This window comes from Pteronotus mesoamericanus, unplaced genomic scaffold (genome assembly GCF_021234165.1).
Source record: "Pteronotus mesoamericanus isolate MK-2021 breed Mesoamerican mustached bat unplaced genomic scaffold, CSHL_Meso_final contig_66, whole genome shotgun sequence".
NCBI classification, from domain to species: Eukaryota; Metazoa; Chordata; class Mammalia; order Chiroptera; family Mormoopidae; genus Pteronotus; species Pteronotus mesoamericanus.
The window spans coordinates 80,467-188,091 of NW_026555230.1; the positions used below are offsets into that span (position 1 = coordinate 80,467).

Below are 107,625 nucleotides of genomic sequence, written 5' to 3' on the forward strand. Positions count from 1 at the left end.
TAGAAGTTTTGGTGTATACCCTGGAGACATAGCTAACCACTGACCCTAATCACAGCAGTCCTATTGACTGGCATCATCCAGCCACTCAACTCAGTTCCTTTACTTCAGTTCAAAGACATTGCTCCTTGACTGGTGACCACATTTGCAATTAGAGATCGAAACACACTCAATGCTGACTTGGAGTCCCAGGCTACTGCGGTCCTCTGCAACCCCGCTCTCAGCAGACCCTTCCCTCAATTGCCCACAGCGGAGGCAAGACTCAGCTGAAACATTCAGTGACACTTCTGGAAGAGAAACGTTTACTGAATCCATCAAAGAAAGGGAGTGACAACACAAAGAGGAGCTTCTAAGGGCCACTAGGGCCCGTAGGTCTCGACCCATCCCCTCGTGCGGTCCCCAATGACGTGCCTCCACTGCGCCCCGATGCCCGGCCCTCCCGCCCCAGTCCCCCTTCCTGAGGGCCCCACGATCGGCCGTTGCAGGGCTACGGACGCTGGCGATGTCCGCTCGCTGCAGGGGCCCCCTCCCACTAGCTGACGTGCTGGGTCCTGGCCCTGCCCTACGGCCTGCACAGGACAGTCGCAGGATGCTGGGACTGGGCACAGGGTCTCCAGGGTGGGAGTAGTGGTACAGGAACTGCTCAGAAAAGTGCACACAGATCTCCACGAGCACATGCAGTGCTTGACCTAAGTCTGCACGGAGCAAGCAGAGGTTGAGCTCACGACACTGGACGAGAGCAGGCGGAGCCGTGGCTGGCAGTGGAGCTCACAGCGGGTGCCGGGGCTGAGAGGCGGCTGCCCCGGGAGGCAGGCCAGGACACCCACCCAGGTTCACGCGCACCCGGCGGCTCTGCACAGGAACCAAGTCTAGTGTGTGTGGGGGGGGGGCGCGGGGAGCTGATTATGTGACACGTGGGTCACTATGGGGCCTACGGAGAAACGGGGTGGGGGCCTCCCAATACAGGGAGCAGCCTGCTCCGGAAGATGGGGAATGGGGGTCCCCACAACTGGCACCCCTGAGACGGCCCCTAACATCTGCCAGTTCCATGTGGGCGGCAGATGTCTTTAGGTGCCCTGCTCCTAGGCTGGGCGCTCCCAGGCCAGCTGCCCAAGTTGGCAGGGTTTGGGGCTGGGACCAGGCGCGGTGCCGCCGTGGAGGGGGCGCCTCTCCCCATCCCGTTTGGTGTAAATATGGACACCCTGGTGACTTGGAAGGGCTGGTGGTGGGGGTCAGGGCCCTTTGAGGGTGGTGGGAGGCTTGGGTGTTTGCTTGGGGCTGGGTGGGCCTTCCTCTGGGCCCTGCTCCCCGTGTGGGGTGAGGAGGCTGCCTGGCCTGGCCTCCCCCTGCCTCCTGGGCCGTCCTGCCCAAGAAGGGAGGGGAGGGGAGGAGAGAAGAGAAGAGAGGACGGCGCTCGGCCTTTCGAGCCTCTTTGCCCTGGGAGGATGTGGCGGGGCTCATCTCCCCAACCCCGTCCTCGTTTCGCAACTTGTCTGGGATGGGCTTGAGCCCCTCCTCGTGGGGCTCTTTGACCTCCTGGTCTCCTGCCTGGGCCTGGCTCTCTGGCTCCCCACCAGGACCTCCTGGTCCTGGCCTGGAAGCGCTGCCTACATAGGCAGGGGTGGGGCAACCATGGGCCTCTGTGAGTCTTTCCTGACCTAGGCCTGCAAGGGTGGGAAGATTTTCATCTTCCTGAGAGAAGAGGAGGCCTTGGTGGTCCTTTTACTGGATACACTCTTAGCATCATCTTTAATGGAGATCTCAGTGGGAACTTCTCTGGCTGGGTCGGCCTCAGCAAAATCTTCATCAGCTGGGGCAATATCCTCAATGGCTGGAGTGGTGTCAGCAACGTCTTCATGGGCTTTGATGGCCTTGGTACCATCTTTATGGCCTAGGGCAGCCTGGGAAGCCTAGGCAGCTCCTTCATGGGCTGGGGTGAGCTGGGCAGCATCCAGGTCTCCGGTGTACACACAGCCCCCTTCTTCCCCTTGGAACTGCTGGTTTATAGCCGGGGCGGCCTCCCATGCCTTCACCTCCTGAATGAGCCAAAGCATCCCCAGGAAGTCAGGCGTTCTCCTCTCTGGCCCCGTCCTCAGCATGTTCCAGAGCGTGTCCTTGGGACAGGCCCACATCCGCACCTGCCGGGCACGCACCTGGTCTGCCACGGAGGGTGGGATGGCCCCCTTCTCCATGGCCGCCTGCAGCAGGACTTCCAGGCGCATCACGTAGGCAAAGCGAGTCTCCTGGGGCTGCTGAGCACAAGTCATGAACTTTAGCCTCACAGTCATCTCAGTGTCCTTGTTCCCAAAAACGTGAACCAGTGGGCCCAGGCAGTCTGGCACTGGATTCACTTAGGGTGGCTGTGCACAAATCACTGAACATCTCTGTCCCTCATCTGTCAGTGAGTAATAACAGCACTCTTCTTCCAGGGTAGTCATGGAGCTTTACCTTCTACTGGACACACAATAAGCCTTCAATAATGGCCGCAATGATACAGGAGTAGAAAGATCTGGTGAGGCCATCTATACAGTGGGTACTGGAGGGAGTCATTGCAGCCAGAGCAGTGGTCCTAAGTTTGAGCCCTGAGGAAAAATGGGGCATAAAGTGTAACCGAAACTGTTTTCCTGAGGAGCAAAAGGACTGAGTGAGGTAACAGAGTATGACTCTATGCTTCTGTAGGTTTTAGTCAAGATAGGCCTCTGAGGAACTCAGCCAATCTCTGCCATATCTAAGACTGGCTGGCCACATGGCCAGCAGCTTTACAAGTTTCCCAAGAATGGATTCTTTGCACACCCTTGAGTACTACTGCACAGGCAGCATTGACACAGTCAGTGGCAAGAAGCTGCTCTGACTTAGTTTCCCTGGACACAAATATCAATAGGAGGGACAAAAGGAACAGAGAAAGAATACATCTGATGTTCCATGTGACATGTGGGTGAGGAGCCTGCTCTTGAACTCTTCTGGTAGATTGGTTTTTTAATGTCACAAATGCTCCATCACTCCCTGTACTATCACCCTTTGCAATACCTTCAGAACTCTTCTCATCACCAAGTACAGTTGATTTCCCAACCTCTGATATCTAGGCTGGTCTGGAAACTTGCTTTGGAAAACAGAATATGAGAGAAGTAAGTGATAGGGTGCAATTGCTGTTGATCATGGGTCACACTTCCCTGTTACTTCACATGTTTTTGGAATTGTTTCATTGTATGCCTGGCATTATGTTTAAAAGAGCCACAGGAAGTGAAGTAAATATTTCCTCCCAAAGAGAGGATAGCCTTTCCTCACTCAAATACTATAATTTTCCTTAGGTATATAACTTCAATCCAATTAGGATTTGAGTTGGATCATGGGTTGGAAGCAGCTTTAGTTAATACCAGTTTAGTTAGTATGTGGTTCCAAATGCCTCGTGTCCTATGTGTATTACAGGCTGCTCCCTCTAGTTGTTAGAGTCAAGCAGGACTCTGGTGTCTAAACACCAGAAAACTACAGTGTACTCATTTTCAGTCCCATTCTCTGCTCCCCCCACTCCCAGGTGAGGTCACAGCCAGAAGAGAGCCATTTGCAAATTAGGAAGAAAATCCTCACCAGAATCTGACCATGCTGGAACCCTGACCTTAGATTTCCAAACCTCCATAACTGTGAGAAATATCTGTTGTTTAAGCCACTGTCTATGGCGTTCTGTTATAGCAGCCTGGATGGACCAAGACAGCATCCCAGAGGTGTCTATGGCTCTGTTCCTTTTTCTTCATTTTTTTCTTTTTGTTCATCAAACTGGATAATCTCATTTGACCTGTCTTCATTTGCTGATTTTTCTTCTGCCTACTCAAATCTGTTTTTGAATCCCTCTAGTGAATTTTTTTTTCTTCAGTTTTTGTACTTTTCAACTCCAGAATTTTTACCTGGTTCTTTTTCATAAATTCTATGATTTATTATTTTCTCTATTTGATGAGGTATTGTCCTTTAGTTCTCTAGACATGTTTCTTTTAGCTCTCCCCTCACCAGGGTTTATCGTTGCTGCTGCTCATCATACTATTAGTTGTTTGTTTGTTTAGTGACTTTTCTGAATTAATTATGTGAAGTCTGTGTTCTTTGTCATATGTGCCACTGAACTATCTGTTTGGTTAACTTCATGGTTGGCTAATGATTGCACAGATATTTCCTTCAATGCCTGGAACCAGTAAATCTCCCAGTCTTTCATGAAGGGCTCTGTGTGCACGGTATTCAACACTCAGCCAGACAGTTAACAACACCAACTTAACATTCACTTCCTACTGTTCAGAGCCTTAAAATTAGGCAGAAGTGAGAGCTTAAGGCCCTCTAAGGTCTTTCTTGAGCGTGCATATAGCCCTGCAAATGCACGTGGTCTCCTAGATTCCCAAGAATATGTTAGAGCTTTCCACAGACCCTAGCAGGAAATCTGTGGTGTAATAAGAAATATATACTCAGTATTTGACCCCAGTTCCTAGCACAGCACTTCTAAAACACATGTAATTTCCTAAGTGATAGGAGTAATAGGAGCATGTTTTGTTTTAATATGTAGTCTTTGTTCCCGGTTAATGGCACAGAGTTCCTAAATCTCTTGTAATTTCCTGAGCGATAGGGGTGTGGGTGTTTTTTTGTTTGTTTGTTTTTTTGCTCTTGTTCTAATAAGGTGATTCTTGGTGGACTCCTAGATAGTTTCAGGAGGCGGCTGGTCTCCAGAGGGATCAAGTCTTGACTAGAAGCTTGGAATTTTCAGTCACCTTCCAACCTCCAGGTTCTGGGAGAAGGGCCGCATATTGAGTTAATAATTAGTCATGCTTATGTGATGAAACCTTAATTTTAAAAAAACCCCAAAATTATAGAGTTCAGAGATATTCTGGGTTGAAAAACACATCCATATCCTGGGCGGGAAGCACTCTATGAAACAGAGGCTCCTGCATGCAAGACCCCTCTGGAACTTGCCCTGTGTATCTGCTCATCTGGCTGTTCATTTATATTTTTCACGCTACACTGATCAATGTAAATTCACTGTTTCTCTGAGTTTTGTGAAGTATTCTAGCAAATTATTCAACCTGAAAGGGAGGTTTTGGGAACTCCCAACTTTTTAGTCAAGTGGGACAGAAATTTGGGTAACCCGAGGTCCCAATACTTGCTATTGCTGTCTGATATGCAGGCAATCTTGTGTGACTGAGCCCTTAAACTTGCAGAGTCTGCTGTTAGCTCCAGAGAGTTAGTGTCAGAATTGATTTGAATTCTTATTAGGACACTTATTTGCTGCCCAAATTGGTCTGTGTTCAGAGTGAGGGAGGGGGGACTACTTCACATTTCATTCCTCAGATTTTTCTTTTAGGCTTTTGAGTGGACCTACTGTTTGTCCTAGTTGTTATCCATTGCCTCAGCCAGCTACGTTAAAACTCTTGCAAGTAAATGTTTTCAACAGACACCCCGCCATCACAGACCAATAGTGGAAAGCACTGGTGACCTTTACATCAGGTCAGAAAAGAAAAACCTTTGAGTAGGGTCTTCCAGGAAACCACCAAACAGGTCAAATAATGATGGCTCCTTGTGACTGAGATTTTAAAGAGCTCTAACTCCAGTCTTTTCCCTCTGGTACCAGCATTGTAGGTTGTTATTTTTCAAGGCATCTGCTGAGGTAGACTGTGGAAGATGAAATTAAGGCTGTGGAGGATGAAATAAAACACGCAAAGCTCACTTTTGCTATTGAAATTCAACCATTTTTTAAAAAAATAAATGTAACCTGGGTTGATACAAGCAAACTTTGGTTAATTTCCAGAGTTCTGAAAAAGTTAATTCTGACTATTTTTGCCAGTTTTCTCATTGCTTTTACAGATGGGCAATTTTGTAGGTCCTTACTTCACCACTCTAGCTAAGATCTTCATGCCATTTTTCTCTTTCACTGACACTCAGGATCATGAAAACTGGATGCTTTCTTGCAGCAGCTTTCCAGAGTCCATTCTACAGCTCTCTGAATATGCTGTTCCTGGTTTGCAGCTAAGTTTCTCCATTTATGAGACTGGTACACAGTCAGGATCTCCAAAAAATTATTTTCTCTTATAGGAAGAAGTAAATAAGGCTGGAATGAACTGGGGGAGAGAGAAGTGGGATGAGATGGTAGCAGGATCAAATAGTAAATCAAAGAATGTTTTACCCTGAGGTCAGTCTATTTTTAAGGAAGGATTATATGTTAACTTGGCTGAGAGTGGACCAAAGTTCAGGAGCCTGGAGGAAGGAGAGGAGCTCAGCCAAAAGTTGTCTAACAAGCATTTTTGTTCCAATTGATCAGTAGGAACAAAACAGTTTAGCAAATAATTTATGAGGCAAAGAATGGGAATTTGGAGAGTATATTTATGGCCTTGTCGTAAACAAGAAAAGCAACTGAATCTTATCTGAGTCTTGTGGGAAAGGGAGGTTATTTGCAGTAAGTCCTTTTCCAGATCACAAAGCAGGGCCGGGGGAGGGATTTCTTAATCTTCATTGTGTTGCAGAATCACAAGACTCGGGTCATATTCAAAATTTTCAGTCCCCATATTTGTTCAAAATGAATGATACGAATCATCACTGAACAATTCAGATGACAATGGATGTCCTAAATAGGGAAAAGCAGAGTTTAAAAACTAGTGTCCTGACAACTTTTGATGTTGCTCTTGCAAAATCATTTGAACCATCTGCTGGAAGGTAGTGGTAAATGCCCGCAGTTTTAGGGTCCAATAGATTGGGCACCTTAAAAGAAGAATGCTTAAAATGGAAGAGAGAAATATTAATGTAAGTGTTTGTATTAAAATCTAAGACAAGAGTGGATGAAAATCTTTCAATTATGTACCACTGTTTATTGACTTTCGTTATGCTCTTTGTGACCTTGTCCACAGTCTTGGTTACCTGTCATGAAAAACATGAATGATCTGAGCATTTTGCCAGATTTCCCTAGTGACTCTGACAGTGGCTTGGCCAGAGAGAAATCCAGCCCATGGAGGTCCATTGTGATGAGAACTCCTTAGATTATATCAAGTCTTTAGATTTACCCTGCAATGCCTCAGATTCGGGGCATTTGGGGCGGGGGGGCATGAGGGGCAGCCTAGAGCCCAGATGAAGATCTGGGCAATCAGGTTTTAGGTCTCAGTGATGCCAGGTGAGAAAAAGGAGTGTAAAATTGGAAACATCATTTTGGAGGGTTGTAGCCAGATCTTGAAGGAAACTGGGAAAATTGAAAAATTGGTAAGAGTTGACACTTTGTGCAAGGTGACAGAATGCAGGCCAATTCACAGGAAAGTAAGGAAACCATTAGTTACTTACAGTTTACAAAGAGGTGCAAAATAGCTCGATGACAATGAACAGGAACAGAATCTGACAAAGTAAAACACCAAGCTATAGCTTTCTATCGAAATATTAAATTTCTCTGTATAGTCACCCTCTTTCAACCAAAGGTTCTTCTTTTTTTTTTTTTTTTAAGATTTTATTTATTCTTAGCAGGAGCAGAGAAAGACAGGGAGAGGAACATCAATGTGTGGTTGCCTCTTGCGTGGCCCTACTGGGACCTGGCCTGCGACCCAGGCATGTGCCCTGACTGGGAATTGAACTGGCAACCCTTTGGTTTGCAGGCTGGCACTCAGCCCACTGAGCCACACCAGCCAGGGCCAAAGGTTATTCTTGATCACAAAATAGTTCTGATCTCTTTATATTTGGCCTGAATATTTACATAGGTGCAGTAAGAATGGTAATTTACTTTTAAAAGAGAAATAGAGGCCTTTTAAAAAGTTTATTGAGATATATATTCACATGCCATATAAATGAACCCATTTAAGGTGGACAATTAAATGGGTTTTTGTATATTATACTATTAATTTTTAAAATTATGGTAAAATATATTTAACATAAAATTGGCCATTTTGACAATGGCATTTTGGCATTTTTAAGTGTATGATAGATACAGTGGCATTAATTACATTCACAATGTTGTGTCACATAGGTGTTTTAAAGTTTGCTTAGCTGGAATATTTTAAAAGGATTTTCAGATTGGACATCTAAAAACCTTTCAAGGTTAGGAAGCTAAGCCAAGAATCACCTCCAGATTTAACCTGTGATACCTATAGATTTGGGTGAACCCTCTCCTCTTGAGGTCCCCAAAATATCCTAAGGTTCCTGGGCCTGCCAAGAAGTGACATTTCTTATTCATTTGTAAGGCTGGGAACAGTATAAGTCAGTTATCAGTCTGGTTTTTTTCAAGAGGGCTTTGTAAGTAAGCATTGGCTTCATAAAGTTAACCTTAATTTCTTAGTAAAAGTATCTGTTCACATATGATTCTATGAATATCATTATCAAATATAAAATTCCAGTGAAAACCTTGGTTATGTCAAATAAAAACAAATCTGGACTTAGGCGTAGAATTTAATTTGAAAGACAGAATGTTCTGATCTCAGAAATCTACAAGTATCTCAAAATCAAACAGAAAAATGCTTTTCTCTGCTAAGGTAAGGAAGAGCAAGAAGAGATAAGCAGAATCTTTTAAGGAAAGATTCTGGAAAAGTAAGAAGAAATGAGCACTGGGGCCTGACAGGAAAAGTTTCCATCTATGGTCAGCTGATTCTCAAAATAAGCTGATGAGGCAGAAGTTCTACATCTTTGTGCTTGTTTAGGCTTGGGGACAAGCGGAGTTCAGGGCTTTGAAGGAAGGAGAGAAACTTTCCTTAAGTTTGGTCAAGACAAGGCAGAAAGTAAGACATGAGTAATTGTGAATACTTGGTCAGTCCCTCCTGTTACAACAAAGTGTATCCTTCAACAATATTAGGAATGGGATAAGAGTCACGATGAGGTTGAGGCTGGTCCAAATAGTTTTCAGGGGTGGACTGACCTTCATATTCTTGTTGGCTCTGAATGACTAGTTGTATTGTCAGTTGAGTGCTGTTAGAATGACCGCTGTTGGGGTTCTTTAGCATTTAATAAGATATACTTGAGAAAATCATTAAACATACTTATTAAAAGTTGAATAGGGAGTAAAATCAAGACTTGTATTCTATAAGGAGTCAGTCAAAATGATTCGTAGACATTGGACTTGAAGCACCTTGAGGGTAGAGTGAGGATAGCAGGGGCAATCTGATAAATTTCTCAGATTGTCTGAGTATTTTTGGTGACAACATGGACATCAGAGAGGTTTTGAGGAACAACTGTACAGCAGTCACTTGAGACTACTGCACAAGTGTCCCTTGAGAAATCAGAATCATGTCCAATGCCAGATAATTTTAGAGGACCACTCACCGGAGTTCCTGGAATCCTCTGGTTATGATGTTGGTGGTTTCAGTAAAGTTGTCAAGAGTCACAGTTATTTCCTGGAGCAGAGCCTATAAATTGGGGGAGTTCTGGCAAACCTCCTGAGCAGCCCACACGGAAACAGCTCCAGGCACAAAAGTTGCCCATATATTATTTACTGCAGCAGTCATGTCTTTTAGGTTTCCTCCCAATCACTTACCATTTTATTCTAAGGCTTATTGAGAATCTGGAGAGAAACAAAAGTCACAGCCCCCTTCCTTGCTGGGTTCTGGGTGTAGACTTATAGCTATAACACAATTTTGTAATTTTGGAATCATATGGTGCCTGGAAAGAGGTAATAGAGTGGTTAGGTGAGAAAAGAAGGCAACTTAGGGGCAAATAAGATTAGCTAGACAACAGATCCTAGTCCAAGGAATAGATGCTCTTGCCACCTATGGTACTAGGGTCCTTATTTGCATTGGTGGCAAGGCAGATATGATTGCAAATACTTAAGCCCATAAAAAGCCCTTGGTTATGCTACAGTGGAAGCATAGATTGCCATTTAAAAATATTTATATTAATACAAATCTCTTCTAAGAATGGCTAAGCATTTAAAAGTTTTTGACACTTCCATGTGATTTATAATATTAAATAAACCCAATTATTTTGGCACCTCTCTTTTTATTGAAAGAACAAATCCTTTTTAATTTTCCAGGGACAATCTGGGAGATCACCTGACTTTGAGATTAAGAATACATCAGTGATTTTTGGAAAGGAAGATGCCAAAAGTTGTCAGGAGATTTGAACACTTGGTTAAATAGGACCATGTGTCAGTGAGAAACTCTCCTTGGATACCTATTAAACTGAAGTGACAATAAAAGATTTGTAAAGTGAACATGAGATAACATGGTTGTAAAGAACCTGAGCTCTTTTAGAAGAAGACTTAATTCTCTTAAATAATTAAGAACATGATAAAATCAACATAAAGCACGGGAAATTATTCTGATAAAATACAGACTCTGTGTTTTTTAAGGCAGATTACTCAGAATGTAAGGAAAAAATATTTTAAAATCTACTATTAAGAGCAAACCAATAATCAAAGAAAATTTTGTCATTTTAACAGAGAGAAAACCAAAATTCTAGTTTTATATCTGTATATTTTATACAAAAGCTGTTTTTTTAAAGTCTCATTTAAAAAAAAAAAAAACCTCATTAACTTTTGGCCATGAGTAATAAAATTTCTTTTCTATGAATCTTCTATAACTTTCTGTGTCCATTCAGGTTTTGTTCTACATTTTCTTTATTTTCATTTTTGAACACGCAGTCACTTTACTTTAGGACAAAATCCCTCTTTTTCCTTAACAAAACATTTTGCATACCTTGCATACAAAGTTGTTTCACTTTGCCATTATTGTTGCTTATAGTTTCATTTACACATAACTATTATAATTTTTAACCACCGGTAACTTTCACTTTACAGAGAAAACTAGGTAGTAGATCATTGTGAACCACCTGTCATATGCCAGCATTTTGTGGCAGACTAGCAAAAAGTATGAATATACATTCAATAATATGTATAGTTACATATGTCCTTACAATTTCTCAGTGTGACAAAAAAGAGCGTGTTTATTAACAGATCCAAATATATTTAGCCTCTCTATACTGCATAAAAATAAGAAAAAGAAGTATATAAATTTAAATTTATGCTTAGTAATTAATGTTTCAACATTTTATCTTACTGATAAATAATCTAGACATTTAAAGAATATCTATTACTTGACTTAGTTTACCATAAGTCTAAAGTTGTAAGTTATCAAAAAAATTGGAAACTATTTTTAACCAAACATATTATAACACACAATTATTGTTGAAATAAAAGTTATCAGAACAAAAATAAATTCAGATTTATTTTTTGTAATCTAAAATATATATTAATATAATATTAATTTATTTGACTAGTAAACCTGTACAAGTTTGGGGAGAACATCCCAGGTAATATAAAAATGAATGCTTGTATATGCTTAATGCTGATAACTAAAAGACAAAGCTGGTTTTATTAAACCAATGACATTAAACTATTCTTTGCCAAAGCATTACCATAATTATGGAACTTGAATAATTAAAACATTTGAGTTTCTACATTCCTAGGAGTTTTAAGAATATTTAATTTATATAAGCATTTAATTATCTCTAAGTCATTTAAAATAAAGCTCCTTTAAGAGATTTTATAATTTGGTAATACCATCTGGGGATAGAAAACTATCACATACACATACATAAACACACAAACAGATGTAAATAGAGATCTGTGGCTTTAATTCTATAGTTTTTAGCCATGAGTCCGGTATAAACACAGAAATGCAAACCTCACTATTTCATATGTTAAAAAAAGTTGGCCCTTTGCCCTACCTTTACATTTTTACTAGAATTATGTCTATGGCAGATGGAACAAGTTGTGTTTAGTTGGTCAATAGGAGGGTTAAAACATGCCATCAACATTTGTAAAGGGTTTTTTTTTTCAGACTTTTTAATCCTGATGTGTAATCTTATGCAGTCTGTGGACTAAATTTTGGGTGAGAGACAGAAGAGACATCACACAGTCAAAGGGTTTCTCTAAAGCTATCTGAGTAAATAAAATATCCAGTGTTTGCAATTAGATTTTTCAGCCTCATGTGGTTGCTTTGGGGCTCCTGGGTCCCTGGAATGCATCCAAAAGGGGCAGGGGCCTAAAGGTCTAGTGGCTAGAGGCAACTGAGGGGCTGAAGTAGGAAGGGAAAGGTCTGGCAGGTGTGGATAGAAGGATGAGGGAAGTAGAGGTGTGGAAGGGGCACAGAGAAAAGGATTCAGAGGAGCTGAAGGAAAGGTCTAAGGTGGTAAAAAGGAGGAAGGAGGACCAGGGATGATGGGGAAGGGAAAAATCTTAGCTGAAACAATTTGGGGAGATCCGAAGTTCTCTAAAGAGGCTATTGAAGTTCTATATTGTCTTTGGTAAAATTTTGCCAACTTTGGAGATATTTAACTGAATGAGTTCCATAATACTGAAGCATGTAGTGAACAGAAAGGAGGAAGGGGGTGCCTGGTAGAATAAATTATCCGTGGTATTAACATATAGTTAAAGAGAAAAAATATTTTAAAGGACCAGGAGATACTCTTGCTTGTTTAAAAGTTCCAATGCTCTCTGGGTCTGAACGCCAAGGGAACACACCACTCAATCCCCAGGTTCAGAAGCCTAAGGACCTCCATCCTTGATCTCTGGGGTTAGAACGCCAAGGGAACCCCGCATGGGATCTCTGAATTAAAGGGCAGAGGAAGCTCCCCAACCCCAACTTTCATCCTGAGGGCAATTTCTGGGATAAATAATGAGGGGATTGCCTTCAATCACCAGGTTGGTAGGGCCAAAGAGCTCTCCTTGCAATTTCTGGGGTGAGAGAGCCAAGAGAACCCTCTCCAAATCTCCCAAATGGGAAAGCTAATGTAACCTCTTATGCAGTTGCTGAACTCAAGACACCTCCCCTCTCAAAAACCCCCTCACCAACTTCTGGGTTTAGAAAGCCAAGTAAAGTCCTCCTTAACCTCCTGGAAGGGAGCTCCAGGGAACCCTTCCTCCATCCATGCAATTCCTGGAGTCAGAGGTAAAACAAAAGAGACCTCACAGAAGAGTCAAAGAAAGTCTCTCTGCCAGAAGAATAAAAGTAACCCCTTACCACCATGTCACAAGGGACAACTATCTGGTCACTGGGTTAAATGAAGAGGTGTGACTAGCCACTGTGGATCCTGATTTCCCCAGCCAGGAAAGGACACAAAGGGTCTGAGAGGCCAACACAAACACCTGAGTGAAGACAGGGGTCCAGGAGCCAGTCGAATAAAAACAAATCCTGACTTGGTAAAGGAAGACAAAGGACTGCTGCAATAGGGCGAACACAGAGACCGTAAGATCTGCGAGCATCATAAGATTTAAGTGATGAAGGGTTTTCTTTTGAAGAAAGGAGTGAGGATGATGGAATAGGAGATCAGAGAAGGTTTTACCTGAGGCCAGCCTGTTCTTAGAATGGCTGTTCAAGTTGTCTGCCCAGGCTGAGGGTGGGCCAAAGTTCAGGGGTCTGCAGGAAGAAGAGCTAAACCAGAGTTTGGTTAACAAGCACCTTGTTCCTCTTGATTAATGGAAATGAGCATTTCAGCTAATCAGGAGACAAAGAAGGGAAATTTGGGTCTTTGTCTAGCATTGCCATGGGTAAACAAGAAGGGCATCCCTGAGTCATATGGGTAAGTACAGTGTATGAGTTGCACACTCTGCCATAACAAGATACCACAGACTAGGTGGCTCAAACACCAGAAAGGTATTGTTTCATAATTTGGGAGGCCAGAAATAGGAGATCAAGATATGGTTGCTTCCTTCTGAGGGCCGTAAGGGGAGGAGTTGTTTCACACCTCCCTCACTGGCTTCCAGATGGCTGTCTCTTCCTGTGTCTCTTCCCATCATCTTTCCTTTATGTGTGTCTGTCTTTGCAACCAAGTGTCTCCTTTCTATAAGGACACCATTGTATTGAATCAGGGCCCACTAATATCCTCACTGTACTTTAATTACCTCTGTAAAGACCGTTTCCAAATCAGTCACGTTCTGAGGCATGGGACTTAGGACTTCAATACACAAATTTTGGTAAGGATGCAATTCAGCCCATAACAGTGGTTCTTTGCAGTAAGTCATTTTTCAGGACACAAAAGGATAGATTTCTTAACCATCGCTTTTTTCCAGAATCACAGGATTCGAGGGAAGTTCAACATTGCCAGCAGGTAACTGGGGAAGGAGCAGGGCAACCAGGGGTGCTGGCTGACAAAGTGCTGAAGAAAAAGATTCCTGTGTGCAGGGACAGTGGCTCAGAAGACAGGCCCTGATCTGGGCTCCAGGAAGAAGGAGTGGGGTTTAGAGGGGAACTGTGGCCTTCAAAGGGGGTCCCCACATGACCAGGGCTTTGGGTAGGGAAAAGCTCATAGGGCAGAGGGGGCTCCCAGGTGCTGGCAAATCCTGGCTATGGAGGAATGTGCATAGCAGCAGGGAACCTGCCTCCAGGCCTGGGGAACTGGTGGGAAACCACCCAGGCTTCAAACCTTGCCCTTTTGGTTCTAGATGAAGGAGCCAGGGGCCTGGGGGTGGTGGCCTTGCTGAACAAAGGGAAAACGAGACAACGGGGAAAAATGTGCATACTCATCTCTTTCCAAATTCTCTTCCTATGGGGGAAAGGATAAAAGGCTGGGAAGGGTGGCCTCCAGGGGCTGGGTGGCAAGCCAGAGACCTCTTTTTTTCTGTGCCAGCCCTGAAGGAGGAAGGCTGATCTCCTGGGCCCAGGGAGGGTTGGGAAACTGATGACTCCACATAACCCTAGAAGGATTTAAAACTCACCAATTGCCCAGCACACACACGCTCACACAGGTTCTTTTCAGCCATCACACACCCCCAGGCCCACAAGCATCCCTCAGTGGCTACACCAAGGCTGGCCCCTTGTCGACGGGCAGGGGAAGGCTGATCAGGGATGGGTAGGCAGGCACCCCACCCCACCCCTAAGTCCTTCACTGAGCACCTGGCAGGGGCGTCTGACCACAAACCTAAGCCCTTCTATGGCCAGCTGGTCTCTGGGACTGCATATATCACCTGTCTGACCCATATGGGCATCCTGAGCCATTACACCGCTGCCAGGGATCCTGTGGCTTCTGGCCTACCTGCTATCCTTCCTCTTCCCTTCAAAGTCTAACACACTTATTCCTGGTGGATCCCAGAACTTCCTGGGGATCCAAACAGATGTCTGTGCCCACAAATTCCTGCCACCTATGCCATCCAGCCCAGAGGACTTCACAGCCATCATGGACCCTGTCCCCACCATACCCCAGTGCTGACTTAGAGTCCCAGGCCACTGTTGCCACCAACCCTGCCCCCAGCAAACCTTTCCCTTAATACCCATAGCAAAGGCTAAACTCAGCTGAAACATTCAACAAAATTTATTGAAGAGAAACATTTACTGAAACCATTGAAGAAAGGTAATAACAGACAGGAACTTTTAACACCCACTAGAACCCATAGGCCTCACACCCCCGCCTCCTGCTGGGGCCCCGGACAAGGTGCCTCAGCTGTCCCCCCACGCCACGGCCCTCCGCCCCAGTCCCCCTTCCTGAGGGCCCCGCGATCGGCCGTTGCAGGGCTACGGACGCTGGCGATGTCCGCTCGCTGCAGGGGCCCCCTCCCTCTGGCTGACGTGCTGGGTCCTGGCCCTGTCCTACGGCCTGCGCAGGACAGTCGCAGGATGCTGGGAAACACAGCAGGGGACACTGCACCAAGCCGAGGAAAACGCAGTCACAAGGAACAACAGGGTGGCACATCAAGACGCAGTCCCTGTGGGGCCCCCGGCAGCCGCTTTCTGTCCCTGGTCCAGTTCTTCCTTTCCAAGGTCGCTGGGTATCGCTTGCACCCTAATGCGTCATTCCCACCGTCTTCTGAAACTGGTCTTGGGGTCTCCAGGGTGGGAGGGATGGTACAGGAACTGCTCAGAGAAGCACACACACATCTCTACAAGAACAAGCAGCGGTTGACCTAAATCTGCACCGAGCAAGCAGAGGTTGAGCTCACGACAGTGGTGGAGAGCAGGTGGAGCTGTGGCTGACAGTGGAGCTCACAGCACGTGCCGGGGCTGAGAGGCGGCTGCCCCAGGAGGCAGGCCAGGACACCCACCCAGGTTCACACACATGTGGCGGCTCTGCACAAGAAACATATCTTGTGTGTTGTGGGGGAGGAAGTAGTTACTGGGCAAGTGGGTCACTATGGGGCCTACAGAGCAGTAGTGGGGATTTCCCAGTTCAGGGAGCAGCCTGCCCCAGGGCATGGAGAATGGGGGTCCCCTCTTGGGAGGGCCAGCTGGCTGGTATCCTCGAGGTGACCTCTAACATCTCCCAGTTCCATGCAGGTGGCAGATGTCTTCAGGTGCCCTTCATCTAGGCCAGGGAAGGCTGCTCAGGGATGCTCCCAGGATGGCTGCCAGTATTGGCAGGGTCTGGGGCTGGGGCTGGACTTGGCATTGGCAGTTGCTGAGTGGTCGTTCGCTGGTTCTCCCTTTTGCTCTCCCCAGATCTCCAGTGGCCCTACACAAACAAACAGAACAAAACACTGACCCCCCAAAACTCCCCCTCCTTCTCTCCTGCTCGCCTCCTCCTTGTTACCCTCCTCCTCTTCTCCTCCTCCTCCTCTTCTCTCCTACTCCTCCTAATTAACTCCCTCCACTTCCTCCTCCTTCTCTCCTCCTGCTCCTCCCCTTCTCCTCCTGCTTTAGAACAATTGTCCCTGCACACCCACTCCCACCAAAGCCAGCTGCCGGGTACTAGCCCAAGTACTCAGTGCCACCACCCCCACCGACAGTCTGAGCCGAGGCTCTCCTCTCATTCTTTGCTCTCCTTGCCCCCACAGCCCTTCTAGGCTGCACAGGAAACTAACCTGCAGGCTCGCGCTGGGCTCCTGGCCTCACTTGCGCAGGGGCTCAAGGGTGCTGCCTTCGTGGGGCTCCCCTAGAGCAGTGTAGATAATTCTGAAGATGGGCTGGACCCTGCGGCCTCCCTTCCAAGGAGACACCGCTTTTCTGCCGCAAAGCTCTTCCTGACTGGTGCTTGCTTCTTCTAGCAGGGCTGGCCCTGGAGAAGGCTCCTCCAGGCCACAGACAGCCTGGGGGCCTGTCTGCATTCTTGGCTCTGAGTCCATAGGGTGGACGTTTGGGGGTGGCTGGATGATGGGGCCAATGCCAGAGCCCCCAGCTGCAACTCCTTCAGCCTCTGCCATGGTGGGGTCTCTGTTCTTGGCTGGAGAACCCCCTGTGCTGGGTGTGGTAGGCCCCTGCTCGTGTCGCCAGTGCCTCTTCAGGGCCCACTGCTTGGCTCTCCCTGAGGTAAGTTTGGCTTGGTGGGTGGAATCTCTTTTAGGTGATGGAGGACAAGGGGGCTTGGCCTGGGCCGGACTGCCCTGCCCCTCTGCCCCACTTAAGTCCTCTATTTCTTTTGACTGCCCCTCCCCCTTGTTAAAATCTTTCTGCTGCCTGCTAGGGGAAAGGGTGCCTGGATCTCTTGAGCCTATGTTTCCTAGGGCTTGGGATGGCTCATGGCCCCAGCCCCTGCCTCGTTTCCCGACTCTTCTGCTGCAAGCTGAGGCATCTGCTTTGTTGGTGTTAGGTTTTCAACCTTAGGGCATATGTCCTGGCTGTGGCCTTCCTCTCCACTACAGTAGCAGGGCAGTTGCTTGCGCTTCAGTGATGGGGCAATTCCTTTCTGAATGGTCTGAGTGCTGCTCTCACAAGATGTACCTGCCTGCACGATGACCTGAGGCATGATAGGAATACTGGTTTCTTCTAATATCTGTCTGCTGGAGACCTTGCGGCCCCTCCCTGCAGGCCTTGGCTTCTGCTTCGTCACTGCCATGGTGGTCTCCCACTCTTCTTCATCTCGAATGAGCTTCATTAACTCCAGAAAAGTGGGAGGACATCCTCGCTGATCCAGGAGCTCGAGCTTGCCACGGAGGTTGTTGGTCACATTGGCCCGAGCTAGGACATGTTTCAGACGAATTGTATCTGTGTTTCGCACTGACAAGGGGCTGTGCTGCACGGCTTTCTGCAGCAGGGGCTCTAGCCGCACCAAAAACACGGAGATTTTCTCTCCAATCTTCTGACAGGTCTGAAGGAACTTAAACTGCGAGGTTCTATAGTCTTCTTTATTCCCAAAGATCTGCTTCAGAGCATCCAGGCACTGCTCCACGGTCATAGACTCATTGTTGGCCCGGAGCACCCGCATGATGGACAGGGCGGGGCCACGCAGGCTCTCCAGCAAACGCCTCCTCTTCTCTACCTCACACACTTGCCACATCTGCATCATCTCAGTGACATGCTCCAGCCAGACTTCAAACTGCTCTTCGCCTGGGCCTGGGAAGGCAGTTCCTGAAAACATTTTGAGTTTTCGGTACCACATGTTTTCTTTCACAGGCTGCAAAACTACCGGTTCAACTGGGGGAACACCCTCTGGCTCCTTGCCCTCAGCGGGAGGGCTATACCCCAGGGCTTTGGCCACATCTACCATCCTCCGGCCCTCATCCTTCAGGAAGAAGCTCAATCTATTGATAAATTCCTCATCTGGGTTTCGGGGTTTTACCACCACTTCCCAGGCACCTCCCTTTCCTGGTATCTGACTAGGCATTGTAGCATAATTGATGGTGTCACCCAATTCAATGAAGACTGCCTTAGCATTGTCTTCCCTTCTGAACATTCTTCCCAGTACCCTGTATGGGTACAAGGGCTGTAAGCCTGCCCTCACAGTCTCTTTAATTTCATCCTCAGTACACTCCACAGGGATCCCCACAATCAGCAGGGCCTTCATGGGGTCCAGGTCCATCCCCTTGCACCAGTCCTCCAACAGTGTCACGGCCATTGCTCCTACTTTTTATGCACTGATCTAATACTAGGAGCAGTAATCTGCTCAGAGTTTGACCAAAACGCAGTCAATTCTGAGCCAATGCCAAGTACAAAGGCAGAAGAGTCCCAGGTTTCCACAGCCTGTAATGCAAATGGGGTGAAAGCATCATTATTGTCCACCTCCCACCCTCACCAAATGACCCTCCTCTACCCCCACCTCTACTCACAGGGATTCACTTCCTGCCTCCCAGGGTTCCCCTAATCATTTGGTAGAGTATAGAGTGTAGAGAGGTGTCCCCAGTCCAAGCTCCCCTCACTCATCCCTTCTCTGCTGACCTCCTCCTGCTGTGGATTTCTCCTGGAAGTCCGAGGACTCTGCTGAGTGTGCTTCAGATGCCTGTGGTGAAAAGATCAGCGTCAGGAGGCAGGGCCTGATGCCTGGGGACACAGACAAAGCCCTCCAAGCAGGAGAGACCAGGAGAATATTCCGGTCCCCCACACAAGGCTGTGCAGGCCCAGGGCACCTGGCACCCTATTTGCCAGGGCAAAGGTGGGGGAGGGGGATGCAGAGTCCCCTTCTTTCTCAGAAAACGACTGACGGATGAGAAAGATAGCTGGAGTTTCATGCAATGCAATTAAACTGGTGGGTGTGGAGAGATTGTGGAGAGCTGCAGTGTTGTCATGGACACTAAAAACAGGGGGGACCATGGGTTTATATCACTGACAGGTGTCATGTGGTAAGGTTAAGGCCCCCAGGAGCAACAGGTAATGTCACTGGCCTCCGACCAATGAAGTGTCCTAGCAACAAAGGGGGTTGGAAGAAGTGAGATGGGGGCTGGGCAGCAACGACTGAGTGTTCAAAAATGAAGAGCTTGAGCTTATGACCAAGATGGAAGCATAGGCAGATATGCTTCACTTCCTCATACAACCAAAAGAAGAATAACAACCAATTTAAATACAAAAAAAACACCAGAACCACCAGAAAAACAAACTTTGTGGAAGTCCGACAACCAAGGAGTTAAAGAAGAAACAATTGTCTAGACTGGTAGGAGGGGCAGAGACAGGCAGCCAGGGCAGAGATGGGCAGCCAGGGCGGAGAGGATGCCTGGCAAGGTGGTGCCTGGTGGACTGGGTGGGCCAGGCAGCAGATGGACGACTGGGCAGTCCCACATTTACGTAGGGATAAACCAGGAGGAACACTGGGAAGTGAGACAGACCATGCAACCCAGGGCTCCAAAGCGGGAAAGAAAGCCTCAAAACCTCTGGCTATAGCTGCAGCAGTGTCAGAGGACCTAATAACTCCGCCCCCAGAAAGGACTCCACCCCACCTTGAGCAATCTAAGCCGGCCTGCTGAGTGCAGAGTGATTAGATTAACAGCTGAAGGAGACAGCCAGACAGTAAATTCCTGGAAGTCTCAAACAGGCTGCTTAAGGTCAGACAGGGACAACATCTGACATCATCAGAGGCAGATCCAGACAGTAAAAACAGCAGTCTCCTACCATAGAAGTTCACACCACAAAGTCAGGAAATCAAGACAGGTCGATTTAAGAAGGAGAAGCAACAAAGAAGAGTCTCACAAATAATGGGAAGACAAAGAAACATCCCCCAGTTGAAGGGAAAGGAGGACTCCCCAAAAAGAGAACTAAACGAAATAGAGGCAAGTAAACTATCAGATATTGACTTCAAAACAATGGTTCTAAGGAAGCTCAATGAGCTCAGTGAGCTCAGAGAGAATTACCAAAAACTATAGAGAAACTATGAGGAATTTACTGCAAACTATATCAGCATGAGAAAGGACATAGAAACTATCAATGAGAGACAAGAGGAAATGAAGAATACAATTTCTGAATTGAAGAACACAGTAAAAGGAATTGAAAGCAGGTTAAATGAGGCCGAGGACTGAAACTGCGAGATGGAGGACAAGGTGGAAAAAAGCTCCCAGAAAGAGGAAGAAAATGAAAAAAGACTGAAAAAGAATGAAGAGGCATTTAAGGAAATGCAGGACAACCTGAAACGTAATAATATCTGTCTAATAAGGATACCGGAAGGAAAAGAGGAGGAAAGGATAGAGAATTTGTTTGAAAAAGTAATGATGGAAAACGTCCCTAATTGGAGGACAGAAAAAGTCACACAAGTCCAGGAAGCACAGAGGGTCCCATTCAAAAGGAACCCAATGAGGCCCACTCCAAGACACATCATCATTAAAATGGGAAATATCAAAGACAAACAGAGAATCCTAAAGGAAGCAAGGGAGAAAGAGGTAGTAACATATAAGGGAGCCCCAAAACGGCTAGCAGCTGACTTCTCAACAGAAACACTACAAGGAAGAAGGGAATGGCAAGAAATATTCCAAGTCATGAAAAGCAAAGGCCTGCAACCAAGACTGCTCTACCCAGCAAGGCTCTCAATTAAAAAGGAAGGGGAAATAAGGAGTTTCCCTGACAAAAGAAGGCTAAAAGAATACACCTCCACCAAACCAGCACCGCAAAATATGCTAAAGGGACTACTTTAAGATGAAGAAAAAGTTTCTATGAATACCTAGTTCCTTTTACAGTCACCAATACTTGGTTCTACCAATATTTTTAATACTTATTCATTTGATTGTGACAATGATGTGTTATTTTAATTGTTCCTTTATTATTTGTTGAAACTAAGCCTGTTTTTGTATATTTATTGCCTATTTCTATTATTTTTAAAAAGCTTTAAATGACTGTTTTATATTCCTTATCCATTTATTGATTAAGGGTTTGTAGAATTCCCCCCCCCCCCAAAAAAAACAACTATTAACCCCTTTTTAGATGCATGGCAAATACTTTTTCATTCTATTACTTGTCCTTTAACTTTTTTATATGTATATTACTCTATAGTCTTAAATGTTTAATATGACTATATTGTCAATATTTTACTTTATAGCTTCTGGGTTTGAATATTTTACTTCAGGGTAAGAAAAATATAATTTTGTGTTTTCTCCTAAAACTCCTTAGATTCTACATATTGATTTTTAACTCACTTGAATATTTCTTGTATAATGTGTGAAATAGGGCTCTATATTTGTTTTATTTCAAGTAATAGTGATCCATGCACCTTATTTGTTGAATAAGCCTTATTTTACCCATTGATTTGAAATATCAATTTAATCATATATTACAATATTAGAGAGATATATACATTTGTTTCTAGAATGCTCATTATATTTCCTTGATCTACTTGATTATTTCTGTCATGTTGTTTTAATTGTTCATACTTTATAATGGTTTTAAATTTTTAAATATTTTATAATTGGCTTTGACATTTAAAAATATATAAAATCAATCTGCATTTAAGAAAGGAAAGAAAGAAAGAAAAGAAAAGAAAAGAAAAAAAGAAAGAGAACTCCTACCTTTTGCGACAACAGGGATGGAACTGGAGAATATTATGCTAAGGGAAATAAGCCAGCTGGTAAAAGACAAATACCATATGATCTCACCCATAAGTAGAATATATTCAACAAAATAAACCTATGGACAAAATAAACCACAGGCACGGAAACATGGAGCAGACAGAAAGTGACCAGAGGGGAAGGGGAAGGAGGACAATGGTGGAAAGAAGGGGAAGGGACTAGACAAAAAACATGTATGAATGACCCATGGACATGGACAACAGAGTGGAAATTGACTGTGGGAGAGGGGGGTGGAGGTGGGATGGGTGGAGGGGGGTAAAGGGGGAAAAATTGAGACAACTGTAATAGAATAAACATGATTTAAAAATTAAAAAACAAACAAAACACCTCTGGCTATAAAAATCTGTCAGGGTTGCAGCGGCAGGAGACACTGCCAGCCTCACAGGAGAGTCCATTGGGAGAGCCCATGGGGTCCTAGAACGTACATAAGCCCACAGACCTGGGAATCAGCACCAGGGAAGAACCCAGAAGGGCACAATTAGATTGTGGGTAGCAGGGGAAGTAAGCAAGTGGCATTGTTCCCTCTCTGACCCCCCTCCCCCACATACTGCGCCACAACACAGCAATGTGGGTTTCCCTACCCAGGCAAATACCTAAGGCTCCACGCCTTACAATGTAGGATGTGTGCAGAGACAATGAAATATGGTCCAAATGAAAGAACAGATCAAAACTAAAAAAAAAAAAAAAAGGACTAAGTGACAAGGAGAGAGTCAACCTTTCAGATGCAGAGTTCAAAACACTGGTAATCAGGAAGCTCGCAGAAATAACTGAGTATGGCCACAAAATAAAGGAAGAAGCTATGCAAAGTGAAATAAAGGAAAATATACAGGGAACCAACAGTGAAGGGAAGGAAACCAGGACTCATATCAATGATTTGGAACAGGAGGAAGAAATAACCATTCAACTGGAACAGAATGATGAAACAAGAATTCAAAAAAAAAAATGCAAAGAGGCTTAGAGCCTCTGAGACAACTTTAAACGTTCCAACATCTGAATCAGAAGAAGAGGAATAGTAAAAAATTGAAAACTTATTTGGAAAAAATAATGAAGGAAAACTTCCCCAATCTGGTAAAGGAACTAGACATGCAAGTCCAGGAAGCTCAGAGAGTCCCAAAGAAGTTGGACCCAAGGAGGAGCACACTAAGACATATCATAATTAAATTACCCAAGATTAAAAGGAGAAAATCTTAAAAACAGCAAGAGAAAAGGAGAGAGTTACCTACAAAGGAGTTCCCGTACGACTATCAGCTGATTTCTCAAAAGAAATCCTCCAGGCAAGAAGGGGCTGGAAAGAAGTATTGAAAGTGAGGAAGAGTCAGGACCTCCATCCAAGATGACTCTATCCAGCAAAGCAATCACTTAGAATGGAAGGGCAGATAAAGTGCGTCCCAGATAAGGTCAAGCTAAAGGAGTTCATCATCACCAAGCCCTTATTATGTGAAATGTTAAAGGGACTTATCTAAGAAAAAGAAGATCAAAACTATGAACAGTAAAACGACAATAAACTCTCAACTATCAATAGCTGAACCTAAAAAAAACCCCACAAAAACAAACTAAACAAACAATTAGAACAAGAACAGATTCACAGAAATGGAGATCACATGGAAGGTTATCAGCAGATAGGGGGACAGTGGAGAATAGGGGGAAAGGTACAGGGAGTAAGAAGCATAAATGGTAGGTACAAAATAGACAAATGGTAGGTAAAGAATAGTATAGGAAATGGACAAAATAGACAAAATGGAAGGTAAAGAATAGTGTAGGAAATGGAAAAGACAAAGGACTTTTATGTACGACCCATGGACATGAACTAAGGAGGGGGGATGCTGGAGGCGGCTGCAGGGCAGAGAGGTATAAAGGGGAGAAAAAAATGAGACAACTGTAATAGCATAATCAATAAAATATATTTTTTAAAAAATCAAGAGCTTATGATTTTAAATTGTATAGGACCTGGAATCAGGGGCAGAAAAGGGACCGAGAAAAGGTCTCCAGTGCCACACTGCACGAGACAGACAACTCTTCATCTAGTTGTTACCTTGCCCTGCAGTCTGCATACCTTGACAGGCAGCCCGTCCCTCTCCTGCTTTAAGCCAGGGTTACAAAGGCCCCCAGCAACATAGACCCACCTCGCAGCTGCTCACCAGGGCCCACTGGCAGTGCAGATACGGGGATTCCACCGGTACTCAACAGTCAGCTCCCTAGCTCTTTCCACAGTCGGGCAGTTCCTGGTCCCAGGGTAGGTGGTACTGCTCCACTGGACCTGTCCCCAGAAAAGGCAGAGGTATTTTGCTAGGGTTCTGACCCATGTGCCTCTGCTCAGGCTGTACCAATTCTGAGTCTGCGGAGCTGTGCAAAAGTACCATGGTGCGTTGCATGGATACAATAAACTGCTCCCTGGGGTACTCCCAGAGCAGAAGAAATGCTACTTTAAGATTACTGCTCCACCCTCAATTCCACACCCTCACCCCCGCCCGCATACCCACCCACTGCCATGCCCCGCGGCTTGGAAGCTGAACCTCTAACCCAAAGCCCATCCACCAAGCCCTGCCCCCACCAAACCCGAGCTCTGACACTAAGCTCTAGCCCCACAGACGCTCTAGCTCTGCCCCCACCACGGCTACTCACGGTCCACCCCTCCCAGACTCTGCTCCCACCAAGTCCCAGCCCACGCCAGCGCAAGCCCGACGCCAAGCTCCACCCCAACATAAATTCAATCCCTGCCCCCACCCACGTCCTATCCCTGCCACTCGTGTTCCACTCCTCCCAAACCCTGCCCCCACCTCAACCCCACCCCCCATCCAAGCCCAACTCTTAGCCCCCAAGCCTCCCATTCCCGTTACGCTAGGCTCCCTACCCTAGGACCCACACCCTAAGACTCACAGCCCTCACACACCCCCTACTTCAACACACCCCCCATTCTGGTCGGTGGATGTTGGCAGAGGAAGGGCCAAAGCCATCTTCCCTCCAGGGGAAGGCCCAGAGCCATTTGTTCTGGATGTACAGACTGTAACGGCTCTGGGCAGGGTTAGGTGTGGACTGGGGTCCTCTGCAGCTAGTCATTGTGTGTGGAAATGGCAGGGAGCGGGTGGGGTGCCAGGCCCGATCTAGTGGTATCCCACTTCAGGGGAAACTTATATAACGACTGGCCCTTGGGGTGACAGGGAACAAGGCAAGGGTAACGGAAGGGTGGGGGAGGGAAGTCCTGAGGTTTGGGTTGCTCTCTGTGCCCAGGACTCTACTCCATACCTGCTGGAGATCCCCTCAGGCCAGAGCGTTCGAGCACCACAGCCACCACACACCTGCCGCCGCCGCGGCCGAAGTGCAGACTGGGTAGGGAGCTGTTGGCGGGAAGAGGTTATTGGGTGCACTCCGCCCGCTGGCGGCTGCGCCCTTGCCGCATGGCACCCACCTCCCACCTCAGAAGCCGGACTCCTTGCCTCAGTCCCTCATGTGTGTGGATGGACAGACTATTCAAATCAAGCTGGGGTCAGTGTACGTTGCAGAGCTGGACTGTGTCCAGCCTGGGGTTAGCTACAAGGCCACCAGGACCACCGCGTGGCACGCCTGGCCTAACAGCCGTTTACGGCGCTTATTGCGCTCTTTCCCATTGGACGAGAGCTGAGGTATGACAATCTCCACTGGCTCCTCCTATTTGAATATTGCGAGGAGTTAGCACAGGGCCGGGTGCAAAAGTAAAGCCCCAGAGAGTACTTTCTAAAGAAAAGTCCTGCGCCGCTTATTTATTCTTGGGCTGTGTTCTACGGAAGCATGGCAAAGATACAGTTGCTCCCTGTATTTTACAAGGGCATGAATATTTTAAGAGACAGAAAACAATCAAGGATTCCATTCTCCCATTATCCTCTTGATTTCAGGAGAAAGTATCCCACCTAGCATCCAAACTGCTTCCCGCTTTTTGTCGGAAGGAGGTTTCTTTCACTGAGGGAAGACTGGAGTGTTTCCCTTGGGTCCTGCAGGACCGGAAAGCGCTATTCAGAAATGGGTGTGCCTGGGGTATAGGTATCACAGTGGAAGGTGTGCACAAATTTCCAGCAGATCTTGATAAAAATGCAAGTCCTAGTCAGGAGGATGGGGTGGAACTAAAAGCTTGCTGTTTCTCAAAAGCTGGGCAACTCCAATGCTGCAGACCTCTGACTAGGCTTTGAGTCCCAAGGCTCTGAAGCCTGTAATTACTTTTCAGGACCAGAAACTGTGGGCCTTTGGTGACAGAGTAGATTTCTTTTGCTTTATTGGGGATACAAAAGAACAGGCTTCTCTATAATGTTTTAATAAAAATATTTAAAACAAAAGTTTATTTTTAATTTTTATTTTTCAATTATGATTGACATTCAATATTATATTAGTTTATTAGTTTCAGGTGTACAGCGTAGTGATTAGACATTTATATAATTTACAAAACGACCCCCCATAAGTCTAGTACCTATCTGGCACCACACATGGTTATTAAAATATAATTGACTATATTCCCTATATTGTACTTTACATCCCCAGGACTATTTTGTAACCACCAATTTGTACCCAGAAAATATGCTAAGTGAAATAAGTCAGAAAGGGCAAGACAAATGCCATACAATTTCACTTACATGTGGAATCTAAAGAACAAAATAAATGAACAAAAAAAAACATTCACATACAGAGAACAAACTGATGGTTGCCAGATGAGGGGGGTTGGGGGGCTGGGTAAAAAAAGTGAAAGGATTAAAAAGTATAAAAGCAAACAAAATTTTAAATGGAAGGTTATTGAGCAAGATATTTGCAGGCATCACCTCATTTCTCTTTCACTGCAGGCGTTTGTTATGTCTGAGACAGGGAACACGGACCTCAGTAGGCCTTACTTAATAAAAATACACTATTAAGAGTCTGTTAATCTACTTCCCAAGAAAAGGCAGTTACCTGGTGCTGTCAGAGAGCTGAAGACCCCAGGTGGAACATTTTACCTGAGGGTCCTCACAACACCAGGTCATTTTGGCTCTGTGAAACCACCAAACACCTGGTATTACAGGTATTTTAGGTGTCACAAAGAGTAATGCCATGGGAATATTACAGGATCACAGCATCTGGCCCTGTGATCCTGGAGAACAGGAAAGGTTAAGAAGTACCCCTGAAAACATATAACATTATATTAGTTTCAGGCATAAAACATGATTCTGTATTTGTATATATTGCAAAATGATCACCATAGTAAGTCTGTAGCTAACATCCATCTCCAACCACAGTTAAAATTTTTGCTTTTGTGATGAGAAATTTTATACAGTATTGTTAACTACAGTCATCATGCTGTACATCACATCCCCAGGATTTATGTGTTCTTCTGTCCATGTAATATTTTTAAGTGAACTTATGTTGACAAAACTTTATTTCAACAATTGTGATTCGTATGTAATATCAGCTCTAAAGATTTCAAGATCTTTTGGTAACTTAAACCCATACACTTACACAAAATTAAGTATATTAAGGCACGCAGGACGTGTTTTTGTCAAGGAAAAAAATAGCAGTATCTTGTCCTAAAGTAAGGTAGTTGCTCCACAATGACAGAAATGAAAGTATAGAACTGTGGATGAAAAAATGGGGTTTTGTGGAAAGTAACCTCACTGGGTGATCTGACCATAAATTCTTAACTGTGCAGATCATGGTGGGTAGTCATGCCTGAGGCCTGTAATTTTTTTAAGCAAACCCTGTTCATTGTTCTTGTGCATCTAGGTTAACGCACCTTTGACATGCCAGAAGTAATGCCCTTCAAAGGCATAACCGTGCTTAAGAAAGCACATAATCTTTTTAACTCTCCTGTATTTCAATCTTGGCCTTGCTTTCCCCCATCCTCATGTAATCTTCCTGTGTTCCTGCCTTAATTTCAAATGCATAAAAGTCGCAAAACTGCTATTCTCAGGAGCATTTTAGAACTTGCTCTAAGACATCTGTGGTCAGTTTGGCGCAAATAAACTTATTAAAAATCTCTACTGGTTTGGGCATTTTTTTTTTACACCAACAGTACAAAACCTGAATGAGTATAGAAAGTTGTAGAAGCTTCGCAGAATAGAAACTTTATTTCTTGTGTTCAGAGCTGGCTAAAGGTCAATGGGTTTATGAATGAGATATTTAAAAATGAGCTGTAATATCAAATAGTACACTGATGCAAAACTAGAATTTGATTTTATCGTTAAAATGGAATTTTTTTCCTTAGACTATTGGTCTGCTCTTCATAAGAGGTTGAAAAAGGGTTTTCTTTGCTTTTAGAGTAATCTGCCTAGAAAGCAAAGGTTCAGCATCTTAAAATAATTTCCTTTGCTTTGACTTTTTCATGTCCTTAGTTGAGAACCAAGCCTTCTCACTTTTGAAAGAGTTAAGGCTCTTTACTACTGCATTACTTCCTATATTTACTTTTAAAATATTTTGTCACTTTAAATAGAAAGCCATGTAGTGTGTCTTATTAACACATGATCTTATTTAAGCAAGTGTTCAAACCTCCTGACAACTTCGATAGTTTACCTTCCTAAACCCAAATATATGCTTGATCCCAACCTTCTTTGAGGGACCCTGGAAAATCACAAAGGATCTTGTAAAAACAGAGGTTGTAGAAATAATTAGGTTTATTTGATATATCGAGTTGGGAGGCTTCGACAATCAGAAGAGATGTCTAATCTTCCCTAGGTAAAATTTGTGTGGGCAAAATGTTAGTAATATAAATATTTCAGAAATTGTATGAAGTTGCTTTTCTAGAGATTTTCCAATGCCTTCACTGTCTACAATATGATCTGGTTCTGCTTTGCCTGACATTAAACATTACAGAGATATCACTCATAATCTCATAATTTCAGTTTTTAAACTGTTGCATGCCAAAGAAACCACCAAATTTCTCTGCCAAGGCATGAGTTTTGTTAAGTCTTTTGTCATGCAGATAGTTTTTTATTTTACACTGAGTCTTCCCTGAAATCACTTGCGATCAGCTACAGGCTAGAATGCTTCATCTTCAAGAAAAAGGGACTGTCTCACATCCCCAAGTAAAGGACTATGACAGGTGCTCTGAGGGCACAAACTTCTGATGGCATTGGTTAAATAGCTTTGAGATCCTACCACTGGACTGAGTCAGAATTTCCAGGACGCTAATGAAGAAGCTGATGGATTCATGACACTGCTTACCCAAGACTGAGCAGAATAAGAATTACATAGGGCTGAATAATCTCACGGAGGATGATTAAAGGGTTTGTTGCAATGTTACTGAGGTTTAATGATGTATTTTCTGGATATAAGGAACTCCTTTCTCATTTCTCTTAAGCTATCCATAATTCATAACAATTTAGTAAACTATACTTTTATAAACAGAAATGAAACACATCTTTTTCTCCCTGCCCAATCCCTCCAGAATTTGTAATTTTGTTTTGAGCATTTTTATTTTCATGGCTATATAATTACTTGCCGAGGTTGAATAAGAGCCTGCCCTGCTACTTAACAGGTTGTACTTTGAAACCTTGGTTATATAACCAAGGCTCTGACTTTAATGTCATATTTGAGAAAGACGTTCACAGAATCAGATATGACCTGACAATTAAACTAATACTACCCTATTTTTTTAGATTTTAGGGTTTTTAGGTCACCACCAAGTCCTGAAAATATTTGGTTAGGAGCTACAGCTGTAGTCCTTGTATCTGGAAGTATAAAACCTCTTCTACCTTTCCCAGTTGTCCTCATGCAGCCTAGATGATGCCTGAGGTTGGGGTGAGAAAGTAGCTACAGGGACACTAAGTGTTCAGTAGCTGTTGTCCCAAGGTCTCTGCTCAGTAGTGGAGGAAATTCTCTGTCGTGTCTTCTAATCTTTGGACTGATTTCTTGATCCTTCTTTCCTTGTCTCTGGGCCGGATGGCAGGCAAATTGTACTTTCAGATATTAAACTCAGAAGCATGGATCACTTGATAGGCAGAACAATAATTCAACAGGACTCTTGGCAGCCTGGGGCACCAAGACGAAACTGTCTAGCCCATCGGTACATGTCTGGAGGAATGGGTTCAGATGTGTGTGGGAGGGCACCTCTGAGGAGGGTGTTTGAAAATGCATATTCGAATTACTGTCAAGTAAGAGCTGATGAGACCAGGGGTGTTTAAATGGGAGAAGAATTAACAAAGGGAGAACCTAATAAGCATCTTCTTCTGTTTTAGGACTTAGCACATGAGAGGGACTATAGACTACCAGTGAGTGATAAAGGGAAACAGAACTTAATTGAAGAATGTATTTTCTAAAAGTGGGCCTGTCCACAGACAGAATGGACTTAAAAGGGACTGTGCTCCTGGTCACTGTAAGTAAGTGTGCAATAAGGACTAGGTGGCCATTTGTCTGCAATGGTAATGAAGGGCTGGATGGATCCAAAAGAATAAAACATTTTTCATTAAAATCTGACAAGTTTAGAATTCCCACATTTTGTGCATGAATAGTTTCTAGATCTTGCTATTTTTTCTCTTTAGATTTGATACGTTTTAAAGTATTTTTACTTTAAAGTAGCTTTTGTAGAGAGAATGGCTTCAGGTAATAGGAGAAATCACACAACCAAATACACCAAGTTATTACCCTTAAAAAAGGAAACCTTAATATTGACAATGCAATATCTTAACATTTATTATAATTGTGTGCATTGATGTGGGCTAAGCAAGTATGATTAAAAACATTAGGCAATTAAAAAGAAGCAAAAGTGTAATGGGACCACCCTTTTTCCTTGAGTCTGCAGAATTCCTGCCTTTTTAGATTGAAAAAGGTTGTTTTGGATTGAAATCAATATTGATCTTGCAAACTTTCTGTCAATCTCTTGCATGTTGGTTCTAAAACTCCCTTAAAAGGCAGAGTGTACCTTGAAGCCAGCCTATCTTGGGTCTCTTTATTCTGCACTTCATCAGCTAGGCCTGTACCAAGACCCAGAGATGGCACCTCCCACCCAAAGGAGTGACCTTACTTTCCCTTTCATTCACTCAGCACCTGTGTGTCAGTGCCTACCATGTGCCAAGTCTCATGTTGCAGGCTACACTTTAGAAAGACCAGCTTATATTTAGCGTCAGTAATTGTACCACTTGTTTCCTCCAGAGCAAATCTGAAGCACATCTATGCAAATAAATGGAATGTTCCACTCTGATCATTTGGCAGATGTCCAATCAGCCAGTGTGCACAGGGCTCAGAAACTGAAGAGAGATGGAGAGACATTTTCTAATAAAATAAAGAGAACAGGCCCTCATTTTTCATTAGAAACTCTCAGGTTGTTCCTCCTCTCAATGAGCTCGCACAATGTGCTGGTCCCAAAGGCAGAGAAGCACAATTGACCCTGAGCAGAGCATCACTGATGGTATGGATGGGCCCGCATCTGTCCAGCCAGCCAACAGGTTTCTACTAGCTTGGGACAGAGTCTGGACTGGACAATAGGAGATCACTGAAGGCCCTGTGTTTAGAGTGGCTAGCCCACTGGAGCTTTCCCTGGGTTGACAAACTCCTCTTTGGGAAGGTCTCTGAGTGAAATCTCTTCCCATCTGAGAGCATCTTGGTTCAGAAGTGTTTTCATAGAAAGAGGAGGAGAGGGAAGCGGGGCAGCCTGGCCTTTGTGGTACTTCACAGGGTGACCCAGGATGCCCATAGGAGGAGTGTGATTTCACACCTTCCCCCCTCTGTTAAGAGTTTGTCAGGGGGCACCTGTGTTACCTGGTAAGGTTAGGTAACCTCTGCACAGTGCTTGGTATATACTCAGCACTAATTCAATGCTTGCTGTTATGGTTACTGTTACTAGAGAGAGACAGCAATGGTTCTGCATAATACGAAGACCACCTCTCCAAGCCTCAGTATCCTCATAGGTAAAACTGGGACAAGAATACCCTCTGCAAAGAATTAGAATGGGGATTAATGCCATCACTTTGTGATAATGTGTGGCATGTAGTAAGGCCTCAAGAAATGTTAGCTGCTTTTCTCCCTGCTTAATCCTGCTGGAGTGTATACATTCTATAACCTACTCTAGAAGATTTCTGTGTAAAGCCTAGGGATTGGGAATTGAGGGCAAAGGTATTAATCAGCTATTAAGATTCAGACACAGGTGTTCCTTTGGTCAGTAGCCTCCTAACAATCACATCCTATAGAATTTAAACCAACTTGTGTAAACTTTCTAATACATGCCCACATGCCTGCAGAAAAGATAACCTCAACTGTATAGTGAAAGGTGGGTAGAGGAGGTAATGAAAGCCTGCTATATAGCTCAATCAAAAGCAACTAACTACTTTTAAAAGTATATTAAAAGTTTAAAATGTATATATGGCAAATTGAAAAGCTAAACACTGGCCTATGCCAATCCCTAGCATTCAATGTCTGCAATTTACCCATCAGGGATCGTCAACAATCTTCATCCTGGTCCCTCAGAAGCTTCAGGGGTCTCCATGTATTCTAAAGTACCAAAGGTATACTCAGACTTGAAAGCCAAAATGTGATTTGCTCCCTGTCCCAAGTCAGTACACACTGAACGCAATGTTCCTGCCTATGCCTATCATACCAGGCCACCTAAACTCATCAGAGAGTCGACATGCCTTAGGGAAGCAAAGATGGAATTCTTGTTCAATCTTCTTTGCTGAGCCAGAAATAAGACCATGGATATGAAGCACTTTCTGAGCTATAAAAAGCTACACACGCAAGTAATATCATAGCATCATTAACATATGCTACTGGATGTAAGCAAGTTCAACTTGAGAAGGGCAAAGAATGAAGAAATCAAGTGATGAGGGAAGAGGAGCCAGCAACTTGGGACAACTGGGTACGGCTAAACTTGTCCAGCAGTCATCAGCTTCTTCTTAGCCTGGGGGGACTAAAAGAAAATAGAAGTAGCCATGAGGTTAGAATTACACATCCAGTCCAATGACCAGTCAGAGGCTCTTGGAGTGGGTGACAGCTCCAGGCATCAAGATTAACAGTGCAGGCGAGCATGCCTCCTGGAGAGAAGGCAAAATAGGCTTGTAGCTGGTGGAACACTTGGTTGCCACCCATTTCCATTGCCTTCAAGGAAGATATGCTGCTCTGTGCTTCCAGCTGAGGAGGTGCTAAAGAGGAGGGGCTCTCAGGATCTGAAAGGCAGTGTCCTATGGGCTCTGGGTCTCATGCAGCTCAGACACTGGGGTCAATTCTGCTGGTTTTTAGCATACAAGCCTGTCTCCAGGCAGTATTGACGATGTGGCCCAGAGGCTGCCCCAGAAGCCCCTTCTGGTTGGACCAGCCCCAGAATGGCACCATCCTCTCCCACATATGCCTGCTTACCCTGGCCTTTAGCTGCTGCTGTCTGCACCCCCCTGCTGCCGTATGTTCTTTTACTGAACACCTCGGCTGTCCAGTTCTTGTCTTATGCTATACAAGCAATGGTAAAGGTGGCATAAGGACCTATAGCAGAGAGCCCTCAAGCTGGATTTGAAGTCTGGGGCAGAGGTCCGGATTCTACCATCCACCAGCTAGGTGTTTCTCCAGGCTCTTTTCCTTTCTAGATCATTATTTCCTTGTCCCCCAGCAAGGGTGACAACACAGGCCTGGCTAGTTTCCCAGGGCAGCTAGGAGGCTCAACTGAGGTGCTGCATGGAAGGCACTTCTTGAGAGGAAGAGATTACAACCTCTGCAAATTGGAAGTGTCCCTGAGGAGGGTCTTTCCACCTAAGACTTCAAAGTATCATAGGGCATAGGGACAGAGGACTCAGGGCCCCTAAACATAATAAAGGCTAAGAGAGATATCAGTGTCCTAGGTTGAGACTCAGAGGGAGAGCAGGGCACATTTCTTCCGTCTAATAATCCTGGATGCTTGGCCTTTGGGGTGACAGCACCCACCTAGAAGAGCTTCTCATAGCATTTCCCACAGTGGATGGTGTCACTGTGAATGAAGATCTGATCCAGGAGCTCACCCATTGGTTTACTGCAAATCCCACACTGAAAGAGAAAGCAAGCTAGAGGTCAATACACAAGTGAAGTAAGGTAAATGAGTGGAATGGGGAGGGAGCACCTGACCGAGGAGGCAGGCAGAAACTGAGCAGAAGGCGCACTCTGGGCTTTGAAGTAGACAATTTCAAAATGGCAGAAAACAGATACCAACCCCAAACTAGAAATGAAACAAGAAAACAAAACCCTACAAAATCTAGCAGGCAGGGTGATCACATAGTGGTTAGGAGCCCAGGTTTCAGAATTGGACTTAGGTTTGTGCCCTGAATCCACTAAGCGGGTCCTCAAATCATGCCGTTATAAAGGTGATGAGATGCTGGAGAAACTTAACTTGTTTGTATCAATTAGCCAATGGTAAAATTGGTTTTGTTACACATTAAAATTGGTTTCAGCATATCAGATTATATGCTTAAAGTCACAGAACCTATCACTGACGTTATTATGCTTCTATATTATGCCTCTGTCATTTTAGCTACTGTGGACCGGGACTTGAACCTCAACTTAGCCAACTGATGGCGCTGATCATTTAGGGGGTCACCTCTAGGAACACAGAAAAACAAATCAATAATCTTGGCTTGCAGTGTGCTTCACACTGTGGATAACAGGGGCCCTAAAGAGTTGTTATAATGCTGTGGTGAGGGGTGTCCTCTCTTTTTTCCTAATAACACCAGCTGGTATTGTTTAAAATGTTATATCAACTTACAGTTAAGCATATCATCAGACTAGTTTATACAAATGAGCTTGAGCAATGGGGTGACCTTTCCTGGGAGGCAGCAGAGTGTAGGTGGGATAATGTGGACTCTGATATCAGAGCCAGGATTGCGACCCTTGGTTCTGAGCATGTCTGGAAACCTAGAAAAATAACTCCCTTTCTACAACTGTGCTCATGGTCTATAGGGCAGCTCTCGGGCAGCCAGCCTGCCTTCCAAGAATCTTCCAAGTATATCATGCCTCACTATTTTGGCACAAGTCCAACTCCCCCTGCTCCTATGTGAGCCCCACTCAGGCATGTTAAAATCCCTGTCCCTCCATGTCTCCTTCTCTACATCTCCTCCCCAGCCTGTGGACCTGCTTTTCTACTCCTGTTCTCTGTGCCATGGGCAAGGAGGCAGCTGCCTTTGCTCATGTTCAGCTACATGGAAAATCCCCCTGTGTGCCCCTTCAGGTCAGACTCCAGGCCCATCTCCCTTACAAAGCCCTTCATCAGAGCTTGCTCTGCTGTATGCTTGCAATGACCCCCTACAAAGCCAACCACACAAGACAGGCTTCCAGACTCACTTTCTCCATTTCTGTATGTCCTTTTCCCTTGTTAGCTCAGTCTAATCAGGCTTTGGTCCCCACCACTGCTTTACTCCCTTTGACTCAGAAGTTCATTCAGCTCCCAGTTCTGCAAAGCCTCTGAGATGGACCTCAGTCATACTGAGTTCAAGCCTTCTTCACACTCTCTGAACCCATAGGACTCCCTAACTCTAGACAATGCTCTCAGCAGCAGCAGCCTTCTTCCTTACCTTAAAGCAATAGTCATGGCAGCAGATGCCAAGATGTTCGAGGGTAATCTTTGGACAGTCTAGGATCTCTCTGTTGCAATAAGTACAGACTCCTCCAGTTGTTCTATGAGATGAAAAACAAGAAACTGATGGTCAGGCTGGCATATAGACTACTGATGTTACCCAGTCAGACCCTCTGATTTGACACAGCTAGGCCTAGGTTTGCTGCCAGTATTCCCAGCCTGCCATCTTTTTCTGTGGTGTGCAATTAGCTACATAGTCCTGGGCCAGACTGGGCCTCTGTAGATCCTCACATTATTTCGAGAAAGTGGTCACGTACCTTTACCTTACTCACTATTGTATGTGTAGATGCCCCAATGGGATTCTTATTCCAGGCAGCTTGCCTGTCCCTGCTCCCAGCCTAGCATATCTGCTCCCCTCTAGAACAGGAAGACCCATGTCTTCTCCTACAGGAGACATGTCCTTGTACGTCCTACCTGGACACCTGTCCTGCCAGCACTTCCGTTCATGCTTGGGACCACTGAGCCCTGCCTCTTGGACTGTACACTTTTGGACCCCTGTGACACTGGCAGTGTAACTGAGACCTCTCAGACATATGATTTATTCTTTCCAGACCTGTTTTCTTCACTATGACCTGAGTAAACTGCATGTCTAAGATTCCTTGCTCCCTTATTCCAAGAGTTGAAAAATGGGACTTCTTCATCACTAAGACCATCCTGTGAACTGCTGTCATCTAGTGACAGCTTTTGAAACTGCTCAATGAGGCACTCTCCGCACCTTCTTTCATCTCAAATGAATGGTTCTCTCTGGCTCTTTTCTGGCTTCTTGATGATAGCAACCTACTTTTCTTCATTTCTCACCCACTACTCTCTTCTGTAGTTTTTTTCTAGTCAGACTTGCAAGTTCATAAAGTGATCCAATAGGTTCTAATCCCAAGGGCTTCTCCTGCTTACATGAGCCCCCTAGGCTTTCAGACACCACTATCTCCTTTCTCAATAGCCCTTTGTGTTCACCCTCTGGCCTTAGCTGGATTCAAAGGCTTTAGTTGACACAAGTGTAACATCCCAATAAGGGATACACAGTGGTGTGACACATCTGAATGTGGATCAGAAGCAGCAGAACAGCAGACAAAAACAAGTGGACTTAGTGTGGAAATCTCCCTCAGCTGTTTCTCCTCTGTAGACCTGCAAGCTCCCTGGTAAGACAGCAGACTTACCTCTCGAAGTACGGTGTGCTGTCATATAGGGGTTTCTTCTCCATGCTGAAGGAGCCCTCAGAGCTGCCGATGCTGCAGGCAGTGTGATGGGGGAAGAGGAGGGCAGAAAATGAGAGCCAGATCCCTACCATAGTCATCAATGAGGATGCTTTTCTCATCAACACTGTGCCCACAAACTGAGACAGGACTCTGCATGGCCAGCCATCATCTGTTATGCTAAATGGCAGGGGAAGCTTTAAACTCGGTACCAAGGAGGCATAATTCTCTTGGAGAAGAGCCCCTGCATGGGGCACAAAGAGGATCTGCCACGGTGAAGCACGGCTAGGATTTTTAAGGCTGTGTATACCATGACGGCCCCCCATGTCACCGACCCATGGGAAAGGAACAGGGCTCTTTCGCCCCATATATGTGTCTGCACTGTAATGTGACAGTCACCAGGAGCCCACTCACAAAAGAAATCAGACACTAGAAATGGGAACAGAGAAAACATTCCAATGTAATACCTGCACTCGCATTACAGGGTGGGAATAGGAGTGAGAATTTTTCTTTTTCATCATCATTTTTCAATAATACGATTTTTTATAATACAAACTAATGGTTAAAAAAATAAAACTACTGCCAGGGAAACCTGACTAACTACGAGCCCTGGGGTATTCTTTAGTGAAGCTGCCATTCTCACAGGAAACATATGGTGATCCCCTGAGGTAGTCAGGAAAACTGACTGAGAGGTTAAGCAACATGCCCGAGGTCACACCCAAAGAAAGGGGTGAGCTAGAATTTCAGCCCAGCCTCTGATTTCTTCTCAGCATTAAGCTTACCTCTAAGCCTCTTGAGGCAAAAAGGAAAAATGCACTGGACTACACAATTCTCACTATCCAATAAAGAAAGTCTACTGGTTTGTCACCAGATGTTACAATTTGAATGAATGTTAAATTCAATTTTAAAATAAACTTACTTGTCAGAGTATAACAAATAAATTTAACAGAGTGGTGAGACTGGGAGAAGAACAACCAGAGGATGGACAAAGTTCAGTCAAATGACATTCATAGAGGCTTGACGGCAAGGGCAGCTGTGCTGAGGGTGCTGGAGGTTTTTTATACATCATTTCTAATCTCAAAACCTCTCTGAACAAAGCTATAGAGACAGAAAACAGATCAGGGGTTGAGGCTGGTGGTGTGGAGAGCTGCTAATGGATACAGGGTTTCCTAAAAGGCGATGAAAAGGTTCACAGGGAAGTGGACAGTGGTGATGGTTGCACAACATTGTGAATGTATTAAAAACTACTGGACTGTACATTTTTAAAGTGATTTTTATGATATGTAAATTACATCTCAATAAAGTCGGTGAGAAAAACCACCATAAGGAGTTACAGATGAAGAAACTGAGTCTCAGAAAAGTAAACTATCTTGTCCAAAATAATCCAGCCAGTGGGGGCCAAGGTGGGGCTTGAACACGGCCCCCAAGTTCATGCTCATCATTTCAAAGCACCAGTGAAAACTTGCCCAGAATCCCCAGAGGTCCAGTCCTGAAATAAGGCCATGGTGCTTCTCTATGTTACTAAAATCTTCACCCTAGCAGTGACATGATGTCTCCTAAAAAACATTCCCAGGGAGATGCTGCCTCAGTGTTGCGGTTTTTTTTTTTTTTTTGTTTTGTTTTCTGTTTTTTTTACGTTCACCCAAGCACACACCTATTGATTTTAGAGGGAGGGAAAGGGAGGGAGAGAGAGAGAGGGAGGGAAACATTGATGTGAGAGAGAAACATCGATTGGTTGCCTCTCGCATGTGCACGACTGGGACCGAACCTGCAACCCAGGCAGGTGCACTGATGGGGAATCGAAACTGTGACTCTGGTTTACGGGACGACAGCCCTGACCTACACTGGCCAGGGCTGTGTGGATTGTTTTTAATTGAAGTGGCATGGAGGAACCCTTCCATATGGCTTCAGAAAGCAAGCAGATGAAGAGATGATGAGCGAAAAGTTATATATCTATCCAGATCTGAAGTCAAATGTGTGTTCCATTGAGGCAACCTGACATGCTGGAAAGGGCACGGGAGCTGAAGAGAGGAGTCTCATATTCTGGAACAAGATGAAATTAACTATGTGGTCTCTAAGGGTCCCATCACTTCTGTAAACAGTGATGCCCTCAGTATTTCACAAAAGAAAGCTTGCAGTCTATTGAGAAACAAAGACCAGAAGAAAGGGATGGCACTGGAAGTGGGGTGTATAATGAACTAATGATAAAGGAGGAACACAAAAGCACCAAGTTAGGCAAAATAGCTGGAAATGCATAAATCAAGTCCATAGGTAATTACAGCATTCATCCATTCAACAAATGATTATAAAAAAGCTACTCTAGGCCAAGCCCTGGATGAGGTACTGGGGATGCAGGAGTAAGGACAACACAGTGCCCTGCAGGAGGCCACGACATGAACAACTCAGGGACTTGCTCTTACCTGCTGAAGTGTGAAGACACCAGCTTCCTGGAAGATACCTCACTAGCATTCATGTACTCCTTCATGAAGAGGATTCCTTTGCTGTAGAATGAGCACAGCAGAACAGAAAGAGGTATACTGAAAGATTCCAAGGGACTGGGCCTGTCCCAAAGGAGGGGTTCAGGGCTACGAGGATCCCCTAGCTGGTCTGACAGAAGCGAAGGAGCTAATGGGAAGGCCTGGGGGCAGAGGCGTTGATGTGCTCCAGCTGCTGCTGGGCAGGGACAGCAGCGAAGGGGAGCTGCTGGACTGCTGAGCCCATTGGGAACTCAGGATGAAATCAGAGCCCGTGGGTTCAGCTTGCTGTGTATGGATGTGCGAGCCCTATCTAGAAAGAGGGTCCCTGCCACCAGTGCTCATATGTTCTCCTCCTTCATGCAGATATCAACGTGACCAGAGGCTGACCTGTGCCACCAACTTCACTACAGTGGACTTTCCACCCCTCCTCTCTGTGTTTTCTTCTCCTTCTACTGGGACCAGGAGAGCCTCCAACTCTCAACCCTAGACTATTGGTCCTCTCCGCTCTGTGTGAATCTCCATCAGCAGTATAACCTCTCCCTTGTCATTCATGGAACTCCAGACGCCCAGAAGTCACCTCATCTTGGGCAGGCCCCTGGAAACTTTGGAACCAAAGAATGCTTCATGCTGGGCTGACCACATTCCTTATTTAGCCATTTCTCCGCCTGATGTCAGCAGAGGCACCTCTGACCCTCCCTCCACAAACCTCACTCAGCCTCCTTGCAATGGTTCTCTTCCTACACTCTAAGACAGTAGGTGAGGCCAGGAATGCAGGTGAGGGAGTAGGTGTGCGCCTCTCCTTACAATGGGTAACATGAGGGAGACAGGCATATGCTTGGGCCTCAGTGGGCTTTCTTTGGCCTTTCCAGGAATGTTCCACAAGGGTCATTACCAAGGTCCTCTGGATGTCAGAGCCCTAGGATGTACCACCTCAGCTTCTTATTGGGATAGGTGCTCAGGCTGTGCTCTGTGGCCCCTTAACCAAAGGACTGCTGGGAGTTGAGGAAGGCACTAAAGTTAATGTCAGGGAAGTGACATGGGCCAAAAGCCTAGTCCTTTAGCTCTATGGAGGAAACAGCCCAGAGAACATGTCCCAGGTTGTTCCTTCTTACCTGGCTGAGCTGGGGTCTATTTCACTAGAGGAGGCTGGGATGTAAACGTGAGACTGCTCAGTGGCAGCAGTGATTGTAACAGTGACCGTACAGCTTGAGTGGTTTCTCACCGTGAAGGAAGTAGAGGAAGGGGTGAGTGTGCCCATACTGAGAGGTGACATCCAACAGGGTCAAACAGGGTTTTTGAACCCTAATCCTCAGACTGCCATTCAAAGACTTTTCTTTTTTTTTAAATGCCAATGTTTTTGAAATAGCCCTCACAATTCCTGAGCTTTTGCTCTTTGAGACTCCTGAGGTTAATAGGTGGTACCACCCACTTTACAGATGAGAAAATCCAGACTAAGTGAGCCAGGTCACCCTGTGGGTCAGTGGCAAGACTCCAATCTTCCAGTATCCACCAGAGCTTCCCATTGCAGCCAAGAGCCTTGGCCCATGACTTATTTGGTCAGAGCATATCCATGGGGCTACTAGGGACTTGAAAGACACAGCCCAGCTCAACCCCTCACTGGATGGGACAGCCCCTTCCTAGGATCAGCTTCCCCTCCCCTAACCCTCCAGTGAACTCTTCGGAGAACACAAGGCTGAGGGAGAGAGGGACAAATGAATTTAAGCATCACCAAGGAAGAGAGTAGGATGCAGTTCATTCTGGAAAGCATCACTCATGAGCAGAGGCAAGAAACTGACAGGCATAATGGTTTTTATGAATCTCCATCTTTGAGTACAACATACAGCCCTTGGCCTGGCATCTGACCTCCTAGCCAGCTCACAAGGCCTTTCTGTGGCCAGGCCCGTACTTACTCTCACTTTGCCTGCTCCCAGGTCACCAGTCCCATACTAAAGCTGCTGCAGCTGCCCACTGCAATTCAGGGCATCCTCTTTGGCACTACCACTGCCACCCCTGCTCCGTTTCTGCCATCCATATCACGTCTTCCCACTGTCCAGGAGCCTGAGGCCAGCTCTTTGGGTGCACACTGCCCTGGGCTGATTTTAATTTCTCTACGACATGCTGCTGCTCACGTCATGCTCAGGATATGATCTGCCTCCACCTTGCCTAGGCTCTGGAGTATCATTCCCTTGACAGAGAATCTAGTACCCAAGACCTCAACTACTTTAAGAGTGTATGTATGTACGTATGTGGGGGGGGGGGAACAATCATGATCTAGCACCTGGTTGGCTCCCCAGCCTCATCTTCTTAAATGACGTCATGGGTACCTGAAGCTCTAACCATAATGAATGACCTCCCTTATACCTTTGCACGTAACACCACCTTCTCTTTCAGGAAGCCCTTCCAGGGTACCTGCCCTTTCATCCCAGGCCTCAAGGTTCCCGGTCACTCTGTGCATATTCTTATATCACTCTATGACACAGAAGTGCACCATGGAAAGTAGGGGAGGTGGACTGGCTGAGAGGGAAAGCCCCGCAGACAGGAATTTGCAAAGACAGATGGAGAATAAAATACAGAGCCAGAGAGTGAGAAGACCACTAACTATAAGAGGAAGGAAACAGCATCCTCTTCTGATTGAACAACAAACTGTCTGGCATCCTCTGATTCACACCCAGTACAACACTCAGGGGGACTGCAGAGCTGAGGGAGCAAGGTAAAAAATAATACCATGGGGATCCCTCCAGGACTCTAGTATGAGCAATGGGAAACCTCCAATGGCAGAGCTCCCTAACCCTCATCAGGTAATATCCCACTTCCTTCCTGTAGCCCCCTCCCCCTAGCCTACAAGGTCCAGCCCTGGCCCCGCTTCACCTCCTCACTTCACCTCCTGCTCTCCAACCACAGGGGCCTCCTTTCGGTCCCTGTTATAGACTCCCTCTCTTATTATGACCTCTGTACATGCTGTTTCCTCTACGCAGGTTTTGTCTTCCCAGGTTCTTTGCCAATGGCGCTTCCTTGTGGGTTAGGTCTCAAGTGAACTGTCCCTTTCTCGGCAGAAAAAGTTTCCACAGACCATCCAAGCTACAACATCCCTTACCCTGGCCTCTCCCCATCAGAGCCCTTAGTTTCTTTCTTTTCTGGCCTTATCACAAATAGAGAGGCAGCAGATACAGCACAGCAATTAGCAGTACAGGCTCTGGGCTCTGATTGTATGGATTCTAATCTGTTAGGCTACTGCCTGGTTGGATGAATGCAAGCTAACCTCCCTCTGCCTCAGTTTCTCATCTGTAGAACAGAGATAAGAGTACCTACCCATAGGATCGGTGTGAATTCAGTATGCATAAAGCATGGGAACAGTGCCTGTACATTCTCAGCACATGGAAAATACTAATAGGTATTACTGTGGGTTTTTTTTTTTTTTTTTGGTTATCACGTTTATTCATGGGTACACCATGTGCCCCTTCAGGGCAGGTGGGCAGGGCCCTGGCCATCTTGTTCAATATGTTTATGGCCACTGCCTACAACGGGCTCACATGAAGCTATTCCCAAACTTATGGGCACATTGGGAAAAGATCTCTGGGGAGCAAAGGGAGCACCTAAATGCTGCCATGCAAGGCCAAAGTGGTGGTGGCGGTAGTGGAAGATTTCATTGAACTTCCTTTATCTCTGGCAGGGAGTCCCATATACACTGGGGCATATCTCCCTCAGAGACCTTCTGTCTCCATGAACAGCTAAGGCACCCCATATCCTTCTCCAGAGCCAGGTATGCATGGTTCAAATAGCTGCCAGACAACATGGTTCTCTGTGCCAGATTTGGTCTATGGATTTGATGCTGCGACTCAAAACCAAAGCCCATGTAAACCTATCCCTCGGATGCTCATTGCTGGTCAGCTTCCCACTGGCTCCTAACCACTCACACCTGCAGAGGGTAACTGGCATGCTCAGTGTGTCAGGATTTGTTCTGGGTCATGAACCATGACAAAACCCTGGCTGTAGGAGCAGAAGCCCAGTACAGTATAGTATAGCACAAAGAGCACTTACCTGCCGGCCTGGCTCTCCAAATCCATGAGCTGCTGGGGTCTTGCGGGGCTGCTCCTCCCCTCTGGAGGGCTGAGGTCTTCGGAATGCTGGGCAAATGCAGCTGGGCCTCCCTGGCCACCTCGCAGGGCTGCAGGCTTCTCCTGCCAGTTGTCTCCCAGCTGGGCGACCACATTCTTCTCCTCCAAACCAGCCGAGGATCTGAGGAAGAACGAGCCCCCCTTATGGAGAGAGCATTGTGGGACTAGAGCCTGCGCGCCCACTGCCAGCTGATGTCACCTCCCATGGGCATAGCGGCTCCTCTCCTGGAGCGGGAGGGCAGAAAGGAGCGCAGCACGTCCTCCACATCGGGAAGCAGTCTGTTTCTCCCTCGGGAGGACCCCAGTACTGCTACTCCCTTCCCACCGACAAAGGTGGTGTCCCCAATAACATCTGATGAGCTCAGTGAAGTATTGAAAGACAAAAATCTACTCCTAGCTGGAAACAGTGGTACTCCTGTCCCTCTCCTCCCACTGTGATTCACCTTTCTCCAAGCCTTCCCCATCCCAGTCCGTCTTTCCTACCTAAAAAGTCCACAGCTGTATTTTCTTCCCGGGCTCGTGCTCTGGGTGGTGTATGCAGCCAGGGCCTGCAGGGTCCCCCCACCCCCAGCTCTCTGGGAAGGAGCTTCTACCCTAAGCTGCCCTGGCGGCTGGGTGGGGCGACAGAGATGGAATAGGACTGTCATGTAAGCTGTATTCTCAAAACTGATGGTGACCCCACAACTGGGGAGGGACATATAAACCAAAATGCTCCCAGGCACCTGGAGCCCATTTGTGATCCTCGTTCGCCATCTAGCGACCGGCGCGGGAAGAGTCGCAGATTAAGCCCTACCAGACTAGCTGGCCCAGGGCGGCCATTTTCTTCATTGACGGTTGCATTTCCCTGCGGGCACCGCGGTCCTAGCTCAGGGCTGCAAGAAATGGCGGCGCGCACAGGCGCACACACGCTGACCACCAGGCACTTAGGAGGCTGGCGCGTGCGCACGCAGCCACGCGGGTATCATGGCCCCTTTGTTTTCGCAGCTAGGACTTCCTTGTCTTTTTTATTGCGGTCACTATTTTCATCGGTCTTTTTTGCAGATGAAAAAGCTGGGGATCCCCTTGCACCTCATAAATGGCAGGATGGAACTTCAACCTCCTTCCTGTGGCTTAATCTGATTACATATCTACCTCTACATTTCCCATCTCTAAATCTTGGGATTAGAGTGGGCTGGAAACAAGAGCTAGAGCTCATCACTTAAACATCCTTTTTAAAGCAAACAAAAAGGTCTTTCTCAAGTTCAGCCGTGCTCCCTCCTGCAGAGCAGCTTCTCTTCCCCTCCAACCGCCAAACTTCTTGAAAGAGCTATTGGCACTCACTTCTTTATTCTCTTCTCCCTGTCAAACCAGCTGTGCTGAAGAACCTCCCTACCGCCATGTGTCTAGACCAGTATCATACCCTTTAGGCCCCTGCCCCCATTGGAGGCTCTTCAGGATTTCAGGTACCCCAAAATCAATCACCGGGGGCTGAAAAAACTAACTGGAAATGATTTGGATATTTTATCCAGGTAGATGAGCTTTCGAGACACCCCAACTGATGTTTGCTATCTCCTTGGTCCCTCACCCCAAATTTAGTCTACAGTTTCCTTAACGTTACATATCAGGGCCCCCCCAAAAAATTCTTAAAAGCCTCTTCCATAAATAGTGGTAGAAAGCTTTACCCTTAATATTGCACAGGTAACCTCAACTTGTCCCATGTGCCAGAAACATAATTCTGATAAAAATATAAAGCGAGGCAAAAACTAGAACCAACTCTTACTACTCTTATTAAAACCAGTGCATTTTGTGTTTCTGTATTTATACCTGACTCATGGCTGTAAATTTAGAATTAATGCCATAAAATCTCTCTTTCTTTCTGTGCGTTTATGTTTATTTGTATGTTATATATATGTAGTATTTTCTTGACTCTGGATAGTATTACCAAATTAACAACAAAATACCTTATGGTTTATTCCAATTGACTTAAAGAGAAATAGCACTTATATAAGTTGAATATACCTAAAACTCTCATAAATTAAACAATTTCTAATACCTGAATGTATAAAATAAAGTATTCTTATAAAAACTAGCCCAAATATTTTTAAAAATTCAAGCACAAAGAATTTAAGTAAATCTTTGCCAGACTAGTTAATTTTTTAAAAAACAGCTATGTGTCATGAGTTATAAACATTACAGTTAACAAAAGCATATATTTTTATTCTACTTGGGCATACTCTTTTAAAACATAAAACAGGTTTACTGGTCAAATAAGCTAGTATTACATCTACTAGATGTTTAAGATTATAAAAATATGAATTTGCTTTTAACTAAACAGAGTCATTTTTCTGAAAACTTTATTTCAACAGTAATTCTGTTTTATAATACATCAGCTTTAAAACAGTTTCCAAGATCTTCTGGGTAACTTAAAACCTCAGACTTATGCCCTGCCTGGTGTGGCTCAGTGGGTTGGGTATCGTCCTACAAAGCAAAAGCCTGCTGGTTCAATTCCCAGTCAGGACACATGCCTGGGTTGTGGGCCAGGTCCCCAGTTGAGGATGTGCGAGAGACAACCAATCAATGTATCTCTCGCACATCAGTGTTTCCCTCCCTCTTTTTCTCTCTCCCTTCCCCTCTCTCTAAAAATAAATTTTAAAAAATCTTTTTAAAAACCCTTACACTTATGCTACATTAAATTCATTAATGGCTACTCATTAAATACCTAGATCATTTTTAAGTAAGATAAAATACTGAAACATCAGTTACTAAGCCTAATTTTAAATTTACATACATTTTGCTTATTTTATGTAGCACAGAGAGGTTGTATTTGGATCTGTTAATAAATGGGTTCATTTGTCTACACTGAAAAAAATACCATAAGAGGTATATAAGTTTTTATGGGATATATATTCATAAATGTTACTAGCCTACCAAATGCTGTATATGACAGACAGTTCAAAAGGATCTACCTCCTAGTTTTCTCTGTGAAATAGAAGTTACTAATAGTTAAAAATTATAATTGATATTTATAAATGTGACTGCTAACAGTAATAATGGCAAAGGGGAACAACTTTGAATGCAAGATACGCAAATATGTTTATGCTAACGGAAAAGAATAGTTTTGTCCTAAATTAAAATAACTAGTGGTTCCAATAAATATAAGACAAAATGTAAATGGATATTTTTCAAATTATAAAAGGCTCACAGAAAAGAAATTTTAATTGGCATGGTCAAAATTGACTAAAATTTAATGAGACTGTAAGATTTTCACAAAAGAGCTCTAGTATCAAATCTTATACTGATGCATAACTAAAACCTGGCTTTTCTTTGTTAAAATAACAAAACTTCCTTGGATCAATGGTCTGCTCTTAATAAAAGTTTATAAATGAGTTTATAAATGACTTTATTTCCTTCTGCGTAATCTGTGTAAAAGGCAAACTTTTTGTCTTACCAAATATATGTCCTATCCTTTATGTTGACTTAATCATGTCTTCAGTTATTTTTAAAAGGGTTTGTAACTTTAAAGGAGCTAAGAATCTTTACAGTCACATCACCTCCTATGCTTACTTTAAAATTTTTGTCACTTTGATTCAACAGATAATCAAGTATTATCACTATCCCATAATCTTATTTAATGATATGTCCAAACCTCCTGATAACATACATTTCGCATTCCATAAACCAAATGTGGGCTCTCTTTTACACCTAAAACTGACAGTGGGATTTCCCAAAGGACTGAAAGGATTTGTTTGTTCTTTCACCTTGTAACAAGATAGGTGCTAAAAATAATTAGGTTTGTTTAATATTGTATAAATTGCATGGAAAGCATTATGCAATCCCCCCCCAATAATTAATGTCTTTACTAAATTAAATTTTAGTAGGTAAAATTTTAATTATATAAATATTTCAGAAATTATATAAAATTCTTAGAGATTTGTCACTGCCCTCACTGCCCATGATATGCTTTCATTTCTCAGAGTCCTGGTGCTGCCTTGCCTGATATTAGACAACAGCAGCACAGTGTTATTAGCCATAATTTCAACTATTTTTAAATGTTAACTTAGTTGCAATTTTACTTTTTAACATGAAATCCAGTGTATTCTAAGGTAGTGTTTTGCGATTGGAAGTTCACATTGCTTACCTGTGGAATTTTGTTAATATACAAATGTTTAGGACCTTTTCTTCATTGGAAACTTGATTTAATTCTGTTCCTAAATCTTATGTTTTTAAATATGTTTTGATTACCATATGTATGTCTGGTCTCTCACCAGTTTGAGGCTTTTCCTTTTAAAAGGGCCATTGCCACTGATGTTGCTAAACTTTTTTTTTTTTTTTTTTTTAGAACAAATATCCCCACATGGGAAATTCTGGCTCTTTCAAGTGACTGAGAAATTCCTTTCACCAGGTAAGTAATCCAAGAAATCCAACAAATTTTTTGCTCTGTCCCCCCAGATTACATGGTCCTTATCATCCTCAGTCATCTGAAAAGATAGAGCTAATGGACTATAAAAATGAAAGTTTGCTAAACTGATGGAAAAACTCAATCTTCCACGGCCAAAGATTTTACCCTTAGACCTGACTGCCCTCTGAATCTCTCCAGCTGGGTCACACCAACTGTTCCCATATGAAATATTAACTGACCAACCCATGAGAATCCCCTATTCTGTCTGGTCTCTTCAAGATTTTGACCTGGTCGATTCAGACATTGTAAAATTCTGACAAGGGTTTTTCCTATCCTCCATTCATGCCCCCTCACAATTCTGCTGTTACAGTTGCCTACAGCCCTGCAGTTCTTATTCTGCCTCCCTCTGTGCTCCCTGGAATTCCAGGCTAGTCAAGCCTCTTCCACTAAGAGGGTGTACCTATCGGCTTTCCTCTTGGTGTATGCCCAGACTGGGGCTGAGGGGCTGCTTGATCCCCTGGCCCAGACTCCAAATGCCACTGTTAATAATGAACCCACTCTATTGAAATGCCATGCTGTTACTAGACCTAAAGACTGGAAACAGAACCTGCTGAGTCAGGAAAGAGGACTTGTCCACAGTTACACTCCAGCATGTTCCAGGACTTGGGCTACTAGGAGGAAGATAGGAAGGGCACTTGAACAGTGTTGCTGTCCGCCTCAGAAACACAGTGTAGTGTGCCAGGGTGGCCTAGGCAGATCATCCTCTTGGAAGCCACAGCCTTGATTCAGGTGTCCTTGTCTGCGAACCTGTTTAGGTATGCTGCCTTGGCTAGGTATCTCCATGTACTGGACAGTTCCTCAGCTGGCTCCAGGCAATGCAGTGGCAGCCTGGACATCCTTTGCCCAACACCCAGGCCAGAAGGGGTCACATACTCCATCCATCCACTCAAGCCAGGAATGTGGCTTTCTGACATGACACTTACCTGTACCTCACTGCTTCCCCAAGTCTTACTAGTCACCAACTTCTGGGTCCACTATACTTATTCAACAGTTCTCTCTGTCTCTGTCTCCATGGTTACCAGGTGTCCCATCATTTCTTCCCTAGAGAACTGGAACCATTTCCTAGCTCTTTTTCCTGCCTCCACCCTGCCCAGATCCAGTTCATTCTTCTGACTGTCACCAGAGATAACCCAAGCACAAGTCTGACCATATCATTCCCCTGCTTAAAACTTTTCTGGCTCTGTAGGTGGAAATATAAAATGGTGCAGCTGCTGTAGAAAACACGATGCTGGCTCCTCCAAAAATATAAACATATAATTACCATATGATCCAGCAATTCCACTTCTTGGTACATACCCAAAAGAATTCAAAGTAGGATCCTAAAGAGATATTTGCATATCCATGTTTAGTGCAATATTATTAACAATAGTCAAAAGTTGAAAGCAACCAAAGTGTCCACTGACAGATGAATGGATAAACAATATGCTGAATGTCCATATTCTGGAATATTATTCAGCCTTACAAATGAAGGAAATTCTGACACAAGCTACAACGGGATAGAACCTTGAAGACACTATGAAAAATGAAAGATACCAGTCACAAAAGGACAAGTACTGTATTAACCCACTTACATGAGGTCTGTAGAATAGTTAAATTCAAAATAGGGTGGTAGATACCAGGAGCTGGGGGGAGGGTATGGGGAGTTAGTGTTTAATGGGGACATAGTTTCACTTTTGCAAGATGGAAAGAGTTTTGGAGATGGATGGTGGCGATGGTTGTACAAAAATATGAATGTGCTTAATACCACTGAACTGTACACTGAAAAGTAGTTATAGTAATTTTTATCTTACGAATATTTCACAACTTAAAAAGACATCTTACTGGCTCCTTTTTGTCCTTGGGAGAAAGTCTAAGTCCTTATTATGGCATAAGGATATGACCTTGACCATCACTTTGTGATCATGTGGTTTTTGTCATTTATTAGATTGATATGCTGTGTTGGTATCCCTGAGACCACCCCCAGGGTCAGTAATTCTCCTGGAGGACTCCAAGACTCAGCATGGAGCTGTCCTCATGACTAAGATTTATTACCACAGAAAGATAACAAACAAAATCAGCAAAATGAAAATCCAGTGTTTTTAGTCACAGCCCAAGGGTTTCACTGGGGGCTGGTCACACAGGCACTTTTTGCTTGACACTAACCCAAATTCCCAGGTCCCAGAAGGCAATCAGAGTTTCAGTATAAAGCACATTGTTTATATAAGCAACCTATGCCACCAGCCTTATCTCTTATCATTTAGGGAAAGGTTCATATCTGTGTAAAGAACTGTCTACCTTTTAAAGTTCCCAGAGGCCAAGGGCCCGCCTTGCAAACAGGCCTTTCTAAGGAGAGCAGTCTCAAGCTTTCTAGGTTAACTCTTGTCTGCACGCCATCCTCCTAACATCAACGCCTCCACTGCTTTCTCATCATAAATTGCAGCCATTTGAAACCACAGGGTACATCCCAAATACGTTGCACTGCTACCTATCTTCCCTGTAGCATTGGAGAGTCTTCTTACTCCTGGATCCCTCCTTCACCTCCATGCAAACTTTTTCAAGAGGAACAGCTACTGTCACCTCTGTGAAGCCTTCCCTGATGCTGTGAGGCTAGGCAAGTCACATGTTCCTTCTCGTATACTGCCATAGTACCTCATCCATACCCACAGGTCAGCACTTAGCACTCTCAAGGGCTGTGAACTCCTTGAGGTCAGGGGCCAAATCTTATTTGTCTGTATCCCCAGTATAGTATATAGCTTGACAGCAGCTAATATAGTCACTAAGTAAAATATGGTTTAATTATGGAATGTGTGGTTCATTAATTCACAGAAGAAATCAAGTTGCTCACATTACTCTGCTCATTCCTTTCCCTGCCTTCTGACCTATGTCTGCACTCAGCCTTCCCTGTCTCAGAGACATAGCTCTCTCCTTCTTGCTCAAGGCTCTGGAACAACCCCCGCCCCAGCCCTCACCTTGACCTCAATGACCCTTCACCTTAAAGTGTGCTCACTTTCTCTTTAAACAGCAAACTCATCTTACCTGGCAGGTATTTCCTCCCCTGGATACATAAGCACACACCGTACGAGGCCCTCTGCTTTATCTTGTAGCTGTTCACCTGCTCACTCCTCCCACATCCATCACTTCATGGCCAGCATTTTAGAAAGACTTGTGTACCTCTGTCAACTGTACCTCCTCACTGACCACTCCCTCCTCAATCCACCACAATCCATCCACAGCCTTTCTGCTCTCTCAACATGCTGCCCTCAAGTCAGCCATAAATTCTATGTTGCCAAATCTGATGGACCTATCTCAAGGTCCACAGCACACAGGAAAGTTAGCTTAGCCTGGCTTGGTTTTCACGAGTGTATTCTTTTGAGTTTCTTCCATTTATCCAAAATTTTCTCTCTCAATACCTTTCCTCAGGTCCTCTTTTTCTAGAAGACCCTTCAGTATTATCTTCCAGAATTCTGACCCATCTGCCTTTGTTTCTCTCTTATTTTTTACCTTTATTCTTTTTATATGTTTGGTGGGAATTTTAGAAAGCCAATAATTATCACCCCCCCCCCTATTTTTTCTTTTTTGAGACAAAAGAAGAGAAGAAAGTGTATATAAATGTTAGCTGGTGAAGCAAATGGCTTTACATGCTAAGCCAGAAAGGAAGACTGTTCTTGCATTTCTGAACCACAGGGACTCAATCATCCAGCCAAGGGCTTGGCAAGATGACTGGCCCCAGATGCTTGTGGGGAGAAGCAGAGAATTCAGGGGGAACCTTCTGGGCTGCAGATCTATCTGATGGCTATGTGCTTTCAAAGACAGGGAGACCTAGGGTCCAAGCATTCCCCAACTTGGCAACCAAATAAGCCATTCCCAAGAGAAGAGGAGGAAGGCAGATCAGGAGAATAAACAAAAGACCTGGGAAACAGTATTCTCCCCCCTTCCAGTCAACCTCATTGTCCAGACCCGTTTACCCAATAGCCTATTAAACATCATTGTCTGGAGTCCCTACAGACAGTTCACATTCAGCATAGCCCAAGTGACCCTATCATATCTCTGCACAGCACATCCACAAACTGCTTGTAGGCCCTCAGCTAGTTCCTGTTACAGTTTGGAGCCCACATCAACCACCAAGTTGCCAAACCCTGAAATTTCAGGAGCAGCCTTGGCTTGCATTTTCCCTCACTTTTACCCTTAATAGAAGAACAACAACAAAAAAATGTGGCCTCATTGCTTCTCTCTGGGATGAGCAGAAGGTTCCTTAGTGGTGTCTTGACTCACGTAGCTGTCTACCTGCTGGCCTGATCCTACACATGGCAGTTGGAAGGAATCTTCCTACAAACCGTCTGGTCATCTTGCTCTCCTGAAAGGTGTCAGTGGCCCCTGGGGCGTCAAAAGGTGGGTCACACTCCTTAACCTGGGGCCAAGGATGGGCAAAGGAATCAAGGATGAGTTGGATATTCTTATTTAAGAAAACCTTTTACCTAACAGGAGAGACTGGCCCTAAAAATAGACTCCTATCTAACTAACTATGGAATGTCTGCAGTATCAGGACTCCAGTACCGTGAGGATGGATGAACATTTGTATTTTATACATGCAATAGAAGCCATAAGTACCATTTCCTGTTCCCTGGAGTAAAAGAGCCTTGGTTCTCCCTTTCTCGTATTTCTGTCATGTATGAGAAACCATTTGCTTGGATCTGTGGAAATGGTAAGTGCTTTCAATTGCTCTCTCTGAAATCTCCAAGCAAGACAAGCTTGCTGTGTCTTGGCAGTCCGTCAACATGTTTGTAAGCTGTACAAGGCAAGAGATGTACAGGCCAGCATTTCAGATGCTGTCAGGAGAGCCTTGATTTGAACACTTCAACTCATACCACATGGTCCCCTCTGGTCACAGTTACACTTGTGCACACAGACACACACCAACACATTGCCAGTCACAATCCCACTTCCACCCTCAATGGCACTGTCACCCTGTCAAATGCCTGCTTACTCATGCTCTCCTTTTCTCACTCCAACCTTCTTCCTCGCTGCTTCACCCTGCTGCTTTCTCTCACTTCTTGTCCCCGTCAACACACAAATAGCCTTCAGCCTACCTGGGGGACCCCCAACCTGAAGTGCATGTATACTCTGGGAGACCTCCTTTCTGCTCTACACTTCAGGAATTAGCCTGGGCTTCTTATCTCCAGGGACAGAAACCTGCTACCACAACAAGCCTCATCCCAGCTCCTTATACCACAGGAAGCCCCTTGATATTGCCCTGTGCCCAGGGAATGACCATTCTAACCCCACACTGGGCGACACGCTGAGCACCCAGGGGTGTGATATGCCAGGCACTAGCCTAAATGTGGGCCCCAGTGGGTCATGGACCCTGAGAAAGTTCCAGCTTGGGAAGGTGGGAGCCCAGCACTGAGAGCACTTACCTGCCGGCCTGGCTCTCCAAATCCATGAGCTGCTGGGGTCTTGCGGGGCTGCTCCTCCCCTCTGGAGGGCTGAGGTCTTCGGAATGCTGGGCAAATGCAGCTGGGCCTCCCTGGCCACCTCGCAGGGCTGCAGGCTTCTCCTGCCAGTTGTCTCCCAGCTGGGCGACCACATTCTTCTCCTCCAAACCAGCCGAGGATCTGAGGAAGAACGAGCCCCCTTATGGAGAGAGCATTGTGGGACTAGAGCCTGCGCGCCCACTGCCAGCTGATGTCACCTCCCATGGGCATAGCGGCTCCTCTCCTGGAGCGGGAGGGCAGAAAGGAGCGCAGCACGTCCTCCACATCGGGAAGCAGTCTGCTTCTCCCTCGGGAGGACCCCAGTACTGCTACTCCCTTCCCACCGACAAAGGCCATCCCCAAATGTACTAGGTGAAGCCTGAGTCTTATGCTTTTGCCACCCCATGAATTCAGCAGGGAGGGAGTGGCTTCCTAGCCATCCCAGGCATCAAGCTCTTCGGAAGGTCTTCCTTCTTCCCTGGTCTCATATCACACCAACATTTGTACACTCCTCCCATCACGATCCTTTTCCTAAGGTGCTTCCAAGGGCTTTGTTCTCTCTGCTGGTCCCTCCTCCAGAACCTCTATCCTATGTGATGCTGCTGCCGCCTGGTAGCCTCACACACTAAAAATGTCATATGCCCACTAGGCCAGAGGGAAAGACTAAGCCAGGTTATTGACAGCATAAGCCAAGCATTCTATAAAATGAAAACCGAGTTAACCTTCACCTTGATTCTGGCTCATCCTGAACTCAAACCTCCCAAAATTAGCAACCTGCCTTCAATTGGCAGTGGGGCTACCCAGGCACAAGACCACACCACCGGCTACCTCCAGCCCTGGGACTCTTGATTTATGCAAGTTAATCCTAGAGTAGGAAGATTGCCTGCCTTCAGGCTGGAATAACAGGGAAGCAATGACCATACTTTTTGAAGAGTATGCCATGAAAGCAACATGACTCTTCAGCCTCAGGTGGAGGGAACCAAAATACCCCAGCAAGTAGAAGCCAAACACCATTTCCAGCTACACCTGGCAGATCTGCAGGCAAGTGAGTACTGTGCCCTGCTGTGCTGCTTTTACTGACAGTCTGCTGCAGCCCAGACAGATACCAAAAATGCTCTGCATAGATAATGCAAGTCTTTTAGCAGCAGGATATCCTGACACACCACCTTCAGCTCTGCCTGTGACATACATGCTTGAGCCAAAGATAAACCTGGAAGGCCTAAAGACTTTGCTTAATGGGAACCCTGAACTAGCTTTTCTGTGGACTTAATCAGAGTCCTGTTGTATCCCATGTCCTCTATAGAGTTATAGTAATAGAGGTTGTCCTCACCAAATTTGTGAATAAAGCCAAAATGTCTTCAAAGACCAATTTGGGAGTCTACTGCAACACAGGGACAAGTGTGAATAAGGCTCCCTCACCCTCGGCGTACAATTATAGGAGGTATAACCCATGTGATGCATAAAAAGGAAATCTTAGCAAAATGTCACAGGAAGTCTTGCTGAGCAATGTAACAGCCTTGAGGCCTTCCAGGCCCGTAATGCATTATCTGGAAGTCAAGCATTTAGAGATAGGCAAGGTAACACTTTTGGCTGTCACTATATCAAAGATCTAATAGCCCAGTACAACTTCTGCCAATTCTCAACACAATCACAATCACTGCATGGTAAAGAACACCACCTTCCACTCTTGTATTACCTCCAACAGACTCCTCTACTGATTGACAACAGTAGTCTTCAGTGAATAAATTTGCTTAAACTTCACCTGTTCTTCATGCAGAAAGAACATAAGCCTGAAATGCCCAGATTGCAACAAAACAAAGAGGAAAATAGTTTATGTGTTAGATGTAAAGCCTAATAATAAAAAGTTTAGTGGGGAGAACATGAGCTACTCTCTTATTAAGTGAAATCAATAAAGCTGGTGAAGGGGAGCAGAGGCCAGCTTCCTGAGTGTCCTTGAGTAGCTATGGTGGAAGGAGGCATTCCTTTCGGGCTGCTTCTTTAGTTCTAAGTTTTCATAAACTTTGTGCCACGAAATGCTTTACACATACAAATCCATTAACCTATCAGCAACCCTGTGTGATACGAACTATTATTACGTCTATTCTGCAGGTGAGGAAATTGAAGCACACAGTTGATGAGTAAGATACGTAAGGTCACAGAGCAACTAAGTCACAGAACTTAAATTTAATATCAAGCACTGGCGTCCAGGCTCTTAATTACTCTACCATATCACCTCTTTCTGTACGTATGATGAAGCAAGATCAAGTTAGGGCAGAATTCCTCAAGTTTGGGACAGTTACATTGCCCTACAGGATCTCCCCGCCCACCCCCAGCTCTTGGGAACTAAGCTCCTCCCCACCGAGCCCCAGAACGCAGAGCAGGTAGGTCCGCCCTGGGGTCCCTCGTGAGTGGATGGTCCAGCTGCCCTCCCTACGTGTCACAGGCCCTGCCCCCGCACAGCTCTGAGGACCAGGGTCCAGGGAAGACTGACTCCAGGGCACCCTGCCAAGGAGGATCGGGGCCACGGGAGCGCATTTCGGCTGCTTGCGGGTACTCAACTCTCTTCTCCTCTTCCGCCTCCGCTTGAACTGCGGCGGTAGAAGGAGCTTCAACTCCATGGAGAGTGGGACACCGCGTTCACCCGGCCTACGGGGGAAGGGCAGCGGGAGTCCAAGTGGCCCGGCCCATCTGTGATCCTCGCGCGCCATCTATCGGCCAGCGCGGGCACGGACGCCAGAGAAGCGCGAGAAACCTATTTTCTGGGTGGGCAGCCATTTCGCTTTGTGGAGAGTCACATTTCCCGACAGGCACTGCGACCAGAGCTTGCGGCTGCAGGGAAATGGCGGCGCGCGCGCGCGCGCGCGCACGCACGCACACACGGCGCAGGCGCTCAAGACTCGCACGCGCAGGCGCACGCGGAAAGGTTTCCATGCTTGGGCGCAGGCGCACGCACGCACGAGCGCAAGGCACGCGCGCGCAGGCGCACGCGGAAAGGTTTCCATGCTTGGACGCAGACGCTCGCACGTAGGCGGGGCGCAGGCACGCAGGCCAGGCGCAAGAGCACGCACGCACGCAGGTCGGGCGCGGGCGCACGCACGCACCCGGGCGAAGGCCGAACGCGGGACAGGCGCGCGCAGGCGCACACAGGGTCCCTTGCCCCACAAGGTGCAAACGCGCGCAGGCGCGCATCCTGTCTCGCTGCCCAGACCCGTGAAAGACTCATAGGTTTTCTTTGCGTCCACCCTTTTTTCTTCTCAGCCTAGAATCTCCTGGCTTTCCATAGAGGTCGTGAAAGCTCTTGAACAGGGCTTGTCAACTTCGTCTCTGTTGACATTTTGTACTGGATACTGTGCATTATAGGACTTTGGGCACCATCCCTGGTTTCCACCAACTAGTTTTCAAGAAGCACCTTCTTTCCAGCTGTGAGAATCACTAGTGTCTCCAGACATTGCCAAATGACCCCTAGACGGTGGGGAGGTTCAGAACCAGTTCCCTACAACAATAGTTCTTAACCTAGACTGGACATAAGAAGAAACCGGGAGCTTTTAAAAAAGACATTGATGGCGGAGTCCCACCCCAGAGCAACTAAATCCAATTTCTGCGTAGAGCTCGGGAAGTTTTTTTTTTTTTTTAATGTTTAAAAACACTTCCCGAGTGATTCTCAAGTGCAGCCAGACTTGTAAAACACTGTTCAAGAAAGCAGGTAGGTCCTCCCTGGGGTCCCTTGTGAGTGTATGCTCCAGTTGTCCTCCCTACGTGTCACAGGCCCTGCCCCCGCACAGCTCTGAAAACCAGGGTCCAGGGACGACTGATTCCAGGGCACCCTGCCAAGGAGGATCGGGGCCACGGGAGCCCTTTTTGGCTGCTTGTTTTGCAAACTTTTACGTATCAGAGGAAAGTGTAGTTTCCAGCCTGGTCACATGTAAAGAAGTAACTGCAGTGTGGTGTGAAAATGCAAAAATGCACTCACCTTTTAAACATCTAACTTAGACCATGTTCCTCTTCATCTTAAACTTGAAATAAGATCCAACCTTTTTTTTCATGGCTTACCAAGGCTTTGCTCCATCTATGGTCCCCCCTTACTGGCAAGGCTCCAGCCACTATATGCTTTGGAACATGCTGAGCAGGTTCCCACTGCAGGGGTTTTAGGTTTGCAGTTCCCTCTATGCAGCTTTTTTCTCCTTGCTCTTTCTAGAGTTCCTTCTCCTTAGAGGAGCTCACTTTGAGTCACCTCCCTCTCTCTACCCATCTAAGCAGTAGCCCTGCTCACTGCCATCATTCTATCTCAGCACGCTGGCTGTTTCTTTCAGAGCACTGTTCTTCCCAGGAGGCACAGAGACTTGGGTTCCAAATCTTTGATCTTCATTCTAATTAGGTGCAAATCCTACAGGACTCTGGGGAGGGCTGTATGAGTGAGAGATTGCGAGTAGAGGGCAGGGTACAAAGCATGTGCCCCAAAGCTAAGTAACTGTTGTGATCTTTAACAAAGTTCCTGTTCCACCATACCCCCACAAGGACCTTCAGTGCCAGTCACACTCAGCTACATGCAATGCCCAGAAAACACCAGGTTTATTGGAGCCCTTTGTAAATACTGTTCCCTTTGCTTGGAGGACTCCTATTCACCTTTCAAGATTCAGTTCAAAAGCCACCTTCCCCACGAAGCCACTATGCCTGCGCCCCTTCGCCTGCTGCAGCATGATATGTTGCTCCTGTCTGGGCCAGGCTTTGCTCCCCATCAGCCATGTCTGATTTGTCTGTGTGCTTCAGCCTCCAGCACAGGGCATTTGCTGTCTGAGTGGTTGCTGACTGATGGTGGAAGACTTCCTGGCTAAAGGCAACATGATGTAGTGGAAGGCTCCATAGACCCAGAGGCAGAGACCACAGGGTTTCAGCTGTGGCTTTCAGCTAGAGCACAAGGCCTCGCCATGTGCACTGTGCATTGGGCCAGCTCATAGGCCTCGCTGGCCTTCACTTTCCAGCCAAAGGTAAACCTGAGTTGCCTGTCTCCACCACAGAAGCTCAGCACTGTTGGCTAATGTCTTACCCCTTCAAGTTTGCCTCCATGTTCTCCAGGTCTGCTGGGCTATCGCTCTTTATGTCAGCTGGTACAGCAGAGGCCAAAGTGGCAACACAGCTGAGGGAGGAAGCACACAGAACCACTGAGGCCTCAGATCAAAGGAGACTAGGGGCCCAGGCCTTCCCCTTCCCAGCTGTCTTCTCACATGAAAGGGTGCCTATATCTTTCAGTAAATGCTGACCTCTGTCTTGCCATTAGTGTGGCACAGACACTACTGTGAGTGGTAAAATCTTATGAGCCCTGGCTGTAGCCTTAGCACCTGAGTTCAAGGCAAAGTATTGCCTGACCAGCATGAGGGTCCCCAAGAACGTCTCCTGATTTTAGATTTCAGTGTCCTTGCCCAACCAACACCTCTTGGGAGTCCAGAAAGACCTTCCCTTACTAAATGCTCAACATGCCCACAGCAAAATGACTGCTCTCACTGGTGGATTGGTAGATGAAATAAGGCAGAAGCCTGCAGCCTCAGAATGCACAACCTCTTCCCATTGTACCTTTGTGCCCCTGGAGCCATGTGCCCTCCCCAACTGCCTCTGTGTGCTCCCTGGGATTCCTCCCCCTCGACTCCTGCTTGCTGGGCCAGGCTGCAGTCCCCACGGGAGAGGTTCACTGAGACCGCTTAGCAGGGTCTCTTCCCAACTTCTGCCTCCTGATGTCCCCCTTCTGCCACCTCAACTTGGGTCCCTGTGGGTAGGTGCTGGGCTGTCTGGGTCCCCTTACTTATCATTTGTCCTCCCTCCCCTACTGCCCCTAGTGTGTGTGTTGAGCTGCAGGTCAGGGCCCGTCCCAACCTTCCCTCTCCTGTGGTGATCACCTGATAGGAAAGTGGCAGGACCCTGAGAAGTGTGAGGGGTGTTCTGGGGCACTGGAGCTGAGGCTGAAACCTGAAGGCTGTCTGTGCCTGGCAGTGGGAATGATCACCAGATAGTCGCCCCACCCTTACCTGGTGGCCGCTGATCCAGGTTTACGAGGGTGAAAGTTGGCACCGAGCACATCCTCATCATCCAGGAGAGGGGTGAAGCCAGCAGCTGAGCACACCCTGTGGAAGGAGGCCAAGCTCAGTCTGGTTTCAGGACTTTGAGTCTGTATGTCTACTCCTTCTTGAGAGGGTGGCTTCTGATCCTGACAGATGATGGGAACTGAGGAGCTGCTCACTGGATGCTCAGGGCACAATAGTCATGTCTCACAGCTACCTGATACTGGGGCAGTGTTGCCTAGTGGTTAAGTCCACTCTCCCTGGAGGCACATTGCCTGGATTCAAATCACAGCTTTACTACCTCACAACTGTGTCACTTTGGACTCACCACCTGACTTCTTTGGGCCTCAGTTTTATCTTCAGTGAAATGGGGATGATAATTGTATCTGCCTCATAAGTTTTCTGAGAATAGTGAGTTGACAGATGCCAACTACTTAGAATAAGGCCTGGGCCCTAGCATGTGCTGAAGTGTTCCTGTTATTAATGCTGAGCCCTGTGACCATTTACTGTACATATGTATCCATAAACTTGGTACACATTGAGTAGGTGCTCTGCTCCCTGGCCTTCCCAGGGCTAGGCCACATTCTCCACCTTTCAGTCAGACTGACCCTCATAGCACGCCAAGCAGTCACAGCTGACAGGACATCTTATTACCTGTGCAATGCAAGCCTGCACCCTTCATTTACATAGCACACTCACTAAAACTTTCTTGTGTTTGTTCCTAAACCTATTCACACCAATTGTACCTGCAACCAAATAAAACCTTTTAAAAAATCATAGAAACCTAGAAAGTTCTTCAGCTTGTTTTGCAAGTTAATTTGAGGTTTGGCTTCATTTTAAAGAAACTGAAAGCAGCAAGCAAAAACTTCATTTTGGGAGGGTATGTAAGCAAGAAGGATGACCTGGATGAATATTCAAAAATGAAGCAGCCAAGAACCAGACCCAATCACATTGGACCAGGGGTCTTCCATGACGGCCACCAGCCAATTGAGTCAATCTGGACAACTTGCTGGCCAGCACACAGTGATGCAGGCTGCAGGTGTTGGCTCTTGCACAGTCCTCCCCACAAGTGACAGCTCAAAAAACTGAGGCCCTGGCCCAGTGGCCTTTCCTGGCACCTACTGAGGCACAGTGGTCAGAGGATGGGGCCTGTTGTCCCCTTTCCATGTTGGCTTGGGTTTCTGGATTTGAAAGTCAGGATCCCGGGTTGAAACATCAGCTGCAAACTAGTCAAGTTAGTGAGGGCAGGCAGACCCCAGTGGGCTTGGGGATGCAGGACCAGCTGGGAGGGCCAGTGGGGAAAGTAGTCAGCAGGGGCCCCTCCTTGGAATGTCTTCCACAGCCTGACTGCCCTAGGGCAGAGTGCTGGCGGGCAGTGTGCGATCAGGCTCTCTGCAGGCATTGACATTCTTCTCTGGCCATCTCTTCTGAACATAAGGGTTCTAGCACAGCTCAAAGCTGAACTATCTGTGCCAACATCTACATACCTAATCTTTGTCACGAGGATGACTCATGCTTCGTTTGGAGCCACTTAGGGACAGGTGGGACCTTGTTACTTTCTGAACCTCCTGAGTAAGTGGCCCCTGACTCTACCCAGGTCCAAGAACTTAGATCCCAGCTTGTCTCCTAGCTGAGAGCCCATGCTGGTCTCCTAGCTTGTCTTACTGGGGCCACTGTTTTTTCTCTCACCAAAGCTCAGTGCAGACCTTGCCAGGGAAGAGGGTGGGGTGGGAAAAGCAGGCTTTGGGGCTTTTGGAAGGGAAGGGAGAAAGCAGCTTCCAGCTTGTTCTCAGAGCTCAGCCAAGAAGCAAGAAGGCACCAATTCATCCACCATTTGGTCATTCATTTGTTAGTTTGTCCCTTCACTCATTCTATCTACCCAGTGCCTGTCTAGGGCTGGACCTCCAGTTGCAAGTGGACCCTTTTGCCTGTCTGGAGGAGTTTGAGAGCCAGTGGCAGAGGGGAGGAGGACGAGTAAGATTCAAGCATAGGTAATTCCAGAAGTGGTAAACCTAGGGACAAAGGATGTGGTGGGGGCTGAAGTGCTAGAGATGGGAGATGGAATATGGAAATGACCAGTGCTCTGCCCCCAGCAGCCCAAGCAATTTTAGCTGCTTGACCTTGGCCTGTCACCAGGGACATGAGAGAATCAACAACTTGGTTCTGCTTCCCCTGGGCAGCTCACCCTCCTCTCCCAGAGCTGATGTCTGTTCCAGCCAAGCTTTCAGGTAGGGAGCTCATGGCTCTGGATCCCATGTTGCCATCCCTTGATTGTGCACTTGACCTGCTGTGGAAAGAGAGGCATTTGCTGACTCTGATTGGGTTTTGATTTAATCCAACTCAGATGCCCTGAGAGTGAGTCTCAAGGACCACAAACCTGAATCCTGGGCTGTTACCCTATACCGCTCCAACGGGAACCAAGGCAATATCAGCAAGTATTTCCGCTTTTCTTCCAAACCTCTAGGTCTGGGAGCAGGAGTGGAACCAAGAAACAGAGCAAGGTGGCAACTCAGGAGGAGGGTGGCACAATGAAGGTGGGCAATGGCCAACACAACATGGCACAGGCATTTGGGGCCACTAATAATTAAACCATAGATCCCAGGGCAGAGACAAATCTCCCCCACCCATCCTGGACCTCTCTTCCCTCATTCCCATGGCTGAATCCCAGCTAGAATGTGGGATTCCACACTAGAAGATGGTGGGCTCCTGTCCACTACTGGCTACCAGCTTCCTTCCTGTGGAAATGCCCAGCTTTCAGCCACTGATCACTTTATACAGGCTCCCCCGGTCAGTGGGATGGTTGTAGGATGGCTGGGCACAACCATCCCCTCTGGACTCATCATTCCTCACCATGCCTCTACCTCCCATCCTTGGCGCCCTCCCCACCATGTCTCCCTTTGTCCATAGGTCATCCTTGAAGTCTCTGTTAGATGCTCTGCTGGGGCCCATGCATCCTTTGGTCACTGACTTTCCCATATTGATACCTTGGCAGCCTTGCTTGCCCTGGCCATCAGCAGGGCTGCTTTCAATGAAGAGAAAGCACAGTGAGGTTGGGCCAAGGGCTGGAGTGGGGGTGGCCTGGCCTGGAGGTTCATCTCCCTCTGCAACTAGTTCCCTAAGGGACCTTGGCAAGGGCCTGCCCCTCTCTAGGCCTCATGTATTCCTTCATTCATTCTTCTAACAGATAATTCACTGAGAACAGTGAGTAGAACAGTCTTGATCCCAATTCCACCCATAGACCTTGGACTGGGAGCCACGTGGGCTCTATGTCTCTCCACTGAGTTACCTTTCAGAGTCTGGACTGGGGCCCTTAAAGGCCTCCTCACCAGCCAAGTCTCTCTTAGGCTCGCTGGGGCTGTGGGCTTCTTTGTCTTTGGAGTCCAGGGGAGGTCTACAGAGGAAAGAAACATAAATTAACAAAGCAGCAGCCAACCACACTCAGGTGGAGGCAGTTACCGCATCACCAAATGTCAGCTATCTCCAAGGAGCTTAAAACCTCATATTTCAGGACTGACCAATTCTCAAATCTCATTACTAATAACTACTGTTGATTGAGGGCCAGACCATGACTCTGCATACATTAACTCTCCATATCAACCCAAAGACAGGGGCATTGTTACTATCCATGTCTACTTGCCAGATGGGCAAAATGAGGCACAGAGAGCCTGAGCGACTAATACCAAGTTCCACAGATAACAAAGGGGGAGAGCCAGGAATTGAACCCTGGCAGTCTGACTTCAGAGTTCTGAACTATAATCTTCTGCGGTGTAAGCCTGATCTTAACCTCCTGTTCTCTGAGGTTATCAGGGAGCCTCATGGTGTCAAACCCAACAGAGACACTTATATTATTATTGCCATTCAGAACCACTGACCCAGTGGAACATCATCACCTTCTCTCCCCCAACCATCCATCGTGGTTCTGTGACATCACACTCTACCTCCTTTGCCACACCTTCTCAGTCTCCTTTGCCTTTTTCTCTTCAGCCCCTTAAACTGTGGTGTTCCCAGTGTTCATCTCCACCTGCATGCTTTGTCACCTTGGCTGCCTGCTTGGTTCCCATGAAATCAGCTGCCCCCCTCTGCTTGTTTCCACCTCTCCTTCATGTTCCTGACCCATACCCTTGCTGTCTGCCAGACTGACCTTCTGGCAGCTAATGCTAAACCGTGCCAGACCTGACTACTGCCCCCAGCTGCCCTAAGGGGGGATGACCAAGCATCTGCTTCCTCCATACTGCGGTCTATGCCCAGCTTGCTGGCCCCTGTCTCCTTGATTACCTTGACATCGTACCCCATGTGAACATCAACATTAAGCCCCATTATTTCAGCTCTCAATTGTCTGCATATAACATAGAAACATCTTGAGCCCTGACTTCTCTCCCACAGCTCAGTCACAAACCCTCGAATTACTCCTAGTAATATGCATTTGGATGCCTACAAATAGTCACACCATATGTTCACGCAAAAAACAACAACAAACAAACAAACAAACAAAACCTAAGTATTTCCCCTGGCTGGTGTGGTTTAGTGGATTGAGTGCTGGCCTGTGAACTGGGGGTTTGCTGGTTTGATTCCCGGCCAGGGCACATGCCTGGGTTGCAGGCCACGGCCCCGGTAGGGGGCACTCGAGAGACAACCACACATTGATGTTTCTCTCCCTCTCTTTCTCCCTCCCTTCCCTTCTCCAAAAATAAATAAATAAAATCTAAAAAAAATAGTAAGTATTTGTATCATGCCTCCCCTTGGTTCCCACTAGTATAGTGAGTTATGAAGCAAAAAGTGCAGGGTAGGAGCCAGGCAGTCTGGGTGGAAGTCTTGGATATGCCTGCTCTTGGCCTTGTGACCCGTCAGGGTCTGTTTCCCCATCTGTAAAATGGACATAGTGCATAGTGACTGCACCTACTTGGGACAGGACAGGGCTTGGAGAATTCTAGCTTTCCTTCTTTCTAACTTGATTCTTTTGTTAGAAAGTGGGAGAAGGGTGCTCCAGGAGCTCTCAATGGGCTGTTGTAGCTTGGCCACTCCCAGACCAAGCGTCAGAGGCCTTATGGTTTCCTCAGAGGCAGCCTGGCTTCCTCCTGTATTTCTGGGGGTCACTTTGCCCATTTCCCAGAGACTGGTCACCTTAGGAAAACCAATGAAGTAGCTTCCATTGTTGCCTTGTTAAAGACATTGTCACACCGGATGATTCTCTATCATTCCAGTAGCAAACACTCTTGCACTCCTGTTTTGGGCCACGCTCTGTGCTGGGGCCTAAAGGGAATGAAGCCTCTGCCCTCCAGGCACTCAGGGGTATTGGGGCAAACTGATCCATGAGAGGACAACTGTGTAGAAGATTCTCTGGTGGAGGTATGAAGACAGCATTATGAGAGCTCAGTGGGGGAAGCTCTTCACAGATACTTACCGTAGAAAGAAACGCAGGGAGGGAGGTGCCCCAGAAGAGAGACATCTGTAAGGGGACTTAAAATTTCAGAGAGAAAAGCGCATCCCAGGCAGAGCCTACAGCCTGCACAGAGGAATAGTGCTGGGGGACACATGGAGGCCTGGAAGACTGGAGTGGAGGGCCCAGGGAGAGAGGGTATATGAGGGAAGCCAGGGAAGAGACTGAGGGGAAGGGGCCAGTGAGGTAGCAAATTCAGGCTACAGAATCTAAATGGGGACCTCCGTTGTAGGGTTTTCCTCAGTGGGCTGGCATGACTATTTCTGCCTTTTAGAAATGTTACCCAGGTAGAGATGTGAAGGAGGTTCTGGAGATAGGGCCCTAAAAGATGGTTGCAGACAGCTGGGTGAGTGATGGTTGAGGCCTGGGCCCAGGAGAGGGCAGTAGGGAAAAGAATGTCTCTAAAATAGAAGGGACAGGACTCAGTGCCTGACTGGGACAGGGCTGTAGAGAGGGAGGAGCCAAGGAGGAGAGGAAAGGGACCTAGAGATCCATCAGGACTCGTCTCGGATGTAACTTCCTCCCAGGAGCCTTCCCTAACTGCCCCCATCCCCACGCTGGTGACAGGCCCCTGCTCTAAGATCCCAGTGTCTCAGAGATTATCTTGGGAATACACTCTGACCTCTCTCCCCAGACTCTAGGCTTCATATAGCAGAGTCCCAATCTGGTGCATCACAGCTGCTTCCCAGCCCCTGGCATCGGGGTCAGATGTTCCGCAGGGGCTCAGTGAAGGCTAGATGGGTGAATAGCTAAGTGGGCAGGAGAGAGAGTGCTACAGAGAAGCAGGCCTGCCCCTCTAGGGAGAAGTGGCCCCTCCCTGCTCAGATCTCCTCTTGCTCAGCTCCCAACCCCCCAAATTCTGCCTGCCTGTTACCTGGCCATCTGCCTACTCCCCTGGGACAGGGGCTGGGTCTGCTGTGCTCCCTGCTGGTTGTGGCATCCCTCACCCTCCGCAGCACCAGGCATGGTGGCATCATGTGCTCTCAAGGCTGACCCAGTGACCACACCCCAGCCCTGTGGCTGCCCGCACACAGGCAGGGCCACTGGTCCAGTGATGTCATGGGGCTTCGCAGAGCCCCTGTCCCCACCCAGCACAGCTGGCCAGTCCTGTCCTCAGGGCTCGGCAGGGCTGAGCCACCACAGCTGGCTTGTATCTGCATCTGCCTCCCCACCAGGCAGACAGTCAGCAGCTCTAGCCAGGAGGTCTCCTGGATCTCTGCTGGGTCTCCAGAGTAGAGTCTGGACTTCCACAAGTGCTTGCTCTGCAAGAGTTGCAGAGTGAAAGAATGATATGGGGGCAGAGAACCTAGGTTGACCATGCTTCCAACAACCAGACCCAAGTCCTCATCATTTGCCTGCTGAACCCACCCCTACAATGGTGTGGAAGGAGCCCAGACAGCAGCAGGGCCTTGGTACCTCATTCCTTCCACGTTTGGGGCCATGAGGCGGAGTCCCGCCCTAGGCGTCATGATCTGCAGGTGGACAATCTCCTTACCTCTTGCACTGTAGCCAAAGGAAAGAGCCAGAGAGTTGCTGGTAAGAAAGGTCTATCCATCTGTTCTGGGCATCCAAGGGAGTACTCCCTCAGGAACCTCCTGGCTAGTGCAGTGGGACACCCAGACCTATTGCTTTCTTTTCCCTTCTTGTCTCCTCTTTCACCTTGAACCTTCTTGGTGCTGCAGTGGAGCTTGAACCACTGATCTCCAGGCTCCAGAGGAAGGGGGGAGTGAAGGACCCCTTCCTCAGTCTCCCACCCTCAATCCCAGCCCCCTTCAGGCACAGAGAGGGGACCTCTGGGTGAAAATGGAAGCACCCAGCCCCAACATCCTGTTAGTAGCTTGCAGTCATTAACTCTGCTTATGGCTCTACTGGAGTGCCCAAAGTAGCTATTTGTGAGGCCAGTGGGAATTCTGAGTTGATTGGCTAATTCAGGCTGATGATGAATAAGATGCCTAGGGAACCTACAAACCAAATTTTAAGTGAGAGCCAGTGGGAGAGGGAAGGCAGGGGCTGAGGAATGAAAGGAAGTGACCAGGCCCTGTGAGCCCACAGAGAATCAGATATTCTCAGTGCTCAGTGGGCCCTTTTAAGGGTTCTGGTGTCCAGAGCCTGGTCTGTGGTTGACAGCACACATTCCTTCAAGTCCAATGTATTTTTTTGGGGGGGGCCCATTGCAGGGCCTGACACCCAACCGACTTGGGTCATGGTGATGGCCAGGGATGGAGAGAACCTAGAGCTCCCTGGCTTTGATGGGTGTACCCTTCACCCCAAACCACACCTCTTCAGGTCCACAGAGAGCCTAAGCCATCCTTTAAGACCCAGTCCAGGTTACATTACAGCCAATCACTCCTTCCTTTGGTTGCCCCTGAGCTCCGGGCTGGATGCTGGGGTACAAATGGGGTAAGCCTTGGCCCTGCCCTGTTGAAGCCCCCAATGCAGACAGAGGGAGATGGGGAAGGGGCGGTGGAGGCTGGCAAGTATCTTAAATGCCAAAAACAGATATGGTGTAGCAAAGGGAAGCCACAGGATGAGCTTAAAGTGTGGGCCAAGGGGCTTGATATGATCAGAGTAGCATTTTAGAAAGGCCACTCTAGGGTCCCCAGGAGGAGGAGGGATTGGAGGAACCAAGGTGAAGGCAAGGAGGTGGGTGAGCCTGGTTGTTGACCCTAGCGCTTGACTCCAACTTAGACTGGAAGCCCATGGAAGGCCATATCAGTGGGTTGTTCATCTCTGTCCCTCCTGGGCACACTGGAGATGACCAGAATGAAACATCAGGGCAGCCAGGGACAGGGCCTCTCCCCACTTGAAAGCCAGGAGGGGGCCCAGTCCACAAAGGCAGCTCTAATGTCTGCCTATCTCCTCCCATGACAATGATGATAATAGCATAAAGCCCCTGGCTACTGGCCCTACTCTGCCTCATCTAAATAAAGCACATGGTGCCAGAGAGCAGGAACATGCTCCAGTTGGGGATGTCACAGGCAAGTAAAAAAATACTTTCTCACTCGTGTTTCTTGTTATGTCAGAGAGGAAACAGGAACAAAGTGCTGTTGCCTCAGCTTGCCCAAGCTGGCCATCTCTCCCTCAACACCTTCCTTCTCCTTCGTCATCCCCCTAAACAATTGCTTCTTAAAGACCCAGGTCAAACAGGAGCTCTTCCAGAGGGGCTGTTATGAGTTGCATTGTGTCCCTCCCAAAAGATACGTTTAAGTCCTAACCCTTGGTATCTGTGAATGTGACCTGATTTGGAAACAGGGCAATTGCAGATGTAATTAGTTAAGATAAGGTCATGTTGGAGTATGGTGGGTCCTAACCTAATATGACTGGTGTTCTTATAAAAAGGAAACATTTAAATACAGGAACCCAGAGGAAAGACAGCCATGTGAAGGCAGAGGCAGACACTGGCGTGATGCATCTGCATGCTAGGAAGCACCAAGGATTGCTGGCAATAGCTGAAGCTAAGAGAAAATTTTAGAAACATGCTCCCTCAGGCCTAATACAGGCCTGCCCGCACCTTGTATTAGGACTTCTGGCTCCCAGAACCGTGAGGATAAATCTCTGTTGTTCAATCCACTCAGTCTCTGACACCTTGTCATGGCTACCCCAGCAAGTTCACAATAAAGCTTTCCAGCCTCTCTTCCCCAGAAGACTCCCCAAAAGCCCCACCTCCCCAGACCCTCAACCACAGATGGCTCTAGTCCAGTCTGAAGTTTTCAGTTAGGCTAAGAGCTGCTAAAAACCAGGAACGCTCATCCAGTGCAGCCCCAGCTGCCCGTAGGAACATGACTGACAGTGGCCTGCGCCAAAGAGTTTGCAATTCATCCAGCTAAAACAGGAAGAGAAGCAGGGGAGGGAGAAGGGAGTACAGGTTTCTCCAGCTCTGCGAAAGAGCATTCCTATGAAACCTTTCATAAGCTGAAATGGCATAAAGGGAAGAAGCAATGAGCTGAATGCTATTTTCGGTTTTTCCCTTTTTTCACAAAAGCAAAACTCCTCTTTGGATTTCTTTCGGTTAGTGAAAACAGATACTAACGTAGGTCTCTCAGCTCCTTTTACAAGCGAAGTGGCAGAAGGTGGACTTCCGATACCTCTACCTCCTTCTCCAGAACCCACAGACATATTTTCCTCAGAGGCCAGCAGGTGGCGATATTGGCGTCTACCATCATTTGAAGAGCCCCGCAAATTAGCAAGCCTCTAGTGGGGACCACCTGACAATATCAGCCCCCAGGCAGTACACAAAAGACTTCGTAAGCATTATCCTATTTACTATTTGGGACAGCCTCAGGCGGTAGTGATCACTGTTCCCTATTTTACACATAAAGAAATGGAGGCACAAAAAGGTAAAATGACTTTCTCAAGGTCACACAATCAGTAAGGGGCAATGTCAGGATTTTGCCTTTTGCTGGAATCCTGGAATCTGTGCTCTTATTCACTGCTTCCTAGCTACTCTACGAGGCAGCCTGCTGGGGCGCCGACTGTAGGCCCTGCCCTGGTTCGATGAGGCAGAGTGCTGAGGAAGCTTGATCAGTGCAGTGACGGGGCCGCAGTCAGGCCAGGGAACCCTTGTGGGGGTCAGTCTCTCTGGGAGAGGGTATCCAAATGAGCTCAGTACAAAAGGTGGGCAGGAGTTATCCCACAGCAAGAGAAGAAAAACTAGATTAACCCAAGAAACCAGGCCTGCGGTGTATGGAGGGAGGGTTCCTTACACATGTGAGCAGTGTGTGGGGGGTGATGGTCGACACAAGTAGAGTGGATGTGGACACTGGAGTTGAGGGGCTTGGGGACACCCAGGCAGGTCTGGGACCTAGAGCAAGACTGGAGTTCCAGTGAAAGGAAAGGGATCTCTGGAGAGCCCTGAGGACATAGCCTGTGCATGTCATCGTGTGGTAATTCCTGTCCCAAACTTTCAGCCCTCCTCGAAGTCCATAAAGGGTTTGGCACCTAAGAAAGGGGCACGCCTCCTGGTTGTCCTGCTGCATGAGATGAGGAGCTGACCTTCAGGCTTGAGCCAAGGGGGACAGAATAGGGGGCAGGCTCGTGGAGGGGGCGCCTCAGCAGGGCCATGCCTGGGGACAAGGCTGTGATATTCTTTTGTTCCACTCTGCCATAAACCAGCTCCTTCTGAGATGCTACAAGGCCCAGGGTTTGGCTGAGTCACTGCTCTCCACGGGGCTGGAATGCTTCAAGGCCATAGTCAGGCCTAGCCTTCTCAGATAGCCAGACAGACAGGAGCAGAGCATGGGGAACTGATGATGGCTGTGTGGCCTAGTGCAAGGCCTGGTTTGGTCCAGTCAGAGAGGAAGGCTGCTCAGGACTGGCCAGCAGATCACCTGGAAGCTATCCAGTGGGCTCTAGATATTTCATGATTGCAGAATCTCAAAGAAGCAACACTCTGAGGAGTATCATGTCTGCCTTACTAGCCATCCTTCTGGAAGGAGGCTGTCTCATTGTGAGATACCTCTGGTGCCTGGAACATTCCATAATCTGGTTCTAATTCTTTCTCCTGGGGCTTTACAGGCAAGTTTTATCTGACATCCAGCCTCCAGAAGTGGGAGACAATACATTTCTGTTGTTTGAGCCACCAGCTGAGGTACTTTGTTATGGGAGCCCCAGCAGACCGAGAAAACTATCTTGCTAGGACAGCCAGGTAATGGGCATTAAACATCCAAAGGATTTTTGTGGACTAAATGTCAAAATGCCTCTCAAATCTATAAATAGTACAACTTAATCCTCCTCCTATATTCTGTTTTAAAAAGCACATGAAACTATTTATTGCTTTTAAAAAGAAGAGAAATAAAGAAAAATCAGAGGTGTGCACTGCTTTTGGCTGAATTGTTCCCCTCCAAAATTTGTATGTTGAAGTCCTAACTCCCAGGACCTCAGAATGTGCCTGTATTTGGAGATAGGATCTTTAACAGTGATTAAGGTACTATAAGGTCATTGAGGTGGGCTCTAATCCAATCTGACCAGTGTCCGTATAAAAGGAAGAGGTCAGGAAACAGACATGCCCAGAAGGATGACGATGTGAGGACACAGTGAGAAGGCGGGCATCTACAAGTCAAGGAGAGAGGCCTCAGAAGAAGCCAACCCTGTCAACATCTGGATTTCAGACTTTCAGCTTCCAGAACTTAGAAACAATACATTTCAGTTGCTTGATTCACCCAGTTTGTGGGACTTTGATACAGCAGCTCTAGTAAACTAAGACAGCCCCCATAAACTATCAGTCATCAAGTCCCATCAATGCTACTTTGTGGAGAGTTCTCAAATATTTCCACTGTTCAAAAGTTCTTATGGACAAAAGTTCAGACAAACAGGGAGGATCAAAAGAGGGACTGAGCCTCCTCCCCTCTCCTCCCAGCCCCAGCCCAGCAGTCTTGCTGCTCCCTCTGGGCAGAGGTCTGCAGCCTGGCTCTCCACCAGCAGCACTGTGGTGGGTGGTCTGTCTTTCTCCTGGCACAGAGGAGGTGACCTTGAAGACTGTGGGCGCATACAAATGGTTGCAGGGCTTGAATTGGGGGAGGGGAGCGGACTTGCAGTGGCATTATGAGAGCTAGAACAGTCCTTCGAGTCCCCAAAAGTGACCTGTAGGGATAGGTGCTCTGCCTATCTGGCCTTGGGGTCTTCCAAAGGTACCACAAAGGCACAGCTTTTGGCAGATCTGGATTGGGGCAAAGCTCCCAATCCAGGTAGGTGCTTTAAACAGCAGTGACAATAGGGTGCTTGGGCTCTCAACAGGATTCAGCACAAAATACAAGAAGGTGTTGATTGCTCTTCGTCCGCAGACAAAAGAGCACCAGTATCTACTTGGACACTCAGGGTTCAGAAATCAGAGCAAATCAGGACCCTGCCTGGAGAGCGATCACCAATGCCTGGTCACCCCATTGCCGGACCCTCCCATCTGACCAGCTCACAGGCCAGAGCCAGCTCACAGCATGCACCTGAGCTCCAGGCTCCCAGCAGGACTCGGCAGACTTGGTACGCGCTCAATCCAAATTGCAAGGGACGCTTTTCCTCGGCCTCCATCCGAACTGGCAAAAGAGGCATCTGCGAGTGGTGCTGGGGACTGCAGAGGCTCCTTCCCCAGCAGGCGTGGGAGGACAGGGTTGGCAGGTTGAACTTAGCCAACTTTTAGGAGAGCCACGAACAAACCTGAGAATGGCAGGTCTGGCGCCCTGGCAGTGGACCCACCATAACTCTGTGACATAGATAACCACTACCCAGACAGGAGTTCAGTGCTCTCTTCCTGGAGGCCAGGCTGTTTTGCTCCTTTCAGCCCTAGGACATCTAGCCAGATAGGCCCTCACTGATTTTCGTGGCCCATCCTGTCACCGGGCACATGAAGACACTGACTTTGAGGCTCTGCAAGGAGGTGACCTGGCAGAGATTCCACAGTGACTGAGTGGCAAGCAGGCCTGGTAGCCACCACCCCAGACAGAAATGAGTGATTGATTACCTGCTGGAGCTGGGAGGGGATCTTGCCAGAGCAGATGGGTCCTGACTCTTCTCAGAAGGCCCGTCCTCATCCACCACCTCCACCCTTTGGGCAAGAAGAGAGACAGTTGGACCATATACTCAGCTGTCCCTGGAGGGCATACATTCTTTCAGTGGAGTCTATGGCCATAAGGTGGCCTAGGCTGGGGGCTCAGCAACTCCACTTTGGGATAAGGACAGCATACTGTGTTGAATAGTGTCTCCCCAAAATGCATGTCTGCTTGGACCCTGTGAATGTGACCTTATTTGGAAATAGGGTTTTTGCAGATGTAATCAGTTAAGGTGACTCCATGCTGGATTAGGGTGGGCCCTAAATCCAATGATTTGTGTACTTATTAGAAGAGGGAAATTTGCACACAGACACTCAAAGTCATGTGTAGATGGAGGCAGAGACTGGAGTGATGCATCTACAAGCCAAGGATAGCTAAGTGTTGCCTGTAGCCTCCAGAAGGGAGGAAAGAGGTGTGGGACAGTCTCTCCCTCAGAGCCTCAGATGGAATCAACCCTGCCAACACATTGACCTTGAACTTCTAGTCTCCGGAACTGGGAGATAATACATTTCTGGTGTTTATGCCACGCAGTTTATGGTACTTTGTTACAGCAGTCCTGGGAAACTAATACAGCCACGAAGAGTAAACGGCTTTCTGTCACTTCCTTCGTGCTGCCACCACCCTCTGCTGGGTGTATTCCAGTCAGCCTTTCTGGTCTTCCAACACAGCAAGTTGTTCCCACCTCTGGGCCTTTGCACCAGCTGGGCTCTCTACCTAGAACACTTGGCATGCTGGCTTCTCCTTGTTTTTTAGTCCTCAGTTCATTTAGTTCAGGCTTTTCCTGACTAACCAATGGAATATCCCTAAAATTCAAGTTTCTGGAAGTTTCCTACTGGTCTTCCATACATATTTTACTCTCTCAGAAGATGTCCTTTTACTTAATGGTGATAACCTCACTCAGCTGGAGTGTCCTGATGTCCTGATCATTCCTTGTTAAACCCTCTTCACCATTTAGAGCCTATGTCCAATGTCATGGTCACTTCCAAAGGCCTGGCCAACTAGACAGGGGCTCCCAATGACAGGCCTCTGGACCCCATCCCAGTGATCACTCCTGTGAAGGCATTGTTTAGCCGATCCCTGGTAGGATGGGAGGTAGGGCAAGGGAACAAGTCTTATGTACTCCCACAACTACTTATGCTTCAAAACCGCAGAGGCCCTTGGAAATAACTATGGCTCTCTCTTGGGTCAGGGGCCCAGCCTTGTTGGCTACTGGCAAATGGGAGCAGCCAGCCACAAGCTGTGTTCTCTCAGCCAGGCTCCTGCCTACATAGAACTGGATGTTGTGGCATATATATGTGCCACCATAGCCACCCTGGTGTTCGCCTAGCCTCCGGACAAAAGCCACCAGCCCCTTACAACTACCTCTGATCAGGGACAGTGGCCCGACCCCATTCCATGACCCTCTCCCCAGTGCCCACACTAAACGATTGCCAGAAGGAGGCCTTCTCCATGGCCAGTGACAGGTTTCTAAGGCTTCCCTTGCTGACACTTACCTCTTTGCAATGAATGGGGCCTGCATCTCCTGGGCAGGGCTGCTGGAAAGGAGGTAGAAAGACAATGTGTTGGGTAGAATCCATGCAGTAGACAGGTGACATCGTGATCACTCTGCGCCAGGGGGTCCTGGACCTCTCTCCCATTCCTAGCACCTTGCCTGTCCTAATGGCAGCCACCAGGTGCCTCAGTTTTCCAGAAAGTGCATCTGACAATCTCAGCAGGTCCAGCCAAGAGGGCCCACTCACCCTACCCTTCACCAGGCACAGGAATACTGGAGCCCTGAAAGGACAGGAAGTGTTCTAGAGCAAGGAGCCGGCTGGTGGCTGAGCTGTGTCTCTTGCTGTGCAACTCACCCGGTGCTCTTCTTGGCTGCTGACAGGACATAGGAGCGCTCCCGGGCAGCTGTCTTCCTTACCACACTGCTAGCAGCTTCTGACCTGTGGTGGCGAGGGGACATCTGATAGATGGGTACTCAGGATAGCTCAGGCCACCACAGCAATGCAAGGGGGCAGAGCCAGCTTTGCACCTGCTCTGAGGACCATTCAAAGGAAAGTAGAGGCCAAGGGAAGGGCATTCCTTGTTTAGTGAGCAATGAATGCTGCCAATCCATGTTGGCTCACTCCTTATACCCAGGATGGCAGGTGCTAGTATCACCCATGGATGAGGAAACTGAGGTATGAGTAGCTGTAGTGCCTTGCCCAATATCACACATTTAGCTGGTAGAAGAATGAGCAGTCGATGCCAGGTGGCCTTCTAGGCCTGGGGACCCCTTCCACTGAGGACTCTGCCCTTAGGATTGCCTGGCTGCCAGGCCCTCAGCAGGGGGCTTTGCTGTATTTCCTGAGCCACAGAGGGGCAGGCAGACACTGGGATTGGGGAAGGGGGTGGCAGGTTGAGCCCGGGAAGCTCTGTTTCCTTGGGTTCTAGCTGCTGCCCAAGCACCCAGCCTCAGTTTGCAGTGGGAAACATTGAAACTTCTGTAGCCTGGCCCTGTCCCCTAGACATTCAGGCCCTACCCTGACTCTGCACACATAACACACCACAGAGGGCTCTTGTGAGGGGTGCCTGTGCTACCTATTTTGGTCCAATTTGCTCAGGACTCTTTCTGACAAAGTTATATAAAGCTCTAAAGCACATCCCTTCCCTCCCTCTGTCCACAGATGAGGCTTTCCTTTGACCCTTGTTACATAGGTTCTGCCTCATAGAACGTTCATAAAAGGGTCCCCTGAGCCGGCCCAGCTACATGGGTGGTTTTGGGACTCAGGGGATCACGCCTGTTGCTAGCAGACATTCCTCCAGCCCACAGGCCAGCAATGATGTCCTAAATGTTGCGTTATGTCATCACCCTAACTGGCACAATTCATATTTTACCAGTCTGTGCAGACTTGGGCCCCAGCCCTGCCCATGGGATGCCTGGTGGGTACTGTTACCTCCGTTTCTGCTCATCAGAAGAGAAGGGCACATCCTCTTCTTCAGCAGCCCCTGAGGCTGAGCTGCGCCTGATGTTGTAAGGTGCCCTGAGGGATGGGGAGTGGGAGGGGTTGAGAATGTTGGTAGTTATGGCTCTTCATCTCCCGACCTCCATCCCTGCTCCCTGTCATAGGTTGCCACTCTGAGAAGCTTGCCTTCCTGACTTCCAACAGTACAAACATATGTTAACAACACTGCCTCTGGGCTTTTGCTCATGCCATTTCCTTCTCCTTGAGAGCCAGCCCTCCCATCTTGCCCTGATCCAACCCTAACTGTCCTCTAAGACCCAGTTCAAGCCTTACCCCTTCTCCAGAAAGACATCCTAGCCATTCCATGTCATTGGACAATGGTGACAATGAATGAACAATATGAAGACATGGGGCCCCTGAGAACCATGTGCACAACCTACAACTCTGTCCAGAGTTCCCCTCCCTGGGAACACAGGAAGGGGCCTTTGGCACAGGCCATGAGGAGAACTCCAGAGAGAACTCCAAAGATTTATATCCAAGAAGCAGCTCAGATTTAGGCACAAAATGCCCATAACTAATAGACTGTCATGGCCAGCCGCATGCTTAGGATCATCAGGCCCTAGCCTGACCCAGCCCAGCCCATGCTGAAAGCCAAGCCCAGAGGGCTACAGAGGTATGCTCAGGAAACAGTCAGCCAGAAGAAGCCCCAGGACCATGACCCATGACCCTTTCTCTAGATCCACTGGCCCCTTCTACAAACATCCTACAGATCCTGTTTTGCCTCAGATCAGAAGTTCAGTGTTCATGGACATCCAACTTTATGGGGCTTGTCATCCTCTGGTGGGTTCTTGGTCACTGTATGAACTCACAGGGATGTCAGACCAACAGGACTAGCACTCCTGGACTGTGCTCAGAGGCAAGCATCCTGCTGCCTTCAGAGAGCCAGGGTTAGGGTTCATCTCTTGGAATAAGGAACTGAGCTGGGTCTGCGATGGCATACTCACAGCTTCTTGTAGTCCTCAGTGGTCATCTTGTACCCAGAGGAGGAGGGGCGGAGAGGCCCGGCAGGAGCTGCTCTCACCACATTGGCAGCGCTAGATAGGAAAGGAGTTTTCACATGTCCACCCGCAGGCCCTCTCTTGCCTCCAGATTTACCCACACAATCCAGAAAGCACATGGTAGGTGGATGAGAGAATGCCGGTGGCCTTTCTTCTCTGTTCTCAGCCCTGCCAGATACCCAGAACATCTGTAGCACCCTGAGCGGGCCAGCCCTCCTGCCAAGGGCAGACCCAGCCCCCTTGACCCTGCCTTTCCGATGGAGTCCGGGTTCAGCCTGACATCAAGGTACTTTGACAATATGCCACCTGTGCCTGCTAGGAAGGTGGCTTAAAGCACACAACTCACTGCAGTCAATCAGCAAGTCCAGGTTCCCTGCAAGTCAGGACTGGCTCAAGGGCAAGGTTACCAGTAGTAGTAAGAGACCAGAGGGCCTAAACTGGGCCATGCTCCGACCTGGGGACTTCTAGTCCCTGTGGTGCAGCTGCCTCCCCCAGCAACCCATCTCCTCTGGTTGCCCATGTATTGCTCTCCAGGGGTCCTACCATACACAGGAACAAAGATGCCCCCCACCACCCCCTCAGGGACAGGCAGAGTACTCTCTCTGCCATGAGGCCCTCACAACTCCCCACTGGCTGGCTGGCCAGAGCCCCATGGACACACCTTTTTGTAGCTCCGTTGGCCTTAGGAAAGTGCTTCTGGGGCTGGGACGAGCTGTCTATGGGCCTGGTGAACACTCCCCTAAAAGAGAGTCCAGAAGAAGGAGCCCATTAGGCTCCCAGGGAGAAGCCGGGGGGCAGTGCTGGTGGGTGCGGGGAGGCAGGCAGGGTCCTGCCATCACCTACCGGATGATATAGCCAGTGGAAGCCCTTGTGCTCGTAGGCCTGCTGAGGAAAAAGAAGGCATGAAGTGAATTGAGGCCTTGCTGGAGGGCCCTGCTTTCTCCTGTCCCCAATGACAGCAAAGCGGCATGGCTGGTGGGTGTCCCAGTGCAGTCAGAACAAGAGGAGCAGGAGTGGCCAGGAGCTTCCCAAGAGAGCCAGCCACCCTGTGCTCATAACCTGGTTCCTACTCTGCTCTGACCATCTCTCTCATGTTCCCCTGGAAAAGTACCGATGGCTGATTGTTCCGGGCCCAGCCCAGCCATGGCCCTGGCTCATAGCAGGTGCCTATAAAAGTGTGGTCTCTAGCTAGGCATATGCTCCAAATTCTGGCTTCTCCCTGGCTTGCCAGGTCCCAGCTCACCCCTGAGCAAGAGCTCCTCTAGGATTGCTGACAGCTCTGCCACCCTCTGTTTTCAAAGCTGACCCAGCTCAGGTTCCCTGGACAGAGACCTGGGGCTGAGAACATGGCAGGCAAAGTCACTGCTCCTGACCTATTCCCCACCCACACCCACAGCCTTTTCCAGGAAGATTCATGAGAGCCGAGGGGGCAGAGTCCAGGCATGAGCCAGCCAAGGCCAGCTGATCCTCCTTTCCACCTCCTCTTGCGCTTCCACTCCTCCAGTCACTGGGACACCCACATCACAAGTATTTATGGAAGTTTGGAACCTGAGAGCATGGCCATGGCTTAGTCAGTGGCTGGAAAGCATTAGGCTCCATGTGCTGGGCACTTCCTGCTTGGGAGCAACCAAGGGGGCTCAGAGGACTTGGGGCGTAAGGTAGAAGTGGGAGCCAAGGGCTGACAGTGTGAGCAGCCAGGGCCGAGGTGTAGCAGATAAGGACTCTGTCCAGAAACAGAGAAGCCTGGGGCTGGAGCACCAGGGTGGGTCTAAGGGGACCTCATGCAAGCAGGCAGGAAGGGCAGCACAGAGCCCCAGTGTTCTCCATCTCGACAGACCCTGTACTTAACTGGGGACAGCCTCCTGGAGATGACCAAGTTCCAGAAACACTTGGGGTAGGATCCAAGGAAGGTCACTTGCACCCCTTCTAGCCACAATGAGCATTTTTAAAATCCTTACCCGAGGACATTTTTTTCATTGCTTTCAGAGACAAAGGAAGGGAGAGAAACATCGATGCGAGAGAGAAACATCGATCGGTAGCCTCCCGTATGCACCCTGACTGGGGACCAACCTCTCAATCTAGGTGCGTGCCCTGGCCAGGAATGGAACTGGCAACCTTTTGGTTATGGGACAATGCTCTAACCAACTAAGCTACAGTGGCCAGGGTGGCACAATGAGCATTTTTGGGTGAAATGCCTGTGTGCTGGGGAGGTTAGGCCATGGTCCCTGGCTGGCCCTGGAACCCCGTGGGAAAGAATGAGAGTCAAAGTTTATGTAGACTTTTGGGTACCCCTGCTCTGGGTCCTGAGTCACAGGACATGCCTTCCAACGTACCCACATACCAAAGCCCAAGGTGGGAATTGCGCACCCCCGAGTAAACAAGCCCACCCACCCCCATGAGTAAACTATCTTTGAACTATCCTCAGGTCCTTGCCAAGCTCACCAATCGCCATTCTTTCGTACGTTCATCTCTCTACTTGGGTTGTACCCATGGTCCCTGCTAGGATGTCAGTTTCCTGAGTAGAGGGCTGTCTCCTTTGTGTTCAGTACAAGACATGGCAGGTGCTAACTCATTGAGGGATGATGGACAAGGCCATAGTTACCAAAGGTAGCCTCTAGGGCTAGTAGTGAATTTGGACCCTGTCCTCCTGGCTGCTGCCACTACCATCTGAGAAAGGCTGTGGCAATGTAACTCTCTGCTATATGCCAGCTGTCCAGAGCAAGGATCAAGCCTGAATTTTTGGGTCCCCCACCCCTTACTTCTCAGGAGAAGTTCCTGCAGATCTGGGCAGTTGTTCCCACACTTCAGAGCCTCCCTGGACACCTCTTTGCAAAAGTCCTTGTAATAGAGAGAGGACTATTTCCTTGGCCAGCTGGCAACAAATATCACCCTGAATCTGGGAGACAGTTGTTGCACACATGTGAGTCTTCCCTGGAATGCCAATTAAATTACCAGGTGTACTCAGCAATCAGGACTGCCTACAGAGGGAGTCATGTGTGACTCTAAAAGCACCTCACAGACATTGCCTTACTACCTGAAGGGGATTCTTAATGACAATTTTGATCACAGTTGACAGGTGGAACCATAGAGGCCCAGGAGGGGAGGAAGCTGTCCCAAAGGCCACACAGAAAACCAGGACAATGGACACAGTGACTCTGCTTTCCTTTTTCCCAAGAGGGAGGAGAGCAGAAAAGCCCATCTTTCTTGTGGATTTGATATGACTTGTTGCAGACCCTGCTGTCCCTTCTTAGCTTCAGCTCCATCCCTGTCACTTGAGGGAAGACACCAGCCACCTGGGTACCAGCTCTTACCTGGGCTTCGGCACCTCTCCAGCTGATGAAAAGGACGTGGCACGACTCCGACCAGAGGGCAGCTCTCTGGAGAAAGAGGGGTCCTAAAATAGTGGCTCCCAGGCCCCCTGCCACCAGCCCCCATGGGACCTCTGTCCTAGAGGCAGCTGAGGAAGGTGCAGTACATGCGCTCCAGGAACTTGGCCCACTATTCCCATCTCACCTTCTTCTCAGGATTGTCTCCATATTCCACAAGCACTCATACACGTGTACCTTGGCATCCAGGGCTTTCCTGCCCTGTAACTTTGGTTAAGTCTTGCCCTCAGCTGGATTGCTTTCCCCTGCTCCAACCTCCCCAGCTGGCCAGTGGCCACATTGCCTAGCTGAGCTCTGAATGGTGGAAGCTCCTCAGCATCTCCAGGCTTGGATGAGACTCCAGGATCACAACCCCAGCCCCACCCTGTTGCTGCTCGCCCTCTGAGCCTCCTGGACTTACAGGGTGTGGCCCTCTGACTCATCCTGCTTGGTGATCCAGCTCTTGTCACCCTTCAGAGTGGTTCGCACCTTCATCTGCTTGAGTACATTACTGCGCTCCTCTTCGCCAGCTGTGAGAGGCTTCCCTGGCAGGGGCAAGGCCACATAGCTTCAGAAGGGGAGGCCAGCCCCAGGACCCTGGGCTTCCTTTCTAGCCCTCCCAATATGCCCCTCTCACTCTGCTGCCCAGGCAGCACTCAAGGGCCTGGCAGGCCCAGCCTGGAAAAAGGCAGCTACATAATGAGCCCGCGACTGGGACAAGAGGGAGCCTGGGCCTCACCTTTGGTGCTGCTTCCAAGAGCTGAGATGCTCATGGTGTCTGCTCTGCAAGTCACTTCTCAGTTGATTCGACAGGGCTCCTGGGCCAAAGGCAAGCATATGGCTGTCATTTCATGCATTTATAATGTCCTTTAGGCATTGGGAAGCAAGAGCTGGTAGAGTCTTGGATGGCAGCTAGAGGCCAGAGAGTGAGCACTTACTGGATCTGTCACCACCAGGTGGCACGCCCACATGTGCAGAGTTACTCACCTGAGAAACAAAGCATAGGTTGCCAGAGGCTGGCTGTTTGAGAGATGGCTGATGAGGGAATACCACAAGCCATCCGAGAGAGCTCTGATGGCCAGAATCCACACCCCATCAAGAGTGGGGGAAAGAGTGGCAGAGAGGGAACCTTCATAGCACCACGCAGATAGCAGCTCCCTGGGGGCCAGCACAAGTGGACTCAGAAAGAGGGACTGGAGGAAGGGCTGGGGCTGGGGGCAACAGCCGTTTTCAAGTTGGACCATCTCTCTCAGTACTTGCCTGACAGACCTTGGCTGATTCACTAACCTCTCAGGGCTGCCTCAGTGTTCCTATCTGTAAAATGGGAGTTTAAAAAGTCTATCCTTCATGACTGCTTTGGGGGCAGAATGCACCAATGTCTTGAAAGTGCCTGGCACCAGCTGGCACGGGAAAGATCGCAAGGCAGTTGAGCAGGAGCAGTAACTCTCAACCTGTCCTCACCGGGAGAGGACACTGCAGGTAGTCCTCAACCAGTACAAGCATGACCTGGGGATATGAAGCCCTATACGGTTCAGAACTTGGCTCCATCTCCAGTGAGGAAAGCCAGGGGCCCCACCACCAACTCCTAGTGACCCTTAGGGACCAGGCAAGGGGGGTGATCTGGTAAGGGCTTGCTGCTGTGTCTGGGAAGCCAGGGATGTCCTATGCTCTGTTTTCTCTTCCTCTCTCTCTGTCTTCTAGACCTGCTCTCCCTCCTTGCCTTCCCTCTGTCCTTCAGCCATGTGTTGTCCTCCTGTGGCCAGTGAGGAGTGGGTTATGGTGGCCTCTGAGACCTTCACAGCACCATGAAGCTTATTTGCCTCAGGAGGGCCTGGGGTGAGGAACCCAGTTCTCCAGGCTGGGACTGGCCCAGTGCAGCAGGGACATGGAAGGCCCACATCCTAGGTCTAGTCACAGCCCTGACCTCCCATGGCCAGCCTCTTGGGCCTCAAGAGAAGAGCTGGAGGCTCAGGCAAGTGGGCACAATGAGAAGCAGGGGCCTGGCTCTGCCATCGCAGTCCTGAGGCAGAGCAGCCTTCCTCTTAGGGATCTGCCACCCTCTGGACCCCTCCACGGCCAGGCCTAAGCAGCTAGGCCCTTCTGCCAGCTGGCAAGGCCTGGACATGTTTCTGTGGAGGTCAGGGGCACACTGAAATGGGCAGGGCAGGGGGCCAAGAGCAAACCAAATTTGCCATGTCAGCAAGAGCTGGCATTCCCATAAACGGCACCAAATGAGCAGCCCAGGAGGCCTGAGCATGCTGTGTGCCAAGAATAGCACCTCATCATCATGAAGGGCACCCTGCGTGCCCAGCCCCTGAACCAAGGAGGCCAGGTCGGAGATCTACTGAGCACAGCACATTCCACAGGTGATTCTCACAGGCCTAACTGTCCCATCCCAGCAACCCATGAAGTGATCCTACTGGGCGGGGCACACACAGAATCGCCTCCTGAGATTTTGGCCCCTTGGTCTCCTGGTGCTGCTGTCTGACTATGAGACCTTGGGCAAGTCCCTCACCTCCTCTGGGCCTCAGCTCAGGAATTCCTACTACTCAGTCTTTGCATTTCTTCAGGAACACATTAGTCTCATCTTGACTAAATCCTGTGGGCCATGTTGCCTAGAAGTTTTCTACCTAATCAGAACCAAATAAAACGCTGCCAAAATCCAGAGGGACTCATGCATATGTAGAATAATAGAGGCAAGGGGCCACTGGGGACTCCTGGGCCAAAGGGCAGAGACATGTGCAAGAGCCCACAGTGAGGGAGGACAGAGCTGAGGTGGTGCCCACACTGCCTTAGGCCCTGTTTTTACAGCTAAGACCCCAGCCAGAAAACTCAGGCAAAGACTAGAGCCAATGATTCATCTCAGAAGTCAAATGTCTTTTTTTAATGGCACAATCTCTCTGAAAGAGTCAAACAGTAGAGCCCTTCCACGGGACTTGAAGAGGAAGGCAGCTCTTTGGTCAAGGGCCTTTTAAAGTGATGAGTGCCAGCCAGATGGACACATGAACTTTGAATTTAGGTCCCTGCTGGAGATCTGGCTTCTCCCTCCACTTCACTACCCCCTCTTATCCCCATCTCCCACCTCGCTTTAGCCCTGGTCCAGGCAAGTCGCTTCTGACCTCCTCCCTAGTCCACGTGGTTTTATCTGTGCCTCCTTTTGGGAGCACTCATTGGCCCCTAATCTCACTTGGCCTGGCTTCTCCCTCAACTTCTGCGGGCTTTCCACTGTCTAAGGCTGGGGGCAAACTTTCCAGTCCAGTCCCCTAATCCAGCCACTTTTATCTCCACCCTGCACCCCAATGTTGACACTGCTCCAAACAGACCGTGTGACTTGGCATCTCTAGAAGGTGGCCCTCCAGCTCCCTCTTGCCCTGCCTGCCCTTTTTCCTAGGCGCTTTGTTCCTAACGGCCCCTCCCTTCCTCTGACCCTAGTGCCTTTGTACTGTGGGCCCAAGTGCCCCCAGATAGGACCTACCCCCCTCCACCAGTCTCAGTGAGGACAAAGTCTTACACCCCTCACACCCCCAGTACATAGCCTGCACTGACGATTCCTGCTGCTGACCTGGAGGCTGGCAGGGGCCATGCTTCTGAATTACAAAACATCACTATGCTTTCTTGGACCCGGGTCTTCACTCAGGCCCACCATCCCCTTCCCCCTCAGAAAGCGAGGCAGAGTGGCCATCCAATTAAGCGGCAGTCAGGAAAATCCTCACTGTAGACAGGAGCAGTTTTGAAGAATGGGGGGTTGACCACTCAGAAAGATGTTTCCTGGGCAGCTATCATGCACTGTTGCTGGGCAGGTCAACAGAACTGTCTTTTTGGAGGACAAATCTCTGTATGTTTTGAAAGCCTTAGAAAGAGCAAGCCTGTTGCTTCAGCAGTTTTCCTCACAGCCATATCTCCTAAAGAAACAATTGCATAAGTGTACCAAGTATACAAGAGTGGCACTATCCCTGTGTTAAGTGTGATGGTGAAAATGTGGCAATAATCTAAAAATCCCCAACAGTCATGTTTAAACATATAATGATCCATCATTCAAGCACATCCTATGCAGCCATTACAAATGATATTGATATGTATGCTATTTAACAAGCCTTCATGTTATGGGAAGGAGCTTTGAAAATGAAATGTGTAGGATGGTGCCATTACATTTACACAAAAATGCACATTAAAGACACACCTGAAACGATATATACCAAAATATTTTGCTCTGCTGTATTTCCAATTTTTCTATTATGAATGTGTATTGTCTATGTGATAAAGACTAAAGAAACAGTGGTTTAAGCAAATGAAATGGGAGCTGAGGCTGGTTGGATAGCTAAGGATGGGTCTCAAAAGCTGCTAAAAGGATGGGATGTGAGCAGAATGTACAGATGGAGCAGTCCTGGAAATTCTCTCCCTCTGGTGGACATCCTAGGGCACAAGGGGATGACGCCTTAGACCTCTAGGAGTCCACTGTGCCTTGCCAATCCTTGCCTTGGGCACATAGGGCTTCCTTCTGGAGACTCCATCCTCTTTGCCCGCAAGCTCGGGGTGGGGGAGAGAGAAGGTGGTATATTTAGGGTCTGACCTCAGTCTGGTCTTAGTCTCAAGGTCACAGCAGCAGCTGCTCCAGCAGCACAATGCAGACGCACCCCAGGGAGCAGGAGGCCAGCTTCCCTCACAAAGGCAAGGGACACAGTAGGACAGAAGGTATGCACTTTGCAGGTGCTGAAGACAACTCCCCATCCGCAGGCCTCTTCCCTCCCACCGCCCCCACACCCAGGCTATCTAGCACTGTTCCCAGGGAGAAGGAGACTGTGGGGGAGGGGGGTGCTCTGAGCCTGGATGTTGGCAGTGGTGGTGCAAGAAGACCCGAGTTCCAGGATGAGGGCCTCGGCCCTTCCTTTCCATGGGGCCCCAGGACGTGGGTCAGGAGCATGCTAACAAGGCAGGCACCCAGTCCAGAGATCAGGATGTGCAGGCCCAGCAGCAGGTCAGCAACCAGCAGGCTGTAAGTGTACTGTCATCCCTGCTTCACCATGAGCAAAGGAGCCCAGAGAGGTTGGGCAGCTGGCCCCAGGCCACATTTCCAACACGTCTAGAGGGTGGAGGGTGCAGCCAGGATCTGAGCCGCAGCCACGCAGTAGCCCTGCTGGCACTATGCTCCATGGCTTGGAGTGCTCCTTGGAGCAAAGTGCCAGGGTGCAGGTGGCCCAGGCACACCCCCACTGGCACCTGTACACTTCCTACAAAGTCAGGCACTTGGCCTCAGCAGCTGACTTGCACCAGCTGGAAGGAAAGGACACTTGGACTCAGGCCAGCCATACACACAGTGTCTATTTGGCCACTCAGCCTAGTCCAGCCACTACCGATTCCACCCACCAGACTCAAGAATCCCCTCCGAGGAGGGCAGCCCACACCCCATGTGGGCTCTCCTTCCCCGCTGCACTTGAGATGCAAGATGCTGACCAAGTTCAAGAAGACACAGAAGAGATAAGCTGCTCTGACTGGGGCCCCTGCACCTCCCCACTCACCCCACAGAGAAGGTGGAGAGGAAAGCGAGATGGACCGGGATCGCTGGATTGTTACATCCCCAGCTGCCTTTGAAGGGAGAACAGGAGACCTGCTGCCTTCCTCGGTTTCCAGTCTTACTCTTCCCCTGACCCCAAGAACCCTGCCATGCATAAGGGCCACCTGACCTTAGAGCAAAGACATCTCTGCTCCTCGTCTCTAAGGGACCTCACATGGTATGATGCTGTCCCACTCTCTAAGCCTCTGCTTTATCATCTGTAAAGTGGTGTTGAACACTCAGCTTATGGACCTGCTGTCTAGGTTTCCTGCTGGCAATGTGCTCCCAAGCCAGAGCATGTGCCACTTTCTAGAATTTGGATGTCTTCATGCTGGTGGGTGTCCTCATCTCTCAAATGGCCTGTGTGAGCACATTTCTGGTCAAGATGGCCTCTCTGTTTGCCCTGTTTCTGCCTTGATAGGGAGAAGTCTTCTGGTTCCTGAGAAATTGCCATATTGCCCTGCTTAGGAGCCTGGCCTGGGATACCGAAGGGATGGGTGGCTTATCTGCCACCTTCCACCCCAGCTGTCCCTCACAACATACTTTTGGAACCTGACTAGATGTAGCCCCACTAGGCAGTACCCCTTTCCGTGCCAACACCGAGCAAAACTTAAACTGAGACTACACCAGCCTGTCCCAGGCAGGCTAGGCCAACTCAGAAACCAGGTGGGTGCCCCCAGCCCACTCTCCTGTCCCTTTACCTATTCTTTATCCCTCTTTCATTGGCCTCATTAGCCTGCAGATGTCTCTTGAGGCAGGCAAGGGGAGATGGAGACAGGTCGGTCCTGATGCAGATGACCTCAGAATGCCAATAAGCATGCTCCCAGTGCACCTTCCTCTTTGCTGAACAGCCTCTCAAGGCTGCCCAGCAACCTCCCTGGAAAGGGTTCTCTGGCCCTTATTGGACAGAGAGAAGCAAGGGACCAATGAGGGGGAGCAAGGAGCCACAGCAAGCTTCGCGTAGTGAGTGAGTTGGAGTTGATGCAGCAGCTGACGCTGGCAGATTAGTACGAGGCTGGGAGCAGGGGAGACAGGAGAGGGGGGAGTTGCAGGCAGTGATTCAAATGCTTGGCTGATGCGTGAGGAGACAAAGATGGAGAGAGAAGCAGCAGGAGGAGGGGGCAGCCCGCAGCCCACAAGGATGTGCTCTGAAGGACTAATATGGAGAAAATTTTCTAGAATAGTCACCCTGCTTGACTCCCCAAGTTGTGCACACCTCCTTTTCCAAGCAGGCTTCTGTGTCTTTGCCCTTGGCAAATGATTTTGGGCTTCAGCCCAGGAGGCATTTCCCAGAGAAGCCTTCAAGTTCCACAGCACCCTGGCTCAGGGACCCAGCCCGGTCCCATTCTTGATCACACTACACTAAAAATGTCTGCATTTCTCACTACCTGGAAGGAAAAGGGATCCACAGGAGACAAGGGTGGTGTAGAGGTACAGAGCCCACCTTGGACAGAGACTGTAGCAGCGATGGGCATAGGTGTGGGTGTGGAAGGCTATTGACCTGGTGACTTTCTCTGGCCTCTGAGTGTCACCCCATCCTGGGGCCCTCACGCCAGCCTGCCCCAGGATTGAAAGATATTCTCTGCTTCCCATGCACATCTGGGAAGGGCTGGCTTCTTCCAGACAACTGGATGCACACCAGGGAAGGGGCAAGGCAGCTGCGCCTGCCAATACAGGTGGTTTAACTCACACCAAATCCAAGACCCCGGGCCTAGGATCTTGGTGGCAAGAGTTTGTGGGAAAGGAGGCAGCAGGCTAAGTGACTGCCCTTCTTTCGTCCTGAGTGGCAGGGGAATAGGGAGGTGTTGTATGACAGGCAGGGACCCCCTAGTTAAACTGGGAGGGAAAAGGAACAAAACTCCTTTAGTCTTGCTTCCTAGGAGCATGGAACGTTCTTGCACACAAATGAGCCACAGCCAGAGGGCATGGATGTTGGGGCTTGTCTGAATGTGTGTGTGCTGGGTACTGGCCACTGTGAGTGAGCATGAGTGCACATACTCTGGGCAGAAGAGCAAGGAGCAGGGCTTCCCCAGAGGGGAGTTGCGACATTCTGCACCCAGGGGGCTGAGAGGAAACCTGACTACATTTCCCCATGTGTACTGGCCTTCTGAGGGTCCCCATTCTTGACTGGCAGGGATCCAGGGGTTGACACAATTCTGTCTCTTGGAACCAGAGCCTGCTGCTCAGCTCTGGGTGGATCCCTTAGGTATGGGTGGAATCAGCATGAGGAAGCAGTGGGATAGAGTAAGAGTATACAGCTCAGAGCATAGCCCATGCAGCCAAGCCCCGTGACCAAATACAAATGTGGCAAGTGATGTCTGTATGACACCATCAAGGCCTTGGGCCCTCCAGTGCAGGGGCCAGTTGCTAAACTAACCTCAGGCCACATTTTAGCGAAGCTCTATCTGTGAGCACTTTCAAAGGGCTCTGGGACAGGGAGTTCTCACAGAGGCAGAACCCCAGAATATGGCCTCCTGTGTCACTTCAGCAGAAACCTAAGTGCTCCCATCTGGATCATGAGAGGAGAAGTGAAGTGATGAAAAGTCCCTTGTCTCCCAGCAACTTGGCCCTAAGAAGAGTGCACCAGCTAGTTCTGATCCTTCAGTTGGTCACTACCAGTGTCTCAGAGTAGACAGGTGGCCTGGTAGAAGGAGATGCCTTTCTCCCATGGGGCCTTGTCTCCCCACCATTGGATGAGGGTGTCAAGGACTAAATCATGGAAAAACAAAGCCCGCAAGGGGGACTGCAGCTATCACACCTGTCCCCTCTGGCCCTCCTATGAGAGCCCGAGTTAGTCTCTACAACCCTGAGGCTCCAGGCTGCCAGAGCCACTCTCTGAGGCTGTGCTCCTCCTCACCTGTGTGACAACCTGACTTGCTGGGACCTGCCCTGCTGATGGGGGATTCTAGGCACGGGGGAGGCTCCTGCCCATTTGCACCAGAAATGTTCCCTTTGGACAAAGAGCCCCCGCTGGCCCCAGCATTGGGGAAAGGACTCAAAAGAAAACTCCTCTTGCCTTAGAGCCACCTTCCAGAATAGACACCCAGGTAATCTTTAGGTAGGTTTCAAGCAAAAGCCTTTATCTTCAAAGTGTGTGAATGCTTGTGAGAGGCCCATCTCAAGCTCTTTCATGGAAATGAGCTGTTCCAGGATTGGGCTGGTCTGTGTTCCCAAGGGAAAGGTGAGACCGAGGTAGTCAAAGCCCACCTGCTGGAGAGTCCCCCGTCATCATTCCCAGGGGTGGTGGGTGTCTTCTCTCAGACTGTCCTTTCTTAGAGAGCTTCCTTCTGCAGCCGACCTGGCAGTCCCCATGCATGAAGAGGGCAGCAGTAACAGAAGTTGAGAAGGCGGTGAGGACAGCGCTTGTTCAGAAGGCCTCAAAGACAAGCTAGCTGCCCACCAACTGTCATTGCATAGGAGGGGCACACTGGTGCCATCAGAGACATGGAGGACTTGATCAAGGCCACAAAGCTACACATTCGTACTGTCTCCTCCAACTCAGGTGCAAAGGAAAGAGCACTAGACAAGGAGTCTAAGTCCTGGTTCTGTCAGAACAAGTCACTGGAAATGTCATTTATCCTCTCCGGCTGAAGATGAAGCCCTTTTCTCAAAGTGCTCTCTGACCCCTGTACATGGTCATGGGGGAAAGGTGAGGGCTTCAGTGCAGCCCTGCTGCTCACATCCCTGTGTTCACCAGGGATGCAGGATGACACTCAGTGCTGTTTTCCAGAGACTCCATCCCTGTCCTGTCCTCCCTTCGGAACATCCCCTGGAGGTCAAAGGCTTGGCATTGTAGGGAGAGCCCAGGCTGAGGGGAGGGGTCCCCAAGAAGGCTGCAGCAGGAATTGCAAGGATGAGCTGGTATGCACACCACAGGCCAGGCTGAGAAAGGCCTGAACTCAAAGATGAAAGGTGCTGAGGCCTAAGGAAAGACATGGTATGGGGTGTGAGGGGGCTGGGGATGCTACAAGTCAGGGAACACGACTTCCACCCCCTACTCAGGTGCCCTCATCCAGTCCTTTCTCAAGACACATACTTGGCAAACTGTTTCAGTTTGGACCCAGGTAGACCTAAGCCAGCACTCAGGCAGCTGACCTGATTCCCCAGGCCAACAGGGTTGGAATGATCGGATGTCCCATTTTATGAAGGTCTTCTGAAAGAGGGTATCCCAAATCCTGCTCTCAGCAGCTGGCAAGAGAGGACAGTCAGTGGCAGGTTGCTTTCCTGCAAGAGGGGTGGTGCAGGCATTTCTGTTGTTACTCCAGGGGTTCCTGGGACCCAGAGGGCCTCGGCAGCAGTCTGGTGGAAGGGGCCCTTCAGAGGCCTGCCAGAGCGATGACTGAGAAGCTGGGTCTCCAAGACCCAGCGGTCTGTTGCTCAGCACATGGCTCCCAGGGGCCAGGGTGAGTGGCTGAGCAGAGAACCTTGACCTGCCCCTGATGCTCCAGTCCCAGGGGTCCTGCCTGGAGGCCAACCAAAAGGGCAGCAGGAAGGAGGTGCACCACATGGAAAAAAGAGCTGGAAGAGACTTGGGTTGCAGAGGGGAAAATGTAATATGGAAAAAAACACATGGGGGGGAGTATTTGTAAATGTGCTTTACAGGTAAATGACTTCTGCATGAAAGTCTGGAATTCTACCTTCCCCCATCCCACCTCCAGTACCCCAGAATCTAGACTTCTCGGCGTCAGCCCTGGAGGGGCCCTCAGAGGCCGATGTCTGAAGTACATTACCTCCCCACCAAGGCGGTGGGGAGCTTGAACCCAAAGGGGCAAAGGGAGCCATGGCCACTGGGCCACTGTCACTCTCGAGGGTCTGGGATTCCTCCTGGCTCTCCTGTGCCCATTTTCTGGCTCTCGGCAGGTGGAATACAAGTGACTACTTGGGATGACTGGACTACTTCAGAGGTGGTATGGCCTCAAGGGCCAGTGAGGGCTTCCGGGCACAGCTCTCTGAGATGTCTCTGTGGAAGCCCAGGGTTGGGCAGGGCCAACATGCTGGACACAGCCAGACACAGGAGCCCTCACTCCAAAAAGAATCCCTACATGAGCTATTCTCATTGTTCCCATCTTCTGCTGTACCAGGAGATGGGGCCCTGAGGTACCCTGGGAGGCCTCCTGTGGGGCCTGGGCTGGCTCTGCTCCCTTACCCCAACACCCCAGTTGTCTCTGCAGCCTGGGAACCAAGGTGGCTTTAAGCCCATCCCAGTGGGATGGAGATGCTATCCCCATCTGCACACAGACAGCCAAGGGGGTTGAGAGGGACTCAAGGATCATGGAGCCCACCCTTACCCCAACCCCCTCTCCCCCTCCAGGTATATCCCTGTACCCTCACTCCTACCACCCATTCAGCCTTTGCCAGAGCAAGCCCAGTGACAGGAAAATCCTCCCACATTTGCCCCTGGCCACCATTGGCCAAAGCTAATTCCTTTTGTGCTAGTTACAGGTGATTGCAAGTGAGGCTCTATAAGAAAACCAGTGCGCAGCCTCCTCTCACCACCCACAACATCTCCCACCACAGCTGACCTTGGGCAGGCCTCCTCCTACTCCTGGCAGCTTTCCCCCACCCTGTTCCCTCCCGGTCCCCTCCTTTCTCACCTTCCTGTCCACCCTAGGCCCAGAGTCCCCTGAGTTCCACTCTTAGCTCTTATCACTATCCCCATTTTTTGGATAAGACTATGGAGACCCAGGGAGGAGAAAGCATTTGCCCAATACCACATTTTCATTATTCAGCAAGCATTTATGGAAAGTTGACGCCAGGCTGGTTGCTACTCAGAGAGACAGACAGCTTAGAGAAGCCTTGCGAGGGTACTGCCAGAGAGCTGAATTTCCGAAGGAGGTTTGCCCTGGGCTTGGGTGTTCCTGAAAGAATGAAAGAATAAGTAGGAGCCTGCTGAGCAGAAATGGTGAAGCAAGTCCTAGTTTTTGATTTTCAGATTTTTTGTTTTTGCTTTCAGTTCAAACCTGGTACTGCCTGATACGAATATTTTCACCAGGGATACTCATTCTTGTGATTAGAATCCTTGAACCTCGTTCCATAGCTGACCTAGTCCTCAGAAAATGGCGTTCTGAGCCAACAATCACAGGTACCAGACTGAGGGGGTTGGACAAGTGCCTGAGGTGTGCCCACAGATGGGGCCAATGCCAGGGACCACCTTCAACAACCGGCAGCAGTGTGGGGACTGCCCCCCACCGGCCCCAGGGGCCAGTTCTCCTCTTCTACTCAGGTTGTGGCCACAGAGCTCCACAGCCACCTCAGTGGCCACCACCAGCAACTCCAGTTCTCCACTCCTTCTCGAAACGGGAAGTGAGCACACGCCCCACGGGAAAAACATAGACAGTGTTTCTGAAAGTGGTCTCTGGGTCCTTCTCGGACATGTGCTTAAGCTGCAGATTCCTGGTTCCCCACATTAGAATGTGAGAATGACACCTATAGGGCCTCTTGTCTTTTCATTTTCCAGTCCTTTCTCCACCTAGGCCTGCCCCTTCCACTTCCCTATCCCTGCTCTTCTCAGTTCTTTCTCTTCCCTGTAGCCCAGTGCCCAACACAGGCAAGGGATCAGAAAACACTCACCAAATACATATGTATGTATCTGTGAGATATGATAACCTGGTTCCACTCTTCATGCTCAAATGAGTGTTGACTGAGTTCCTCTTTGTGTTGCAGTTTCCCTTTGGAAAAATGAACTGACAAAAGTCCTGCTCACCTCTTAACCCTAGTGGAAGGTTACTGTCACACAAGTGTCTCCCTATCAACTTTCCCCTCCTGAAGAAAACCACCAGAAATATTAACAGTGGGCAACCCAGATAAGGTTTCAAGGGACTTCTTTGTATCATTCTTACAACTTTTCTGTGAATTTTAGATTAATCCAAGATAAAAAGTTACAGTAACATTTTTAAAAGAAAGCAAATCAGATTTTAATAGGCATCCAGAAATGACCTAAGAGTTAAGTTTTCTGTGGCAAATCGTTTAAGTGTAAGTTTGATACCATATGCATCACCAGCAGAGTAGCAGTGATTTTTAAACAACTGTTTGTCTTCAAGTGGGGAGCCTACATATCTTCCAACCTGGCCCCAACCTCACCCCTGGCCATCATGGGCCCTGGAGGAAGACACTGTTGTTCTGGCTCAACCGACATTCCTGACAGAGCGCTGCCTCTGAGCCAGGTGCCAGCTGCTTGCCGCTATGTAGCAGATCTTCCTGGCTTCAACCTCCCCTCTGTAGAGGTGACAAAACCCAGGCCTCCAAAAGCTGTGTGACATGCTCACGTTTACAGAAGTAGATGGTGGCTGAGCTGGGGTTTGAACTCAGCCTGACCTCCCAGCTGTTCTCTTACCCCTAAGCTGTAAAGGCACCTCCCTGCCCCACCATTCCCTTCCCCGCTGTACTTCATGAGTTCTCTGCTAGCTCTCCGACCCTCGGAAGCAATGATGCCAACCTCTCTTGAGCATCACTCTCAAGTGCATGGGCCCCCTGGCTGTGTTGCCCTTTTCTTGGCATTAGCCAGCCAGCTCTCTGCGGGCACAGAGGAAATGAATGAAGAGTCCCCGATGGATGCCAACTCTAAGAACCCAAAGGCCAGGTGCACCACGTGCGCTGCAGCTCTCCTCTTCCTGCGCCATGGTCCTGTCCCATGCCATGAGGGCCTGACAGTGGGCGCAGCCTCAGGGCTCAGTAAGCAGAAAGCAAGCTGGTATTACACATAAGCTGGCACCCAATAGGCAATAGCTTGAAGCAAGATCCAGACCAAAGAGATAAGTCAGTCACAGAGGTTGAGTAGGGAAGAGAGAAGGAGGCCTTTCAGCTTATAGAGTGTATTGAGGCAGATTGGGGACCTTTCTTGGCATGCGACTGAGGAAAGTTCAGGGACCGGGTGACAATGCTTAGGGTGGCCAGGTTCTGGGCCCGCTGCTGATGTCCCGGATTCTCTGCCCTGCCAGATCTCAGGAGGCCACAGGGACACTAGGCAGAAATACAAGAAGCACAGGGCAGGCTAAAGGAGGCTGAGGTGAAGTGACGGCTGCCCCTGGGGTCGCTGCCCTTCGGTGGGAGGCCTTGCTTGGAGTCTGGACTCAAGTTGAGAAGGAACTGAGGTGCACAATTTTGATGCAGGTGGCAGCTCCATTCCGAGTGGCATCTCTGCTCTCCAACTGTACTGTCACTCCCTGGGCAGGTCTGCATACAGGTTCTTTCCAGATTCTCACTGCTCAGATCTGGGTGGAACATATAGGAGCTTAGAAAGAACTGATTTGGGTGTTTCGGGCACAAGGTCAGACTCAAGCAGTCCCGAAGGATGTGAAGGCCTTGACCTTGTAGCTGCTGAGCTCCTCCTCCTGCTTCCAAGCCCTCCTCTTCTAGGAAGCCTTCCTTGATCCCCACAGCCAGAACTGCTCCCTTACTCCAGGCACCCGGAGCCCCTTGTACTTATGCCACTCAGAGCCACAGCATACAATGTGGTCATTGGCCACCTCTGTCGCTGACTTGTGACTGGCCAGAGGGTTCAAATTAACAAATGTGGAGCACGTGCTGGATGTCTTCCATCAGTTCTCTACAGCCGAGTATGGAACCCCCAGCCAGTCCAGGGCTTCTGAAGGCCAAGCCAGGAAGGCACAAGGGCTGGGGCTGGAAATTGATGGAAGGAGGGGGTAGGGCAGATGATGCCTCGCCCATCTTGGGGTGGCCCATAGGTGATGAGGCAAAGAGCACAAGCACCAAGGCCAGCTGGCAAGTGGCATCTATGTCCTGGCCACTTGCTCCTAAGTGGCAAGCAGGGCCTCTGAGCTGTCTCTGATTTTTCAGATGAAGCAGTGAAGGCCCTGGGAAGGTAGGACCACACCCTCCTCCCAGCCTTCCTTCACACCTTTATGTGAGCTGGTGAGGAGGGAGTGGGAAACCAGAGACCCACCTCACTGTCCAGGCCTGTCAACCCATGGGGCCCTGCTCCCTGTCCCCAGCCAGGTACCAAAATCAGAAATCTGAAGGTCCATGAAACCAAGGAAAGACTGGGTCTGGCTGCCAGAGACTTCAACCACTGCTGGGTATGAGAGGCTCTCTCCTAGGGTTCACAGATTGTTGTCCTGAGACTCAGCTGCACAGCCTTCCACGATGCCAAGGTTAAGTGCAAAAATGGCTGAGTGAGAACACAATTCCTACCACACTTTGGATGTTGCAAAACCCAGGCCTCATCTGGGCCCCCAGCAGCCCTGGGTGGCAGGTGACCTGGCGAGCTACCTCCTTGGACTGATGGAGCTGCCCAGATGACCCCAGCTTGGAAGTAGCAGGGAGGATGCACAGAGGGAGAAGCTGAGCTTTCAGTCTCCTTTTGAGGTGAGGTATCACTCTGTCTTTCCAAAGAGGACAGACTCTTGGCTCCCCCTGCCCCCATCAAAACAATCCAGCCACAGAGTCCGCTGGCTGCAGATCCCATCGATAACACCCAGTGACACTTGATTCGGCGCCTTCTGTCTGAGCAGTTACCTTCCCCGTGGCCCTCCAGGAGACTGCCTGATGCCCAGCACACGCTCCTCACAAGTAGCCTGTGAGCCCCCTACTATGAGTCTCAGTTTTCTCATCTCTAAAATAGACACAGGGTGAACCAGCTGATCTCAGATTCCCTAATTCTTAGGCCTACAATAAACTCTCAGATATATCGTGGACCCAGGCCATGTACTAGCAGTCAAACCCTCTCCTACAGAAAAAGCGAGGACAGAGGAACCAGGCCAGTCTTCTTTGCCTGTCAGTCTCTTTGCTCACAATGAAAAACAGAAAACCAGGTGCACTGCCTCCCCAGCAAAATCTCAGAAGGTATGCGGGAGCGGGTGAAGATTATGGATGGGGAAAGTGAGGCCTGGAGTTGTCCCTGTCACCGGCCGGTGTCCCCTGCCGCCTCTCTGCCGGCCGCGCCGACGGCGACTCGACAGCCCTACCTGGCACAGGTGCCCGGCTCGCGTGGCGGGCGGAGGGTCGAGCGGAGGCGGAGCTCGGGCTCCCTCGGCCGGGCCGGGCCAGGCGGCAGGCGCGGGGCGCGGGGCGCGGGGCGCGGGGCGCTGGGCGCGGCGGGCAACTTGCAGGACGACGAGGAGGCGCGGACTGGGCTCCGCCCGCAGGAGAACAAACAGGTTTTCTCCGGCGCCCGGAGCCTCGCCCCTCGCCCCTCCCCTAGGCCAGCCCCTTTCCTCTGCCCTCTCCTGGGGTAGGTAGATGGGCCTGGCACATTCCGCACATTCTCCCGCCAGTGTCCTGGCCCGCCCGCCCCTTCCCGGCACCGCCCTGCGGGGCTGCTGGAGAAATCAGGGCCCGGGCTCCCCGCACCGAGTCCGGAGCGAGCTCCAAAAGGCTCTGCCACGGTGGAAAACTTCCAGGCAAATTCCTCCAGGCTCGCGGCCCCAGGCTGGGAGGCGTCCGCCACGTGAAGTGCCCCGGCTGCCTGGTTGCACCCCTGCCCGCTCCCTAAGCGATCTGGCCCCTGCTTGAGGCCAATGACTTCCACAGATGCTGCGGGTTAATTCTACCGAGAACTACTGTTCCTAGATCCATTTTACAGATGGAGATCCCAGACAGGGGCGGGGAGAGGGGCGCGGGGTGGGGGGTGGGGGGTTGCTGGCGGCTGAGATCATGCAGGAAGTCCCAGAGGCTGGGAAGAAGAAAGTGAGGCCGCACCGGGGAAGTTCTCATCCTAGAAGGCCATCCTCAGTGGATTTGGGGTTCTCAAGGCATAGCAGCAGCAGCAAGCACCCTGTCAGCAAGCAGGACCACTTCACGGGCTGGGCAGGGAGACACATCCAAACACCAAGGGCTAGTGCAGTTTGATCAGTGTCATCCATTTGTGCTTTTTGAGCATGTGTGTCATTCAGTCAGGTTTAATGAGTGCTAGGATGGCTGGCACATCAAAAGCAGCTCCTAACCCTACCTCTGTGTGTGTTGGGGGCAGAGGGCCTGGGAAGCCTCCCAAGCAAGGGATAGTTAAGGCAGTCTAAAAGACAGCAGAGTTGGTCAGAGTTGCCCTATCAGAATGACAGGATCAAAAGGATGGACTAACAGGTTCTCCCTCATTCAGCCCTGCCAAGTCTATGTCCCAAATGGCCCTCTAATCCATCCATTTTTCTCCACCCCACTGCTACCACCCTTGTTGGTCTCCCTGCCGTTGGTGTTGCCTTCCTTCTTATGTAGTCTTTACACAGAAGTCTCCTTAATCGTTACACGTTGCTCCCTGATTGCAGCTCTTTGATGACTTCCCATTGCTCCCAGGATAAAAGCCAAACTCTTTAAGAGGCCCAAGGATTCTGCCTTACTGAGCTCTCTGTAGGTCCAGCCACTCTCCTCTTGAATTCACTACACTCTGGCCACGCTTGCCTCCTTCTGCCTTTGGACTGCATCAGAAGTCCTGTCTCCTTGGGACATTTGCTTCTGGCACTGACACTCCCTAGAATGTCCTTTGTCCCATTGTCTAACTATTGAACTTGGTCATTCTTCAAAACTTCCCTCAAGTGTCCTGTATATCCTCTGACTGCACAGGCCACTCAGTTACGTTATTACTTCCTTCTGTGTGCTCCCCTACTTTCTTCTGATTACATCCATCAAGCACAGTGGCCACAACCTTTTCTTGTTCTAGATGGTGAGCTCCAGGAGGGGAGGGCCCTGTCTGAGTCATCACTCGGACATCGAGTCCACCACAGGGTGTCAGAGGGGATATGCAGAGAAGATTGAAGGGTGATTGAGATTCTGGAAGCTGTCCTCATCCTTTACTTTCTGGGCTTTATCAGGTAGGGAGGAGGTGATCCTGTGTCTGCATGAATATGTGTGGGGGGAAAGGTGAGGGGATTGTATATAAAGTCACTTCAGTTCATCTCTGTCTCTTGCCAACAAGCATTTTCTGCTTCCAGTTTGGTGGCCAACATCAAACTCCTTCCTGCCTTCCCCCCCCCCCCACCATGTTGGATTGCTGGTAGCTGTGGATATATTTGGCTTGGCATCCCAGGCCCTAAACATACTTACTATAGGACCTAAGGTGTGTCACATCCCTTCTCTGGGCTCCCTTCCCCTTCAAGAGTCCTTAGCTTAAAGAGAGAATGTAGAGGACACAGTGATGGATTTGATGTAGGGGTGAGGAAGAAGGTGGCCCTTCCCTCCCAAGTCCACCACTGGGAATGAGCAAGCTCACTCCAGAGCCCTAAGTCTGGGTGGGCCAGCTAGAGAGCACAAGCAAGAATAGTGTCCAAAGCCATCAATGGCCAGTCAGCAAGGGGGCCCATCAGCTGGGCTGTTCCAGGGTCTTGAGCTCTTCCCACATCCCAGGTGATTCAGCCCTGTCCAGGCCAGATCTGCCACAACAGCACCAGCCAAAGGGACCAGGCCTTCCTCAACTCCTCCCTCTCTGCCAGGCCCTGTGCTGATCTTGCTTGCAAACAGGTTTAACTTGAACAGTAACTGCCCTGCCCTACTCTGCCCTGCCTTGCCCACCTGTTCACTGCCACAGCAGAATGCCCCCACCCCTGCCAGGGCCACCCCCAGCCACCTTATCCAGGCTTCAGGGCCCCTGCCAAATTTATCAGCCTCTTCTTTGACTCCTTGCCCTCAGGTACCTGGACCCAGACATTCCAACTGCTCTATCTCATACCACCAGGCCCATGCACAAGATGTTCACTTGGTGATGACTTTATACCCACTTTCGGCTACAACATTGACTCCTTCATAAACTTCCTCTTGGCCTAGAACTTGAGGGCCAAGACCCTGGTGGTCGCTGGCTGCCCCCAGCCTGGTTCTGTCCTTGCCTGGCCTGAGCTTGGCCCCATCCCTCTCTGCTCCCAGCTCTTCTTGTCCCTTGGCCCCTATCTCCAGCTCCAAGGATGGCCAGGCTCTGGCAGAGTCCTCCTGAAGCCCACAGCTCAGGCAGCCTCCTCACTGAGAAGCAGGCCCTCAGCAAGGCTCTCCTCCGAGGGTACAGGTTCTGCCTCTGAGTAGGGAAGCCAGGCTGGGCTGCCTGGTTAAGCAAGAGGTCTGGAAGGCAGAGGCAGGAGTGGAGAGGTCCCCTATGCCAAGTGAGGCTACAGCCCATGAGCATACAATGGAGACAGATTCCTTGGGAGGCCAGGTTGAAGCAAGCAGATGTGTACAGGGATAGGTAGCTTTTTGGAAAGAACTTGCCAGCAGGGCTCCTAAGCTCCAGGAAGACCCCTCTGATCTTCAGGGCTGGGAACAAAACTTGCATGCCAGTCTAGCTGAAACATTCCCAGGCTAGGGAGGGGGATGATGGGCGGGGCTCTGAAAGCTGTCAGGCCTCAAAGCCAACCCAGACAGAATGTTCCACACCAGAAGGAACTGGAGACAAACAACTGACCCAAACTCTGCCATTGTGCAAATTAGGAAACAGGTCCAGAGAGGGATGGCATCAAGTTGGGGCTACACAGCCAGTCTAAGGCACAGCTGAGGCTAAAATCAGGGCTCCGGTTGTTCCGAATGGAGGCCCCACCCAGCCTGGGTGCCCAGGTTCATGTGTGGGGAGGGCTGGGCTCCTGTTCGCACCCTAATCCCCTCCTTCCCTCCCTCCCAGGGCCCGCCCTGCTGTCTCATCCATCTAAGATTTTCAACCAGTTTCCACTTGCTGGGTGGCTCTGCTGGCTCCAAGGAGGGTGGGACCCCTGGAGGCAGGGGTCCCCACATGTGACCGTAGCCACAGTGGCCCATACAGAGACCTGAACGTGCAGGGATAGCACATGGAGTAAGAGCCCCCCGCTTTCCCCACCCTCAGCCTGCACTTCTGGCTAAGGGTCTGGTCCCTCTCCCTTCCACACATGCATACTGTCAGTCATACTAAATGCTCCCTTTGGGACTCTTTCTCTCACCACACTGCCACCCCCAGTCTTGGCTTGGAGCAGCACCTAGTCTGGTGGGGAAGGCAGACCAGTTCAGCTCCAAGGGGAAGAATCCATGCTCTGCGCACAGTGGCTCCACCAGGAGCAGAAAGGTCATGCAGGCAGGCCTCCCTGGCCACTGGGATGTCTCCCATCCCTGCAGCCTGAACTCCCCGCTGCCTTTTGAATCCGTTGCTTCGAATAAGCCCACCATCAGTCTTGGCCTGTGTGACCCAATGCCCGAGAATGCAGACTGCCTTTTGTCTTTGGCTGTGAAGCAGCCCTAGGCCAAACCTGCACAGGACAAGTGCACAGGCTGAGCCAAGGACCCGCTGGCAGATAATCCCCACATGCCCTGAAGAATGGCTTTTTGCTGCTTTAAGAATCATCCACAGATCGGAAAAAGAATGTTCTAATTGGAAAACCTCCCCGCCATGGTTTTCCGGAGTTTTAGTACAGTTGGCCGGCATGGAGGCTCCTGGGATGAGGAGGAAGGGAAGTAATGAGGAGGAGACAGTGGGCTCCCTGCCCAGCGCCCCCTCATCCCCGGAGCTCAGCCAATCCCACCAAGGGGCCATACTGAGGGTCTAGCCTGTCAGCAGCCTGGGGAATCCAAAGCTGGCTGGCCATGCTGGGAGCCATGTCCCTTAGCCAGGATCAAGCCTGGCCCCAGAGTTGCTGCTCTTGTCTCAGATGCAGCCTGGGCTCTGGGACCCTCTTGTAGGACTGATGCCCAATGGGCATCGTGAGCCCTGGCCCAGAAGAAAGGTATGAAAGCCACCATCTGCTAAAGAAATGGGAACCCAGAGTCAGTATTGGGGTCTGCAGGGAGCCCTCAGACCTGACTGGGGCCCTGGGTTGGGAGACCTGGCAGGGGGGTGCAGGGTGCATGGGAAAATGGACTTCTGAGCAGTTAGATGTATCCAGAGAGGGAGGAAGCTTCCACTCAGGGGACCTTCTAAGCCTGGTCTGACAAAACCGCTGGCTCTGGAAGGTTAGGCCACAGTAACCTGACGGTCTGTCCCACTTCAAGAGTTGCTGATTTGTTCCTTATGGTTAAACATTGCCCTTGCACTTGGGAAGTGCCCACTTGGGAAGGGGAAATGCAGTGGATCCATGAAACTCTTTCACACAGGAGAGCCAAGTTACCATGATTCTCTTCTTGCAGGATGTATGCTTCTCTATTAGTATTTTCTGGAAACCTCCTTCCCTGGGTGCTCAGCTGCCTTGATCTCAAAGACAGCAGCCTTTGAGAGACCAGAGGGGAAAACAGTTCAGAGGCTGCATCCTTGTTCACATGTGCAGGACAAAGGAACTGCTGGCCAAAGTCACCCTTGGTGGAAATTCAAATCTCAGCATAGAAGAAAGGGCTGGCTCTCATCACCTGGCCCCTGTCCATTCTTCTTGGCCCCAGTAACCTGTATTTGGGGACTATGAACTGGACTAAGCAGCTCTAGGTTCACTGGCATCATGCCCCCTTCCCTCCCCCTTTCTCCCCGACCTGCCCTATTGTGACCTTGAGAGCTGCAGCTTCCTAACCAGCACACATTTCTAGAGCTCTACTGGCCATTACAGGCACCACTAGTCACCAGTGGCCACATGTGACTATTTACATTTAGATGAATTCCAACTAAATAAAATTGAAAATTCAGTGCCTCAGTCACAATAGCCACAGATAGAAAACATTTCCATCATCACAGAAAGTTCTGGTGGACAGAGGCACTCCAGCTGTTTCACTTCTTAGAGGGAAACTCTCCACTTCTCCCTTTTTTGAAGCTGGGCTCCCTCCACTAAGCAAGGCACCCCTGCAGCCTTACCCCAGATAGGCTAGCCTGCCTTTGGATGAAAACCTCCTCTTCTTCGAGGTTCATGCTAATTGACTTACACATCCAGCATTCAGACAAATCTTTGCACCTGGCTCATTCTTCCTTTCCATCCTTATCTCACTGTATGTGAGAAGGTGACTGGGGGGGGGATGGGGCAGGATAACAATGAGGTAGAGTAGTGAGTGTGTGACTTCAGCATCCATGCCTTTGAACTATCCATTCCAACCTTCAGGCCTCCCAGTTTTTCAACCTTGACATCTCTGAAGACCTTGTTAAGGTCCAATGCAGCCACCTCTTCCCCGAGGTACAGCCTGTATCCTGTCATTACTTCTGGAATGTATATTGCAGGCCTTCCACTTTCTGACCTCTACCTCCTCTTTTACTGGTGGGCTTGTTCAAGTGCTTCCCAATGAGAAGTAGTGACAACTGTCTTTCAAGCTCATGGGGACCTCCCATCCCTTGTCTCCTCTACTTTCTTTCTATCCATTAGCTGTTTCTTCTCTTCATTTCCCTCCCTATCTAGCTTGAGTCAATGGACCATCACTTCAATAGCTCTCTTGTCTATATCCTAATCTCCCTTTTCCACTGTCCTTATGTCACCTGCACCTGACACAGCATCAAATCTGGACAAATCTAAACATCTGTTTCCTTCATGTCCACTCCAAGGCAATGACGGTGTTGGCAAAAGTCACACAAACATGCAGAATGGTGCCAATGTAAATTCCTGGATTTCATCCCTTCTCACCTTCACAAGGACTTCCTTCTTTGCTATTATCCCTTTCTCTTCTGCATCATAAGATCATCCGTTTCTTTTGAAGCATTCCTGTCAACATTAAAAAAAGGAAGAATGTCACTTAACTGAACTCCCACCTCCAGTTAGTGTCTCATTTCCCTGTTCCTCTACTGAGCAAAACTCCATGAAAGAGTTTTCTAGGTTCACTGTCTCTACTTCTCCTCCTATCCTCATAAACCTATTCCATTCAGGATTTCAATCCTAACACTCTCTTAAAATTGCTCTTGTCAAACTTACCAATGATCTCCATGCTGCCAAACCCAATGCTCACATCTCTGCCCTCTTAACCACAGTTGGTCAGTCACTCCTTCATTCTGGAAAAGCATGCTTCTCTTGGCTTCCCTGATGCTCTACTTATCTAGACGTATTCAACATTAGGAGCACAGACTCTGGAATCGAACTACCTGCATGCAAATCTTGGCTGTGCCAATTAATAGCTGTGTGACCTTGGGAAAGTTATTCACCTTCTCTGGGTTGTCATTTCTCACCTGTACAATAGAGATGAGACTAGCAGCATCTACCTCCTGGGGTTGTCATTAAGGTTACATGAGATAACACACAGAGAGTACTTAGGACAGAGCTTATTACATGAAGAGATGCTCAATGATATCACTATAGATGTTGATGGGGTTCAGGACATGCTACCCCAAAACATGGCACCTTGGCATATTGAGTATTTTTTTAAGATGAAGGGGTTTGAGAAAACAGTAGGTGCAGGAAGGCCTCTCTAATCTCCCCCCAACCCTGCCATTTTTTCCCAACAGTTCACAGATCCTCATGTGAGAGGTGTCCTCCCTATACCCAGAGGAAAGGAATATTCTTATTTCCAAGGGGCAATGGGGCAAGCCAAAAAGGATCTGAACAAACAGGCCTTGCTAAGTTTCCTCAGTTTGCTGCACTTTGCTGAAACTCTTTGTCCTATCATGTTTTTCCACAGCCTTATACTCTACATCAACCCTGGTATAAAAACACTTGGGTTCAATAATTTTGGAGAGGGTGCCTTTATTTTCTTATGAAGGCTCCCATGTCATGGAAAACTTACATTAAATGTGTATGATATATATACTCTTCTCCTGTTAATTTGTCTTTGTCAGTATAACTTTCCAACCCAGCCAGAGACCTTATGAATGTCAAGGACACTTTTTCCCTCCCCTGCAATGTGTAAGGGTCAACACAAACTAAACATGCTCAAGCAAAGATCTTATTCCCTACCCTACACCCTCCAAAGCTCTCTTCTTTAAGTCTCCCTTATCTCCAGCAGTGGCACCTCCCACGTGTGCAAGCCAAAGGCTTAGGTTCTTAACTTGATTTTCTTTCCTTCCCTCATCTCTCACATCCAATTAATCAACAAGTCCTGATTGCATCTCTACCTCCAATATGTACCCTGCCTACTTTCACTCTCACCACCATTCTAGTCCAAGCCAGTATCCTCTCTCACCTCCTCCCTCGTTCCCCAGCTCCCACTCTTGCCCGCTGCATCTACTCTCCACAAATCAGCTGGAGCAGTCCCCCCTTGTGTTCCCCATTTGAGCAATAAGGTGACTCCATTCACCCAGCTGTCCGAGCTGGAAGCTGGGGTGCCATCTGAGACTCCCCTTTCCCTCTTTCTGTTCAGGTCTGATGTCTGCTGTGGCTCTTATCTCTTCTCCCAACTCTCAAGCTCCAAGCTCCCAGCACACTGAAGCCATGCGGCAGTTTTTGCTGATTCCCACATAAGACTTTTTCTCTGTCTCCAAACCTTACTGTTGACTGAGGTCCTCTTGCCTTGTTAACTCCTACTGTACTCATGCACCTAGAAGAAAGTCATCCCTAACCACTAAGACCCAGTTAAGTGTCTCTTCCTGGGCTGCATTTCTGCCCCTGTACTCATAACCCTACAGAGTCACTGTCTCGTATCTCTCTCCTCCCTCACTCCTGTATATAGGAAACACATCTCATGCTTGCCCACTCACCCAACTACCTGGTATGGTGCCTGAGGGGACACACAAGGAATATTTGCAAAATGAGTAAGGGAAGGACTAAAAGTTAATTTCAAATGCAGTATATGCTCAAGGTAACATTTCAAATCAGTTGATTAAAAGTGTATCATTCAATAGATGATGTTGGAATGACTGAACTTTTTGGGGAAAATTGCATTTCCTACCTCATACTCCACACAGAAATAAACTGCAGATGGCTCAGAAATTTAATGTAAAAATAAAATAAAACCATAAAAGTACTAGAAGGAATCTTGGGGTGGGGACAGCCTTTCTAAGTATGTCATGAAAACCAGAAACCATAAAAGACAGAGAAATTAAAAACTTCTGTATGGCAAAGCCCACTGTAACTGTTATTAGGCAAATGACAAATGGGGGAGAGTTAACTGTACCACATATGACAGCCAAAGGCTTAATCTTCCTAAAATAAAAAAGGGCTCCTATCAAAGCAAGCAATAGGAAAATGGAGGCAAGGAAGGGAACAGACAAATCACCAAGGAAGACTTGCTGAAGTCCATTAAGATAGGAAGGAAATGCAGTTATACCCACCCCTCCATCGGATATGCAGCAGTTAAAATGGATTTGCAAAACCTGGGTTACCTGGAGTGTGGGAGAGTGGTCACTCTCACACCCCAGGAGCCATAGGGGTGGGAGTTGACCTTTCTGGGATGGGAAAATAAGTAATGAGATGAACAATGGGGACTTCTTTTGATTCAGCCATACCGGCATTTAAAAATTATTTTTATTGTCTGATATATAAATGGTACACATGCATAGTATATAAAATGTGATGCACATAAACATCTGCCCACCAGCCAGCACCATTTTCTAAGCCTTCCATTCTCAGTCCTGGTACTCCAGATGACCTGTACTGGCTTGGGATGAAAAGTAAACTTCTTTGCTTGTGCCCTTGATCCCATTTCTTGCCATCTACTCGGGAACATCCGGCTAACATTTCTCCCTTTCTCTTGAGTCGTCAATGATTTCCTCTTGGCTGGATCCTTCTTTAATTCTGCCCACCTCAAAGAGCTTTTTCTTGATCCCATCTTGCCTTCCAGCTACTCTCCATTTATTTCCCTTTTCCCCTTCTCCGTAACAATCCTGAAGAGAATTATCTATACTCCTAGTCTCTGATTTCTGTTCTTTCTTTCTGCCTCTACCAGCACTCCACAGAAATGGCTCTTGCTAATGCCACCAGTGCTCTCCATGTTGTTAAGTCCAGTGATCAGTTTTCAGCCATGTCAGCATGACATAAGAAATACCCCTGGAAACACTTCCCCCTTGGCTTCCAGGACACCTCACTCTTCTGCTTTCCCTCCCACTTCACTGGCTCCTTTTAAGTTTCCCTTTGGCCCGTTCTCATTGTCCCCACCTTCTACAACCTCTTAACTTTTGGAGGGACCCAGGGACTCAGTCTTTGGAACTCTTTGCTATGATACTTATTTCCGTGGTGATTTTTATCCATCTCCTGTCTTTAAATACCATCTGAAGGCTGGTGACTCCCAAATTACATTTCCAATTCAGGCCTTCCCCCTGAATTCCAGATTCCTATATCCCAAAGCCTACTCAGTATTTCCACTTGCATACCTATTAGGCATTATACTAGGTGTCTCAAACCAAACTCCTTATCAGCTCTTCTAAAACCATTCCTGCTGTAGCTGTCTTCACTGAAGTTGATAACCACATATCTTTCTAAGTGGCTTGGGCCAAAAACCTTGGTGTGATCCCTGACTCTACTTTTTCTCACTCCTCACATCCTACTGTCAGGGAACCCTCCAGCCTCACCTTCCCAACAGATCCAGAAATCTCCCCATTTCTCCCCAACTCCACTATTTGGTGAATTTGTAGTTGTTTTGTTGTTAACAACAGTGCTCTAAACATTCTTGTACATATCACCTGACCACATGGGCAAGAAATTCTCTAGACAAATGGTTCTCCAACTTTGGTGGGCATCAGAATCCTCTGGAGGGCTTGTTATAGTGCTGGACCTCCCTCACAGAGTTCATGAGTTGTTTAGGAATCATTTGCATTTCCAACAAGATCCCAGCTGATGCTGATGTTACTCACAGGGAAATAACACTTGGAGATCCACAGCCCTAGGGGTATATGATACCCAGGAATAGAAAAATGGGGTCATAGGATAAGGGCATGTTCAACCTGATAACAGAACATTGATTCTCTTTCCTGTCAGTAGTGTGTGAGAATGGCCAGCCCTCCACATCCTTGTCAACACTGGATGCTGTCAGATGTGCTACTGTTGCCAATGTAGTGGATACAAAGTGTTAGCTCATTGTAGTTTTGAGTTGTATTACTAGAATTCATGCTTGGGTAGCAACATCATCGGATGGGTGAGAAATGAAAGTACTAGTATGCTTATTGCAATGTTTTTTGATATTAAAAACAGGTAATGGTCTAGTTTTTTTTTAATCAAAATTCACAACAGGGTAATATGCAGCTGATCAGGATGAACATTATAGGTCTCTAGTTAGGAACATGAAAAATGTCTGTAATATATTGTTAAACAAGAGGGGGAAGCAGTTTATGTAAGATCCATGGCAGCATGTATAGCATGACTTCATTTCTGTAAAATTGTCTGAAGTCATTGAGAAACATCTCCAAGAATGTTAACACTTGTTATCTCTAGGAGATGGATTTTGAGTTACCTTTACTTTCTCTTTTAAATATTTTCTATGTTTGATTTTTTAAAAGGTACATATCTTTTTTTTTGTTAAAAAAGTGATTTTTCAAAAACTGCATCCTTATATTTGTGTTTGTATATGCTAGAAAATATCTGGAGAATTTCATATGATACTGATTTGAGCAGCTGTGGCTAGGCAGTGAGTTTGTGTGGGCTGAGTGAGAAGGTATTTTGAGTTTTCTCTTTATTCCATTCTGTACTCTTTGAGTTTTTATGACAGTCTTACATTCATAATAAGAAAAAACACTAAAAAAAACAAAAAAGCAAAAAGAGCTATTCTTAACACCCAAGCCAGCCCTGTCAACCCTTGCCAGCCCCTGCCACTGCTGGCCCAGCCTAACCCACCAAGCCGTGCTGAGGCCCCTGCTGACTTCACAAGCGGCCCGCTCAAGTCGTGCCAGACCACCTCTGGCTGAGGAGCTTTGGAGCTGCAGAGCCAAGGCCAGTAGTTGGGCTGCCCAGGAGGGAGTTCCTTCTGATTCTGCATGCTGCCTTGAGCCTAAGGGTACTGTGTCACCCCCACAAAGCCTGCAGCAGTGGGCTCCTCTACTTTATGTGCTGGAAGGAGAGGTCAGCCCTGCAAAGGGCCCAGAGAGAAGTCATTAACACAAACAAGGAGCTGACTGTCAGAGGCGGCAAACTCCCATAACAAGCCTGTGTTTCTAACAAAACACTTTAAGTCTGTAAAGTTCAGATCTAAGGAGAAATAAGTCTGCAAAATCAGGAAATGTGGAGGTGAATGTGAACTCATCTACAATATACCTGTATAGCAGAATCTGGGGGCAACTCAAATTGAGAAAGAATTAACTTGATCTAAAACAGAGACTTTACACAGCAGGGACTAGATGCACATGGAACTGTCTACAGTTGAACTTTTCTTGAAGGTGAGCTGTGTCCTCACTGTAGCCCCTCTGAGCTACTGGTGACTGCCACGTCAACATCTGTACTCCCTTCACAGAGCACACCATGTGGTCATCATGTGGTTTTCCTCTGTCTGCCCCACAGCCCATGACCTCTAGAAGGCAGAAACCAGATCCCATTCCTTCCCTGCTTCTTTGTAACAGGCATGAGTCCTGGCACGTACTAAGCACTCAGTAAATGCTGAAGCAATGGAATGGGATCATCTCCAGTATAGAAGGAAAACAGAGATGACATTTTGCACATGCCAAGTTTTCAAAACTCAAAGCAGAGGGTGACAACTGGGTGTCCCCCAGCATTACTGTCCACTCTGCAATGGCCCAGCACGTCCATTAAGCAGGTGGCACACA

The 107,625-nt window shown here is 48.4% G+C and overlaps 3 protein-coding genes across 3 annotated transcripts in view; 1 reads left to right on the forward strand and 2 right to left on the reverse strand.

Annotated features, from left to right (window-relative positions):
• The window catches only part of PNMA6A (PNMA family member 6A), a 10,352-nt gene extending 8,460 nt beyond the window's left edge, over nt 1–1,892 (forward strand). Inside the window, 1 exon segment of the mRNA XM_054581812.1 lies at nt 1,660–1,892. Coding sequence (XP_054437787.1) covers nt 1,660–1,892 — 233 coding nt within the window.
• Nucleotides 1,893–17,349: 15,457 nt separating this feature from the next.
• On the reverse strand, nt 17,350–18,684 carry PNMA5 (PNMA family member 5). The gene has a single exon (XM_054581815.1). It carries the CDS (start codon nt 18,682–18,684, stop codon nt 17,350–17,352), a length of 1,335 nt encoding a protein of 444 aa, XP_054437790.1.
• A 12,054-nt stretch (nt 18,685–30,738) lies between these two features.
• ZNF185 (zinc finger protein 185 with LIM domain) lies at nt 30,739–95,171 on the reverse strand. The gene is made up of 22 exons (XM_054581792.1): nt 95,141–95,171; nt 80,406–80,484; nt 80,088–80,211; nt 79,613–79,678; nt 77,145–77,186; nt 76,963–77,040; nt 76,248–76,337; nt 75,235–75,321; nt 74,158–74,241; nt 73,804–73,845; nt 72,223–72,306; nt 62,622–62,726; nt 61,521–61,622; nt 59,303–59,398; nt 58,330–58,419; nt 53,229–53,426; nt 43,321–43,518; nt 39,226–39,306; nt 36,770–36,841; nt 35,554–35,656; nt 33,938–34,036; nt 30,739–32,936 (listed from the first exon to the last, which is right to left on the reverse strand). The coding sequence occupies exons 2-21, from the start codon at nt 80,437–80,439 to the stop codon at nt 33,938–33,940; spliced, it is 1,875 nt and encodes a 624-aa protein (XP_054437767.1). The 5' UTR covers nt 80,440–80,484; nt 95,141–95,171; the 3' UTR covers nt 30,739–32,936.
• Between the last annotated feature and the right edge of the window lie 12,454 nt (nt 95,172–107,625).

Excerpts from the sequence above, each read along its gene's own strand:
- PNMA5 (XM_054581815.1), bottom strand. The coding sequence starts at position 18,684 with ATGGCCGTGACACTGTTGGAGGACTGGTGCAAGGGGATGGACCTGGAC.
- ZNF185 (XM_054581792.1), bottom strand. The coding sequence starts at position 80,439 with ATGAGCATCTCAGCTCTTGGAAGCAGCACCAAAG. Across the intron at positions 79,679-80,087 it reads GAGTCAGAGGGCCACACCCT|AGAGCTGCCCTCTGGTCGGA; the intron begins GTAAGTCCAGGA and ends CTCTTTCTCCAG. Across the intron at positions 62,727-72,222 it reads TCCCCTCCCAGCTCCAGCAG|ACCTCCCCTGGACTCCAAAG; the intron begins GTAATCAATCAC and ends TTTCCTCTGTAG.